This window comes from Oncorhynchus nerka, linkage group LG24, assembly GCF_034236695.1.
Source record: "Oncorhynchus nerka isolate Pitt River linkage group LG24, Oner_Uvic_2.0, whole genome shotgun sequence".
Taxonomy (NCBI): domain Eukaryota; kingdom Metazoa; phylum Chordata; class Actinopteri; order Salmoniformes; family Salmonidae; genus Oncorhynchus; species Oncorhynchus nerka.
The window spans coordinates 90,569,736-90,713,914 of record NC_088419.1 but is presented as its reverse complement, the minus strand read 5'-3'; the positions used below and the strand labels follow the sequence as shown (position 1 = coordinate 90,713,914).

At 45.5% G+C, this 144,179-nt stretch overlaps 3 protein-coding genes across 5 annotated transcripts; 2 read left to right on the top strand and 1 right to left on the bottom strand.

Moving 5' to 3' along the window:
- The first annotated feature begins 14,745 nt into the window (after window positions 1–14,745).
- On the top strand, window positions 14,746–23,009 carry commd2 (COMM domain containing 2). Of its 2 annotated transcripts, none has more exons than XM_029633304.2 (5): window positions 14,746–14,971; window positions 15,979–16,056; window positions 16,200–16,282; window positions 16,464–16,637; window positions 21,046–23,009. In XM_029633304.2, exons 1-5 carry the CDS (start codon window positions 14,905–14,907, stop codon window positions 21,244–21,246), a joined length of 603 nt encoding a protein of 200 aa, XP_029489164.1. In that variant the 5' UTR covers window positions 14,746–14,904; the 3' UTR covers window positions 21,247–23,009. The 2 variants fall into 2 exon arrangements, with proteins under 2 accessions (XP_029489164.1, XP_029489165.1); XM_029633305.2 differs by having other exon boundaries at window positions 14,750–14,850.
- A 6,596-nt stretch (window positions 23,010–29,605) lies between these two features.
- On the top strand, window positions 29,606–134,642 carry wwtr1 (WW domain containing transcription regulator 1). 2 transcript variants are annotated; one of them, XM_065009293.1, is made up of 6 exons: window positions 29,606–30,554; window positions 66,415–66,551; window positions 92,008–92,243; window positions 98,994–99,124; window positions 99,754–99,869; window positions 131,395–134,642. In XM_065009293.1, exons 1-6 carry the CDS (start codon window positions 30,151–30,153, stop codon window positions 131,577–131,579), a joined length of 1,209 nt encoding a protein of 402 aa, XP_064865365.1. In that variant the 5' UTR covers window positions 29,606–30,150; the 3' UTR covers window positions 131,580–134,642. The 2 variants fall into 2 exon arrangements, with proteins under 2 accessions (XP_064865365.1, XP_064865364.1); XM_065009292.1 differs by having other exon boundaries at window positions 29,609–30,554; window positions 98,991–99,124.
- Window positions 134,643–134,644: 2 nt separating this feature from the next.
- On the bottom strand, window positions 134,645–142,627 carry tm4sf4 (transmembrane 4 L six family member 4). Its single transcript, XM_029633299.2, has 5 exons — window positions 142,251–142,627; window positions 140,524–140,613; window positions 137,407–137,552; window positions 136,366–136,553; window positions 134,645–135,775 (listed from the first exon to the last, which is right to left on the bottom strand). The coding sequence occupies exons 1-5, from the start codon at window positions 142,422–142,424 to the stop codon at window positions 135,771–135,773; spliced, it is 603 nt and encodes a 200-aa protein (XP_029489159.1). The 5' UTR covers window positions 142,425–142,627; the 3' UTR covers window positions 134,645–135,770.
- Window positions 142,628–144,179: the final 1,552 nt, after the last annotated feature.

Genomic DNA, 144,179 nt, shown 5'->3' with positions numbered 1-144,179 from the left:
CATCTGATGCAGTACTCCATCACGCTCCTTGGTCAAATAGCTCTTATACAGCCTGGAGGTGTGTTGGGTCATTGTCCTGTTGAAAAACAAATGATAGTCCCACTAAGTGTAAACCAAATGGGATGGTGTATTGCTACAGGATGTTGTGGTAGCCATGCTGGTTAAGTATGCCTTGAATTCTAAATAAATCACTGACAGTGCCACCAGCAAAGCACCCCCACACAATCAGACCTCCATGCTTCACGGTCGGAACCACACATGCGGAGATCATCTGTTCACTTACTCTGCGTCTGACAAAGATACGACGATTGGAACCAAAAATCTACAATTTGGACTCATCAGACCAAAGGACAGATTTCCACCGGTCTAATGTCCATTGCTTGATTTTTTTTTTTTTGGCCCAACCAAGTCTCTTCTTAATGGTGTCCTTTAGTAATGGTTTCTTTGCAGCAATTTCACCATGAAGGCCTGATTCTCAGTCTTCTCTGAACAGTTGATGTGGAGATGTCTTACTTGAACTCTGAAGCATTTGAGCTGCAATTTCTGAGGCTGGTCACTAATGAACTTATCCTCTGCAGCAGAGGTAACTCTGGGTCTTCCTTTCCTGTGGCGGTCCTCATGAGAGCCAGTTTCTTCAACTGCAGTTGAAGAAACTTCCAAAGTTCTTAATTTTCCAGGTTGACTGACCTTCATGTCTTAAAGTAATGATGGACTGTTGTTTCTCTTTGTTTATTTGAGCTGTTCTTGCCATAATATGGACTTGGTATTTTACCATATAGGGCTATCTTCTGTATACCACCCCTACCATGTCACAACACAACTGAAGGAAAGAAATTCCACATGAACTTTTAATTGAAATGCATTCCAGGTGACTGCCTCAAAGTTGGTTGAGAGAATGCCAAGTGTGCAAAGCTGTCAAGGCAAAGGGTGGCTACTTTTAAGAATCTCATACACTGCTCAAAAAAATAAAGGGAACACTAAAATAACACATCCTAGATCTGAATGAATGAAATGTTCTTATTAAATACTTTTTACTTTACATAGTTGAATGTGCTGACAACAAAAATGATCAATGGAAATCAAATTTCTCAACCCATGGAGGTCTGGATTTGGAGTCACACTCAAAATTAAAAGTGGAAAACCACACTACAGGCTGATTCAACTTTGATGTAATGTCCTTAAAACAAGTCAAAATGAGGCTCAGTAGTGTCTGTGGCCTCCACGTGCCTGTATGACCTCCCTACAACGCCTGGGCATGTTCCTGATGAGGTGGCGGATTGTCTCCTGAGGGATCTCCTCCCAGACCTGGACTAAAGCATCCGCCACCTCCTGAACCGTCTGGTGCAACGTGGCGTTGGTGGATGGAGCGAGACATGATGTCCCAGATGTGCTCAATTGGATTCAGGTCTGGGGAACGGGCGGGCCAGTCCATAGCATCAATGCCTTCATCTTGCAGGAACTGCTGACACACTCCAGCCACATGAGGTCTAGCATTGTCTTGCATTAGGAGGAACCCAGGGCCAACCCCACCAGCATATGGTCTCACGAGGGGTCTGAGGATCTCATATTGGTACCTAATGGCAGTCAGGCTACCTCTAGCGAGCACATTGAGGGCTGTGCAGCCCCCCAAAGAAATGCCACCCCACACCATGACTGACCCACCTCCAAATCGGTCATGCTGGAGGATGTTGTGAACCTGCTCAGTGTGAACCTGCTTTCATCTGTGAAGAGCACAGGGCGCCAGTGGCGAATTTGTCAATCTTGGTGTTCTCTGGCAAATTCCAAACGTCCTGCATGGTGTTGGGCTGTAAGCACAACCCCCACCTGTGGACGTAGGGCCCTCATACCACCCTCATGGAGTCTGTTTCTGACCGTTTGAGCAGACACATGCACATTTGTAGCCTGCTGGAGGTCATTTTGCAGGGCTCTGGCAGTGCCCCTCCTTGCACAAAGGCAGAGGTAGCGGTCCTGCTGCTGGGTTGTTGCCCTCCTCCACGTCTCCTGATGTACTGGCCTGTCTCCTGGTAGCGCCTCCATGCTCTGGACACTATGCTGACAGACACAGCAAACCTTCTTCCACAGCTCGTATTGATGTTCCATCCTGGATGAGCTGCACTACCTGAGCCACTTGTGTGGGTTGTAGACTCCGTCTCATGCTACCACTAGAGTGAAAGCACCGCTAGCATTCAAAAGTGACCAAAACATCAGCCAGGAAGCATAGGAACTGAGAAGTGGTCTGTGGTCACCACCTGCAGAATCACTCCTTTATTGGGGGTGTCTTGCTAATTGCCTATAATTTCCACCTGTTGTCTATTCCATTTGCACAACAGCATGTGAAATGTATTGTCAATCTGTGTTGCTTCCTAAGTGGACAGTTTGATTTCACAGAAGTGTGATTGACTTGGAGTTATATTGTGTTGTTTAAGTGTTCCCTTTATTTTTTTGAGCAGTGTATAAAACACATTTTGATTTGTTTAACACTTTTGGTTACTACATGATTCCATGTGTTCCTTCATAATTTCAATGTCTTCACTATTATTCTACAATGTAGAAATAAAAACCCTTGAATGAGTAGGTGTCCAAACTTTTGAATGGTACTGTATACATCCTCAACGTGTAAAGTGTTGGTTATTTTATTTATTTAACCTTTTAACTAGGCAAGTCAGTTAAGAACAAATGATTATTTACAAGGACGGCCTACCGGGGAACTATGGGTTCATTGCCTTGTTCAGGGGCAGAACGACAGATCAGCTTGGGGATTCGATCCAGCAACTTTTCAGTTACTGGCCCAAAGCTCTAACCACTGGGCTACCTGCCGCCTCCAGTTTGATTAGCTGAAATGAAAAATCTCAGAAATTGTGTGCACAAATTACTTTACATCCCTGTTAATGAGCATTTATCCATTTCCAAGACAATCAATCCACCTGACAGGTGTGGCATACCAAGAAGCTGATTAAACAGCACGATCATTACAAAGGTTCACCTTGTGCTGGGGACAATAGAAGGCCACTCTAAAATATGCAGTTTTGTCACACAACACAGATGTCTCAAGTTTTGAGGGTGTGTGCAATTGGCATGCTGACTGCAGGAATGTCCAACAGAGCTGTTGCCAGAGAACTGAATGTGAATTTCTCTACCATAAGCTGCCTCAAGACGTTTTAGAGAATTTGACAGTACGCCCAGCCGGCCTCACAACCACAGACCACATGTAACCCTGCCAGCCCAGGATCTCCCCATCCAGCTTCTCCACCTTCGGGATCATCCGAGACCAGCCACCCGGACAGCTGATGAAACAGGAGTATTTATGTATGTACTAAAGTCCTTTTGTGGGGGAAAAACATATTAGCCATTCATTTATCCATAAATTAGAGCCTCATGAATTTATTTTAATTGACTGATTTCCATATATGAACTGTAACTACGTACAATTGTTGAAATTGTTGCATGTTGCATTTATATTTTTGTCTTTATGGAAGAGTGGCAAGAAGAAAGCCATTTCTTAAAGATATCCATAAAAAGTGTCGTTTAAAGTTTGCCACAAGCCACCTGGGAGACACACCAAACATGTGGAAGAAGGTGCTCTGGTCAGATGAAACCAAAATTGAACTTTTTGGCAACAATGCAAAACGTTATGTTTGGCGTAAAAGCAACACAGCTCATCACCCTGAACACACCATCTCCACTGTCAAACATGGTGGTGGCAGCATCATGGTTTGGGCCTGCTTTTCTTCAGCAGGGACAGGGAAGATGGTTAAAATTGATGGGAAGATGGATGGAGCCAAATACAGGACCATTCTGGAAGAAAACCTGATGGAGTCTGCAAAAGACCTGAGACTGGGACAGAGATTTGTCTTCCAACAAGACAATGATTCAAAACATAAAGCAAAATCTACAATGGAATGGTTAAAAAATAAACATATCCAGGTGTTAGAATGGCCAAGTCAAAGTCCAGACCTGAATCCAATCGAGAATCTGTGGAAAGAACTGAAAACTGCTGTTCACAAATGCTCTCCATCCAACCTCACTGAGCTCGAGCTGTTTTGCAAGGAGGAATGGGAAAAATTTCAGTCTCTCAATGTGCAAAACTGATAGAGACATACCCCAAGCGACTTACAGCTGTAATCGCAGCAAAAGGTGGCTCTACAAAGTATTAACTTAAGGGGGCTGAATAATTTTGCACGCCCAATTTTTCAGTTTTTGATTTGTTAAAAAAGTTTGAAATATCCAATAAATGTCGTTCCACTTCATGATTGTGTCCCACTTGTTGTTGATTCTCCACAAAAAAATACAGTAGTTTAATATCTTTATGTTTGAAGTCTGAAATGTGGCAAAAGGTCGCAAAGTTCAAGGGGGCCGAATACTTTCGCAAGGCACTGTATATACTAAACAAAAATATAAACACAACATGTAAAATGTTGGTCCCGTGTTTCATGAGCTGGAATAAAAGATCCCAGAAATGTTCCATACGGACAGAATTAATATTTCTCTCAAATTCTGTACACAAATTTGTTTACATCCCTGTTAGTGAACATTTCTCGTTTGCTAAGATAATCCATCCACCTGACAGGTGTGGCATATCAAGAAGCGGATTAAACAGCATGATCATTATACAGGTGCACCTTGTGCTGGGAACATTAAAAAGCCAGTAAAATGTGCAGTTTTGTCACACAACAATGCCACAGATCTCTCAAGTTTTAAGGGAGCGTGCAATTGGCATATTGACTGCAGGAATGTCCACCAGAGCTGTTGCCAGAGAATTTAATGTTAATTTCTCTACCATAAGCCACCTCCTATGTCATTTTTAGAAAATGTGGCAGTACGTCCAACCAGCTTCACAACTGCAGACCACGTCAAACTACGCCAGCCCAGGACCTCCACGGCTTCTTCACCTGACAGATCATCTGAGACCAGCCACCTGGACAGCTGATGAATCTGAGGGTTTGTACAACTAAATAATTTCTGCACCAACTGTCAGAAAGCGTCTCAGGGAAGCTCATCTGGGTGCTCCTCGTCCTCACCAGTGTCTTGACCTGACTGCAGTTCAGCATCGTAACTGACTTCAGTGGGCAAATGTTAACCTTGAATGGCAACTGGTACATTGGAGAAGTGTCCTCTTCATGGATGATTCCTGTTTTCAGCTGTACCGGGTAGATGGCAGACAGCGTGTATGGCGTCAAGTGGGCGAGCGGTTTGCTGATGTCAACGTTGTGAACAGAGTGCCCTATGGTGGGGTTATGGTATGGGCAGGCATAAGCTATGGACAATGAACACTATTTCATTTTATCAATGGCAATTTGAATGCAGAGAGATACCGTGACGAGATCCTGAGGCCCATTGTTGTGCCATTCATCCACCACCATCCCCTCATGTTTCAGCATGATAATGCACGACCCCATGTCACAAGGATCTGTACACAATTCCTGGAAGCTGAAAATGTCCCAGTTCTTCCATGGCCTGCATACTCACCAGACATGTCACCCGTTGAGCATGTTTGGGATGCTCTGGAGCGACGTATACAACAGCGTGTTCTAGTTCCTGCCAATATCCAGCAACTTCTCAAAGCCATTGAAGAGGAGTGGGACAACATTCCACAGGCCACAATCAACAGCCTGATCAACTCTATGGGAAGGAGATGTGTAGTGCTGCATGAGGCAAATGATGGTCACACTAGATCCTGACTGTTTTTCTGATCCATGCCCCATACTTTTTTTTAAGGTGACCAAAAGATGCATATCTGTATTCCCAGTCACGTGAAACCCTTAGATTCGGGCCTAATTTATTTCAATTGACTGACTTCCTTATATGAAATGTAACACAGTAACATCTTTGAAATTGGTGCATGTGCATTTATATTTTTGTTCAGTGTAGATATCATGTTTGTCCCTCTTGAGCCGCCGTAGCAACAACATAGCCAGTATACACTTCAAAATAGTCTTAATGAATCTAAGATAAATCAAGAAATCTGTAATTAATTTGGATGTTTTTGCAGAGGTCTTAGTCACGCAATTTTACATCGCGCCGAACTACGCATGCGCACGCGGTCAAATCAAAGGCACTCCGACGTAAAGTTGTTTTTGACAACAAAAAAATCAGCGTGTCAGTTTGTCACTTTCACGTGGTTGGAGTGATAACATGTTAAGCTACTTAAGACATTGGCTAGAAACTAGGGTGTGCCTTATAGGTAAACATATTTTTATATTTACTAAGAAATATATATTTTTTTACACTTCTCTCATTGCCTTCTCAAACCCCAGCCTGGTCTGCCAAGTCTGCTTCGCAAGCGTTCCCGGAAGTCTTGTGATGTTGCGCCTCTGGGTTTTACAGACTGTACTACTGCTGTTCCACAGCTGCATCCTGTGTGGAGTTGACTGTGACATCCGGGAGAAGAGCAGTGGAAGGAAAAGGGGATGAAGGGATTCCCATATCGATCAATGTGATACAATCCTTTTCCAAAGCGTCTGGTCTATATCTTAACATTAATAAGTGTGAACTCATAGCTGTCAAAGATTGTGTGACACCTTCATATTATGGTATTCCAGTAAAAGAAGAACTTCCATATTTAGGCATAACCATTACAAAGGATCAGAAGTCTAGAGGCTTACTCAATTTGAACCCTCTTATTTAAAAACCCCAGAAGAAGCTAAATCAATGGCTACAGAGGGACTTATCTTTAAAAGGTAGAGTCCTAATAACCAAGGCTGAAGGTATCTCTAGACTAACATACGGCCACTCTATCCTTATGGCTAAATCAATGACTACAGGTAGAGTCGTAATAACCAAGGCTGAAGGTATCTCTAGACTAACATACGGCCACTCTATCCTTATGGCTAAATCAATGACTACAGGTAGAGTCGTAATAACCAAGGCTGAAGGTATCTCTAGACTAACATACGGCCACTCTATCCTTATGGCTAAATCAATGACTACAGGTAGAGTCCTAATAACCAAGGCTGAAGGTATCTCTAGACTAACATACGGCCACTCTATCCTTATGGCTAAATCAATGACTACAGGTAGAGTCCTAATAACCAAGGCTGAAGGTATCTCTAGACTAACATATGGTGCTCTATCTTTATGGCTAAATCAATGACTACAGGTAGAGTCGTAATAACCAAGGCTGAAGGTATCTCTAGACTAACATACGGCCACTCTATCCTTATGGCTAAATCAATGACTACAGGTAGAGTCGTAATAACCAAGGCTGAAGGTATCTCTAGACTAACATACGGCCACTCTATCCTTATGGCTAAATCAATGACTACAGGTAGAGTCCTAATAACCAAGGCTGAAGGTATCTCTAGACTAACATACGGCCACTCTATCCTTATGGCTAAATCAATGACTACAGGTAGAGTCGTAATAACCAAGGCTGAAGGTATCTCTAGACTAACATACGGCCACTCTATCCTTATGGCTAAATCAATGACTACAGGTAGAGTCGTAATAACCAAGGCTGAAGGTATCTCTAGACTAACATACGGCCACTCTATCCTTATGGCTAAATCAATGACTACAGGTAGAGTCGTAATAACCAAGGCTGAAGGTATCTCTAGACTAACATACGGCCACTCTATCCTTATGGCTAAATCAATGACTACAGGTAGAGTCCTAATAACCAAGGCTGAAGGTATCTCTAGACTAACATACGGCCACTCTATCCTTATGGCTAAATCAATGACTACAGGTAGAGTCGTAATAACCAAGGCTGAAGGTATCTCTAGACTAACATACGGCCACTCTATCCTTATGGCTAAATCAATGACTACAGGTAGAGTCGTAATAACCAAGGCTGAAGGTATCTCTAGACTAACATACGCTGCTTTATCTTTATATCTTGACAGTAAAATAAGCAAGGAGATAGACCAGATGCTTTTCAACTTTCTGTGGAGAAATGGTACCCATTACATTAGGAAAAGTGTTGTGATGAACACTTCTGAGAATGGCGGACTGAATTTTATAGACCTTAATACCTTAAATAATACTTTTAAGATCAATTGGATAAAACAATTCCTAAGAAGACCCACTTCTATCTGGAATTTTATTCCTCATCATGTCTTCTCTACTTTTGGTGGCCTTTAACTTCATGTTGTTTTGCAATGATAATATTGACTAAGTTCCAGTGAAACTTTCTGCTTTTCATCGGCAGGTTTTCTTGTCATGGTCCTTAATTTATAAACACAATTTTTCTCCACACAGATATTATATATGGAATAATCGGGATATATTGTATAAAAATACCTTTCTGTTTTTAGAATATTGGTTCAGAAATAATATCCTATTGGTGAGCCAACTGGTAAATGCAGAGGGTCTTTTACTCAGTTATAAGGAATTCTTATCACTTTACAAGGTCCCTGTAACACCTAAAGATTTTGCAATTGTTTTAGATGCCATTCCCTCAGGTGTTGCTCTGTTATTCAGGAACGTGACAAGACCCTCAGAGCCTACCTTCTATTGACCCTGTTGACTCATCAGTAGGAAAGACCTGACCCTCAGAGCCTACCTTCTATTGACCCTGTTGACTCATCAGTAGGAAAGATTTGTTTCTCTTTTGGTCCATTCAACAACAGAGCGATACGATCCTTGTTTCTGCAGGATGTTGTACCTTATGTCATGCCTTATTGGAATGGATTTATTGATAATATCGGTTGGAAAAAAGTTTGGATGTTGCCACACACATACCTACTTGTTAACAAAATTAAGGAAGTTTTCTTTAAAATTATTCATAAAAATGATCCCGCCAACCACTATATGAAGAAGTTTAAGGAAAACATCAACTCAAATTGCTCCTTTTGTAACGACCACCCAGAAACAGTGTTGCATCTTTTTTGGCATTGTATTCATATAAGAAAACTGTGGCAAGACATCAGTAGATTTATAATTGAACACTTTTATGAAGGTCTTACACTATTGTGGAGAGATGAACTGCTTGGATTCATTACCTATGATAGGAATAAGCTGAAACATTTTTATGTAATTCATTTCATTATGCTTTTGGCAAAATGTCATATTCACAAATGTAAATTTACAAACAAAAAGAAAAAATGGAACTGTATTTTAAGACAATTAAATACTCTACTAACAAAAAAGCTGTTAGAATAATAAGTGTATGTATGTCCCTTAAGGTCTTTGTGTAATGTGATATTGTACCCCCTAGCCCCCCCTAGCCCGCCCCTAGCCCCGCCCCCTAGATCGATTGTCCATTGTATATAATCTGTTCCTCATGTACTCTCTGTATTGATATGTTCTTAATAAAATAAAATAAAAAAGGGGATGAGGGTGTGGAGGATATCCTCTGGGCTGACAAAATGGGCGTGGCAGATCTTACAACACCCGGATAAGTATTTTACAGTATCAATTTAACCACATATGTTATATCAGCCTGTCAATCGCTGACATAGCACAAAACCATTGGTTGACGCATGCTATGTCGCAACCTAGCATAGCATGAGTCAACCAATGGTTTTTGTGTTGTAAGATCTGCCACGCCCATTTTGTCAGCCCAGAGGATATCCTCCACCCCCTCATCCCCTTTTTTATTTTATTTTATTAAGAACATATCAATACAGAGAGTACATGAGGAACAGATTATATACAATGGAGATGATATACAATAGAGATTATAAACTGGGTGGTACAAACCCTGACTGCTGATTGTCTGACAGTCGTGGTATATCACACCGTATACCACAGGTATGACAAAACATTTATTTTTACTGCTCTAATTACGTTGGTAACCAGTTTTTAATAGCAATAAAGCACCTCTGGAGTTTGTAGTATGTGTCCAATATACCACAGCTAAAGGGCTGTATCCAGGCACACTGCGTTGCCTCGTGCCTACAAACAGCCCTGAGCCGTGGTATGTTGGCCATATTGGTGTCTACTTTGAAGAATCTCAAATATAAAATATTTTGATTTGTTTAACACGTTTTTTTGGTTACTTCCATATGTTTTATTTAATCGTTTTGATGTCCTCACTATTATTCTACAATGCTGTAAATAATAAAGAAAACCCCTTCAATGAGTAGGTGTGGTCAAACTTTTGACTGGTAATTTACTATACGAGTCGTTAGAAAATCCATACATAAATTGCTAGGATCGTAAGAAAAACCATGCGTGAAATATGAACGTAAACGTGAAATTTAATCTGTGAACATACAAACACCATGTTACGATTACGGTCTAAAATGTTAGCCTTGAACAAATCTTGTGTTGCAATTCTCACGTACAATAATAACTTTCCGAGTTTTGGCAGTATCATCTCACCTCACAAAATGTTTTATACCAAACGGCCTGTGAGGAGCGCTACCCGAACAAGTTTAACACAGTATAAAAAAGAAAAACGGAATTCGGGGAAACCGGAAAGAGACATCCTGCACGTTTTCAAGTTAAAAGTCTCCATTCTCTATGACTCAGTTTATTTTGCTTCACATTTAGGTAGCTAATGTAATGCATTTGTTTGCCAGCGCAAGTCCAGATAGCACTAGCTGTATTATGCCTACAACAGTGAAGTTTCAGTCTGCTAGGAATAAAATGACGGCCTACCAAAAGGTCTCCTGAGGGGGCTGGCATTAAAAATACACATCACAACAAGAGAGATAACACTACATAAAGAGAGACCTAAGACAACAACATAGCATGGCATCAACACATGACAACACAACATGGTAGCAGCACAGAGATGACCAGTTTACAGAGGAGTATAGAGTGCAGTGATGTGTCTTATAAGGAGCATTTGGTGGCTAATCTGATGGCCGAATGCTAAAGAACATCCCCACGCATGCACCAAAATATGACTAATTCAATATTGCACCATCCCATTTCTGGGCTCTGTCTGCAATCATAACCAGTAGTAGGGAGTCAGCTGTACAACTGAATCAGAGAGGGGCGGGGGGCTGCCATAATCAACATCCACGTGTTCGGCGCCCGGGGAACAGTAGGTTAACTGCCTTGCTCAGGAACAGAATGACAAATTGTTACCTTGTCACCTCTGGGATTTGATTCAGCAATTTTTCAGTTACTGGCCCAACGCGCTAATCACTAGGCTACCAGGAATAATGAAACATAGAATAATAATCCATGTTTGGTGAATCTATGAATTATGTATGACCACTGGAGTCTTGGCCACTTAAAATATATATTTTTTGGAATATTTTGATATTTATTTAATCACTCAAAGTCTTGCCAAATAATATTTTGTAGGAGGTGTTAATATGAATTTAAAATAATGTGACATGATTTATATGAATCGGCTCATGAACATACAGACTTTGAAATGAACAAGGGAGAGGTTAAACAGTCTGGCATAAGCTTTCCCCCAAACTTTACAATAACTATGTTGTTGTGGTCTTAGGTAGTCTCCCTATAGGCTATTCCCTCCATCGCGATACTGCTGCCCAGTTGAATCAAATCAAAATCAAATCAAATGTATTTATATAGCATTTCGTACATCAGCTGATATCTCAAAGTGCTGTACAGAAACCCAGCCTAAAACCCCAAACAGCAAGCAATGCAGGTGTAGAAGCACGAGAGCTTGTGATCTCCATGCAGCACCACAGCACCATGCGCCTTCGGTAAAACACCCCTCAGCCTCAGAAGATACCCTTCTGGAGTCACGCAGCCATAGTCATTATACCCTTAATGTAGGCCTCTTTGCCTAGTAGCCAAGTAAAGTGCAGAGCATGCGTGAACCTCGTCATTCCCACATTTCTGAACATCTAATTCATCCTTCGTTCAGTTCAGTTCAGTCACTTTGTCGTCCATTCAGTCTTTTGTCTTGAGTTGCAATAGGAACTAAATCAAAGAGAATTGAACAGTCTCATCCATACGTTTATTGAAATCCATGTGTGTATTCAAAATTATAGAAATTCTCCAAAGTTCTTTAGCCTATCACTTTAATAATTAAATGTTTAATTTAGGCCTATCCACATAAAAAAAATAGGCCTTCGACATAGGCATTGCAATTTAGGCTATAATTTTGGGTACCGGTGTCTTGTGGAATAATTGTGTAACTTTATTTGTGTTTTATAACTGTTTTTTATTAAGAAGCTCCCTTTAAAAAGAAACCCTAGCTCACAGGCCGCTAAATATATCAGAGAGAACAGTTTATGACTAGGGTGGCTGGAGTCTTTGACCATTTTTAGGGACTTCCTCTGACACTGCCTAGTAATAGAGGTACTGAGGATGGCAGGAAGCTTGGCCCCTCTGTAGTGCCTTGCGGTCGGAGGCCGAGCAGTTGCCATACCAGGCAGTGATGCAACCACTGAGGACCCATGCCAAAACTTTTCAGTCTTCTGATGGGGAATAGGTTTTGTCGTGCCCTCTTCACAACCGTCTTGGTGTGCTTGGACCATGTTAGTTTGTTGGTGATGTGGACACCAAGGAACTTGAAGCTCTCAACCTGCTCCACTACAGCCAGCGTCGATGAGATTATGGGGGTGTGCTCGGTCCTCCTTTTCCTGTAGTACACAATCATCTCCTTTGTCTTGATCACATTGAGGTAGAGGTTGTTGCCCTTGCACCACATAAGGCCTACAGTCTGTGCTCCCAAATACTGGAGAAAGTGTGATTCATTAGGTTACATGATCACCACAATAGCCCCATGTGACTGTAAAAACAAATTATGCAATTATATGGCTATTAAATAACACACAACAGAATGGCAGATTTAGCTGGCGAAATAGGCCTAGCCTAAACAATATTTAATTTCTATTTTGCAGCTCAGGCGGTTATTCTAGACAAGGCTCTTCTGTGTCTTTATCATTCTCACACAAGTCATTTGCTAAAGGCCCAAGCCTATACTACATAATCTACTGGTATAACATCATTATTGAATGCAGTTCTAAAACAAGCTCTAGACTTTTATTTTTTAAAATAAAACCGGAAGCTGCAAAGCAACTCTAAAGTCTGGGCTAGAGTTGCTAAATTGTCTAGCTACGTTCAGGTTCATGTCCTTTACTGATGACACATTACTGACAAAAGCTTGTACTCATAAAACAAATATTTAACCGAGTAAAGGGAGACAAAGTTTTTTTTTAAATAAGGGGAAATGTTCATTCATAGTCATTCACCCATCTGTTCAGAATTATGTTTATTACAGTTCCTCGGTGCTGTTGACTTCACAATGGAGGAATTGTTAATTCCAGTGATTCTTTATAAATATCTATAAATGCTATGCACTGCAAGAGTGTGGTACAGTACAACTAATAGAAAGTTATAGAAAAAACATGTAGAAGTGGAGTGTAGACATGTACGCAGTTGGTGTAAAGTACTTAAGTAAAAATACTTGAAAGTACTACTTAAGAAGTTTTTTTTTAGGTATCTGTACTTTACTTTATTTATATCTTTGACAACTTTTACTTCATTACATCCCTAAAGACAATAATGTACTTTTTACTCCATACATTATTCCTGAAACCCAAAAGTACTTGTTACATTTAGGGGTTAAAGGGGTGGGAAATTCCAATCCTCGAGGGCCTGATTGGTGTCACAGTTTTGACCCAGTCCCAGCTAACACACCTGACTCCAATAATCACCTAAACCTTCAGTTTAGAATGCAATTTGATTAACCCACTGTGTTTGCTAGTGTAACAGTATTATTTAGTCCGTCCCCTCGCCCCTACCTGGGCTCGAACCCCTCTGCACACATAGACAGCTGACACCCCGCGAAGCATCGTTATACCCATCGCTGCTCAAAAGCCGCGGCCCTTGCAGAGCAAGGGGAACCACTACTTCAAGGTCTCAGAGCGAGTGACGTCACCGATCGAAACGCTATTAGCGCTCACCACCGCTAACTGGCTAGCCATTTCACATCGGTTACACTAGGGATGGAAAAAAAGTGCGACACCAATCAGGCCCTTGAGGACTGGAGTTGCCCACCCTGTGTAATTCACACATTTATCAAGAGAACATCCCTGGTCATCCCTATTGCCTCTGATCTGGCAGATTCACTAAACAGAGAACATCCCTGGTCATCCCTACTGCCTCTGATCTGGCAGATTCACTAAACACAAATGCTTTGTTTGTAAATTATGTCTGAGTGTTGGAGTGTGCCCCTGGCTCCCCAAAAATAAAATAAAAACAATAAAATGATTGCTGTCTGGTTTACTTAATATAAGGAATTTGAAATGATTTATACTTTTACTTAAAATACTTAAGTATATTATAGCAATTACATTTACTTTTGATACTTAAGTATATTTAAAACCAAATACTTTTAGACTTTTACTCAAGTAGTATTTTACTGGGTGACTTTCACTTTTACTTGAGTGATTTTCTATGAAGGTATCTTTACTTTTACTCAAGTATGACAATTGGGTACTTTTTCCACCACTGCGTGCACGTAGCCTACTTGAAAGCGGTGTTTTCTTCAGCCTACAGACATCACAAGGTTGGAATGGCAAGGTTGTTATCACTGTTTAAAAACTCAAAAATGTGAAGCCCCTCAAGTGCCTGGTGATAGTGTGGCCTATTGTGATGAATACCAGACAGAATAGTGATCATTTCAACAACTTCATTTCAATACCCATGTCATTACAGTTTAAGAGGTGGAAAAAAATGTAAATCTGTTGCTGTGCCCTTGAGCAAGGCATTTAACGTGTCAATGGTGGCCCTGGCCGTGACACCCCTGTGGGTGTCTTAGGGGGAGTTGGGATATGCAAGAAATACATTTACATTAAACACTTGTAACAGGACAAATATAAGCAGGCCAGTGCGGCAGGAATCCGGAACCTTTTTTCTGCTGCAACTTTGTTTCTTTCGAATTGTATGGGCTGTAGAATTTTGATCCTGGTGGTCATGTGATTTTGATCAGCCTAGTTAGCTAACTGATAAAAGTCAACATTTCATTCTGTAGTAGGTACATTTTGTCGACTTTGCACAATAAGAGTTAGACTATAACTTATAATAATGCTGTTGGTGTTATCTGACGAACATAAGGAGCACCTGGGGTTTCTGCCAGAGGTGGACTCTGCGGGTAAATATGACTGTTAGCATGACAGCTAGCTAATGTTACCAGCTGTCATTAGACTAACTAAATCAACGCTAGATTCATTGTGTTTTAAAGTTATTAAACCAGCGAATACAGTGTAACATAGATTCATAGATTGTCCTGTCTGTTATCAAGATGTTATTCTAGCTAACGTTCGCTACTTCCGTCTGCCTATAATGTTACTGTGCCTGTCCAGAAACAACCTAGCTACCGATACCCCTTGAGTGGATCTGAAATGACTAATGGGTATAACAATCTGTCAAATGCCACTAGAATATCAGAGAGCAAGGGAGTGCTCATATATAACCCTAGATGGGATAGGTGCTATGTCCTTACATGTTCTGGTTTTAAAGGCGAATTGGCTGTGGCAGCCAAAATACTCAATCTAAACGTGAATCGATACTCAATTGCGGTACGGTTATAGAAACATAGTTCCCTTTACTTTCATATCACATTTTTTAAAAAGTTTGTGGCGTCCGTCTTACGTTTATACACGGACACCGGTGTTCGGAGACGCAGATTCGCACCGGTCGTCCACTCGGTCTGTAACATGGTAATATGTCCGTGTGGGAGCCCTAATCTTATAAAAGTTGTGTAGTAAATTTAACCTTTTCATTTTTGAAAATAATTTCTCGCTGATATGGAATATACGTTCCTTAGGTTTCAAAAAACGTACCACAAGCGATGCGTATTACTATTTAGAGCAAGCTGGTCCGAGAAGATACTTTAGTCAAGACGCTATCAATGGGCGCTAACATAATTAACGTCTATGAATAGGGTAACATAGTCCTTGGAAAATACTGAGTAACGTTAGGCTCCTTTAGTCCGTTATTGGGCTAGCCAGGGCAGCGGCCAGTGGGCTTTATGGCCCTACACTTTAACGCCCACAAGCTGCTGTCCAGCCTAGTGGTAGACTAATGGTTATCTGGACCGGAGTCACAGGATCATTGCCACAAGTTTGAGGGGTAATATATATATTTTTTCCTTATCAGTGGTTGGTGAATTTGGACGAATAGCGGTTGAGTTCCTGCGAAAGGGAACAAACCCTAAGATCTATGAGGGTGCTGCCAGTAAGTATCAGTTTCCAAGCTTGCATGATTCTTCCTACAAAACATTTTCTCTGTGTAAAGCTGTCATTCCATTTCTTTGTTCAACATGTTTTACATGGTAGACTTGTAGCTAACTAATTTCCCCTCCTCACTGTGTCCTTCAGGGAAGCTGAGTGTTGACGCAGAGACCGTACAGCATGGTGTGGAGGGACTCATGTACCTGCTCACCGAGAGCTCCAAACTCATGGTGAGTGGGTACCTAGAGCCTGCCCTATACCCTTCCTACACCTAACACACTGAGGGGTGAGAAGTTAGACAGAGGAGTGTGCTAGTCTCTAACTAGCACACTTACATTGAGGCAGCTCTCGGAAGAGTTCAGAATGAATTGCCATGTTAAGCCTGTTCTCTGCCTTGTGTATGTGTTGCAGATCTCTGAGGTGGACTTTCAGGACTCAGTGCTGGTGCTGGGCTTCACCGAGGAGCTGAACCACCTGCTGCAGCAGCTCTACCTGGAAAACAGGAAGGAGATCCGACACATCCTGGGTGAACTCACCCCCTCACTGCCACACTACCACAACCTGGAGTGGAGGCTGGACGTTCAGGTACTCTGTTGTCCGTTTGTTTTCTCTGTCTGCATGTCTCTCTGTTGGCCTGTCTGTGTGTCTGCTTTTTTGTGCGTGCAGGGTTGCTAAGTCTGTGGTTTCCCTGACAAATTGGGATACTTTGACAACGATGTCGCGGGTGAAAATGTATTGGTTGTGGGTTTTTGGCCTATTTCTAAGTTGTGCCGGTCAATCACAATTGCTGATCATTTGTTAAAATGCATTAGATTGACGGTAACAGTCAGTCAGATTAGGCTGCGGGGGGGGAAATACAATGTCTGTTGTTGACAAGCATATTCAGTTCATATCCATGTTATTAATATTTAATTCAGTGAGTATGACCCCCATCCTCAGCAGCCTATTTCAGCAGGCTATTGGGAAACACGTAACTCAAATTTCGCCTCTCCTATTCATGTTACGGGGAGCCTCTGAGAATAACATTGAGGCTTACACGGTGACGGAGTTCATCAGGAAGTGTGTAGGGGATTTTTTTATTTTTTTAAATTTTTATTTCACCTTTATTTAACCAGGTAGGCTAGTTGAGAACAAGTTCTCATTTGCAACTGCGACCTGGCCAAGATAAAGCATAGCAGTGTGAACAGACAACACAGAGTTACACATGGAGTAAACAATTAACAAGTCAATAACACAGTAGAAAAAAAGGGGAGTCTATATACATTGTGTGCAAAAGGCATGAGGAGGTAGGCGAATAATTACAATTTTGCAGATTAACACTGGAGTGATAAATAATCAGATGGTCATGTACAGGTAGAGATATTGGTGTGCAAAAGAGCAGAAAAGTAAATAAATAAAAACAGTATGGGGATGAGGTAGGTGAAAATGGGTGGCTATTAACCAATAGACTATGTACAGCTGCAGCGATCGGTTAGCTGCTCAGATAGCAGATGTTTGAAGTTGGTGAGGGAGATAAGTCTCCAACTTCAGCGATTTTTGCAATTCGTTCCAGTCCCAGGCAGCAGAGTATGTTGTTCCCACTGTGACTATTAAAACCTGCCCAAACCAGAAACCGTGGATAGATGGCAGCATTCACGCAAAACTGAAAACGTGAACCACCGCATTTAACCACGGCAAGGTGACTGGGAATATGGTGGAATACAAACAGTGTAGTCTTGAAGCAAGTGGGGACAGCATACTGGAATAGGGAGAGATTGAATATGTCCGTAAACATACCAGCCAGCTGGTCTGCACATGCTCTGAGGACGCGGCCGGGGATGCCGTCTGGGCTGGGACCTTGCGAGGGTTAACACGCTTAAATGTATATGGCAGGGTCTACAGACAATCACGGACTACAAAAGGAAAACCAGCCACATCGCGGACACCGACATCTTGCTTCCGGACAAGCTAAACACCTTCTTCGCCCGCTTCGAGGATAACACAGTGCCACCGACATGGCCCGCTAAGAACTGTGGGCTCCTTCTCTGTGGCCGACGTGAGTAAGACCGTTAAACGTGTTAAACCTCGCAAGGCTGCCGGCCCAGACGACATCCCTAGCCGCGTCCTCAGAGCATGCGCAGACCAGCTTGCTGGAGTGTTTACAGACATATTCAATCAACCCTTATCTTAGTCTGCTGAGCCTACATGCTTCAAGATGGCTACCATTGTTCCTGTACCCAAGAAACCAAAGGTAACTGAACTAAATGACTATCGCCCCGTAGCACTCACTTCTGTCATCATGAAGTGCTTTGAGACTAGTCGAGGATCATATCACCTCCACCTTACCTGACGCCCTAGACCCACTTCAATTTGCTTATCGCCCCAATAGGGTAATCGTCAGCACATTTCCCTGTCCCATCTGGACAAGAGGAATACCTATGTAAGAACGTTGTTCATTGACTATAGCTCCGCCTTCACCATATTAGCCTCCAAGCTCATCATTAAGCTTGAGGCCCTGGGTCTGAACCCCGCCCTGTGCAACTGGTCCTGGACTTCCTGACAACACCTCCACTTCGCTGATCCTCAACAATGGGGCCTCACAAGGATGTGTTCTCAGCCCCCTCCTGTACTCCCTGTTCACCCATGACTGCGTGGCCAGACACGCCTCCAACTCAATCATCTAGTTTGCAGACGACACAACAGTAGTAGGCTTGTTTACCAACAATGACGCGACCGCCTTCAGGGAGGAAGGGAAGGCTCTGGGAGTGTGGTGCCAGGAAAATAGCATCTCAATCAATGTCAACAAAACAAAGGAGATGATTGTGGACTTTAGGAAACAGCAGAGGAATCACCCCCCCCCCCCCCCCCTCATCCACATTGATGGGACTGCAGTAGAGAAGGTGGAAAGTTTTAAGTTCCTCGGCGTACACATCACTGACAATCTGAAATGGTCAATCCATACAGACAGTGTGGTGAAATTTGCCTTGGCCCCTCAAACTTTTATAGATGCACAATTGAGAGCATCCTGTCGGGCTGTATCACCACCTGGTACGGCAACTGCACCGCCCGCAACCGCAGGGCTCTCCAGAGGGTGGTATGGTCATCCCAACGCATCACCGGGGGCACACTACCGGCCCTCCTGGACACCTACAGCACCCGATGTCACAGGAAGGCCAAAAAGATCATCAAGGATCTCAACCCTTGAGCGGCCTGTTCACCCCGCTACCATCTAAAAGGTGAGGTCAGTACAGGTGCATCAAAGCTGGGACTGAGAGAATCTGTTTTTCAGTCTATCTCAAGGCCATCGGACTGTTAAATAGCCATCATTAACCGGCTACCACCCGGTTACTCAACCCTGCACCTTAGAGGCTGCTGCCCTATATATACATAGACATTTACAGTACCAGTCAAAAGTTTTGACACACCTACTCATTCAAGGGTTTTTCTTTATTTTTACTATTTTTCTACATTGTAGAATAATAGTAAAGACATCAAACTATGAAATAACACACATGGAATCATGTAGTAACCAGAAAAGTGTTAAACGAATCAAAATATATTTTAGATTCTTCAAAGTAGCCACCCTTTGCCTTGATGACAGCTTTGCACACTCTTTGCTCGTTCCTAATATTTACATTTCTTAATTCCATTCTTTTACTTTCAGATTTGTGTATATTGTTGTGAATGTTTAGATACTACTGCACTGTTGGAGCTAGAGAACACAAGCATTTCACTACACCCGCAATAACATCTGCTAAATATGTGTATGCAATCAAATTTTGATTTGATAAATGATTCTGTCATTTTGAACTAAGCAAGCTGCTAAATCGTTCAGCCTACGTCTTGCCTAGGCTACTGTAGGCGATCTGAAATTAGATGTAGTCCTATCAGGGGCTATAGTCAGCCTGCATCTCGTTTAGCAAAGGTGAATTACTATCATAAACCTAGATTTTAGTGTGTAGCCTATCCCTATTGAAACGACAAGTCATTCTCGTAGAAAGGCCATTTTATACATTTCTTTAATTAATTATATTTTTTGTCTTAATTAACATCCGGCACAATTGCCAGAAAATAGTTTTAACATTTGTTTTTTTTGGAAGTTCGTTCAAGTGTTTCTTGTGCAGAGGTTTCGAGGTTCCTCTGTCCAACTCCAATCTCCTGTTGGATTTATCTGTAGTTATGCACATGTGCAAAAGGGATTTATTTACAATTATAAACTGGGCTCGAGCCCGGAATGCTGATTGGCTGAAAGCTGTGTTCAATAAGACTATATACCATGTGTATGACATGGTGTTTTTTTTTTTTACTATTCTAATTACGTTGGTAACCAGTTTATAATCGCAATAAGGCACCTCTGGGGTTAGTGGTAAAAAACCTAGTCACCTAGTGGTATATGGCCAATATACCACAGCTAAGGGATGTATTCTTGTGACATATTCAAATTCCTTTATTAGGTCACCTAGTGGCATATGGCCAATATACCACGGCTAAGGGATGTAATCTTGTGACATATTCAAATTTCTTTTTTAGTTCACCTCCTAGTGGTATATGGCCAATATACCACAGCTAAGGGATGTATTCTTGTGACATATTCAAATTCCTTTATTAGGTCACCTAGTGGTATATGGCCAATATACCACAGCTAAGGGATGTATTCTTGTGACATATTCAAATTCCTTTATTAGGTCACCTAGTGGTATATGGCCAATATACCACGGCTAAGGGATGTAATCTTGTGACATATTCAAATTTCTTTATTAGGTCACCTCCTAGCTCGCAATACGTTTTTCATGAAAACCAAATGTTGCTTCTAACATCATTACAAGTTGCGTCGATATTCCTGCCTGATAACGTCATGGAAAAAGAGTTTATTGAATAAGTGCTGCAATTTTTTGGGGGGGAGAGGGGCTAGTTAGATCTGTGTGTGAGTGGAGTCTTTCTGTGTTTGTCTCTCTTTGATGGTACATCAATTCAGTTTGTAAAAAAAAGTCCCCCTCCCATCTCTCTCCTCTAGCTGGCTAGTCGTGCCCTCCGGCAGCAGATTAAGCCTACAGTGACTATGAAGCTGCACCTGGAGGAGAGTGGAGGTGATAAGAGCGCTAAGGTACTACAGACTGACCCTGCCACCCTGATGCACCTCATCCAGGAGCTGGAGAAAGCCCTAGCTGAGCTCAAGACCACACATTGCCGCAGGATCCTACGCAACATCAAATAGGGACCTCCGACTGACACAACTATTGTCCGTTATTGAACTGGGACATCACTGATCTGGACGCGTGCAACATCAAATCCTTTGGACACGGATTCCTGTGCAACATCAAACAGGGTTCTATTCCTTGACCCCGGAACCCTATGTAAGAGCAAATAGGGTCCCCCCTGACATGAAATTATTTCTCACTTTGAATTGAGCTCTGCCAGCAGAGGGCGCTACAGCTTACCCTGCATCAGGAATAGCAGGGATAGGAGATGGGCCACTATCACATAGGATAAAACTTTGTTGCCTGAAGTGCTTATGTCTCCTTGTCTCCTTTTTAACTTTCTGTTTGGATTAAGACCCGTAGCCACAGAGTGTCTTGGAGTAGGAGGGCTGATCTAGGATCAGTTTAGCCTTTTAGATCATAATGAATCAGATTTATATGGACAGATCCTAGATCAGCTCTCCTACTTTGAGACGCTTTGTGGACACAGGCCCTGGGAGAGCTGATCAGGAAAAGTGAAATAAAAATGGCAGAGGCCACCTGGGGTATGCTATCACCTGTGCAGTTTTATTCCGATCGGGGAGGGAGATGATAATGTTGAATGTTGAGGTTACTGATTGATATTTTCTAACCTTGTGGAAACACAGCACTTGGCAAAAGCCCTCAGTCGTTAATCATGCAGTGCTTTTGCATTCAATTTCTTTGATCATTGAATTTGTTCACCTTCACATGTAAAAGTGTTAATTGTATTTTATATCACGTTTTTTTGTGCTAACATTTTTTTTTGGGGGGGGTAGTCTTGATTCTTTTCACGGACCAATTGACCCTTTGCTAAGCCCTGCCCCAGAATGTTGGGCAACCAATCGCATCACTCAACTGGATAGCAACTGTCATCATGTCCGACTCGGACAAGCTCCGGTTTAAATCACATGAAATCCAGTGAGGACTATGGGAAAAAACAAACAGTTTTCTTTAAAAAACAACATTTTGCCAAAATGGCTAAATAACTGAACAGTGCAGCAGGAGTACTTGATACTGTGATTCCTGAAAGAGCCTGTTGATGGAGTGTTTTTCAAATCTGAAATTATACTAATACCATTGCTAGTTCAGCTGGGTAGCAAACTCTGTCTCATTGGTCACCAAAATGTAGCTGACGCTAGCTAGCCACTTAATATAACTTGTTTTCTCAATGTATGTTAGCTAGCCAAGTTAGCAATGTTATGAATACAACTCCTATCTGGTCTCGACATCAGGATATGATTTGAAAGCGCTAGTTGGCTCCAAAGGGGGTTATAGTTTTGACTGCATGTTGACAGTGAATTCAAAGCCTTTCAGTGGCTAGCTGCACCACTAGCATAATTTTATCAGGTTCTCAGGAAACAATTGTAATGACAGTCCCACTACAACATACCCAAGAGTTTCCTGATTAGCAAATGTTTATTTTCATTATGTATTAGAAAACACAGTTTGAGATCATTGTGAGGGGATGTCGTCAGTGGTTGAATGGGGAATTGGACGGCACTGGAAAATGTTTTCCGATGTTGCAACAGTAACCAAGGAGGGGGCGGGCATAGAGAAGGGTCAATTATGGAGGACGGTGAGAGAACACTGCACTGTATAATGTAGAGGATTCAGAATGTGTTCTTTCTGTTATACATCAAGTGTTAATTTTTTGTTTTACTTCTGCATGTCTGACTAATGTATTCTTCTAGGATTTCTGATGATTTTTGAGTGGCTGAATGTTACTTTGAATTTTATAAAGCAAAGAAGTTAAAAGGTTTACCTGCGACTGTTTCTTGAGCAACAGAGAACAGTATTTAGATATTTCCCTCTATTCATTTTTCAAAGACTGATGAAGTCAGGTTTTCGTGAGTTAATTTTTTGGCAATCATTTTTTGTGAACACATTCATTGGTTTATAATAGTATTACTTCTCAAATAGGGAATTATTACACATAAATACCTCCATCAGCAAACTACTAAACAAAACAGCTACTTAGGCCAATCAACTCAACTTTGCTTCTGTTTTTATTTTGATGTATGTTATTGGTAAACCACCACTATCAGCAAAACGAAAGCAGAGACTTGACTGAGACCTAATTCAACTCCTATGGCAGTCTTAAGACACAGTAGGCTGGAGAATCTAGTAGCTGGAAATGAACCTTTGAGCCCGGCCCTATTCCTAATTACAGTACCTATCCCTCCTATGAAGTTCATACTGAATAGAATTCTAGCTGGGGGAAGGAACTAGGGGAGAAATGGTACCGGGCCAATATGGTGGCTGGAAAGTTACTGTAACTGTCTTGGCTCCACACCATACCAGATAGAATTTGCCTCTAGGCACTGATCTCGGATCAGCTTACCCTCCCTTGCAATGTAGGGGAAAATTTGAATTTGGCCTATATTACTATAGCCCATAGAAATGCATCGAATAAGACATTCAGAAATGTGGAAAAAAAACTGTAAAAAAATAAGGAATAAAGGTTTTGAAGTGTCTGTCCTACATCCTAGGAGATATAAGAAAGCATTTCTATTTAACTAGAGAAGACCGTTAAGAACAAATTCTTATTTACAATGACGGCCTAAGAACAGTGGGTTTAACTACCTTGTTCAGGGGCAGAACGACAGTTTTTTACCTTGTCAGCTCTGGGATTCGATCTAGCAACCTTTTGGTTACTGCCCCAACACTCTAACCACTACAGACACCTGCCCTGAAATTATACAGTACCATTCAACAGTTTGGACACACCTACTCATTCAAGGGTTTTTCTTTATTTTGACTATTTTCTACATTGTAGAATAATAGGGAAGACAACAAAACTATGAAATAACACATATGGAATCATATAGTAACCAAAACAGTGTTAAACAAATCAAAATATTGTATTCCTCAAAGTATCCACCCTTTGCCTTGATGACAGCTTTGCACACTCTTGGCATTCTCTCAACCAGCTTCACCTGGAATGCTTTTCCAACCGTATTGAAGGAGTTCCCACATATGCTCTGCACTTGTCTGCTTTTCCTTCACACTGCAGTCCCAACTCATCCCGAACCATCTCAATTTGAGTTGAGGTTGGGTGATTGTGCAGGCCAGGTCATCTGATGCAGCACTCCACCTCCTCCTTGGTCAATTAGCCCTTGCACAGCCTGGAGGTGTTAGGGTTGTTGTCCTGTTGGAAGGTGAACATTCTCCCCAGTCTGAGGTCCTGAGCGCTCTGGAGTAGGTTTTCATCAAAGATCTCTCTGTACTTTGCTCTGTTCATCTTTCCCGACTGGTCTCCCAGTCCGTGCCACTGAAAAACATCCCCACAGCATGATGCAGCCACCACCACGCTTCGCCCTATGGATGGTATCATGTTTCCTCTAGACGTGACACTTGGCATTCAGGCTAAAAAATTTAATCTTGGTTTCATCAGACCAGAGAATCTTGTTGCTCCTGGTCTCAATTTTGTCAAACTCCATGATGGCTGTCATGTGTCTTTTACTAAGGAGTGACTTCCACCTGGCCACTACCATGAAGGCCATCGGGTCAGAGTGATCATTGGGTTCTTGGTCACCCCCCGTTTGCCCTGTTTGGCCCGAGCGGCCAGCCCTAGGAAGAGTCTTGGTGGTTCCAAACTTATTTAATTTAAGAATGATGGTGTTCTTGGGGACCTTCAAAGCTGCAGAAAAGTTTTGGTACCCTTCCCCCAGATCTGTGCCTTGACACAATTCTGTCTCGGAGCTCTATGGACAATTCCTTCGACCTCATAGCTTGGTTTTTGACATGCACTGTCAACTGTGGGACCTTATATAGACAGGTGTGTGCCTTTCCAAATCATGTCCTATGAATTTAATTTACGACAGGTGGACTCTAGTCAAGTTGTAGAAACATCAAGGATGATCAATGGAAACAGGATGCACCTGAGCTCAATTTCGACTCTCATAGCAAAGGGTCTGAATACTTACGCAAAAAAATGTATTTCTGTTTTTTTTGTTTTTTTTTTAAATAAATTTGATAACATTTAAAATAAATACTGTTTTCGCTTTGTCATTATGGGGTATTGTGTTTAGATTTAGGAAAACATTTATTTAATCCATTTTAGAATAAGGCTGAAACATAAAGATGTGGAAAAATTCCAAGGGGTCTGAATACTTTCTGAATGCCCTGCATGCCGTGTTCCAAACAACTGGGAAGAATATGAGGTCAAATCACGACGTCAGTGATCTTCAGGTCGGAAAGTCACAGCTCTAGAGAGAGGCTCTATTTCGGATGACTGTTCAAACCAATTTTGTTTTTCTCCCAGTCTGAGCGATTTTTTTTCTCCCGTGTTTCCAGTTGTTTTGAACGCTCGGAAGTCAGCGAGTTCCGAGCTCCCAGTTGTTCAATAACACAGGTGCTTCCTGCGTAATCACGGTAACTTACTGCACTTCCTGCGTAATCACGTCAACTTACTGCACTTCCTGGAACCATCTTCACAGTTCAGACCCTATTTGAGGCTGAATACTAAAATCGCGTTATTGTATCATTAAAAGACATCTGATGTGTATAAGAACATTTTTAGATCAGTTGAATGTAGTCATTCAGAAAGCCTTTACAAATAACATATTACATACCAGTACAATGTAACAATAATACAATGACATGCTTGTCATCAACTTATGATCATTATTAATCTAGAAGATGATGAAAGATCATAACATGTTGTGCAGGCATGTACAGACATAACACAAACAACTTAAACATACCAGCAAAGACTAAAATTTATATTGTCAAATATCCCCAAAAAATTTTTAACCTTTATTGAAGTAGGCAAGTCAGTTTATTTTTTTAAATTTAAAATTTTTAATTTCACCTTTATTTAACCAGGTAGGCTAGTTGAGAACAAGTTCTCATTTACAACTGCGACCTGGCCAAGATAAGGCATAGCAGTGTGAACAGACAACACAGAGTTACACATGAAGTAAACAATTAACAAGTCAATAACACAGTAGAAAAAAAAGAAAAAAAAATTCTTATTGACAATGACAGCCTACACCGGCCAAACCCGGACAACGCTGGGCCAATTGTGCGCTGCCCTATGGGACTCCCAATCATGGCCAGTTGTGATACAGCCTGGATTCAAACCAGGGTGTCTGTAGTGACACCTCTAGCACTGAGATGCAGTGCCTTAGACTGCTGCGCCACTCGGGAGCCCCCGAGTAAGTAAGCCCTGACTGTATCCTATAGATCTACCTCTTAACCCCCAGACTATTGAGGGGGCTGCTGTAGAGTTCAGGGGTCAGGATAGACCCAGTGACAGGTGTGTTTCTCAGGGTACGGGTTGGGTGGAGGTGTGTGTATGGAGGGTCAAGGGGTTCTGTGTCAGATATCTGCTGAACTTCTGGCAAAGTCAACTGTTCTCAGAGACAGATGCACATCGCCAGAGAGCTTACCTCAGAGACAGTCAGAGCTGTGTGTGTGTGTGAATCAGAATTGCAGGCACAGCTAAAAAAACGAGAATGAGTACTGTGGGAGTGAATTCATCCTAATCCTTTAAAGATACTGTCCAGTGTTTCCAGATTTTTTATAAAACATGACCTATAATAATGCTTGTAATTACTACTTTTTGGAAGGAACAGTATGTTACATACAAGCAGCTTTTCTGTTGCAATGGTGTGGGTGTATACCGGTCATAAAAACTATTCACATGAGTTGACCAGTGTTGATTGTTGTCCAGTTCAGTCAATGAGGCAGGATGAAAACAATCACACACATTTGTCTAAACTGTCTGAGATACAAGTTTGAGATGGGATTTTTTAAAGTTTATTTTTATTAAATTATTTATTTATGCTTTGGGAAACAAATACGAATATAAGACGAGTCAACAACATTATTTGGGTATGAGTTAACAGAATATGAACTTTAATGAGAGGCTGACTCTTACATAATAATTCTAATTCTTTATTTACCTTCAGTTCAAATGATGTCTCCACTATGGATGTAGTCGATGTGGTTGAATATGATCTCTGTTCACTGACTGCCCCGACATCTGATCGGGGCTTTTCCTGGCACTTTAACCAGCTTGGGGTTTGGGCTTTTCCTGGCACTTTAACCAGCTTGGGGTTTGGGCTTTTCCTGGCACGCCAGACAGCTTAGGGTTTGGGCTTTGGTTGGGCATGCAATGTTACATCAGGATGAATGGTGACTGGTGGCTTATGGCTGTATTATAATTTTTTTTATTTTACCTTTATTTAACTAGGCAAGTCAGTTAATAACACATTCTTATTTTCAATGATGGCCTAGGTACAGTGGGTTAACTGCCTTGTTCAGGGGCAGAACGACAGATATTTACCCTGTCAGCTTGGGGATTCAATCTTGCAACCTTTCAGTTACTAGTCCAATGCTCTAACCACTCGGCTACCTGCCGTCCTAAGTACAGTATCTGTGAGTGCTGTGGCTACAAAAAATATACATTTGATTTATTTTGTGGGACACATCAACATTCTGCACCCTATAGTCAACCATACATAGCCTACCTCTCGACCAAAAAGCTTCCAAACCAGAGAAAATCATTGACTTTTTGGTCTCAGAAGATTCTACTATACTCTTGAAGATTCTACTGTACTCTTGAAGATTCTACTGTACTCTTGAGAACATTTTACTGTACTATTGAGAAGATTCTATTATACTCTTGAAGATTCTACTATACTTTTGAGAAGATTCTACTGTACTGTTGAGGATTCTACTGTACTTTTGAGAAGATTCTACTGTACTGTTGAGGATTCTACTGTACTTTTGAGAAGATTCTACTGTACTGTTGAGGATTCTACTGTACTTTTGAGAAGATTCTACTGTACTGTTGAGGAGTCTACTGTACTTTTGAGAAGATTCTACTGTACTGTTGAGGATTCTACTATACTCTTGAGAACATTCTACTGTACTGTTGAGGAGTCTACTGTACTTTTGAGAAGATTCTACTGTACTGTTGAGGAGTCTACTGTACTTTTGAGAAGATTCTACTGTACTGTTGAGGATTCTACTGTACTTTTGAGAAGATTCTACTGTACTGTTGAGGATTCTACTGTACTTTTGAGAAGATTCTACTGTACTGTTGAAGATTCTACTCTACTGTTGAGGATTCTACTGTACTGTTGAGGATTCTACTGTACTGTTGAGGATTCTACTGTATTCTTGTAGGTGCACTACTTCTATGACATGATGGGGTTGGTGATCTGAGGCCGGAAACGGACCAGTGAACCCAGACCAGACCCCCCCCCCAGCCGGCCAAGGCCAGCCAGACTGAGGAGTCCATGGCTGCTTGGTAGGTACATTGTTGAGGACAGAGTAATTGTCCATCAAAGGGATTGGTTTACAGGGTGGCACACGCCATCTCTTAGCATTTGACATTACAAAGGACAGCTGCACCCTCTGTGGAGTACAAGGGCTTCTGGTTACTTTTATGGTGGCCCGTGTTACACTTTCACACAGTGGTTAAAAGCCCGAAGGGCCACCGACTGGGAAACATATAGGAATCTATTCTAAAAAGTAAACAAACAAAACTGTTATCAATTTATCATTGTTATGAACATGGAGCTTAATTTAGCCCACCAAACAGAGATTTAACCTGCTGCGTTCCAATACCCTAATGCTGAACTTTTTTTAATCAATTGAGCCAGAGGCATATTTGCCCTGTGTACCACATTAGTGGATATGTTTTATAAAAAAAAAAAACAAACACACATTTGATAAAATTCACCTAAAAAAAAAAAAAAAAAAAACATTGGCTTTATCCCCCTTTTAGGGGGATAAAAATTAACCTAAGATAAATAAAAAACGTGTTGATAAAATTCACCATGAGTGCAATGTGTTGACATTGTAATGAAACGACTGCAAGCACAATGTATTTGTCATTTGATCAAATACAGACCCCTATAGACTGGACCACTAAAGAATATGTGGGATTGAAAATTCCCAAAGAGAAAAAGTAGTGTATCTGACTGGCGTGGGAGGGTTTATCACTCATGCTACTATATATGGGCAAATTAACGAGAAACCTACTTCGAAGAGATCACTGCATAGTGTATGTATACTCGGGCAAAATCACAGAGAAACATTTATTTCAGTCAAAGTATCTAGGGCGGGGCACCAAGCGCTCAAATTTCCAATGGTTATCCAACAGATGGGTAGGCTAATGTTTTCACACCCACACTGGGGGTGTGTGACAATCCGTTAGGCTACATTCAAAACGATTTCACGGCTGTTCTTTTTCCACCAAAAAAGTCATTATCTTCTACAGAACATTCAAAACACAAACATCCAGTCGACATTTTTAGATTAACTTTACTTAAATTGTTATATTTCAGTAAATAACTAGTTTAGAGCAGAACACAGGGCCGTCTCCAAACGGAAAGAAGCAGCTGTGATTTATTACAAAAAAACATCTCGCAACAACTCTATTCCGCAACTTTGTGGCGTTGTGTTTGAACTATTTCAACATTTGCGTCATTGTTACACCCGCCATCAATAGTTTGTCAATTGAGATATATTTGTTTAGTAATCCTGAAACGGTGCAACCCCTCGAGCGCCGGAGGTCATGCATAATTCATGAGCGACTGCTGACACAGGCGTCGTAGAAAAGTTGAGTTTACAAACTTTGGGACAGGAGCAACAAGATCTACCGAACTGGCCGGAGCAAAGGGAAAGTAGCTACATTTAAAATTACTTTTCTCATGTGGGGACACATTTAGTTGTTCTCTATCTTACTCTAATAGCATAGTTTTATTGCGAGTTTGACGGCAGAAAGGTGAACTATTGTTGTCCACACAGAGGGTTTATAAAAGTTTGCCTGAGAGTAGCCTAGGCCTACTTCAGAAGGCTCAACGTTTGATATTTGTATAAAGCCTCAACTTTAAATCGTTTTTATATTTTCTTTATTGCTCTAACTTTTACACTAAGACAAAATGAGCAACCCACTTCAGCCAATGCCAGGACAACAAGTTATCCATGTCGCGCAGGACTCGGATACGGATCTCGAGGCGCTTTTTAATTCGGTTATGAACCCGAAACCCAGTTCATGGAGGAAAAAAATGTTACCCGACTCTTTTTTCAAGGAGCCAGATTCTGGATCTCACTCCCGACAGTCGAGCACTGATTCGGGCAGTCACCCGCCCAGGCTCACCGTACAACACGTACGGTCACATTCCTCGCCCGCAACTTTACAGATTGGATTGGGAGCCAACCCAACTCCAAGCCCGGTACATCACTCGCACATCCGCCACCAGTCTTTCGATGTTGCCGAAGAGTTGCCGCTGCCCCCTGGATGGGAGATGGCCTACACGTCCAACGGACAGAAGTACTTTCTCAAGTAAGTTTTGGTTGTTGTTGTTGTTGTTTATTCCACAGAAAACACACACGGTAAAGTCCCCAGTCCTTTCAATAAAACAATACTCCATAATCCTTAAAGCGCCACAGATCTGAAGTTCAGTCGGTGTAAAACTCACTTCAGATGACATTGGTTGATCTGAAGTGATAGACCTATAAAGTGGACTGTGAGAAATCAGTGTAACTCTGAGAGTAAAACCGCAAAAGCTTCAGATCACTGTGCTGAACGATTTGCCCCTTTGAACACCTATGTGGCAAATTTGACAGAATACACTATTTTTGTCTTTGTTTGGCTCTGTCAGCTTAAACCTTATAATGCCATCCCTTTATTCACACAGGCCTGTAGCTAGCATCAAGTCATTTATGTGACTCATACCTGTCTGTGCTTGCAGTAGCCCCCTAGTGCTCTGTGTCAAACTTTTCACGCAGGCCCCAATGCTTTTGTTTTAGATTCATCTTATTCCCAAAATTATTCAATGTTTTGTGCTAGGCCATATAATAACACGAAAACCTCTTAAAACACTCAATGGACAAGGTTAGCCATTTCAATAAGGGCAACGTGATAACAGACCACCTCTAGTCTAGTGTGTTTTGCAACAGCAGTGAAGTTGTTCATCGTATCTCCCGATCTCTCCTGATGGAGACACCCGTCAGTCTCAATGCTAATGAGTGTGTGACTGAAAATATCAGTGTTTAAATCACTCTGTGAAGAACTTGAGAAAGTGATGACAAACATCTCTCCTGGGAGACAGACTCAATGCATTGTTGCTCTTCCCTGGCCCAGGGGTCACCATGGCTACCTGACCCAAGGCAGAAGTGTGTGTGTGTGTGTGTGTGGTAGGGGTCACCATGGCTACCTGACCCAAGGCAGAAGTGTGTGTGTGTGTGGTAGGGGTCACCCTGGCTACCTGACCCAAGGCAGAAGTGTGTGTGTGTGTGTGTGGTAGGGGTTACCATGGCTACCTGACCCAAGGCAGAAGTGTGTGTGTGTGGTAGGGGTCACCATGGCTACCTGACCCAAGGCAGAAGTGTGTGTGTGTGTGGTAGGGGTCACCATGGCTACCTGACCCAAGGCAGAAGTGTGTGTGTGTGTGGTAGGGGTCACCATGGCTACCTGACCCAAGGCAGAAGTGTGTGTGGTAGGGGTCACCATGGCTACCTGACCCAAGGCAGAAGTGTGTGTGTGTGGTAGGGGTCACCATGGCTACCTGACCCAAGGCAGAAGTGTGTGTGTGTGGTAGGGGTCACCATGGCTACCTGACCCAAGGCAGAAGTGTGTGTGTGTGGTAGGGGTCACCATGGCTACCTGACCCAAGGCAGAAGTGTGTGTGTGTGTGGTAGGGGTCACCATGGCTACCTGACCCAAGGCAGAAGTGTGTGTGCGTGGTAGGGGTCACCATGGCTACCTGACCCAAGGCAGAAGTGTGTGTGTGTGGTAGGGGTCACCATGGCTACCTGACCCAAGGCAGAAGTGTGTGTGTGTGTGGTAGGGGTCAGCTCAGCAGGGTGTCCTCCAAAAGGATAGTTATTATAGAGGGTGTGAGAAAACACACCCTGGGTTTACTCTCCGTTCAGCCTCAGGGGTAGCAGAGGGGGCCCCTGTGCTAAAACATACACATTCACTTCACACACCCTTTTTCACACACTGAGCCTCTGTTCCCAGATTACTCAACTGTACAGTATCAACAGCCCGCAGCCCATTGTCTCCAAAAGGAATCGGTATCCGTTTAACATTAACTTAAAGGGATACTTGGGGATTTAGGCAGTGTCCCCTTTATCTACTTCACCACCAGAGTCAGATGAACTAGTACAAGGTAGGCAACCCTGGTCCTGGAGTGCCGCAGACAATCACTGAACTGAGGAATTATCTCAGTTGGTCAGGCATGGTGCCTAGTTGGAACAAAAGCTTGCAGTACATGGGACAGGGTTGCCTAACCCTGAACTAGTGGATACCATTTAGGTCTGTGTCCAATATGAAGGAAACTGGAGGTAGATTCGCAAAGCCAATGCTAAGTAGCTTTAGCATAATGACGAAGTCTATGGGTATCTACTAGCATGCTAAACACCAACTGACTAGGTAAAACTATGAATAACAATGCTGTCAGAGGGGGTGTTCCCCAGGAAACAGGCAGCCATTGGGCTGAAAGTAAAGCAAAGAGCTCGGGGCTCCTGAGTGGGCGCATCGTTCTAAGGCACTGTATCTCAGTGCTAGAGGCGTCACTACAGACCCTGGTTCGATTCCAAGCTGTATCACAACTGGTTGTGATTGGGAGTCCCATAGGGCGGCGCACAATTGGCCCAGCGTCGTTCGGGTTTGGCCTGGATAGGCCGTCATTGTAAATAGGATTTTGTTCTTAACTGACTTGCCTAGTTAAATTTAAAAAAAAAAGAGAGGTTTGGCCTGTTCTGGCTGGCTGGCTGCATCCTGACTGACCGTCAGGAGAACTACCACACAACAGAGGGAGCACTGATCAGGAGGTCTGGCTGTTCATTAGCTAGATAACTTCCCAGAGGAGAGATGGGTGGGGGAAAAACACAGCGAGGTGAGGGGGTTGGACAAGTGGGAGGAAGGAGGGTGAAAACAACAGGGAGAAAGAGAAGGGTGTGAAAAGGGAGGGGAGGAGGCAGGGAAAGGGAGGGGAGGAGGCAGGGAAAGAAGGAGCGGCTGAGGCTGTTTTTTGGCAGCTTTAGAGAAGGGGAGGAGCTGCGGAGAGGGGTAGGAGAGGGAGGGAATGCCTGCAGTCTAACCCCAGGCTCCAGGAGGTGTCTCCTCTCTCTCGGTCCCAACCGGGGGTGTGAACATGCCTGCTCCTGCAGAGGTTTTCACAGTTGGCTCTGTCACCAGCAACAAAGCTGGGAGCCCCAGCCCCACCGCACCCTGCAATTAACCAGGCAGGAAAACAAAGTCTGCCTGGCTGGCCCGGGGCTGCTGGATCTGCAAGTTTCACTCTGAGCTCTTTGTTAAGGAGGCCACTGCCTCTCCATCCTCTCTCCTGTCTGCCTTCTGAAGCTCTTTGAGGCATGAGTTTATTTATTTTTATTTTTTCAGTGTTCTATTCCAGGAATGTTACTTTACATTAGAATGCCCCCCCCCCCCCCCCCAAAAAAGGATGGGATACAATGTGTGTAAACGTCAAATGAATAGGACCTCAGGTTTTAGAATCCTGCCATTTGGCTCTGCAGGAAATCCTGCATGATGACAGTAGCCCCCGGTCGGTCATAGGTCACACATCCTTACTGTCTTGTGCTTCTCTCACATCCACCCAGTAGTGTGTGTTTCCACAAGTCAATTATGTAATCTATTATCCTCCCCCCATTCCCCACCCACCCGCACACTTGTGAAAACAATGCATGTCGCAACAGCTGACACAATTGAATTTAGTACCTAGTGCAATTGACAGTGAACAGAGCTAAATGAGCGACACGGTCCAGTTTAATCCAGTCAGGATGTGTTAACTGGTGGACACGGTCCAGTTTAATCCAGTCAGGATGTGTTAACTGGTGGACACGGTCCAGTTTAATCCAGTCAGGATGTGGTAACTGGTGGGCACGGTCCAGTTGAATCCAGTCAGGATGTGTTAACTGGTGGACACGGTCCAGTTTAATCCAGTCAGGATGTGGTAACTGGTGGGCACGGTCCAGTTGAATCCAGTCAGGATGTGGTACCTGGTGGGCACGGTCCAGTTGAATCCAGTCAGGATGTGGTAACTGGTGGACACGGTCCAGTTTAATCCAGTCAGGATGTGGTAACTGTAAAACTAACGCGTTGTGTCACCCGCTCAACCTCTCCCACTTTATCCATTTTCTCTGAATTGAAACGTGTCCAAACCCATCCCAACGCTCTCACCTTCACTGCCACTGCAACAGGAGCCCATTACCGTGGACTGAGACCCTTCATAGACATCCACTCTACACCCCAACCACAGTGTTCCAGTCCCTAACCGTGCGTTCCCAAGCTGGTCTGAGGAAGAGTTGCCTCGCTGGCTTGATATAGCGGTGCCTCGGGTGGGTTTACAGTAACTTACTGTAAAGTGACTGATTAACGGTCTGTGTGACAGAATGATCGTGCCAGCGATAGAAGAAGTGATAGTGTCAGTGATGGTGATAACAGAGAGCGGGAGATCAGCGTGGGTGGCTGTGTCCTCACTGGACTCTGGACTAGACGAGAGGTGATATTATTTACCTTTTATTTAACTAGGCAAGTCGGTTAAGAACAAATTCTTATTTTCAATGACGGCCTAGGAACCGTGGGTTATAACTGCCTTGTTCAGGGGCAGAACGACAGATTTGTACCTTGTCAGCACGGTTACTAGTCCAACGCTCTAACCACTAGGCTACACTGCCGCCCCCGATTGATGCTGAGAGACGAGCAGAAGTCATTCAGCTGAACCAGTCTTTCTCTCTGTTGGGTTGAGTTAGCACAGGGGTTGGGGTTGGGACTGAAGAGCAGAAGTCATTCAGCGTTTAGCTGAACCAATCTCTGCCCCTCTCTCTGTTGGGTTGAGTTAGCACAGGGGTTTGGGGGTGGGACTGAAGAGCAGAAGTCATTCAGCGTTTAGCTGAACCAGTCTCTCTCTCTGTTGGGTTGAGTTAGCACAGGGGTTTGGGGATGGGACTGAGATTTGAACAGTCTGTCCTGGTACATTGAGGCAGAGGTGAAAGTCAAGACGGGAGAGAATGAAGGTGAGTCTTCGGCCGGGGTTCAATCTGTTTGCCCCCTCTTCGGCTATGCACCGTGGTAAAGGCACTGGTACTACGCCAATCTGTTTGCCCCCTCTTCGGCTATGCACCGTGTTAAAGGCACTGGTACTACGCCAATCTGTTTGCCCCCTCTTCGGCTATGCACCGTGTTAAAGGCACTGGTACTACGCCAATGCTGCAGATGTCGGCTCAATCGGACATCCCACGGCCCGCATTGAATCCCGGCTTTTATCTTGAGTTCTACTGCTTGGAGCCCTTTATGTACAAACATGGACCCCATCATGGCTGCTGTCTAGTTTACGCCATGGCTCTGAGCATCTCTTAGGGCTTTCATCTGGTCTGCATACTCAAGGCTATGTGTGTGTGTCTGCCTCAATCACAAGGCTGTCTCACTGCATACCAGAGTGTCTGCTCTTACTAGGGAATTCCTCAATGTTTTGGATAGTGTTTTTTTGGTTTTGTTCTTCCAAAATAATTGGGAATAAGGGTAGTCTGTAATTAAGCCTGAGTTTGCCATTTAATGATGGGTGCAGTGTCTTCAAAGGGCTGCAAACAGAATGCAAATGGAATTCGGTGTAGCTGAAATTCATTGGTAGTGTTCCTATGTTAATGCATAGCTAATATCAGCCATGTTGTGATTGGTTTGACCAATCAGCAACGAGAGAGTATGTAGCCTGTAGTGTTCTGCCTTCTTAAAGGTGTGTTCTGCGATTTCCTGGTTGCCAAAATTCTAGTCGGTCGCCCAATTTCAGTTTGTGACAAAACAAGCAAGTGTATTGTAGGGAATATTTGCACCATCTTAACCGCTGTGGAATATATTTTCCATAACCCCCCCCAAAAAAATGGTTTGAAGCTGGTGTACAAAACCCAAAATAAAAAGATGTCAAAACGAAACATAATAACAGGAAGCATAGAAATAGCATCCGTAAGATATCTAGCGATTCTTAGACTTGCTTTCATATAAATGACAGATCTATAACTCATATTTCTATTTCTATTTTGGTCAGGTCTCCCAAGAAGTCTTATATATTGCAGTTTTTAGGTTCCGGCTGAGAAGTTGTTGCCGGAAGTGTGTTTTTATACACACTATCATGTATGGACGGACCCACAGGGACAGACTCCGAGCCACTGCTTGGAGTAGACCAACCAGCTCATTAAAAGTTCTACTTAACTGTCCAGCTACCTGGTGACGGTGCTGTGATTTGAAAGGTGTATTCAGTTCTTTTAATAGTTTACCATTAGTGGCTCAGTCTGAGAGAGCGAGACTGGGTGGGGTGTGTGTGGGGGGGCAATTGAAAATTGTAACTAAAGGCTGAACCTTGCCTGGGGGTGTAATGGTGGCTGGGTGGGGTTCTCCCAGGGCTGTCCTGGGAGGATGTTCAGGGAGGTCTACATGGGCAGGGTGAGGTCTGTTCTGCACCTGTAAGCTGGACTGACAGTTAAGCGGTAGGTGGATGGTGGTGGGGGTTCTACCAGGAAGGCAGGGTCGAGGAGTGGAAGTGGCTGTTGAGGTTAGAGGTCATCGGTATTGGTACTAGGTTGAAGATACCCAGGTTAGCACAATGTAATGATTCCATGTGGAAGCTTTAGAAAATAAACAGATTCATGGAACCAGTGCTGAGCAGCATCGCTGGTCCCTTAGTTTAGAGTTCCTCCTCATTTATGCAAACAACTCTGGGATATTAGAATCCTCTTGTCCTAAACGTTTATCTTCAACCTGGAATGGTATGAGTTTTTAGGGCCTGAAATTAGGACCAGACCAGCAGTCTGTTGGTAAGAAGGCTGGTTGGCTGGTGTCGATGTTGTTTTCACGAAGGGCACGGCTAGATCCTAAGAGCATGACCGAGTCGGAGCATATTCACAGATATTCTCCGAACACTGTCATTCATGTTGGCACAACATGTTCCATGACAATAACGTTCTAATTTGGATTCTTTGTTGTCATTGTTTTGGAATGTGTTGTTCTAGCCATTCTATGGCTTGGGACAGGGGCACTCCTTACCAATGGCAGAAGAGTGACGGATATTTTGGCAGTATTTGTCACTAACAGGACCCAAACTGAGGCAGCCAGGTAGAGTTCAGTTGATTGTTCTGTCTTTGGTTTCCTGCACCATCCCAGCCACCAGTGCCTTTTTGTTTGTCAGTAACCTTTAGTGTACTAACCTGGAGGTCAGTTTCACTGGGTCTCCATATGCTATGAGCCACCTAGCTGTGACATATTACATGTGCCAGGCACAGGCAGCCAATCGGCTGTCTCGTTGGTCACTGCTTGAACTGTTGTTTTAGAAAAATATAAGTCGCCCTCCTCCTCCCTCTTGCTCCTCCTCCCTTTTGCTCCCATAGACTCGGCTGGAGGTAGAGGCCCAAAGCCAGGGGCCATGAGGCTCTCTCTACCTCCCTCCCTCTTTCGCTCTCTGCTGCCTCAGTCTGTTCTAGGCAAAAGGGAGGAAGGGGGGGGGGGAGAGGGGGAATGGTTAGGGAGTCGTACACACGCAGAGTGAGGGAATAGACATTCCAAAACAATAGCCTGTACTGCTGCAAAGTAACAGGCATGTCGACGTCTGCAACACAGATAGATCTGAAGCGGCTGTGGAACAGCCAGAACAGATGTTGGTCAAGCCTGGTAGCCAAGCAGCCAGCCAGTTAGCCAATCAATCAGCCAGGCGGTTAGCAGATAGCCAATCAAACAGGCAGACATGCTGCTGGATCCCTCTGCCTCTTCTTTCTAATCTGGAGGCCAGCTCTGTATGTAGTCTGGAGGCCAGCTCTGTATGGCCCTGGCTGAGGCCAGCTCTGTATGGCCCTGGCTGAGGCCAGCTCTGTATGGCCCTGGCTGAGGCCAGCTCTGTATGGCCCTGGCTGAGGCCAGCTCTGTATGGCCCTGGCTGAGGCCAGCTCTGTATGGCCCTGGCTGAGGCCAGCTCTGTATGGCCCTGGCTGAGGCCAGCTCTGTATGGCCCTGGCTGAGGCCTGGGCTCTGCGGACACGCTCTATCCACTTCCTGTCCCAATATGTAAGTTGGACGAGCATGAAGACCTGCTTGTTTGGCCGGCCGGGCGTTTGGCCCGCTCTCCTCTCCTGCTGATGGGGGTTATTCTTGGACAAGAAGGGCTTTGTGGCTCCAGAGAGCTGCACAGCACTTTGGCCTTGCGTGACTTACAGATATACATTGTATTGAACGCAATTAAAGTTGAAGGAAATGTCACGTGGGCTGAATTTAAAACCAGCGGAGTTTGTGGCCCCGGTTTGTTTCTGTCTCTGGCCCTGAATCTGAGCAGAGGTTACTGAGCTGGAGCTCAGAGAAGAAACCGTCTCAGCTCAGGGATAGAGAGAAATCTTCCACAGGTCCAGGCCTCTTGGCCTTTAAAGGAACAGGAACGGCTTGGGTTTGCTTTGAGTCTACACAATCTAACGCATACGGAGCCGGCGGAGGTCAGTTTGTGTCACTCTCTTATGTACTACTATGTACATTTGTGCGGCAGACATTTTGGGAACGCGACGCGAACGGACCACCGTCAGCTCCGTTTTGCGCAGACCGCGTTGACGACAACAGGGCAACAAAATGGCCGCGTTGAACCCTTTTTATCAGGACAACAAAATGGCCGCTTTGCAACAGCCTAATAACGCGGAGGAGAAGGCTGTAGTTTAGTTAGTCCTTCATATTGAGTCCTAACACAAAGAGGACACACAGACCAAGTGAACATATGTTTCCTTACTGCAGTTTAACTGGAGGTTGGAAGTGTTATAGCCAGGGGCAAGGCGCTCAAGATGTTAGCTAAAAGTATTCATGAGAATATTGCTTGTTTTTGTCAACCGGTTGTGATACTTTATATTAGAATGTGTGAGAACTAGTGACAGTCGTTTGAGTGATTTAGTAAAGAAGTGAGACACAACAGAGAGGAAGAGTGAGACATTAGTCAGGAAGTGAGCCACAGCAGAGAGGGGAAGTGAGACATTAGTCAGGAAGTGAGCCACAACCGAGATGGAAAAAGAGTGAGACATTAGTAAGGAAGTGAGCCACAACAGAGAGGGGAAGAGTGAGACATTAGTAAAGGAAGTGAGCCACAACAGAGAGGGGAATAGAGTGAGACATTAGTAAGGAAGTGAGCCACAACAGAGATGGAAAAAGGGTGAGACATTAGTAAGGAAGTGAGCCACAACAGAGAGGGAAAAAGAGTGAGACATTAGTAAGGAAGTGAGCCACAGCAGAGAGGGGAAGAGTGAGACATTAGTCAGGAAGTGAGCCACAACGGAGATGGATAAAGAGTGAGACATTAGTAAGGAAGTGAGCCACAACAGAGAGGAAGAATGAGACATTAGTAAGGAAGTGAGCCACAACAGAGGGGAAGAGTGAGACATTAGTCAGGAAGTGAGCCACAGCAGAGAGGGGAAGAGTGAGACATTAGTAAGGAAGTGAGCCACAACAGAGATGGAAAAAGAGTGAGACATTAGTCAGGAAGTGAGCCACAACAGAGAGGGAAAAAGAGTGAGACATTAGTAAGGAAGTGAGCCACAACAGAGAGGGGAAGAGTGAGACATTAGTAAGGAAGTGAGCCACAACAGAGGGGAAGAGTGAGACATTAGTAAGGAAGTGAGCCACAACAGAGAGGGGAAGAGTGAGACATTAGTAAGGAAGTGAGCCACAACAGAGCGGGGAAGAGTGAGACATTAGTAAGAAAGTGAGCTACAACCGAGATGGAAAAAGAGTGAGACATTAGTAAAGGAAGTGAGCCACAACAGAGAGGGGAAGAGTGAGACATTAGTAAGGAAGTGAGCCACAGCAGAGAGGGGAAGAGTGAGACATTAGTAAGGAAGTGAGCCACAGCAGAGAGGGGAAGAGTGAGACATTAGTAAGGAAGTGAGCCACAGCAGAGAGGGGAAGAGTGAGACATTAGTAAAGGAAGTGAGCCACAACAGAGAGGGGAAGAGTGAGACATTAGTAAGGAAGTGAGCCACAACAGAGCGGGGAAGAGTGAGACATTAGTAAGGAAGTGAGCCACAGCAGAGAGGGAAAAAGAGTGAGACATTAGTAAGGAAGTGAGTGCATGAATTACAGAGAGGAATGTAGACTGCCAGCACAAAGCTGTGTGTGTGAATGTCGTATAATCTCACTGAGGTCGACAGACTTTTGTAGCTCCCTTCCTGTCTCCTCCACACAACAGCTGAGGACACAGCTCTCTCTCCTGTGCCCCCACCCGTCCCATCCAGCTCTCAGCCCCCCCCAATCCATAGAAACAGCCCTGTTATTTATGGGCCAAGGGCCAGACACAGAGCCTGCCGGAACCTGCGTGTGAGAATGAGGGGCATGCTCCCTCCCCAGCACTTGTTTCCCCATTCTTTACAGTCAGCCTGTCCTGCTAATTTCCCCTCTCGCTCTTCTCTCTCGCTCTTATCTCTCGCTCTTCTCTCTCGCTCTTCTCTCTCGCTCTCCTCTCTCGCTCTTCTCTCTCGCTCTTCTCTCTCGCTCTTCTCTCTCGCTCTTCTCTCTCGCTCTTCTCTCTCGCTCTTCTCTCTCGCTCTCCTCTCTCGCTCTCCTCTCTCGCTCGTCTCTCTCGCTCGTCTCTCTCGCTCTTCTCTCTCGCTCTTCTCTCTCGCTCTTCTCTCTCGCTCTTCTCTCTCGCTCTTCTCTCTCGCTCTTCTCTCTCGCTCGTCTCTCTTGCTCTTCTCTCTCGCTCTTCTCTCTCGCTCTCTTGAGTTGTGGAGTTGACTTGATCAGATCTATGTCACAGAATCTATGTATATGTACTGAGATTCAGCTGTGATTTAGATTACTGCACACTGAGAAATTAAAAACACATACTCCGATCTGAAATATATCATCTGATACTGAGAGAGTTGAGTTCTACGCAAGTGGTGTGACCTTAACCAGGACGCCTCTTAATGGAAGGCAGCTGCAACCCTTCATCAGAGATGTTCTGCTTCTTCTCCACACACCTCTCGCTTTCTCGCTTTCTCTCTCTCTCTCGCTTTCTCTCTTTCTCGCTCTCTCGCTTTCTCTCTTTCTCGCTCTCTCTCGCTTTCTTGCTCTCTCTCGCTTTTTCTCGCTCTCTCTTTCTCGCTCTCTCTTGCTTTCTCTTTCTCTCTTTCTCGCTCTCTCGCTCTTTCTTCTCTCGCTCTTTTCTCGCTCTTTCCTCTCTCGCTCTTTTCTCTCTCTCTCTCTCTCTCTCCCGCTCTCTCTCTCGCTCTATCCTCACTTGCTTTCTTTCCATCCCAACATGTACACTCTCGCCCCCCCAGTTCAATAAGCAGTTGAAAGAAATGGCGCGTCCACAGGATATGAAGATGGTCATTGTTTGGAGAGGGAGAGGGGGTGGGGGGTACTGCCTGTAGGGGACTCATAAGGCTCTCTGGGCTCTGACAAAGTCAAAACAATAAACATGACTCACTCACTTCAAAGGCGCACGCACAGCCGAGGAACAAACGGATTGCCTCCTTTCCACTTGACTTCCTGTCTGACTGGGCCATTGAGCCAGAATGGCAGCCGCAGTACCTTACAAAATAGACAACCATTTATCCCCAATACGATGACACCATTTTAGTTAAGATACATGGTGGGATGGTGTGAGATTTGATAACTTGTTTGGTCTGTTTATAACTTGTTATAAACTGTTTATAGTGAGCCAACGATTCACATTGTGCACTCTGCGCCTGTCTTGTGTTGCAAGCCAGAGAGAGGAAATAACTCCAGCGTGTGAGGAGCCATAGAAAAGCTAGTGGTTTTGATGGAGACTTGACAGCTCTGAGGTGATGACAGAGGGAATAGACTAAATCAGCCTAATTATCCACAAATGATCTGCATTCCTCAGGAGTTCAAAATGGCTGACTAGAACATTGACACTTATTACAACCTGATATAGCTCAGTGTTTGTTGTTAAAAAAATGTATATAATAAAAAAATGTCTACCTCTCGAGGCTTTTTTTAAGGATAGTGATGCATGGTCTCTCACTAAAGAAACACATGTTCTGTCACTGACTGCAGTCTGTCAGTGAGGGAGTGTCTGTATCTGGGTGGAGCCTGGACAAATAAATGGGCAAACGCACTCACTCACTCACTCACTCACTCACTCTAGTCTCCCAGGACCACCTCCTCCCCCCTCTCAAGCCTACCTCTCCTTTTCGTTCTCTCCCCCTGTCTCCCTACGCGCAGCCTATTCATGGCCCCAGGAATGTGAACAGTAGTTATGTGTGTGTATTGTTCCCCCAGGCTTTAGCAGCCCTCTGCACTGAGCCTCTATTCTATACCACTGCTATTCCATCCACCAGGCCCAGGCGACTACACTGCTATTGCTTGCCACAGCGTCGTGCTATGGGGTGTGCGGAGGGGATGGGGAGTTTGTATTGGCACGAGGGGGGTCACCCTAATTCACTGGGGTGTGATGCATTGCTCAATCATTGGTCCACTTGATGGGGGGGCCAAGCAAAGCATGAGCTTAATGCCTTTTGTCCCCCAGGAACGCCTTGATGGAATCGCGGAGACACAGCGGCTTCTGGAGAGGAATTTGCTCCGTGTCTGATCTCAAGTCAAGCAGAATGAATATCGCCACATTCCACTCTGTGACAGGTTGGAGTTGTGAATGGCGCTGGTCACTCACTCGGAGGGGGCGAGCGAGGGCCACCACCGCGTCCCCAGAGAGCGAGGGATAGAGAGGGCAGGCTAATGGAATCTCACCCACATCTCTCTTTACCCATCTGAAATGAGGCCAGCTGATGGCGACAGGGGGCCAGCTTTGGGGATTTTCACACCACATCATATTTCATATATCATATATCAGAACCAAGGCTGTCCACAAGGCTGTCTGATAAAACTGTCTAGCAGCATTGGTATGTTAGGCTATCCAGATGTTCCTACCGTCCTTCTCTCATTGGGGCGGCAGGTAGCCTAGTGGTTTGAGCATTGGACTAGTAACCGAAAGGTTGCAAGATCGAATCCCCGAGCTGACAAGGTACAAATCTGTCATTCTGCACCTGAACAAGGCAGTTAACCCACTGTTCCTAGGCCTTCATTGAAAATAAGAATATGTTCTCATCTGACTTACCTAGTTAAATAAACAAAACAAATCCTGGGATTTATGGTATTGCAAGGATGCAAGGATAAGTCCATTGTGACTATTACCAGAATGCTAACAAAATGAGCACAAGCAATAGTGAATTTCCACGGAGGCTGCTAGCTACATATGCTAACGAGCACAAAGGAATTGCAAAGACAGTTAGGTAGGAGCTACCGACTGTCATGTCATTTTTGGTGAGTTTGGACATTTTTAAAAGCGAATGTGAACGATAGACATTTATGCAAATGAACAAAGTTTTGACGCACGCTTGTCTGAAGGAAGAACAGTAGTGGGTCTGGAGCAGCATGTATACACGCTGTGTCTGTGTGGAGTCTGGAGTCGCTAGGGCAACGGGCCTGCTCTGCTCGGAGAAGAGGGGGGAGGAGCAGTGTTCTGCCTTTTTTCCTGCATGAAATAAATATAAAACGTATAAGAAATCTCTTGCTGTGTTTTGTAAACTCAGATCTAAAATGCTTCTTATTGTAATTTCTGCTCGGTATCCCGACGCAAGACACACTTGTTGATGCTGATTTATAAAACCCTCTTAGGCCTCACTCCCCCTATCTGAGATACCTACTGCAGCCCCCATCTTCCACATACAGCACCCGTTCGGACAGTCGCATTCTGTTAAAGGTCCCCAAAGAACACACATCCCTGGGTCACTCGTCTTTTCAGTTTGCTGCAGTTAGCGACTGGAACGAGCTGCAACAAACAGTCAAACCGAACAGTTTTATCTCAATCTCTTAATTCAAATACTCAATCAATCTTACTGACAGTTGTGGTTGCTTTGTGTGCTGTATTGTTATACATATATTTTTTAAAGATCCCAGCCCCCGTCTCCGCAGGAGGCTTTATGCCTTTTGGTAGGCCGTCATGGTAAATAAGTATTTGTTCTTAACTGACTTGTCTAGTTAAATAAAGGTATAAAAAAAATCGGACAAATTTCAGTTGCTCTGCTGTCGGTGTCCTTCACCCATAATGACAGAGTGATGCGTACCTACATTACCGGCCTTGGCTGCTACCTGCCTGGGTGTGAAGTAAGAACGGCTATGTCTACATAGCAGCCAGCCTGCAGGTTAGGCCCTACTTCCTTCCTACCACACTGATCATATACCCTGATTACACCCAGACCCTTACAATAACCACGCCACTCTTCTTACCTCGGTTCTTTCCTCCTCACCTTCTTACAACCACTACTTCTGCTTTTACAACTTATCCTCTCCTGTCTGTCCCTTTTGTTTTCCTGTCTGTCCCTTTTGTTTTCCTGTCTGTCCCTTTTGTTTTCCTGTCTGTCCCTTTTGTTTTCCTGTCTGTCCCTTTTGTTTTCCTGTCTGTCCCTTTTGTTTTCCTGTCTGTCCCTTTTGTTTTCCTGTCTGTCCCTTTTGTTTTCCTGTCTGTCCCTTTTGTTTTCCTGTCTGTCCCTTTTGTTTTCCTGTCTGTCCCTTTTGTTTTCCTGTCTGTCCCTTTTGTTTTCCTGTCTGTCCCTTTTGTTTTCCTGTCTGTCCCTTTTGTTTTCCTGTCTGTCCCTCGGGTTCTTCTCTCTCCTCAAGGCCAGGGGGGTTTGGGAAATGGCAACAATGGCTTTCTCTCTCGATCACCAGCCCGAGGCATTAAATATTCTTAAAATGTCCTTGCATTACTTCTCCTGCCAACACAACCTTCTACCCATCATCCACCTCTGTTATTCTCCAGCTGGTTCTTCCCGTGGTGCAGTTAGCCCGCTCACAGTCGCATGATCGCGGTGGCTCAGTGCAGCAGGAGAGGGAGAGGTTTGACAGCGACCGTTCCTAATTCTTTACTGATATTATAATTCGTTCCATAAACGGCTGAAAGCAGGCTGTTGTGGGGAGAGAGAGAGGGACAAGGGGAGAGAACAGATTTGTTTTTCATTCTTTTTGCGGAAGTCAAAGATGGGCCATGCACAGGACACTCTGTTCCGCAAGATAAACATAATTTGAAAAGGGATGAAAGAGTTGGGTGAAACTCTATAGACCCCCCCCTACACACACACACACACTGACATACTCCCCTCCTTCTGCATGCCAAATATTCCTCCTGAAAGTGCCTGTAGAGGGAGATGGATAGACAGACTAGTATGGTGGAGCCATAGTTCATTCTCATGTCTGCTGTAGGATTAATAACAATGTCTGCTTTGTTCAGGAGGGCATTAGACTTATCTGTCCACTGATTTGATTTGGCCAGTCAATGGACAGACAGGCAGTGTGAGGGGTGCTACTGCCAGTCAATGGACAGACAGGCAGTGTGAGGGGTGCTACTGCCAGTCACTGGACAGACAGGCAGTGTGAGGGGTGCTACTGCCAGTCACTGGACAGACAGGCAGTGTGAGGGGTGCTACTGCCAGTCACTGGACAGACAGGCAGTGTGAGGGGTGCTACTGCCTGTCACTGGACAGGCAGACAGGCAGTGTGAGGGGTGCTACTGCCTGTCACTGGACAGGCAGACAGGCAGTGTGAGGGATGCTACTGCCAGTCACTGGACAGACAGGCAGTGTGAGGGGTGCTACTGCCTGTCACTGGACAGACATGCAGTGTGAGGGATGCTACTGCCTGTCACTGAACAGACAGGCAGTGTGAGGGTGCTACTGCCAGTCTGTTGTAGGGGCAGTGTGAGGGGTGCTACTGCCAGTCTGTTGTCGGGGCAGTGTGAGGGGTGCTACTGCCAGTCTGTTGTCGGGTCAGTGTGAGTGGTGCTACTGCCAGTCTGTTGTCGGGGCAGTGTGTTGTAGGGGCAGTGTGAGGGGTGCTACTGCCAGTCTGTTGTCGGGGCAGTGTGAGGAGTGCTACTGCCAGTCTGTTGTCGGGGCAGTGTTTAAAAAAAAATGGTACCTTTATTTTACTAGGCAAGTCCGTTAAGAATAAATTCTTATTTTCAATGACGGCCTAGGAACAGTGGGTTAACTGCCTATTCAGGGGCAGAACGACAGATTTGTACCTTTTCAGCTCGGGGATTTGAACTTGCAACCTTTCAGTTACTAGTCCAACGCTCTAACCACTAGGCTACCCTGCCAGTCTGTTGTCGGGGCAGTGTGAGGGGTGCTACTGCCAGTCTGTTGTCGGGGCAGTGTGCGGGGTGCTACTGCCAGTCTGTTTCCCTGCCAGCCGTTTCCCTGCCTGCCACCGAGCCAGCCGTTTCCCTGCCTGCCATCATTTATCTCCATCTACAGCCTCTTTTCAGTCATTCTCTCCCACTCAAGCCCCCCCTCTAGCCCCCTCTCTCACTTTCTGAGTTTTTTTCATGCGAGTGCTTTTCCAGACTGTCCTGTCTGTCTGGGTCTCTCACCATCTCTGTCTTTCGTTCACCCCCAGCCCTCCAGACCTGGAATTGCACCTAGCTGCCAGGGAAACTTCAATCACTGATGTCACTGGGCTGCCACGTCCATTAGAAGTGTGCCACACATACTTCAGTTAAGTCAGTGTAATACTTTTAACAGAAGTTACCCGAACAGTTTGAGACTGTTTGAGACCTCTCTCTCTCTCTCTCTCACACCAGTTAACCAGAGGACTATGTTTTATGTTCATGTTGGAGTGTTAATGCTACGTTGTCACAGTAACGTGGAAAATGTGGAGCTGCCTCCTTTCTTTCTCAGTGGGGGGTATGCCCCCGGTTATTTATTTTTAACGACTGTGAGAAGATCACTTCTGGTGACTTAAAAATAATAATAATAATTTAAAGGACATTCTACTCCAAAAAGCATTCAAATGAAATTATGTTCTGTTTTAAACTCATCGGACAGTTAAAAAAAAGAATTGATCTCAATGACCACACCAGCCAATTCTACATTAACCACCCTAGAAATTATGATAGCGTAACGTTGCTGTGTTTTTAGCTTGCAATTATTACAACTATCAATAGGGTCAGGTGATATTACCATAGTGTCATCTATATAGGATGATTGACAGCCATCGTCAATAGTGACGGCCATCGTCAATAGTGACGACCATCGTTTGATGTGACAGATGATACCTATTTCAACTTGACTGGCCTCGTGCAGTTCTGAGTCGGGCAGTCCACAGCAGGGTATTGCATAGGTGACATTCCTAGTAAATTGCCTATATTCCTATTTTGCTATAGCTTATTTCAATAAATATGTTTATATTTACAGAATGTAAGAGAACAATATAGACATGGCCAAGTTTCACCTTTAAAAAAAAAAGAAGTTTTTCTAGTTTTTCTCTCTAATAGCGGATGATTTCTTCCAGTCAATGAAGCCTAGAACTCTGTTAGATATGTTAGATTTTCTCAGAAAGTTGTTGTTTTTGAAGAACCTACAAATACGGTAGGCCTAAGGTAACAATGAGAGAGTTGGAATAAACAGCCCATCGCAAGATAGACATATCAAATGAGAAATTTGAAGAAACCTTACAGTTGAGCAAAGCATTATATGACAGTAATTATGCATTCGTGCTGCTAGGCTGGTAAACGACAACAACAATCTCTCCTTGCTAAATGCTTAATCCTACTAATTGAAATATCATAAAAGCATTAAGACAAAGTAAAGTTATGAAAATAAAGTGTTTAATTGCTGGTTTTAAATGGGAACCATTATGTAAATCAGGAGTTTTTGCTATTCTCCATCACAACTTTTATTTTGAATTACGAATTATATTTCAGGCCACAAGCAGTAAAATTGAGAAAACAATCCCAAGATGAAAAAAATGTAATGAGAAGTCTAAAGAGAACTGGCTACGTAGCCTAGCGGTTAGAGCAGGTAGCCTAGCGGTTAGAGCAGGTAGCCTAGCGGTTAGAGCAGGTAGCCTAGCGGTTAGAGCAGGTAGCCTAGCGGTTAGAGCAGGTAGCCTAGCGGTTAGAGCAGGTAGCCTAGCGGTTAGAGCAGGTAGCCTAGCGGTTAGAGCAGGTAGCCTAGCGGTTAGAGCAGGTAGCCTTGCGGTTAGAGCAGGTAGCCTAGCGGTTAGAGCAGGTAGCCTAGCGGTTAGAGCAGGTAGCCTAGCGGTTAGAGCAGGTAGCCTAGCGGTTAGAGCAGGTAGCCTAGCGGTTAGAGCAGTTAGCCTAGCGGTTAGAGCAGGTAGCCTAGCGGTTAGAGCAGGTAGCCTTGCGGTTAGAGCAGGTAGCCTTGCGGTTAGAGCAGGTAGCCTAGCGGTTAGAGCAGGTAGCCTAGCGGTTAGAGCAGGTAGCCTTGCGGTTAGCAGGTAGCCTAGCTTAGAGCAGGTAGCCTTGCGGTTAGAGCAGGTAGTTAGAGCAGGTAGCCTAGCGGTTAGAGCAGGTAGCCTTGCGGTTAGAGCAGGTAGCCTATTTAGAGCAGGTAGCCTATTAGAGCAGGTAGCCTTGCGGTTAGAGCAGGTAGCCTTGCGGTTAGAGCAGGTAGCCTAGCGGTTAGAGCAGGTAGCCTAGCGGTTAGAGCAGGTAGCCTAGCGGTTAGAGCAGGTAGGGAGCGGTTAGAGCAGGTAGCCTAGCGGTTAGAGCAGGTAGCCTAGCGGTTAGAGCAGGTAGCCTAGCGGTTAGAGCAGGTAGCCTATAGCTATTAGAGCAGGTAGCCTGCGGTTAGAGCAGGTAGCCTAGCGGTTAGAGCAGGTAGCCTAGCGGTTAGAGCAGGTAGCCTAGCGGTTAGAGCAGGTAGCCTAGCGGTTAGAGCAGGTAGCCTAGCGGTTAGAGCAGGTAGCCTAGCGGTAAGAGCAGGTAGCCTAGCGGTAAGAGCAGGTAGCCTAGCGGTAAGAGCAGGTAGCCTAGCGGTAAGAGCACTGACTGACTTGTCTAGTTAAATAAAGTTACAAAAAAAATTGTAAGGCCTATTTCTATATAATTCAAGCGTTGTGCAACCTACCTTCTACACATGGTCGCCTAGGCCTAATAAGAGAGGAGGATGAGGCAAAAATACTCATTTTAGTTTATAGCTATCCAGTTCTGAGGACAGCAGAGTTGCTCTCTGCAGCTCATGATGATTTTACAACCCCCATCACAAGACAGTCAGTGAGGCTTGTTGACTGTGTCACTCGCTCCATTTGCGCATTCCGGGCACCATAGACATGCCCACACAGGTCTTCAGCACACACAGACAGACATGCCCACACAGACAGACATGCCCACACAGGTCTTCAGCACACACAGACAGACATGCCCACACAGGTCTTCAGCACACACAGACAGACATGCCCACACAGGTCTTCAGCACACACAGACAGACATGCCCACACAGGTCTTCAGCACACACAGACAGACATGCCCACACAGACAGACATGCCCACACAGGTCTTCAGCACACACAGACATGCCCACACAGGTCTTCAGCACACACAGACAGACATGCCCACACAGGTCTTCAGCACACACAGACAGACATGCCCACACAGACAGACATGCCCACACAGGTCTTCAGCACACACAGACATGCCCACACAGGTCTTCAGCACACACAGACAGACATGCCCACACAGGTCTTCAGCACACACAGACAGACATGCCCACACAGACAGACATGCCCACACAGGTCTTCAGCACACACAGACATGCCCACACAGGTCTTCAGCACACACAGACAGACATGCCCACACAGGTCTTCAGCACACACAGACAGACATGCCCACACAGGTCTTCCTTTCCACAGAGTGGAATAGGCTACTAGAAAACATTTGGCTCCACTAAATATATTTTGTAAATCTCGTGATTTATCTCGTTCCTCCCGTTGCATGCATGTGTCATTTTCAACTTTTTATTTTTGTTTGGGGGGGGGTGTACCATTTTGTATATCACAATGTTTTAAGAGTACATAATCACGATGGGAAAGGTTGACGTCACGCTACACTTCCAGGATTACTTTGGCTGAGAAATCACAAAAGCTAACTAGCAATCTGAGGAAGGTACAGAACTTGTCACTCGGATCTTTAAAGTGCGTCTCGGCAGAAACGCAACATTAGTTTTTGCAGTGACGGGTATATCACAATGTTTTAAGAGTACATAATCACGATGGGAAAGGTTGACGTCACGCTACACTTCCAGGATTACTTTGGCTGAGAAATCACAAAAGCTAACTAGCAATCTGAGGAAGGTACAGAACTTGTCACTCGGATCTTTAAAGTGCGTCTCGGCAGAAACGCAACATTAGTTTTTGCAGTGACGGTGCGCCACTACTAACTGAGTATAGAAGAAAGACTGACTGCTCTCTCTCTCTCTAAAATCAACCACTCACAGCCCTCTGTAGTACTCCTTTAGCCAAACAACACCTGCTTAGTTCATTGATGTAGAAACAAAAACTCACAACCTAAAATAGTCCGTGTCAATATTCCATTGGTAAGTAAAACTACTATCTGTTCTCCTACGCCTGAATCACACACACACACACACACACACACACACACACACACACACACACACATAGAGAGGTCATTGTACAGCCCAGGGCTACTTCTGAGTGTGGTAATCTTGATATTCATGAGTTCTCTCCTCCAATGAAGTGGTTCCTTGAGGGAGTGTGTGCGTGCTACAGGCGTAAGGAAAAAGCGAGAGAGAGACTCTCTTAACATCCAGTATCTGTCTTCCATTACAGTCGGTCTGTTGTTGGACTCCAGAGTGGGTTCTGGGGTGGGCCAGTCTTACTGGTTTATCATACTGGGCTGGGCGCCAGGCCTGGCACATTAAGGACTAGTGAAGAAGAACGGCCTGAATGATGTTTCTCTTACTGCTCGTACAGGACGTCTCGTGATCACATCAACCACAGCCAGGGAACTTTTTGTTGTGATTAGTTAAGGAGGGAGAGAGGAGAGGGAGGGAGAGCGAGTGAGCAGAAGGGTTGATGTGGCGGTTTTGGGATGTGGCGGTTTTGGGATGTGGCGGTTTGGGGATGTGGCGGTTTTGGGATGTGGCGGTTTTGGATGTGGCGGTTTTGGGATGTGGCGGTTTGGGGATGTGGCGGTTTGGGGATGTGGCGGTTTGGGGATGTGGCGGTTTGGGGATGTGGCGGTTTGGGGATGTCGTGACTTCCTACTACTTATGTATTATATATTTTTTGAGGATTTTTATTTTTATTTCAGCAAATTTTTACCAAGACGACATTTGATTTGATTTTATTATTGATGCTTTTATAGATGATGAGCATGTATGACATATTGGAGCTGTGGAGAAAGTCCCTGAATCAGGAGAGGTCTTGACAATTGCCCTTCTGAAGGCCTCTCTATCATCATGTCCAAGGTGGTGATGGCACCAGAAGAACTAACCATGTCTAGATGTCTCCTGCCCTAGTGGGAAAACAAACCACTGTAATTCATATCATCAGGTTTCAAAGACATTTTGCCTTCTCTGAGGACAATGGATGCATCTGATTTGTCATCCAGCGAAGTCTCTCCTCTCTCTGTCTCTGTGTGTATCTCTCTCTCTCTGTCTCTGTGTGTCTCTCTCTCTCTCTGTCTCTCTCTCTCTGTCTCCGTGTGTCTCTCTCTGTGTCTGTCTCTGTGTTAGAGCCCTGATTTTCTCTAGTAAAGTTAGGAGGCCCTAAAGGCACCTGAGTGACTTCTCCCCCTAAATGGGAGTGTGTGTTGTGCCCATGCACCCCCAAACCTAGCCAATCAGCTACAGGTCTATAGTTAGACAGCCTATTAACAGCTGCCCCCTCTCTCCTCTCCCAAACCACCAGTTGTCCCCTCTAGTAGCAAGAGGAGTCAACCATAGTGCTTTGCAACAGCTGAGGGGGAGCTAGATCAACTTTCCACTCGACCAATGATATTTATGGATCTCATTCCTAATATCACCACAATATTGACCTTGACACACAAACAACTCTTGATGCCCAACAAAATGCTTTTCCTCCCAGTGATTTGTTGTTTCAAACTTGGTTTGCGATGTAGAATTCTAACGGGCGCCATGTTTTCGCCAAAGCACCTCCAAGAAGACAAAAAAAAACAAACAACCATTATTTCATTATGGAAGGTTTGATGCTAACATGGAGGATTTAGTGTTAACCTTCTGTGACTGGTCGGTCGGTGCTCGTCCCTGCTAGCGCTAACATGAACTATGGCAGTCCAGTCTCTTCCTGTGCCAAGTCCGTTAGCTATATACTCTCCTGCTGGCAGAGCTGCTGTGGCAGGCAGGCCTTACGAATGGGAAGGCCTGTTATTAGCAAGTCACATTCCACTTCCTCCCTCCCTCTCCTAGCCCCTCCCCACCTGTGTTCTAATTGAATTGAATTGAATAGTTCTGAATCTAATTGAATTGAATAGTTCTGATTCCAACGTTTTCCAGCTGCTGCCCAGTGCAACGTCCCACAACAAACCCAGAGAACTCTGAATCAGAGCCCTATTGACATTTGTCATGTTTGAGCTCGTTGGGATTCAAGAAACCCTCCAACTGATGGAAGGTTATCCATCAAAGGAAGGGAATTCTAGGATTTCCTATTTAGTTAGTCTGTCTTAAAGACCATGTTTAGCAGTAGACTGAGACCGAGAGAATACTAGATCTGCTCCCACAGAGGCCTATTCCCCTACAGTCAGTGTGGCGGTTTCCATTGTGTGCATGGAGGGGGCATTCCCCTTGTAACCAGAGCTCTGGAGCCTGGCCTGAATGGGGAAACTCGATCTGCTCCTTCATGCCGGCCTCTCATTTAAGATTACTGGGAGGGACCCGCGATGGAATTGGGAATGCTGCTCATTCCAACGCAGCCCTGTCACTCTCTGGTGTGGTCAGTGGGCAGAGAAGGTTAGTCCTGATTCAGACCACCTGTAATTACGTAGAGGAAATGCTGTTTAACCATAATATGTGTGTGTGTGTTTCCAACCATTCGCCTTCCTAAACTCTCCTCCAGTATAGTCTCTACGGCAGGGCAGTTCTTCCTAAACTCTCCTCCAGTATAGTCTCTACGGCAGGGCAGTTCCTCCTAAACTCTCCTCCAGTATAGTCTCTACGGCAGGGCAGTTCTTCCTAACTCTCCTCCAGTATAGTCTCTACGGCAGGGCAGTTCCTCCTAAACTCTCCTCCAGTATAGTCTCTACGGCAGGGCAGTTCCTCCTAAACTCTCCTCCAGTATAGTCTCTACGGCAGGGCAGTTCCTCCTAAACTCTCCTCCAGTATAGTCTCTACGGCAGGGCAGTTCCTCCTAAACTCTCCTCCAGTATAGTCTCTACGGCAGGGCAGTTCCTCCTAAACTCTCCTCCAGTATAGTCTCTACGGCAGGGCAGTTCCTCCTAAACTCTCCTCCAGTATAGTCTCTACGGCAGGGCAGTTCTTCCTAAACTCTCCTCCAGTATAGTCTCTACGGCAGGGCAGTTCTTCCTAAACTCTCCTCCAGTATAGTCTCTACGGCAGGGCAGTTCTTCCTAAACTCTCCTCCAGTATAGTCTCTACGGCAGGGCAGTTCTTCCTAAACTCTCCTCCAGTATAGTCTCTACGGCAGGGCAGTTCTTCCTAAACTCTCCTCCAGTATAGTCTCTACGGCAGGGCAGTTCCTCATAAACTCTCCTCCAGTATAGTCTCTACGGCAGGGCAGTTCCTCCTAAACTCTCCTCCAGTATGGTCTCTACGGCAGGGCAGTTCCTCCTAAACTCTCCTCCAGTATAGTCTCTACGGCAGGGCAGTTCTTCCTAAACTCTCCTCCAGTATAGTCTCTACGGCAGGGCAGTTCTTCCTAAACTCTCCTCCAGTATAGTCTCTACGGCAGGGCAGTTCCTCCTAAACTCTCCTCCAGTATGGTCTCTACGGCAGGGCAGTTCCTCCTAAACTCTCCTCCAGTATAGTCTCTACGGCAGTGCAGTTCTTCCTAAACTCTCCTCCAGTATAGTCTCTACGGCAGGGCAGTTCCTCCTAAACTCTCCTCCAGTATAGTCTCTACGGCAGGGCAGTTCTTCCTAAACTCTCCTCCAGTATAGTCTCTACGGCAGGGCAGATCCTCCTAAACTCTCCTCCAGTATAGTCTCTACGGCAGGGCAGTTCTTCCTAAACTCTCCTCCAGTATAGTCTCTACGGCAGGGCAGTTCTTCCTAAACTCTCCTCCAGTATAGTCTCTACGGCAGGGCAGTTCCTCCTAAACTCTCCTCCAGTATAGTCTCTACGGCAGGGCAGTTCTTGCACCATTTTGTATGTTTATCCCTGTTCTTCTCTGGCGTTGGATCTCAGAAAGCAGCAGAACGCCTCTGGGTTTATCAGCGTATAACATCAAAATACTGACCAAACCCCCGTGGGGTACCACACCAAACCCCCGTGGGGTACCACACCAAACAATCCTCAGCATTCAGCTATAGGCCTATCATGTAGACTGCTACCCTACCTCTATATTTTACTTTAACTATTTTCCCCAGACAAAATGTCAAATCAAATGAAATGTTATTGGTCACATACACGTGTTTAGCAGATGTTATTGCGTGTGTAACGAAATGCTTGTGCTTCTAGTTCCGACAGTGCAGCAATATCTTAACAATTTCACAACAAATACCAAATAGGCATAAATCTAAGTAAAGGAATGGAATTAAGAATATATAAATATATGAGATGAGTAATGTCAGAGCGGCATAGACTAAGATACAGTAGGTAGTGTAGAATACAGTATGTACATATGAGATGAGTAATGTCAGAGCGGCATAGACTAAGATACAGTAGGTAGTGTAGAATACAGTATGTACATATGAGATGAGTAATGTCAGAGAGGCATAGACTAAGATACAGTAGGTAGTGTAGAATACAGTATGTACATATGAGATGAGTAATGTCAGAGAGGCATACACAAAGATACAGTAGGTAGTGTAGAATACAGTATAGACATATGAGATGAGTAATGTCAGAGAGGCATAGACTAAGATACAGTAGGTAGTGTAGAATACAGTATAGACATATGAGATGAGTAATGTCAGAGCGGCATAGACTAAGATACAGTAGGTAGTGTAGAATACAGTATGTACATATGAGATGAGTAATGTCAGAGCGGCATACACAAAGATACAGTAGGTAGTGTAGAATACAGTATAGACATATGAGATGAGTAATGTCAGAGCGGCATAGACTAAGATACAGTAGGTAGTGTAGAATACAGTATAGACATATGAGATGAGTAATGTCAGAGCGGCATAGACTAAGATACAGTAGGTAGTGTAGAATACAGTATGTAGATATGAGATGAGTAATGTCAGAGCGGCATAGACTAAGATACAGTAGGTAGTGTAGAATACAGTATGTACATATGAGATGAGTAATGTCAGAGCGGCATAGACTAAGATACAGTAGGTAGTGTAGAATACAGTATGTACATATGAGATGAGTAATGTCAGAGCGGCATAGACTAAGATACAGTAGGTAGTGTAGAATACAGTATGTACATATGAGATGAGTAATGTCAGAGCGGCATAGACTAAGATACAGTAGGTAGTGTAGAATACAGTATGTACATATGAGATGAGTAATGTAAGATATGTAAACATTATTAAAGTGGCCAATGATTTCAAGTCATTATCACTAACCATGTTTCCATCCAACACTTTTTATGCAAGTGAAGTCATACCCGTATTTAAAATAGATATATTAATGATAATAATAATAATAATATTAATATATTAATAATAATAATAATAATAATAATATATTAATAATGATAATGATAATAATAATAATAATAATATATTAATAATGATAATAATAATAATAATATTAATAATGATAATAATAATAATAATAATATATTAATAATGATAATGATAATAATAATAATAATAATATATTAATAATGATAATAATAATAATAATAATAATATTAATATATTAATAATGATAATAATAATAATAATAATAATATATTAATAATGATAATGATAATAATAATAATAATAATATATTAATAATGATAATAATAATAATAATAATATATTAATAATGATAATAATAATAATAATAATATTAATATATTAATAATGATAATAATAATAATAATATTAATATATTAATAATGATAATGATAATAACAATAATAATAATAATATTAATATTAATATATTAATAATGATAATAATATTAATAATACTATTATTATTAATAATAATAATAATAATCATCACGACAGCTGTGATGGAAACGGGACGTTTCGTTACAATTATATAAAATGCGAACAAATAATTAGTTTGTTCGATATGGTGGGATCTTGAAATGGCGGTGGAAACTCTATTATACACACCCATATTGATATAATAACCATCCTATTGAAGTAGACTTGGAGTCACATGACGACATGGTGTGTGTGTGGTCCTACCACTGCGACTCGGGGGAAACCATGCCGTTTAAATGAGTCTACGGATGAAATAAGTTCTGAACTTCACAGGGTGGGTGAAAGTGCCCGGATGAGCTTGATGCTCCTTTACAATAGATATCCAGGGACGTATTCTGGTGACATGATGATCGATGCTTGATTTGCCCGTTTTTGACAAACATTCTCGCTCTTAACCATTTAATAATCTCATCGTGTAGCCTAGCCTATCCACACTGTATCTGCGAGCTCATATGTAAATATGCCAACGCACCAGGATCAGACTAGTCACGTTTTGCTATTTAACCCAACAGTTTTTTGTGACAACTACTATCGGTAGAGCTGAAAATGTGATGGGAAACATGTTGAACATTCACATTTTCATGTCCAGAATAAAAGATAAGTGGTGTGTGTGTGTGTGTGTGTGTGTGTGCACTACGTCAACTAGTGATTCTGTGTCTGCAACAAGTCTGTTTGGTGGAAACACCACGGGTGAGAAAATGTAAAAATGTTTTCTTCATGCTGATTTTTCAGAATATTTACATGAAAATCTGTTGCCAGTTGGATGGAAACCAAGCTATTGTCTTCAACAAGACACCATAGTGGTCTCTTATCAGAACCCCTGGTTACATCTGAAGCTATTGTCTTCAACAAGACACCATAGTGGTCTCTTATCAGAACCCCTGGTTACATCTGAAGCTATTGTCTTCAACAAGACTCCACAGTGGTCTCTTATCAGAACCCCTGGTTACATCTGAAGCTATTGTCTTCAACAAGACTCCACAGTGGTCTCTTATCAGAACCCCTGGTTACATCTGAAGCTATTGACTTCATGACTGTACACGTGAAGCTATTGACTTCATGAATGTGTACATCTGAAGCTATTGTCTTCAACAAGACACCATGGTGGTCTCTTATCAGAACCCCTGGTTACATCTGAAGCTATTGTCTTCAACAAGACACCACAGTGGTCTCTTATCAGAACCCCTGGTTACATCTGAAGCTATTGACTTCATGACTGTGTACATGTGAAGTGTCCGGTTGGCGTGGATGCAATCTGTCGACTGGAAGCCTGTGGAGTGTCCGGTTGGCGTGGATGCAATCTGTCGACTGGAAGCCTGTGGAGTGTCCGGTTGGCGTGGATGCAATCTGTCGACTGGAAGCCTGTGGAGTGTCCGGTTGGCGTGGATGCAATCTGTCGACTGGAAGCCTGTGGAGTGTGCGGTTGGCGTGGATGCAATCTGTCGACTGGAAGCCTGTGGAGTGTCCGGTTGGCGTGGATGCAATCTGTCGACTGGAAGCCTGTGGAGTGTCCGGTTGGCGTGGATGCAATCTGTCGACTGGAAGCCTGTGGAGTGTCCGGTTGGCGTGGATGCAATCTGTCGACTGGAAGCCTGTGGAGTGTCCGGTTGGCGTGGATGCAATCTGTCGACTGGAAGCCTGTGGAGTGTGCGGAGGAACGGGGTGACGTGGGAGAACTTAGGGAGGTTGAACACCAGGCGGTCTGTTCACAAAACAATGTCCATACAGGCTACAACACTTTTACAATGGGTCAAGCTTTTGTAGGCCAACGTTCCTTGCTAGCTTAAAGCTGAAGCCAACAGCAACTCACTACCCTTAGTACTTTGTCTGTGATATAGGTAATGAAAAATATGATAATATCAAAGCTGATAGCGACCAAAACTTTGTCGGTCTTTCTCTGATGTCTCTCCCAAAGATGCCTTATTTATTGACCTTTATTTAACTAGGCAAGTCAGTTAAGAACAAATTCTTATTTTCTATGACGTGCCTTGTTCATGGGCAGAACACCTTGTCAGCTTAGGGATTCGAACTTGCAACCTATCGGTTACTAGTCCAACGCTCTAACCACTAGGCTACGCTGCCGCCTTAGCAAACTGACTCTCTGCGAATAGGGTTCCGATTAAAACTAAGCCCAGAAACTCAATGCATGCACACACTCCTATTGGATATGCTTTCACCTGCATTGTGAATAAGCCTCGGCTACATCTTGAGATACCCAGTTTATCAACAGACTACAGATTTACTATTCAAGCAAATTATTTCTATTATGTGGTAAAAACTAAGTCAAATTTGATTGTATAATTGATTCATTCGTGAGTACATGGCGGTCTCTGAAAAATGTTGCCATAGAACAATTAAAATGTAATGATATTGAACTCAAAAGATGCCTAATGAATGAACAGAACAGTAGCTAAGTGTGTCTGGATCAAGGACCTCTCTGTGACTTCGGCTAAATATGCCTTCTGTTTTGTCGTGGTATTGTTTTGCTATCTAGTATCATGATGGTATCGAGTATTGTGATACTAAACCTTGTATCGGTATTGTCAAAATGATGTTACCCTAGATGGGATGGAGCGGCCGGACATCATTAGTCACACGAGACAGAGGGGAGAAAGAGATCAAGGCGTAGGGTAGTTCTGGGTGATTGGGACCAGTGGACTCAATAGGCTGAGTGAATAAGGAGAGGATGTTGTCTTTTCAAAGTGGTTGACAAAGTCGTCCGTGGAGAGGGAGGGGGGGAGGAAGTGAAGGAATAAAGGAGGGAGGAGGCGGCGGCAAAGAGTGATTTAGAAATGGGATTTAGCAGCGGATACAGAGGAAATGAATGGGAAGGATAGTCACCATCTTAGTAGTGTGTTGTAATGTGCCTCTGTAGATCAGACCGTCAGTGGACTGTGTACACACAAGGTTCTGAACGTCTGGGGAGCGCTGGTGTAAACATGTAGAGGAGAGAGGGGGGAGTGGGGGTGGGGTGGGTAGTAGCGAGAGCGGGGGGTAGAGAGAGGGGGGTAGATAGAGAGGGAGAGATAAAGCAGCTTATCCAAGAGACTGTTTATGCTGAAGTCCTGTGACATTTATGAGTTGTGATGGAGACTGTGTGTCAGGGTTTCCGTAGGGGAAAATGTGATGCTGGACATTTTTGACCGGCAGGGTATTAATTTACAGGACATTTTAAGGAAAGTGCCGGATCCATATGCCATGGGTGTGAGACCTGATTAGGGCGTCCACCCACGGTTTCTCACAATGACAGAAATCACATTTTAGATTATGGTAATTCATCTTAACAGAACATACAACGAGCGTGGTGTTCTTAGAAGAATCTGACGCGCATGGGCCTCCCGGGTGGCGCAGTGGTTAAGGGCGTTGTACTGCAGCGCCAGCTGTGCCACCAGAGACTCTGGGTTCGCGCCCAGGCTCTGTCGCAGCAGGTCGTGACCGGGAGGTCCGTGGGGCGATGCACAATTGGTCTAGCGTCGTCCGGGTTAGGGGGGGTTTGGCCGGTAGGGATATCCTTGTCTCATCGCGCACCAGCGACTCCTGTGGTGGGCCGGGCTCAGTGCACGCTAACCAAGGTTGCCAGGTGCACGGTGTTTCCTCTGACACATTGGTGCGGCTGGCTTCCGGGTTGGATGCACGCTGTGTTAAGAAGCAGTGCGGCTTGGTTGGGTTGTGTATTGGAGGACTTCCAACCTTCCAACCTTCGTCTCTCCCGAGCCCGTACGGGAGTCATAGCGATGAGACAAGATAGTAGCTACTAAACAATTGGATACCACGAAATTGGGGAGAAAAAGGGGGTAAAATTAAAAATAAATAAATAAAATAATATAAAATCTGACGCACACTTTATGAAGATGTTAGAAAAGCCGCATATTTTCTTCCAGACAACGAGACGTGTAACGAACATCACGAGCTGGTCAACGCATTAGAACGTTCAAGATGTCGTTCCCATAGCAACGATTAAAACATTCCCAAACCAGAAACCATGGATTGATGGCAGCATTTGCGTGAAACTGAAAGCGCGAACCACTGCTTGTGTCAGTCTACTATACCCCGGTGTAGAAAAGCTCAGCCTTTTCCAAACAGGCTCTGGGACAGTTTTGGGATGGTACATCCTCAAATTCATACAACTGGTAGGCCTAGGCTACATAAAACATGTAAAAGTCCAAACAGGCTCTGGGACAGTTTTGGGATGGTACATCCTCAAATTCATACAACTGGTAGGCCTAGGCTACATAAAACATGTAAAAGTCCAAACAGGCTCTGGGACAGTTTTGGGATGGTACATCCTGAAATTCATACAACTGGTAGGCCTAGGCTACATAAAACATGTAAAAGTCCAAACAGGCTCTGGGACAGTTTTGGGATGGTACATCCTGAAATTCATACAACTGGTAGGCCTAGGCTACATAAAACATGTAAAAGTCCAAACAGGCTCTGGGACAGTTTTGGGATGGTACATCCTCAAATTCATACAACTGGTAGGCCTAGGCTACATAAAACATTTAAAAGTCAATGAGTCTGATGCAACGAATCAGAACATTTAGCTTAAAATGTTGATAAATGACTTATTTTCTCCACAGAAGCACAGCAATGTGCACAAGGCGGTAGGCTACATGCGACTGCTTAGACTGCAATTAGAGGGAAAACATTTCAAAAGTGCATCGTTCATGTGAACGTTTTCTTGTCTGTTTAGAAAAAGAGGAGATTCAAAGATGCAACAACTAGGATGGGTTGCAAATACGACTAGGATTGTGCCTTTGACTACTGGACAACGGAGGAGAAAAAAAAGGTGATTTTGAAAACCAATAGAATACGAGAGAAATAGACTACTGGTTTCAATGGAGAGACGGCACATGTCTAAATGATCGCCTCCATGGATATGGTGTGATGTTGCCTAGGCTACTTTGAAGCAAGGTAAGACATGCTTCATATGTAGTAAAATGTTCAGGTTTCAAACCATTTAAATATATATATATATATATATATATATATATATATATATATACGTTTACATGCACACTAATAATTCAATATTAAAACTGATTATGGCAGAAGGCAGAGTATGGCATGAGTCATGTAAAACACTCTGCTCATCTTATAAATCGTCATAAAGGTCATAATCGAACGCCAATTAAAAACAACTGGTTTTCTGAGAAACTATTCGAATTATTAGGACATGTAAACTGCTTTCAAAATGTAAAAACTAAATAATATAAAATACATTTAAAAATAAAATATATATATTTTTTAAATAATTTAGTTAATTTAGTTGAGTGGCTCACTCAGCACACAGACCAGGGTTTCCGTTAGCAGGAAATAGCTTAATTAAAAAGCTTAATTATCCCAGACGATTGGCCGGTGGACAATTTTATTTATCGGCTTTTCTAAAAAATAAAAACATTGGCCCAAAAAATTGCTATTACCTGCTAACGGAAACCCTGGTCTGTGTGCTGAGTGAGCCACTGAGGGGGACCGTTGTTTCAGCCTGCAGGCCGCCCTGTTCCATTGCTTCAGCCATTGTTCCCGTTTCCTCTAAACAATGTGCTGCTCTTTCCAAAACACCACCACGTGAAGCCCCTCAGACCCACCCAGAACCTCAGGCCTTCAGGCCCCTGCTCATGTGTTTTCCACAGTCCATGGAAACACACCGTCTGATTCTGACACTGTGCCATCCTGGTCATGGCCGTAACCCAGGGTCTTCAGTTTCAACTTGGCACGAGGACAGGATCAGCTGCTTTCTCGCTTTGAAAGGAAAAGAGAGCTGATCCACTGCCGTTTTAGAGGTGAGGAGATATTCCCACTGAGGGCCTGAGGACAGTCATCCCCTCCCCACAGCTGCAGGACAGCTGCCCCACCAACAGCCCGAGGCCCTGTTGTGCTCTGACGTCCACAGGCAACTCCCACCCCAGGCACAGTTCTAGGATCTGCTTACCCTCTCCAAATTATTAAAGGAAAACACAAAATGACCTGCGGTCAGTGTCTATGTGCGACTTCATCCAACTCTCCCACAGGCCTTTCGTACGTCTGAGGAGCGACACTCTGCCGCCTTGCGTCTTAACAACATCAATTAGCCTTTCCTCTGTAGTCTCACGCACATGGACTCTCTCTCTCACTCACTCACTCACTCACTCACTCACTCACTCACTCACTCACTCACTCACTCACTCACTCACTCACTCACTCACTCACTCACTCACTCACTCACTCACTCACGGTTTCTTGGAGCTGCAGGCCACAACAATCATTTCAAGCCTTCCTTTCAGATGTCCCAGATTAGGGCATGGTACTACTACCATGTTCAGTGTTTAGCCTCTGTCTCGTCTGTATTCAGCTGGAGTGGCTGAGGTTTATTATTCACTTTTGGGGAGTATAAGTCTGTGGGTGTTTCCTTCATTAGCTTTTGACCACTGTTTTGTTGATGAGTAACCACAGTCGTACTGACTCAACAGTTTATCTCCAGTCTGTCCTGGAATCTACATCTCAGCTCTGTTTTTTTCTTTTTTTTGAGCCCTGTGGTGTCCGATGACTAACCCCCACAGTGGAGTCTTCCTGCCTGGGTTACAGCACAGAGTAACAGGACATGGGGTTTTACCTTCCCAGAGTGCATCTGTGAGTCACAACATGGTTTGGGAAAGAAGCCCTTTGTGCCCTCACACCCTGACTCAATCTGGAGGCGCGTGCCCCGCGCTGTGCCACTCACTGACTATCTAGTGCCCATTGTAAACAACATTTAAAAAAATATATATATATTCTCTTGATTGTATCTAAGTACACTGCAATTCGGTTTCACAGGTAAAATGCCAATGTTTATTTTTTGGGGGCATGTATGGCTGTATATGTAAGGGATAATCAACAAGAGGGTATGGAAAATAATGAAAACAACTTTCCTCAGAGTTGCGTAGCGCCACAAGTTATTATCATTTAACATCTACTGAAGTAGCTAGCCAGATTACCAAATATGTTTATAACTAAACCAAGATAGACCACAGCTTGTCATTTCCAATGGGGAAAAAAATTGTCCTAGTGGGCAGAACAAGCAAGGAGGTGGGCAGAGCCAAGCACGCGCTAGCGAGATCCTATTGGCAGGTTGTAGTACACATCTGCATATTTCCGTTAGGGAACGCCTACTCTGTGAAGTGCGCGTGAGCAATAGCTCAATTCACCTTTGCACTCCATCTAAAAAACATGATTTTTGAAAAACTTAAAGGGTGAAGTATACAAAACGTAAGTCCTCTCTGTTCTTAACAAATTCTAGTTTTGGGAACAGAACTGTATTGAGATCCAAATGTTTTAATCGATGAGAGCATTTGCAGAATGTCGGCCAAAATCCATCTCGTTCCATCTTCTCCTATTGCCTGCCAGTGGGCTTCCTCTCGCTACCATATTTGGTAGTGAGAGGAAGCGCCAACCGGATGCTTCACATCTACACATCCAGTGAAATATCCGTCTCATTGTTCTGTGAGTTTTCTTCATAGCGACAGTAGTTGCTTTGGTAACCAAACAGACTTGCAAGTTTTAGCTAACCAAACCATCAGTCCTAGCTTGCTATTATGAAAACTGAATTCAACACAATGCCAATAATGTTTTCAATTCCACTTGGGCTTTCAAAAGCAGCTCCGACGTCGAACAATGTAAGAATGAACCATAGCCGTTGGATTCTACCGCGCAAATATACCGCGCGTTATTAGGAAATGATGGGCGCCCTTCAAGCCAATCAGAAACAATTATTTCAACAATGCCATGGTATATAACTGTGTAATGAACAATACTATGAAGGAGGTATCAGGGCAGTATCCCTGCTGTGGGATAGGAGTTGTGCCCCCCCCACCCCCCCCAGTGAGTCACAGCATGCATAGTGTGGGAATCCCTTTGTGTGTGTTAGAGGGAAAGAAAGAGAATCCCTTTGTGTGTGTTAGAGGGAGAGAATGAGAATCCCTTTGTGCCCTACCCTCAACCCTCTGACTCACTGTAGGCAGTGTTCTCCGGGTCCCTTCCACACTGTCAAGACTCCTTCCTGGACTTTGTATTGTAAACAAACTAGTTTCCCATCCCACGCACTGAGCTGGTAGCAGCCTCGATGGATACGTAGATATAACTGTTTAAGGGAACTGGTTGGTCTTGAACATTGAGCACGATTACAAGGCACACAGTAATGAGATTTACTGTGGATTGTCAGGTCACACACATATACATAGTTTGTTTTAAAACGTTGACATGCTTTTCGAGAAGAATGATTTCCCTAATAATCCCGGTTTACATGGGACACATCTGCAATCAGGCTACTGGTGGGACTTTTGATAAACGCAGAAAATCGCCAATCAAAATCAGACTTCAGATGTGCATATAGTTTATAAAAACTATCAGATGTGTACTTTCAGTTATTTATTTATTTTTCTCCATCTCACTTCACTCGTGCATTATAGAGGGACGCTTTACTAACCTGCGCTGTCACATGTACAAGTGTAAATACACAATAGGAATGGCGATTTTCTTTTTAAAAATTATTTAAAAAATATATATATATATTTTTAAATGTATTTTGTTTTTAAATTTTGAAAGCAGTTTACATGTCCTAATAATTCGAAAGGTTTCTCAGAAAACCAGTTTTGAATTGGCCTTCGATTATGACGATTATTAAGATGAGCAGTGTTTTACATGACTCATGCCATACTCGGCCTTCTGCCATAATCAGTTTAATATTGAATGATTAGTGTGCATGTAAACGTACTCATTAAGATAAAAGCCTAGCTATGATACAACAACACACAATTACACCAGAAACATGTTGCCAACCTTCTAGAGCTGTTTGAGGGGGGGCAAGTCTTTAACTGATTTACAAGGCTCTAGTTGTACCCTTTTTTAAATAAGGCTCTAGTTGTACCCTTTTTTAAATAAGGCTCTAGTTGTACCCTTTTTTAAATAAGGCTCAGGTTGTAGCCTTTTTTTAAAGGCTCTAGTTGTACCCTTTTTTTAAAGGCTCTAGTTGTACCCCTTTTTTAAAGGCTCTAGTTGTACCCCTTTTTTAAAGGCTCTAGTTGTACCCCTTTTTTAAAGGCTCTAGTTGTACCCCTTTTTTAAAGGCTCTAGTTGTACCCCTTTTTTAAAGGCTCTAGTTGTACCCCTTTTTAAAGGCTCTAGTTGTACCCCTTTTTTAAAGGCTCTAGTTGTACCCCTTTTTTAAAGGCTCTAGTTGTACCCTTTTTTTAAAGGCTCTAGTTGTACCCCTTTTTTAAAGGTTCTAGTTGTACCCCTTTTTTAAAGGTTCTAGTTGTACCCTTTTTTAAAGGCTCTAGTTGTACCCTTTTTTAAAGGCTCTAGTTGTACCCTTTTTTAAAGGCTCTAGTTGTACCCTTTTTTTAAAGGCTCTAGTTGTACCCCTTTTTTAAAGGCTCTAGTTGTACCCCTTTTTTAAAGGCTCTAGTTGTACCCTCTAGTTGTACCCCTTTAAAGGCTCTAGTTGTACCCCTTTTTTAAAGGCTCTAGTTGTACCCCTTTTTTAAAGGCTCTAGTTGTACCCCTTTTTTAAAGGCTCTAGTTGTACCCCTTTTTTAAAGGCTCTAGTTGTACCCCATTTTTAAAGGCTCTAGTTGTACCCCTTTTTTAAAGGCTCTAGTTGTACTCTCTTAGCATGGCATTCCAACTGAAACTTCTCAAGTTACTTATTTCCTGTTACTTTAGCTGATGAGATATTGCACAAAAGCATCATTCATATGAACCTGCTGCAGCCTCTCCTTAGTCTAATATTATAATCCGAGTGATGGTAGTAACTAGGGCCGGGGATTGCCAAGGGACCTCACCATACGATGTTATCATGATGCTTAGGCGCCGATGTGCTATGTATTTGTGATTCTCAGGATTTTCTATATGTATTTGTGATTCAACACTTCTATTTTATTGCCATTTTGATGTTCCAAACCTATTGAGACGAGAGCAATGAGAAAATGAGTTTTGATCCGTCATGGAAATAAGTGCTGATAGCCTGAGCTAGAGCTATCTAGAAAAATCAATACTGGAGTTAAAATATCAATGGGAAAGAGGGAGAGAAAGCTCTCTGATCTGTAGTAACTTGGTTTTGTTTTCCCCCTGATGTTCTCTTTCTCTCTCCATAGTCACGTGGAGAAGATCACCACTTGGCACGACCCTCGGAAGACCATGACGACAGCCATGAACCAGATGAGTCTCCACGCCCCCCCACCCTCTGCCAGCCCACAGCAACGCAACATGGCCCTGTCCCAGCCCAACCTTGGTGAGTCACACAAGCTCTCTGTGTGTCTCTTTCTGTGTCTCTCTCTCTCTCTCTGTGTGTCTCTCTGTCTCACTCACTCACTCGTGTGTGTGTGTGTGTGTGTGGGGGGGGGGTGTACGCCGACCTACCCAACCACTCCTGACACGTCAGTGTTAACACATCGCCACAGTCCTTGACTATTATCACTCACACCAATGATATCTTTCACCCTGGGGACTACCACAATAACACACAGTCCTTACCAGCTACCATGATAACGTCAAAGCCTGGTTGAGTGTGTGTGAACCAACAACCAGAAGCCTGTTGCCAGAGAGATGCATGTTGTTGTGTTGAAGGTGGAGAGATAAGGAAGCTCTCCTCACCCCTTTATGCTCCACTTAGTCTGACAGAGCCTGACTGCTCCTTCATAACACAGATTCACATTGACAGGTTAATCTAATTCACATTAGCGATAGCGTAGCATTGACTGGGTATTCTCATCCGCGTTAGCCTAGCCAACACCTATAATAGACCCAGCTAAGCAATCTGACAGCCACCTTGACTCAGCCTGCAGAACATCAACCCCTCTGCCACTCCACTGTTGGAGACAGGCCAATGGGCACCGCTCTCTAAAGGGTCAGGCCAATGGGCACCGCTCTCTAAAGGGTCAGGCCAATGGGCACCGCTCTCTAAAGGGTCAGGCCAATGGGCACCGCTCTCTAAAGGGTCAGGCCAATGGGCACCGCTCTCTAAAGGGTCAGGCCAATGGGCACCGCTCTCTAAAGGGTCAGGCCAATGGGCACCGCTCTCTAAAGGGTCAGGCCAATGGGCACCGCTCTCTAAAGGGTCAGGCCAATGGGCACCGCTCTCTAAAGGGTCAGGCCAATGGGCACCGCTCTCTAAAGGGTCAGGCCAATGGGCACCGCTCTCTAAAGGGTCAGGCCAATGGGCACCGCTCTCTAAAGGGTCAGGCCAATGGGCACCGCTCTCTAAAGCAGGGGTGTCAAACACAACTCCAGGAAGGCCTCGTGCTTTGTTATTTGTTCTACAGACAACATGCCATCAACTCTTTGTTGATATTGTGTTGAAAGGTTTGACTGTGTCTCTGTCTGTTGTAAAACTGAATGCAGTGGGTTAACTGCCTTACTCAGGGGCAGAATGACAGATTTTGACCTTGTCAGCTCAGGGATTTGATCCAGCAAACCTCCCGGTTACTCGCCCAATGCTCCTTCTTGCCGCCCCACTACTGTGTGTGTGTGCCTTTGGCCATTTTAGGTGTGTTTACAGCTGGAGAGTGATGGGTGGAGGGGTAAACAAAGCGAGAGGAGGGGGAGAACATAAAGAGAGACAAACAAGTGAAAGACTTAGGGGGGCTGGGACAGAGGGGGAGGGGCTGGGACTGTGGGGTGGCTGACTGGGACAGAGGGGGCTGGCTGGGACAGAGGGGGAGGGGGGGGCTGGGAAAGGGGTGGCTGACTGGGACAGAGGGGGAGGGGGCTGGCTGGGACAGAGAGGGGAGGGGTGGCTGGCTGGCTAGGACAGAGGGGGCTGGCTAGGACATAGAGGGGGTTGGCTGGCTGGGACCAGGAAGGGAGGGTGGCTGGGGAGGGGGAGGGAGGCTGGCTGGGACAGAGGAGGGACAGGGGGGAGGGAGGCTGGCTGGGACAGAGGGGGAGGGGTGGCTGGGACAGAGGGGAGGCTGGCTGGGACAGAGGGGGAGGGGTGGCTGGGACAGAGAGTGGAGGGGAGGCTGGCTGGGACAGAGGGGGAGGGGTGGCTGGGACAGAGAGGGAGGGGAGGCTGGCTGGGACAGGGGGGGGGGTGGCTGGGAAGAGAGGGGGGAGGGGTGGCTGTTGTGGGGGTGGCACAGACGGGGGTGGCTGGGACAGAGAGGTGTGTGGCTGGGTGTATGTGTATGAATAGAGTCTCTCATCCTGAATAATTGTCTGTACACCGCCCCACTCTACTTGTTCAAACGCCACTGGGATGTTTTTCTCCTGTCTACTCCGTGGCCTTGTGGTTAGTGTCTGCCCCAAGATTAGAAAGTTAGAAGTTTGATCCCCGGCTGAGTCGTACTAAAGACTGTGAAAATGGGACCTGATGCATCTCTGCATTAACGAGAGAGATTGAGGGGGTAAGACCCTACGATAGACGTCCTGTCCAGGGAGTGTACTGGTACATCAAGGTCCCTCACTTCAGAAACAGGAGATCTGCACACACACACACACACACACACGTTTCTGTCAATCTTCCATGGAAAGTTTTCACATCAAATCAAATGTATTTATATAGCCGTACATCAGCTGATATCTCAAAGTGCTGTACAGAAACCCAGCCTAAAACCTCAAACAGCAAGCAATGCAGGTGTAGAAGCATGGTGACTAGGAAAAACTCCCTAGAAAGGCCAAAACCTAGGAAGAAACCTAGAGAGGAACCAGGCTATGTGGGGTGGCCAGTCCTCTTCTGGCTGTGCCGGGTGGAGATTATAACAGAACATGGCCAAGATGTTCAAATGTTCATAAATGACCAGCATGGTCGAATAATAGTAAGGCAGAACAGTTGAAACTGGAGCAGCAGCATGGCCAGGTGGACTGGGGACAGCAAGGAGTCATCATGTCAGGTAGTCCTGGGGCATGGTCCTAGTGCTCAGGTCCTCCGAGAGAGAGAAAGAAAGAGATAAGGAGAGAATTAGAGAACGCACACTTAGATTCACACAGGACACCGAATAGGACAGGAGAAGTACTCCAGATATAACAAACTGACCCTAGCCCCCCGACACATAAACTACTGCAGCATAAATACTGGAGGCTGAGACGGGAGGGGTCAGGAGACACTGTGGCCCCATCCGAGGACACCCCCGGACAGGGCCAAACAGGAAGGATATAACCCCACCCACTTTGCCAAAGCACAGCCCCCACACCACTAGAGGGATATCTTCAACCACCAACTTACCATCCTGAGACAAGGCTGAGTATAGCCCACAAAGATCTCCGCCACGGCACAACCCAATGATAAAATCTGTATTTGATATGAATGTTGGTGACTGATTCACAGGTGCCAGTGCTGTTCTTTCAATGTCCAACTCAAATGTTCATTCTATCGCTCGCTCTCTCCCTCTCTCCACCTAACAACAAATGTTGATTCTATCGCTCGCTCTCTCCCCCTCCCCACCTAACAACAAATGTTAATTCTATCGCTCGCTCTCTCCCCCTCCCCACCTAACAACAAATGTTAATTCTATCGCTCGCTCTCTCCCTCTCCCCACCTAACAACAAATGTTAATTCTATCGCTCGCTCTCTCCCTCTCCCCACCTAACAACAAATGTTCATTCTATCGCTCGCTCTCTCCCTCTCCCCACCTAACAACAAATGTTAATTCTATCGCTCGCTCTCTCCCTCTCCCCACCTAACAACAAATGTTGATTCTATCGCTCGCTCTCTCCCTCTCCCCACCTAACAACAAATGTTGATTCTATCGCTCGCTCTCTCCCTCTCCCCACCTAACAATTGTTGTAGCTGTTCCTGTAGGCTTCCAGTCAATGCTAGTTAGCATTGGCTTGCCAAACTACCCCGTTCCTAGGTTTAGGCCTTTCTAGGGAGTTTTTCCTAGCCACCGTGCTTCTACACCTGCATTGCTTGCTGTTTGGGATTTTAGGCTGGGTTTCTGTACAGCACTTTGAGACATCAGATGATGTACGAAGGGCTATATAAATAAAATTTCATTTGATTTGCAAAATTGTAATTATTTCGCCACTATGGTCTATTTATTGCCTTACCTCCCTTATCCTCATTTCCACACACTGTGTGATTATATATATATCTATTGTATTATTGACTGTATGTTTGTTTATCCCATGTGTAACTCTGTGTTGTTTGTGTCGCACTGCTTTGCTTTATCTTGGCCAGGTCGCAGTTGTAAATGAGAACTTGTTCTCAACTACCCTACCTGGTTAAATTAAAAAAATATTCCATCACAGCACACTAATCTTACATAGAAACTTTAAACTTCTTGCAACTTTCCCATGAAACGTGTCTCGAACATTAATATTTTATACTCTGAGAACATGGGATTTGTAAACATTTTATCTAACCTTTATTTAACAAGGTCCATATGTTTGGTGTGTCGTTGATGGAATATTGCCCTAAACTTCAGAAAACTGGACACATGAATGTTCTTGCAACGTCCCATGAAACTAGAACCCGACCAATATGGGCCTTTTGGGTCCATTACCGGATCCAATTTTTTAAAATATATATCTGCAAGATATGTACTGTTTTACAGCGGGGGAATTCGTGTCACTTTTTTCTACACTCATAAGTGTTCTCATAAATTGTCATCCCAGAGTAATTGTCCAAGAAATATGGTTCAGATGTTTCCTTTATTGTCACAATATAAGAAATCAACATCATTATAATGACCCCAAATGTTCTGACGAGCCTCAGATTCTCTTCCTTCCTAACTATTGAATATTGGTTATCGGTGGAGTTATCGTCCCATACCAATATAACGGCAAAAAGGCCAATATATAATCTAGAACATTTAATACTGGATATTCTGAGAACATTTTAACCACGTTCTTGGTCAATTCTGTTTGACATTAAGGGTATGTTCTCTTAACTCAAACCCCAAAACATGCTAAATAGGTTCTCCGGAGGTTTTTGCTAACATATATAGAAGGTTCCCATAACTAACGGAAAACTGGACACAAACACCAGAGAAACATTACGGGTACCATTACAAAACTGTTTACTCTCTCCACGGTTTTCCTCTCTCCCCCTCTCTGTACAGTTCTCTGTGTGTTGTACACCCCTCTCCCTCCCCCTCTCTGTACAGTTCTCTGTGTGTTGTACACCCCTTTCCCCTCCTCTCTCTCTGTACAGTTCTCTTTGTTGAAGACCCCTCTCTCTGTCTGTCTTGTCTGTACAGTTCTCTGTTTGTTCACCTCCTTCCCTCCCCTCTCTCCCCCTCCCGTGACAATGCTGGCAAATGCCCCAGTCTTTGTTGAAGAGGAATTCTCTCTGTCTGTCTTGTCCTGATGGCTATTTTCCACTGCTTTGTTCTCCTCCCCTCTCCCCTCCCCTTCTCCCTCTCCCCTCCCCCTCCCCTTCTCCTCTCCCCTCTCCTCTCTTCCTCCTCTCTCCTCTCCCTTCTCCTCTCTCCCCCTCCCCTCTCCTCTCCCCTCCCCCTCCTCCCCTCTCCTCTCCCCTTCTCCCTCTCTCCTCTCCCCTCTCCCCTCCCCTTCTCCCCTTCTCCTCTCCCTCCCCTTCTCCTCCCATCTCCCCCTGTTTTTTTGGTTAGTGTGCCACCAACTCCCCTGACTCCCCTTCCTCCCCCATTAGTTCTCCTCTCCCCTTCTCTCCTCCTCCCCTCCCTATTCTCCCCTCCCTCTTCTTCTCTTCCTGGGTTTATTATGGGTCTCCCCTTCTCCCCTCTCCCCTTCTTCCTCTCCAGCTTCTTCCTCTCCCCCCCCTTCCTCCAAGGCAGCCTACTCTCCTGGGGTTTATTATGGGTCCCCATTCTCCTGACAAGGCAGCAGCTACTCTTCCTCTCCTCTCCAAGGCAGCAGCTCTCTTCCTGTGGTTTATTATGGATCCCCATTAGTTCCTGCCAAGGCAGCAGCTACTCCCTGGGGTTTATTATGGGTCCCCATCCTGACAAGGCAGCAGCTACTCTTCCTGGGGTTTATTATGGGTCCCCATTAGTTCTGCCAAGGCAGCAGCTACCTTCCTGGGTTTATTATGTCCCCATTATCTGCTCCCTCAGATGGACATGTTAGCTCTGCTCTGCTGTAGGGTTTGAACAGACAGGTCTATGCTTTCCAGTTAAAGGTCTTGATCCCATACTGTAGATCACTGTTTTTTTGGTTAGTGTGCCACCAACTGAATTTGTATTTATTATAGATCCCCATTAGTTCCTGACAAGGCAGCAGCTACTCTTCCTGGGGTTTATTATGGGTCCCCATTAGTTCCTTACAAGGCAGCAGCTACTCTTCCTGGGGTTTATTATGGATCCCCATTAGTTCCTGACAAGGCAGCAGCTACGCTTCCTGTGGTTTATTATGGATCCCTATTAGTTCCTGCCAAGGCAGCAGCTACTCTTCCTGGGGTTTATTATGGGTCCCCATTAGTTCCTGACAAGGCAGCAGCTACTCTTCCTGGGGTTTATTATGGGTCCCCATTAGTTCCTGCCAAGGCAGCAGCTACTCTTCCTGGGGTTTATTATGGGTCCCCATTTAGTTCCTGCCAAGGCAGCAGCTACTCTTCCTGGGGTTTATTATGGATCCCCATTTAGTTCCTGATAAGGCAGCAGCTACTCTTCCTGGGGTTTATTATGGATCCCCATTAGTTCCTGCCAAGGCAGCAGCTACTCTTCCTGGGGTTTATTATGGATCCCCATTAGTTCCTGCCAAGGCAGCAGCTACTCTTCCTGGGGTTTATTATGGATCCCCATTTAGTTCCTAACAAGGCAGCAGCTACTCTTCCTGGGGTTTATTATGAATCCCCATTAGTTCCTGCCAAGGCAGCAGCTACTCTTCCTGGGGTTTATTATGGAGCCCCATTAGTTCCTGCCAAGGCAGCAGCTACTCTTCCTGGGGTCCAGCTAAATTAAGGTTATACATTTAAAAAACCTTTACAATACATTCATTACAGATTTCACAAAATATTAAATGAGTGCCTTCAGGCTCGTACTCTACAACCACATATCTAGTGTGGGTGTAGTGCATATGTTGTCATGTGTTTGTATGCATGTACCTATGTTTGTGTTGCTTCACAGTCCCCTCTGTTCTATAAGGTTTATTTATTTATTTTTTAAAAATCTAATTTTACTGCTGGCATGAGTTACTTTATGTGGAATATGTATAGTATGTAGTACTGTGCACCTCCCCATTGTCTGTTCTGGACTTGGGGACTGTGAAGGAACCTCCTGTGGCATGTCTTGTGGGGTTTGCATGGGTGCATTCAACATGTCAATACGTCTCACAAATACAAGTAGTGATGAAGTCAATCTCTCCTCCACTTTGAGCCAGGAGAGATTGACATGCATATTATCAAATCAAATCAAATTTATTTATATAGCCCTTCGTACATCAGCTGATATCTCAAAGTGCTGTACAGAAACCCAGCCTAAAACCCCAAACAGCAAGCAATGCAGGTGTAGAAGCACGGTGGCTAGGAAAAACTCCCTAGAAAGGCCAAAACCTAGGAAGAAACCTAGAGAGGAACCAGGCTATGTGGGGTGGCCAGTCCTCTTCTGGCTGTGCCGGGTGGAGATTATAACAGAACATGGCCAAGATGTTCAAATGTTCATAAATGACCAGCATGGTCGTATAATAATAAGGCAGAACAGTTGAAACTGGAGCAGCAGCACGGTCAGGTGGACTGGGGACAGCAAGGAGTCATCATGTCAGGTAGTCCTGGGGCATGGTCCTAGGGCTCTGGTCCTCCGAGAGAGAGAAAGAAAGAGAGAATTAGAGAGAGCATATGTGGGGTGGCCAGTCCTCTTCTGGCTGTGCTGGGTGGAGATTATAACAGAACATGGCCAAGATGTTAAAATGTTCATAAATGACCAGCATGGTCAAATAATAATAAGGCAGAACAGTTGAAACTGGAGCAGCAGCATGGCCAGGTGGACTGGGGACAGCAAGGAGTCATCATGTCAGGTAGTCCTGGGGCATGGTCCTAGGGCTCAGGTCAGTTGAAACTGGAGCAGCAGCATGGCCAGGTGGACTGGGGACAGCAAGGAGTCATCATGTCAGGTAGTCCTGGGGCATGGTCCTAGTGCTCAGGTCCTCCGAGAGAGAGAAAGAAAGAGATAAGGAGAGAATTAGAGAACGCACACTTAGATTCACACAGGACACCGAATAGGACAGGAGAAGTACTCCAGATATAACAAACTGACCCTAGCCCCCCGACACATAAACTACTGCAGCATAAATACTGGAGGCTGAGACAGGAGGGGTCAGGAGACACTGTGGCCCCATCCGAGGACACCCCCGGACAGGGCCAAACAGGAAGGATATTATTATTGGCCGTCTGTGTACATCCAAGGGCCAGCCGGACAGCCCTGTTCTGAGCCAATTGCAATTTTCCTAAGTCCTTTTTTTGTGGCACCTGACCACACGACTGAACAGTAGTCCAGGTGCGACAAAACCAGGGCCTGTAGGACCTGCCTTGTTGATAGTGCTGTTAAGAAGGTAGAAACTAGGGCCTGTAGGACCTGCCTTGTTCATAGTGTTGTTAAGAAGGTAGAAACTAGGGCCTGTAGGACCTGCCTTGTTTATAGTGCTGTTAAGACGTATCAATATGTTTTGACCATGACAGTTTAGTCTCCCGAACTTGCTCAATTTCCACATTATTCATTACATGATTTAGTTGAGGTTTAGGTTTTAGTGAACAATTTATCCCAATTACAAAACGTATTCCTTGCCACCCATTCTGAAACTAACTACAGCTCTAAGTGTTGCTATCATTTCAGTCGCTGTAGTAACTGACGTGTATAGTGTTAAGTCATCCGCATACATAGACACACTGCCTTTACTCAAAGCCAGTGGCATGTTGTTGGTAAAGATTGAAAAAAGTAAGGGGCCTAGACAGCTGCCTTGTGGAATTCCTGATTCTACCTGGATTTTGTTGGAGAGGCTTCCATTAAAAAACACCCATCTGTGTTCTGTTAGACAGGTAACTCTTTATCCACATTATACCAGGGGATGTAAAGCCATAACAGAAGTTATTCCAGCAGCAGACTATGATCGACAATGTCAAAATCCGCACTGAAGTCTAACAAAACAGCCCCCACAATCTTTTTATCATACATTTCTCTCAGCCAATCAGTCATTTTTGTGATTGTTGACTATCCTATAAGTGTGGTGAAAGTCTATCAATTTGTTTACTGTAAAATAGCATTGTATCTTGTCGGCTATTTGAGCCAGTAAAGGGGGGCGTTTACTTTTCTCAGGTAGGGGAACAACTGTTGCTTCACTCCAGGCCTGATGGCGCACACTTTCTAGAAGGCTCAAATCGAAAATGTGGCAATATTGTCCGCTATTATCCTTCGTAATTTTCCATCCGCAATAATTTTTTTCCCACCTCTTCCACACTTACTTTATGAAAAAAAAAAGTTTTAATGCTTGTTTTTCATAATTTGGTCAGATATACTTGGATGTGTAGTGTCTACATTTGTTGCTGGCATGTCATGCCTAAGTTCGAAAGTCTTGCCAATGAAAACATTATTCAAGTAATTGGCAGTATCAGTGGGCTTTTTGATGCCATCTGATTCACGGAATGGTGGAGCGGAGTTATCTATGTAAATGTTGTCTTTGTTTCATAGTTTCTTCTTCTTTTTATTCAGTTTAGTCACATGATTTCTCAATGTGGAAATACGTTTGCCAATCGGTTGTACAGCCAGACCTATTTGCGTTATTACACATCACGGACCAACAAATATTCTTTACATCAACAACATAAGGGCTTTAAGGGCTCCCGATTTGGCTCGTTCCTGATTCGTTCCCATGCTGTGTCAAAACCGGCCGTGATCGGGAGTTCCATAGGGTGGCGCACAATTGGCCCAGCGTCGTCTGGGTTAGGGGAGGGTTTGGCCGTCATCATAAAATAAGAATTTGTTCTAAACTGACTTGCCTAGTTAAATAAATACGAATCACTACAAAACATGGGTATTATCTAAGTGAGTTTCAGAGATTGTCAGAATGTGAATGTCAATCTGTTACTAGCAAATTATTGATTTCATGAATCTTGTTTCTTAAGCTACATATGTTAACGTCTGCTATTTTTAACACTTTTATGGGATGCTTGAATGTTTTTCTTGCTTTTCTGGGAATTTTAGCAGAGGTAGACATGCTCTGGTTATTTTTATTAGTGCTTGGTGAGCTGCACACAGTGGACTTCCTGCTAGGGCACACCACCTCGATGCTAACAGTATAATTCTGGTTCATAGGCATATGATTACTGATTAGATCATGCTGTCTACTCCTTGAGCAGTGTTGTGATTCTTGTTTCTAGAGTTATCATCATCAATCCTGGCCCTAGAGAGGTGATGGTGTGCAAGGTTTTGTTTCAGACCTGCACTAAAACACCTGATTTAAAAAAAAAAAGATATGTACTTCATTGTCCATTAACTTACAGAGAACGGAAAAGTGTCTGTTCACAACCCAACTCCCAAGACACACTCGTAATCAAAACAGTAGGAACCTGTATCTCTCCATTACCAAGGCTGACAATGACCACTGTCCCCGTAATTCTACAATAGATTCAGTGGAATTTCCCGTCCTTTTGCCCTGTGTTCTATCTCCCATGGCAACCCAGTGAGTGACCCCTGATCCCACTCAGCGGTTGACTCAGCAGTTCTCAGATTTAGCTCTAGTCACGATTCCTGCTTATCTCCACTGTTACTCATGCTGACTCATCAAGACGGGTCAGTCGATAAGCTCTCTACTCCACTTCAACTCTTTCATTTTGTATTCTTGATCCAGTCACCCGATGGAACAAAAAGGTAAATAAACAGGTCAGTAACTGAGGAACAACTGTTGAAGGTTAGTCAGACCTGCTTCTGTTGTAAAATTCCAAAGATTTTAAACAACCAAAAAACTTGTCCATTCAAATGTACATTACTGTGAAATGTGGTCCCTGGGAACTGCATCAGTCAGCTACGGTAAAGGTTACAGCCATAGAATTAGGAATGACAATACTAGTCATTTTAATCTGATTTCAACGGGCATGGTAAAGGTGAAGTACTCTGGCTGACGAGGTGCTGCTGCTGCTGCTTGTGAACAGGGGAGCTGCCTGATGGCTGGGAGCAGGCTGAAAATCCTCAGGGAGAGATCTACTTCATTGACCACAAAACACAACGAATGTCCTGTCTCAGTAAGTAACGTTTGCCTCAGTAAGTAACCTCTGGGCCGTAACCCCCCCCCCGTCCCACCTTCTAAATCACTACCTGATCGACCCTCCAACCCAACCAACCGATCAACCCCATTCACCCTTAAAGTCCCCTGATCACACACGAGCACCGAACTAATCAAACTGTGCACCTTGATCCATCATACCTGACCCTTGACCCCTTAACTCTGTGCCCCCCTGAGGGGCGGAGCTTTGCCTGTGAGAAGCTGCAGTACCTCTGAAAAGTATTCATACCCATTGACTCGCGAGCCAGGAGGGGGACTATGAACTCTGACCAGTCTCTGCAGCATCAACAGTTGGACTACTAACGGGGTCTCCCAGGACTGATGACAGGGGTCTGATAACAGGGGTCTGATAACAGCCAGGCCAGGGGTCTGATGACTGGGGCCAGAATGATATGATATAGGGAAGTGTCCAGGGAGCCTCTCTTCTCAGCGCGTTCCTCACCCAGATACTGGGTTATCTGTGGAGATCCAACTCGCCACAAAACCCTGTTAGGTCCCTAGAGAGTTGTGGCAAGAGACCGACCCAGGCCTGTTAGGTCCCTAGAGAGATGTGGCAAGGACCGACCCAGGCCTGTTAGGTCCCTAGAGAGATGTGGCAAGGTCCGACCCAGGCAGATGCCTGTTAGGTCCCTAGAGAGATGTGGCAAGAGACCGACCCAGGCCTGTTAGGTCCCTAGAGAGATGTGGCAAGAGACCGACCCAGGCAGGTGCCTGTTAGGTCCCTAGAGAGATGTGGCAAGAGACCGACCCAGGCAGATGCCTGTTAGGTCCCTAGAGAGTTGTGGCAAGAGACCGACCCAGGCCTGTTAGGTCCCTAGAGAGATGTGGCAAGGTCCGACCCAGGCAGATGCCTGTTAGGTCCCTAGAGAGATGTGGCAAGAGACCGACCCAGGCCTGTGGTCCCTAAGAGACCGACCCAGGCCTGTTAGGTCCCTAGAGAGATGTGGCAAGAGACCGACCCAGGCCTGTTAGGTCCCTAGAGAGATGTGGCAAGAGACCGACCCAGGCCTGTTAGGTCCCTAGAGAGAAGAGACCGACCCAGGCCTGTTAGGTCCCTAGAGAGATGTGGCAAGAGACCTGACCCAGGCCTGTTAGGTCCCTAGAGAGATGTGGCAAGAGACTGACCCCAGGCAAAACTGCAAAGGAGAATTTAAGTGGTGTTTCTCTGGTATCAGATTAAAACGTGTTCATTGTTTTCTACCTGGAGACTGATTTAAACCACTAGGTAGGGGCCCTATAAAACGCCTAAATTTCGTTCAGTTTTCCTACGTTGCCTCATCAGACAGATGAAGTAAAACACGAACACTGATGCATTAGGTCTTATCTTATTCTTAATTCATATTAATACATTTTTCCTAATACGTTTCAATACGTTTTTTGTGTATATTGTTTGATTCTGTGATTCCGCCCGCGTTCTCCACATCACAGATTTTATAGGGTCGTTATCTCAACACCACATTACTGTTAACCTTGACAAAAAAACATAATTTTGATTAATATTGAAAACATTAACTATAAGTTGTGTGTTGGGGAGCTCTGTGTGTTGGGGAGCTCTGTGTGTTGGGGAGCTCTGTGTGTTGGGGAGCTCTGTGTTGTTGGGGAGCTCTGTGTTGTTGGGGAGCTCTGTGTTGTTGGGAGAGCTCTGTGTGTTGGGAGAGCTCTGTGTGTTGGGAGAGCTCTGTGTGTTGGGAGAGCTCTGTGTGTTGGGAGAGCTCTGTGTGTTGGGGAGCTCTGTGTGTTGGGGAGCTCTGTGTGTTGGGGAGCTCTGTATGTTGGGGAGCTCTGTGTGTGTGTGTGTGTGTGTGTGTGTTGGGGCGCTCCGTGTGTGTGTGTTGGGGCGCTCCCTGTGTGTGTGTTGGGGCGCTCCCTGTGTGTGTGTTGGGGCGCTCCCTGTGTGTGTGTTGGGGCGCTCCCTGTGTGTGTGTGTTGGGGAGCTCCCTGTGTGTGTTGGGGAGCTCTGTGTGTGTTGGGGAGCTCTGTGTGTTGGGGAGCTCTGTGTGTTGGGGAGCTCTGTGTGTTGGGGAGCTCTGTGTGTGTGTGTGTGTGTTGGGGCGCTCCCTGTGTGTGTGTTGGGGCGCTCCCTGTGTGTGTGTGTTGGGGAGCTCCCTGTGTGTGTTGGGGAGCTCCCTGTGTGTGTTGGGGAGCTCCCTGTGTGTGTTGGGGAGCTCCCTGTGTGTGTGTGTGTGGGGGGAGCTCCCTGTGTGTGTGTTGGGGAGCTCCCTGTGTGTGTGTTGGGGAGCTCCCTGTGTGTGTGTTGGGGAGCTCCCTGTGTGTGTGTTGGGGAGCTCCCTGTGTGTGTGTTTGGGAGCTCTTGTTTGGAGCAGGGGATGGTGGAGGTTTTAGTGCAGATTTTCGAGACTGGAAGTGTTTCAGTTTTTCCAGTTTTTTTCCCTCTGACCCTGTTGGACAGCTGTTTCTAGGAAGTAAACTAAACAAGAAGGTCTTTGTTGGCAGAGCATCCCCACTAAGACTTAGTACTTACTGTCTCCCCCTTCTCTCTCTCTCTACTTCTCTCTCTCGCTCTCTCCCCTTTTCTCTACCTCTCTCTCGCTCTCTCCCCTTTACCTCTCTCTCTCTACTTCTCTCTCTCGCTCTCTCCCCTTTTCTCTACCTCTCTCTCTCTCTCCCTTTACCTCTCTCTCAACTCTCCCCTTTTCTCTACCTCTCTCTCAACTCTCCCCTTTTCTCTACCTCTCTCTCAACTCTACCCTTTTCTCTACCTCTCTCTCGCTCTCTCCCCTTTTCTCTACCTCTCTCTCAACTCTACCCTTTTCTCTACCTCTCTCTCAACTCTACCCTTTTCTCTACCTCTCTCTCAACTCTCCCCTTTTCTCTACCTCTCTCTCAACTCTACCCTTTTCTCTACCTCTCTCTCAACTCTACCCTTTTCTCTACCTCTCTCTCGCTTTCTCCCCTTTTCTCTACCTCTCTCTCAACTCTCCCAATTTCTCTACCTCTCTCTCGCTCTCTCCCCTTTTCTCTATCTCTCAACTCTCCCTTACCACCTCTATTTTACTGCTGCTCTTTCCGTTACCCCAACTTTTCTCTCTCTGCTGATATCGTGACTGGGAGCTGTGAGGGGTTGCTGGCTCGTCGTTTTGCTGAACTCATCTATCTGATCATGTGTTTTCCATCATTGTAGCCGGGTCGGTGTGACACCCAGTGCTAGCCTTGAAGAGGAGGGTGGGGAGAGTAAGTCGAGGAGAGTTTGGAGAGGGAGTGGAAGAGAGGGTGAGGTGGAGGATAAGAGTGTGGGAGGGAGGGCAGAAGAGAAGAGGGTGGGGAGAGTAAGTCGAGGAGAGTTTGGAGAGGGAGTGGAAGAGAGGGTGAGGTGGAGGATACGAGTGTGGGAGGGAGAGCAGAAGAGAAGAGGGTGGGGGAACAGGAGGTTGTTTGGGAGTGTTATTTTACTTGTGGCTGAGGTCGTGTGGAGCTCTGCACATCTGGCCAGACTGCAGTCTGTTTTCTGCCTCTCCAATCTGCGCTCTCTGATAGGGTGTGTCCTGCCATGTCCCAGACCCAACCCTAAAGATGCTGCTCTGTGTATTTCTGTGTGCAGTTGCATGCATATCATCTGTCTGTTTGGCCCCTATCCAAACCTAATGCATCTACTCTGGCTATTTGGTTTTATAAAAACAAGGAATAATTCCATAATCTATTGGATGTGTTTGAATATATGCTCTAACCACTAGGCTACCTGCCGCCTTTCCTGTACAGGTTGACGTTTATTGGGATGAGTCTTGTCCTACAGGGAGAACCGATCGATTTGCACTAGATGGGCCAGCTGTAAAGTCAAAATTGGCTCTTTTGTCAAAATGAATGAAAACAAACATTTGCACTTTGGTCTTCATTTAAGGTTAAGGTTAGGCATTATGGTTAGCAGTGTGGTTAAAGTTAGGCTTAAAATCAGATTTAGTTTTTACTTTGTGTCTGTGCCAGCTAGTTACAACTCTGCGGAGTTTCCTCCAGAATAACCTGCGTTTCCTGTCTGCTCCCGTCACCAAACATGGGGACTGTTGCAACTAACAGCTTTGTATCCAAAATGGCCGTGCATTGAGCCTCTGGGAATTACATCATTGAGTTTAATAGGAAGATCACGGATGGGTATTTTCCCCAATTGTGAAGTACGTGATGTAACAATAAGGGTCTCTGAGGAAAACCTTGTGGTCCATAAATGTCATGCTTTATAGAAAAGGTGAAATCATAAATTCAGTCCCTCCCCCACACACACACACACACGTTGAGTCTGTGTTGAGGGTAGGTAAACTATGTAGGTTCCTTTGCTCTTCATCCAGACTTCAAGTCCAGCTAACAGATGGGGAGAGAGACACACTGAACTGTCAAGGAAAGAGGGGAAGGGCGAAGAGAGGAGGGAAAGGGAGAGGGCGAAGAGAGGAGGGAAAGGGAAAGGGAGAGGGCGAAGAGAGGAGGGAAAGGGAAAGGGAGAGGGCGAAGAGAGGAGGGAAAGGGAGAGGGCGAAGAGAGGAGGGAAAGGGAGAGGGCGAAGAGAGGGGCGAGGGAAAGGGAGAGGGAAAGGGAGAGAGAGGAGGGGGAAAGGGAGAGAGGAGGGAAGGGAGAGAGGAGGGAAAGGGAGAGGGGCGAAGGAGGGAGAGGAGAGGAGGAAAGGGAGAGGGCGAAGAGAGGAGGGAAAGGGAGGGAGAGGCGAAGAGAGGAGGGAAAGGGAGAGGGCGAAGAGAGGAGGAGGGAAAGGGAGAGGGCGAAGAGAGGAGGGAAAGGGAGAGGGGCGAAGGGAGGAGAGAGGAGGGAGAGGGGAGAGGGAGAGAAGAAGAGAGGAGGGAAAGGGAGGGAAAGGGAGAGGGGCGAAGAGAGGAGGGAAAGGAGAGGGAGGAGAGGAGGGAGAGGAGAGGAGGAGAGGCCTGTGAGATGAGGGAGGGAAAGGGAGAGGGAGGAAGAGAGGGAAAGGGAGAGGCCTGAGAGGAGGAAAGGGAGATGGAGAGAGAGGGAGAGGGGAAGAGAGGAGGCCTGTGAGATGGAGGAGAGGAAAGGAGGGGCGAGGGAGGGAAAGGGAGAGGGCGAAGAGAGGAGGGAAGGGGAGAGGGCGAGAGAGGAGGGAAAGGGAGAGGGCGAAGAGAGGGGGAGAGAAGAGGAGGGAAAGGGAGAGAAGAGGAGGGAAAGGGAGAGGGTGAAGAGAGGAGGGAGAGGGTGAAGAGAGGAGGGAAAGGGAGAGGGCGAAGAGAGGAGGGAGAGGGCGAAGAGAGGAGGCAGAGGCCTGTGAGATGGAGGGAAAGGGAGAGGGCGAAGAGAGGAGGGAAAGGGAGAGGGCGAAGAGAGGAGGGAGAGGGGCGAGGAGAGAGAGGGAGGGGTGAGGGAGAGGCCTGTGAGATGGAGGGAGAGGCCTGTGAGATGGAGGGAGAGGGAGAGGAGAGGAGGGAAAGGGAGAGGGCGAGAGAGAGGGAGAGGGAAAGGGAGAGGGAGAGAAGAGGAGGGAAAGGGAGAGAAGAGGAGGGTGAAGAGAGGAGGGAGGGAGAGGGAAGAAGAGAGGAGGGAGAGGGAGGCCTGAAGAGAGGAGGGAAAGGGAGAAAGGTGAAGAGAGGAGGAGGGAAAGGGAGAGGGTGAAGAGAGGAGGGAGAGGGTGAAGAGAGGAGGCAGAGGCCTGTGAGATGGAGGGAAAGGGAGAGGGCGAAGAGAGGAGGGAAAGGGAGAGGGCGAAGAGAGGAGGGAAAGGGAGAGGGAGGAGGGAAAGGGAGAGGGCGAAGAGAGGAGGGAAAGGGAGAGGGCGAAGAGAGGAGGGAAAGGGAGAGGGCGAAGAGAGGAGGGAAAGGGAGAGGGCGAAGAGAGGAGGGAAAGGGAGAGGGGGAAAGGGAGAGGGCGAAGAGGAGGGAAAGGAGAGGGCGAGAGAGGAGGGAAAGGGAGAAGAGAGGAGGGAGAGGATGGGAGAGGGCGAAGAGAGGAGAGGGCGAAGAGGAGGGAGAAGAGAGGAGGGAAAGGGAGAGGGGAGAGAGGGCGAAGAGAGGAGGAGAGAGGGAGAGAGAGAGGAAAGGCCTGAGAGAGGAGGGAGGGAGAGGGTGAAGAGAGGAGGGAAAGGGAGAGGGTGAAGAGAGGAGGGAAGGGTGAAGAGAGGGGAGAGGAGGGAAAGGGAGAGGGAGAGGGCGAAGAGAGGAGGGAAAGGGAGAGGGCGAAGAGAGGAGGGAAAGGGAGGGGGAGGGGGAAAGGGAGAGGGCGAAGAGAGGAGGGAAAGGGAGGGGAAGAGAGGAGTGAAAGGGAGAGGGCGAAGAGAGGAGGGAAAGGGAGGGGCGAAGAGAGGAGGGAAAGGAGAGAGGCCTGTGAGAGGAGGGAAAGGGAGGAGGGAAGGAGGAGAGGGAAAGGGAGAGAGGAAGAGGAGAGGGAAAGGGAGAGGGAAGAGGAGAGGGAAAGGGAGAGGGAAGAGAGGAGGGAAAGGGAGAGGGCGAAGAGAGGAGGCAGAGGACTGTGAGATAAAGGGAGAGGGAAGAAGAGAGGAGGCAGAGGACTGTGAGATGGAGGGCGAAGAGAGGAGGCAGAGGACTGTGAGATGGAGGGAAAGGGAGAGGGCGAAGAGAGGAGGCAGAGGACTGTGAGATGGAGGGAAAGGGAGAGGGTGAAGAGGTCCTGAGAGGGGGAAAGTGTCTCCACAGTGAAATCACCAGACTGTCTGCTCCATGTGCCTTTTTTAGCTCCACATTTAGTTATTTATGCAATTTTAGTTGTTCTACAAGTGTTGGGCTGTGTGTTTAGATTTTGTATTACAATTGTAAGACTGCATGATGGGACTCTAATGATGATTTGAAAAAAGTCACATGAAAGGTATGCGCTCTGCTCATGTTTCTTACAACAGCTGTACACACTTCATCAGTCTGTCATTCACAATTTAACAAGCACTTGATAATAATCTCACCCGTCAGACTATTCTCAATTGAATCTGGTCTTTATTTAGCCTACTAATATGTGTGGAGTCATTTATTATTTATTATCATCTATTTATTTTGTTTAAATTATTTTACCCCTTTTTCGTTGCTATGGGAACGACATCTTGAACGTTCTAATGCGTTGACCAGCTCGTGATGTTCGTTACATGTCTCGTTGTCTGGAAGAAAATATGCGGCTTTTCTAACATCTTCATAAAGTGTGCGTCAGATTTTATATTATTTTATTTATTTATTTTTAATTTTACCCCCTTTTTCTCCCCAATTTCGTGGTATCCAATTGTTAGTAGTTACTTTCTTGTCTCATCGCTACAACTCCCGTACGGGCTCGGGAGAGACGAAGGTTGAGAGTCACGCGTCCTCAGAAACACTACCCAACCAAGCCGCACTGCTTCTTAACACAGCGCGCATCCAACCCGGAAGCCAGCCGCACCAATGTGTCGGAGGAAACACCGTGCACCTAGCGACCGGGTCAGCGTGCACTGCGCCTGGCCCGCCACAGGAGTCACTAGTGCGCGATGAGACAAGGATATCCCTACCGGCCAAACCCTCCCTAACCCGGACGACGCTAGGCCAATTGTGCGTCGCCCCATGGACCTCCCGGTCGCGGCCGGCTGCGACAGTGGAATCATTTTTTTATTCAGAATGGCCCACAAAAGCAACACCCAAAGCCTCTAATTATAAATGGAGGAAGCGCAGCCTGCGCTTACATTTATTTAATATGCTATTTATGTGGTCACTTGTGATGAATTGTAAAAGCTTGAGGTTCCCACTGGAAACCATGCTGTTAATCATATTCTAAAGGCAACGAAACAATGGCTTGTGATTGGGCGCAAGTCAGCCTATCAGATGCCTTTTCCTTACTGACAGTTCAAGTTTAGATGATTTTGGAAAGTTTACAAGGTGAACTCGTCCCCCCCCAAATAAATATATTCTGTCTTGCAGGGACTTTTTGTCTGTGCTGCTTCAAATGAGTTTGTTTACACTGGAGTTTGTTTCAATAAAAGGACTTTAATTCAAAACAGCAAATGTCTTATGAAATCATGCACTCATTGGATGTTGGCAACAAAAAAAACCCTGCCGGCGCCGTCAGTAATCTTGCGGGAGCAGGCGGGCAATGTACCAAAACATGGGTCCCGTGCAGACCTCTCGTCTAAGGCTTATAGGCTAGGGGGTTAGAGTTATTTGGCTACTTCAGTTGTGATGTGAACGTTATCAAAACATATAGTCTCTAATCTGACCATCTGCTTTGGGGCGGCAGGGTAGCCTAGTGGTTAGAGAGTTGGACTAGTAACCAAAAGGTTGCAAGTTCAAATCCCCGAGCTGACGTGTCGTTCTGCCCCTGGGCAGGGCATTTGTCCGCCATTGAAAATAAGAATTTGTTCTTAACTGACTTGCCTAGTTAAATAAAGGTAAAATAATAAATAAATAAAATAGGCCTATAGGTTAGGCTAAATGTTGCATGATTTGATTTGAAAAAGTTGCACACAAAAAAAGCATGTGCTGTTTCTTGCCTTAGACTGCACGTCGGCCATGAGTCACAAGTGTATTCTGCACGTCGGCCATGAGTCACAAGTGTATTCTGCACGTCGGCCATGAGTCACAAGTGTATTCTGCACGTCAGCCATGAGTCACAAGTGTATTCTGCACGTCTGCCATGAGTCACAAGTGTTTTCTGCACGTCGGCCATGAGACACGGGCATGAGTCCATGAGACACGGGCATGAGTCACAAGTGTTTTCTGCACGTCGGCCATGAGTCACATGTGTTTTCTGCACGTGTTTTCGGCCATGTTTTCTGAGTCACAAGTGTTTTCTGCACGTCGGCCATGAGACACGGGCATGAGTCACAAGTGTTTTCTGCACGTCGGCCATGAGTCACAAGTGTTTTCTGCACGTCGGCCATGAGTCACAAGTGTTTTCTGCACGTCGGCCATGAGACACGGCCATGAGTCACAAGTGTTTTCTGCCATGAGACACGGGCATGAGTCACAAGTGTTTTCTGCACGTCGGCCATGAGACACAAGTGTTTTCTGCACGTCGGCCATGAGACACGGCCATGAGTCACAAGTGTTTTCTGCACGTCGGCCATGAGTCACAAGTGTTTTCTGCACGTCGGCCATGAGACACGGCCATGAGTCACAAGTGTTTTCTGCACGTCGGCCATGAGACACGGGCATGAGTCACAAGTGTTTTCTGCACGTCGGCCATGAGACACGGGCATGAGTCACAAGTGTTTTCTGCACGTCGGCCATGAGACACGGGCATGAGTCACAAGTGTTTTCTGCACGTCGGCCTATGAGTCACAAGTGTTTTCTGCACGTCGGCCATGAGTCGAGATGAGTCACGGTTTTCTGCATGAGTCACAAGTGTTTTCTGCATGAGTCACAAGTGTTTTCTGCGTCGGGCATGAGTCACAAGTGTTTTCTGCACGTGAGTCACATGAGTTACAGTCAGTGTTTTCTGCACGTCGGCCATGAGTCACAAGTGTATTCTGCACGTCGGCCATGAGTCACAAGTGTTTTCTGCACGTCGGCCATGAGTCACAAGTGTTTTCTGCACGTCGGCCATGAGTCACAAGTGTTTTCTGCACGTCGGCCATGAGTCACAAGTGTTTTCTGCACGTCGGCCATGAGTCACAAGTGTTTTCTGCACGTCACAAGTGTTTTCTGCATGAGTCACAAGTGTTTTCTGCACGTCGGCCATGAGTCACGGGCATGAGTCACAAGTGTTTTCTGCACGTCGGCCATGAGTCACAAGTGTTTTCTGCACGTCGGCCATGAGTCACGGGCATGAGTCACAAGTGTTTTCTGCACGTCGGCCATGAGTCACGGCCATGAGTCACAAGTGTATTCTGCACGTCGGCCATGAGTCACAAGTGTTTTCTGCACGTCGGCCATGAGACACGGCCATGAGTCACAAGTGTTTTCTGCACGTCGGCCATGAGACACGGCCATGAGTCACAAGTGTATTCTGCACGTCGGCCATGAGTCACAAGTGTTTTCTGCACGTCGGCCATGAGTCACAAGTGTTTTCTGCACGTCGGCCATGAGTCACAAGTGTTTTCTGCACGTCGGCCATGAGTCACAAGTGTTTTCTGCACGTCGGCCATGAGTCACAAGTGTTTTCTGCACGTCGGCCATGAGACACGGGCATGAGTCACAAGTGTTTTCTCACCCATCAGATTATTCTCAATTCAATCTTGTCTTTTACATACTGTGTCTTCAGAAAGTATTCACAACCCTTGACCTTTTACACATTTTGTTACAGCCTGAATTTAACATTAATTACATTGAGATTTTGTCACTGTACACACAATACCCCATAACCCTTTGTTATGTCAAGCCTCAATAAGTTCAGGAGTAAAAATGTGCATCACAAGTTGCGATGGACTCATCATTCTGTGTGCAATAATAGTGCTTAAATGATATTTGAATCACTACCCAATCTCTGTACTCTACACATTCAATTATCTGTAAGGTCCCTCAGTCGAGTAGTGAATTTCACAGATTCAACTACGAAGACCTGGGAGGATTTCCAGTGGTTTGCAAAGGGCACCTATTGGTAGATACTCCAAAAGATACAGGAACCCTTCCAAAATCAGTTGCCGGAGAGGAAAGAAACCTCTAAGGGATTTCACCATGAGGCCAAACAGTTAGAGTTGAATGGCTGTGATAGGAGATAACTGAGGATGGATCAACAACATTTTAGTTACTCCACAATACTAACCTAAATGACAGAAGGAAACCTGTACAGAATTTAAATATTCCAGAACATGCAGCCTGTTTGCAAATAAACTATTTTGTCCTGAATAAAATGTGTTGTGTTTGGGGCAAATCCATGTCGGAGGTATGTATGTTCCAGGGCCTAGGTATGTTCCAGGGCCTAGGTATGTTCCAGGGCCTAGGTATGTTCCAGGGCCTAGGTATGTCGCAGGGCCTAGGTATGTCCAGGGCCTAGGTATGTCGCAGGGCCTAGGTATGTCGCAGGGCCTAGGTATAGAGTAGCCAACAGGCGAAGGGACTGCCTAGTAAAAACTACCTGTTGGGGCAGGCAGAAATGTCAGAGTGGAAGACCAGGAAATATGAGATGCAGGGGGGTGGGGTGTACAGACCCCAGAGCTGTGGGGTTGGTGTGGGCTCGGCTCACACTGGAGCATGTAATGGGGTGGGGGGGGGGGGGGGGGGGGTGAACCGTCTGGGCGACTTTGTAGAGTGGTGTGGCTGCAAATTCACACTGAATTTGAGTCGGTCATGAGGGGCTAGCTTTTAGCTAATTATTAACGACCGCTGGTAACAAAGACAACCCATTACTGCTTGATAATGATTTAGTAGTCTTCAGTAGAAGGATCTGATGATTACCTGGCTGAAGACTGTAGTCATGTCCCCAAATCAATGCTCTCTGATTTTGTTTAGTTTTTCTAAATATAACTGTAATGGCCCCCTTTTGATTTTTTTTTTTTAGCTGTTGTCTGGAATAACAAAGTCTATATGTTATTGCTGGGGGTTAGTCTCTAATCTGACCATCTGCTTTCTCTTAAGCACAGCTGCAGTAGTCTATCCATATTGCTGGTGTGCTTTTAGAGTACGTGGCTGAGGCTCTGTTTACAGTGAGAGCTTGGTCAGGTTATTTCAGTGTTTTGGCAGACTGCGTAATCTCTGTTCACTGTTTACATCTGAAGTAGCATTGGTGTGTGTGTGAACACATACACTGTGTGTGTTTGTAAGGTCATGCAATTTTGGATGTCAGTTAAGCTTCCCAGTTGAAAGAGTTTGAGTTTACCCATAAATTGACACGTTTTTTTGATGCTTTTGTTTGTCTTGGTTTCTTCGGCTGGTATTTTTTCCGGTTGTTTCGTGCGCACTTTTTTTTCAGGGGTAGCTGAAGTTCGGTATCCGAAGTCCACGACCCCTTCGTCATTTTGTGCATATTTTTTTTCACTAGAGAAATACTGCACCAAACATCTTAGTTTGGTGTAAAATTACTTGACTAAAACGTCAAAAATGAATGAAAGATTTCTTGATTTATCTTGGAATAATTCAGACAATTTTGAAGAATGGTTTTCTGGCTATGTTGCTACGGTGGCTCAAGAGGGGGAAAAATGACAGTAATGTTGGCGAAGGTCTTTAGGGAGTATGCGAGCACAGACCTTGGCTTTTCGTATTCTGCTACGGTCACCATAACCGTTCGAAAATTACACATTATATTTTATTTTAAACTGCACATTTTCTCCTCACCATTCATGATTTGAAATGCAATCAAGCATTTTAGTTGTAAAATAATAAAGCAACTCTTTTAATAATTAGCGATAAAACAATACATTTCTCATTCCATGTGGGGTAATTAAATTTACAACTGACTGTTTTTAGTCTTTGCTGTAATATTGTCTTTTAAATTATCATCATTATTTTTTAAACTTACAAGACATTTATTTAGTCTTTTTACGTTGTTCCAAACAGTTAGAAAAATAAATATTGTAATCTAACAGCAGCTGTTATACATAATATGCACTTTTTGTTGATCTCCAGTATTTTCCACAACTAGTCAAATTTATTCCATATATCTGACTTCCCCCTTTTGTCACGTCCTCTGCAGCCATTTTGCCGTCATGTTATGGTGTTGGGAGTTTGTTATAACCCATTCATTGATGTGATTATGCTATAGGTCAGGCCCTATTGGTTGCGTGCATGCGATGCTTACACGTGTCCATGTAACGAGAGCAAGGGTTGAGGGAATAGGGAAGGTTTTGCCTCAACAAATGCGAGATTTCAGTAACAGAACTTTTTCGGTCAGAAATGGCTGTCTGTTATGTGGCAGCTTCAGAAACACGGACAGCACCATAAACACTGTTGATGTTATGAGGTGGTCGCTGCAGCAGGAGGAGAGAGGGACAACACTATAAACACTGTTGATGTTCTGTGGTGGTCACTGCAGCAGGGAGGAGAGAAAGACAACACTATAAACACTGTTGATGTTATGAGGTGGTCACTGCAGCAGGAAGGAGAGAGAGAACACTATAAACACTGTTGATGTTCTGTGGTGGTCACTGCAACAGGGAGGAGAGAGAGACAACACTATAAACACTGTTGATGTTCTGTGGTGGTCGCTGCAGCAGGGAGGAGAGAGAGACAACACTATAAACACTGTTGATGTTCTGTGGTGGTCACTGCAGCAGGAGGAGAGAGAGACAACACTATAAACACTGTTGATGTTCTGTGGTGGTCACTGCAGTAGGGAGGAGAGAGACAACACTATAAACACTGTTGATGTTCTGTGGTGGTCACTGCAGCAGGAGGAGAGAGAGACAACACTATAAACACTGTTGATGTTCTGTGGTGGTCACTGCAGCAGGAGGAGAGAGAGACAACACTATAAACACTGTTGATGTTCTGTGGTGGTCACTGCAGCAGGAGGAGAGAGAGACAACACTATAAACACTGTTGATGTTCTGTGGTGGTCACTGCAGTAGGGAGGAGAGAGAGAACACTATAAACACTGTTGATGTTCTGTGGTGGTCACTGCAGCAGGGAGGAGAGAGACAACACTATAAACACTGTTGATGTTCTGTGGTGGTCACTGCAGCAGGAGGAGAGAGGGACAACACTATAAACACTGTTGATGTTCTGTGGTGGTCACTGCAGCAGGGAGGAGAGAGGGACAACACTATAAACACTGTTGATGTTCTGTGGTGGTCACTGCAGCAGGGAGGAGAGAGAGACACCACTATAAACACTGTTGATGTTCTGTGGTGGTCGCTGCAGCAGGGAGGAGAGAGATACAACACTATAAACACTGTTGATGTTCTGTGGTGGTCACTGCAGCAGGAGGAGAGAGAGACAACACTATAAACACTGTTGATGTTCTGTGGTGGTCACTGCAGCAGGGAGGAGAGAGAGACAACACTATAAACACTGTTGATGTTCTGTGGTGGTCGCTGCAGCAGGGAGGAGAGAGATACAACACTATAAACACTGTTGATGTTCTGTGGTGGTCACTGCAGCAGGAAGGAGAGAGAGACAACAGGTCACTCGCTGTCTTTTTTTGTTTTGTTTAACACAGTGCATTCTGAGTCTGGCTCGGCACATTCAAATCAATTGCTGTCGGACTCCCTCTAGTCATTTGTGTGTCCTTAATTATTTCATCAAACACTGCGCTTAAAGCATCAGACAAGCTCAGTGCATATAGTTGATTTGATTAAAACACATAGGATGTGTCTATATGGAAAAATACAGGTTTTTACAATTTTCTACCAATCTATTGGTTGAAAGAACAAACAACTCGATCGACCAAAGATTTATTTTAGCCAGTCAGACCGTCCTACATAATACAACACCTTGTTTCAGCAAGGAGCTACAAAGTTTATCACGTTGTTAAGAGTCCATGTTACCACGGAAACATAAATCAACCTTCTGTCAGCTGGGTGATCCATCTCGACACTGACTCACTATCTGGACTCTGGCTCTTTCCCAGAGAAGTTCACCTGATTGACTAGACCTGTAGTTAGTACTGTGTTCATATCAGCACAGTCAGACTATCGCATTACTATCAGCGTTTAAAAAAAGCCTCTTAAAGCCTCTCACCTTCTTTGTCTTTGTTCTCCACTGGAATTGTTTTCTGGATAACAACCCCCTCCCTTCTCTCTGTCTCTCCTTCCATAGTGATGTCCCAACACCACCACCAGCAGCACCTGCAACACACCCAGCAGCAGCCCCAACAGGCCCAGGCCTTGGGTTCACCTGGCTCCCTCCCCCAGCAGCAGAGCTCCCAGGCTGGGATGATGAGTCTGTCCAGTCCCCTGGGCGTGGTTGTCAGTACCCAGCAGAAGATGAGGCTGCAGCGCATCCAGCTGGAGAGAGAGAGGATCCAGAGACGCCAGGAGGAGCTCATGAGACAGGTGAGGCAGTCTAGGCCTTCATCGCTAGGCCTTCATCGCTAGGCCTTCATCGCTAGGCCTCCAACGCTAGGCCTCCAACGCTAGCCACACACACACACACACACGTTTTGTTCTATCCTCGTGGGGACCTAAAATGAATTTCCATTCAAAATCTTATTTTCTTTACCCTTAGCCTAAACTTAACCCCTAACCCTATCCCCTGAGCTTAAAATCTCCTTTGTCCCAACAAGGAACATTTTGTCTTGTTTTTGGGGGCTTTTGGGTATTTTAGGTCCCCACAAGGATAGAAGAACCAGCACACACACAGGCCACACGCCATCATATCACGTGCCTCCTCAATGAGAAAAAGGTTACCCAGAAGAATCTCAAAGGCAGAAAATGGAGCTCTTAGTTGGACAGTAGATTGTTTTTTTAGCGCAGGCTTTGGGCCTTTCTATGGCGCTGTGGGGTAAATATTAGCGCCCACTAGTGGCCGAACGGGGTAGCTACCAGCTACTCTATTCTAGACCACCTAATCATCTACTTACAGGAAGGCAGGCTCACATAGAGAGAGAGATATACACCCGTTTGTTAATCGCCTTTATTGTCCTTAGCCAGTGACCTCAACCAGGAAATGTTTATCTCACCCAGAACGCTGTGACTCTGTCGGCCCATCCTGAGCACATATCAGCACTGGCTGGGGTCTGTGGGGTTACTGGCTGGGGTCTGTGGGGTTGGGAAGGGAGAGCAGAGTCTTACATTGGCTATGGCCTGTAGTTGGCCAGCGGGGAATACTTGGTCTGAGAGGATGAAGGACAGGAGTGTTATAGGGGGTGTTATAGGGGGTGTTATAGGGAGGTTATAGGGGTGTTATAGGGGGTGTTATAGGGAGTGTTATAGGGAGTGTTATAGGGGTTATAGGGGTGTTATAGGGAGTTATAGGGGGTTATAGGGGTGTTATAGGGGGTGTTATAGGGGTGTTATAGGGGTGTTATAGGGGTGTTATAGGGGTGTTATAGGGAGTGTTATAGGGGGTTATAGGGGTATAGGGAGTGTTATAGGGAGTGTTATAGGGAGTGTTATAGGGAGTGTTATAGGGAGTGTTATAGGGAGTGTTATAGGGAGTGTTATAGGGGGTGTTATAGGGAGTGTTATAGGGAGTGTTATAGGGGTGTTATAGGGGTGTTATAGGGGGTGTTATAGGGGTGTTATAGGGAGTGTTATAGGGAGTTATAGGGGTGTTATAGGGGTGTTATAGGGAGTGTTATAGGGAGTGTTATAGGGAGTGTTATAGGGGGTGTTATAGGGGTGTTATAGGGGTGTAATAGGGAGTGTTATAGGGGGTGTACACACATTCTGACAGTAGCTTCTCTATTTTCCACTGTACTCCCCTACACGATCTCACTGTTTTGGTTTGTCTGACAGTCTGGAGAGAGATCTATTTAGGGAAAGGGGGATACATAGTCAGTTGTCCAACTGAATTTATGCAGTTGAAATGTGTCTTCCGCATTCAACCCAACCCCTCTGAATCAGAGAGGTGCGTGGGGCTGCCTTTAATTAACATCCACGTCTTCGGCATAGAGTTGAGTCATCCGCATACATAGAAACTCTGGCCTGGGGAATTCCTGATTCTACCTGGATTATGTTGTAGAGGCTTCCATTAAAGAACACCCACGTCTTCAGCGCCCGGGGGAACAGTGTGGAGGGGCCCTTGGATGAGTTGGTGTGTCTGAGCCTTTGACTTAGTTCTGTATATTGCTCAGGGGAAGATTTTAACCTTGTCAGCTTGGGGATTTGATCCAGCAACCTTACGATTACTGGCCCAACGCTCTAACCACTAGGCTACCTGCCCAACGCTCTAACCACTAGGCTACCTGCCCAATGCTCTAACCACTAGGCTACCTGCCCAACGCTCTAACCACTAGGCTACATGCCCAACGCTCTAACCACTAGGCTACCTGCCCAACGCTCTAACCACTAGGCTACCTGCCCAACGCTCTAACCACTAGGCTACCTGCCCAACGCTCTAACCACTAGGCTACCTGCCCAACGCTCTAACCACTAGGCTACCTGCCCAACGCTCTAACCACTAGGATACCTGCCCAACGCTCTAACCACTAGGATACCTGCTCTAACCACTAGGCTACCTGCTCTAACCACTAGGCTACCTGCCCAACGCTCTAACCACTAGCCTACCTGCCCAACGCTCTAACCACTAGGCTACCTGCCTTTTAACCTTTAACCTTTTTAGTGTCTGTTCACTACCATATATGTGTTGTGTTCAGTCCATACAGCTCCAATGTCAAACACATCGACATTGTTATAAAGCCTCTATTGCGTGGAAAGCCCCTTCCCTTTACAGATACGTTGTTATAAAGCCCCTTCCCTTTACAGATACGTTGTTATAAAGCCCCTTCCCTTTACAGATACGTTGTTATAAAGCCCCTTCCCTTTACAGATACGTTGTTATAAAGCCCCTTCCCTTTACAGATACGTTGTTATAAAGCCCCTTCCCTTTACAGATACGTTGTTATAAAGCCCCTTCCCTTTACAGATACGTTGTTATAAAGCCCCTTCCCTTTACAGATACGTTGTTATAAAGCCCCTTCCCTTTACAGATACGTTGTTATAAAGCCCCTTCCCTTTACAGATACGTTGTTATAAAGCCCCTTCCCTTTACAGATACGTGGTTATAAAGCCCCTTCCCTTTACAGATACATTGTTATAAAGCCCCTTCCCTTTAGAGATACATTGTTATAAAGCCCCTTCCCTTTACACATACGTTGTTATAAAGCCCCTTCCCTTTACAGATGCATTGTTATAAAGCCCCTTCCCTTTACACATACGTTGTTATAAAGCCCCTTCCCTTTACAGATACGTTGTTATAAAGCCCCTTCCCTTTAGAGATACGTTGTTATAAAGCCCCTTCCCTTTACAGATGCATTGTTATAAAGCCCCTTCCCTTTTACACATACGTTGTTATAAAGCCCCTTCCCTTTACAGATACATTGTTATAAAGCCCCTTCCCTTTACAGATACATTGTTATAAAGCCCCTTCCCTTTAGAGATACGTTGTTATAAAGCCCCTTCCCTTTAGAGATACGTTGTTATAAAGCCCCTTCCCTTTACAGATGCATTGTTATAAAGCCCCTTCCCTTTAGAGATACGTTGTTATAAAGCCCCTTCCCTTTAGAGATACGTTGTTATAAAGCCCCTTCCCTTTAGAGATACGTTGTTATAAAGCCCCTTCCCTTTAGAGATACGTTGTTATAAAGCCCCTTCCCTTTACAGATACGTTGTTATAAAGCCCCTTCCCTTTACAGATACGTTGTTATAAAGCCCCTTCCCTTTACAGATACGTTGTTATAAAGCCCCTTCCCTTTACAGATACGTTGTTATAAAGCCCCTTCCCTTTACAGATACGTTGTTATAAAGCCCCTTCCCTTTACAGATACGTTGTTATAAAGCCCCTTCCCTTTACAGATACGTTGTTATAAAGCCCCTTCCCTTTACAGATACGTTGTTATAAAGCCCCTTCCCTTTACAGATACGTTGTTATAAAGCCCTTCCCTTTACAGATACGTTGTTATAAAGCCCCTTCCCTTTACAGATACGTTGTTATAAAGCCCCTTCCCTTTACAGATACGTTGTTATAAAGCCCCTTCCCTTTACAGATACGTTGTTATAAAGCCCCTTCCCTTTACAGATACGTTGTTATAAAGCCCCTTCCCTTTACAGATGCGTTGTTATAAAGCCCCTTCCCTTTTACACATACGTTGTTATAAAGCCCCTTCCCTTTACAGATGCATTGTTATAAAGCCCCTTCCCTTTACACATACGTTGTTATAAAGCCCCTTCCCTTTACACATACGTTGTTATAAAGCCCCTTCCCTTTAGAGATACGTTGTTATAAAGCCCCTTCCCTTTAGAGATGCGTTGTTATAAAGCCCCTTCCCTTTACAGATGCATTGTTATAAAGCCCCTTCCCTTTAGAGATACGTTGTTATAATGCCCCTTCCCTTTAGAGATACGTTGTTATAAAGCCCCTTCCCTTTAGAGATACGTTGTTATAAAGCCCCTTCCCTTTACAGATGCATTGTTATAAAGCCCCTTCCCTTTAGAGATACGTTGTTATAAAGCCCCTTCCCTTTACAGATACGTTGTTATAAAGCCCCTTCCCTTTACAGATACGTTGTTATAAAGCCCCTTCCCTTTTACACATACGTTGTTATAAAGCCCCTTCCCTTTACAGATACATTGTTATAAAGCCCCTTCCCTTTAGAGATACGTTGTTATAAAGCCCCTTCCCTTTACACATACGTTGTTATAAAGCCCCTTCCCTTTACAGATACGTTGTTATAAAGCCCCTTCCCTTTTACACATCGACATTGTTATAAAGCCCCTTCCCTTTAGAGATACGTTGTTATAAAGCCCCTTCCCTTTACACATACGTTGTTATAAAGCCCCTTCCCTTTACAGATACGTTGTTATAAAGCCCCTTCCCTTTTACACATCGACATTGTTATAAAGCCCCTTCCCTTTACAGATACATTGTTATAAAGCCCCTTCCCTTTTACACATACATTGTTATAAAGCCCCTTCCCTTTACAGATACATTGTTATAAAGCCCCTTCCCTTTACAGATACATTGTTATAAAGCCCCTTCCCTTTTACACATCGACATTGTTATAAAGCCCCTTCCCTTTACAGATACATTGTTATAAAGCCCCTTCCCTTTTACACATCGACATTGTTATAAAGCCCCTTCCCTTTTACACATCGACATTGTTATAAAGCCCCTTCCCTTTACACATCGACATTGTTATAAAGCCCCTTCCCTTTTACACATCGACATTGTTATAAAGCCCCTTCCCTTTACAGATACATTGTTATAAAGCCCCTTCCCTTTTACACATCGACATTGTTATAAAGCCCCTTCCCTTTTACACATCGACATTGTTATAAAGCCCCTTCCCTTTTACACATCGACATTGTTATAAAGCCCCTTCCCTTTTACACATCGACATTGTTATAAAGCCCCTTCCCTTTACAGATACATTGTTATAAAGCCCCTTCCCTTTACACATACATTGTTATAAAGCCCCTTCCCTTTTACACATACATTGTTATAAAGCCCCTTCCCTTTTACACATACATTGTTATAAAGCCCCTTCCCTTTTACACATACATTGTTATAAAGCCCCTTCCCTTTACAGATACATTGTTATAAACCCCCTTCCCTTTTACACATACATTGTTATAAAGCCCCTTCCCTTTTACACATACATTGTTATAAAGCCCCTTCCCTTTTACACATACATTGTTATAAAGCCCCTTCCCTTTACAGATACATTGTTATAAAGCCCCTTTACAGATACATTGTTATAAAGCCCCTTTACAGATACATTGTCATAAAGCCCCTTTACAGATACATTGTCATAAAGCCCCTTTACAGATACATTGTTATAAAGCCCCTTTACAGATACATTGTTATAAAGCCCCTTCCTTTTACAGATACATTGTTATAAAGCCCCTTCCCTTTACAGATACATTGTTATAAAGCCCCTTCCCTTTACAGATACATTGTTATAAAGCCCCTTCCCTTTACAGATACATTGTTATAAAGCCCCTTTACAGATACATTGTTATAAAGCCCCTTTACAGATACATTGTTATAAAGCCCCTTTACAGATACATTGTTATAAAGCCCCTTTACAGATACATTGTTATAAAGCCCCTTTACAGATACATTGTTATAAAGCCCCTTTACAGATACATTGTTATAAAGCCCCTTCCCTTTACAGATACATTGTTATAAAGCCCCTTTACAGATACATTGTTATAAAGCCCCTTTACAGATACATTGTTATAAAGCCCCTTCCCTTTACAGATACTTCCAGCCATTTGTTACACTCACAGCCCATCAGATGAATGTGAATCTGTTTTTTCTAAGGTGACTGTGCACTGGTCTGGTAGTTAGTTGTGCCCCAGACAGGGAGACTGACACGATCCAACCCTAGATACCATGTCAGGGCAGTGGGAGTTAGTTGTGCCTCAGACAGGGAGACTGACACGATCCAACCCTAGATACCATGTCAGGGCAGTGGGAGTTAGTTGTGCCTCAGACAGGGAGACTGACACGATCCAACCCTAGATACCATGTCAGGGCAGTGGGAGTTAGTTGTGCCCCAGACCGGGAGACCGACACGATCCGACCCTAGTTACCATGTCAGGGCAGTGGCACAGGTGAAGGGTAGCATTGACCCCCCCCCCCCTCCTAGTTTCACCAGTGTAGACCTGTCTTTGTGTGTTTGGGTACGGTTATCTTACGGCAGCAACCACAAACCTCTAACTTATCCCATAGCCCACTTCCTTTAAGACTATTAGCCAATCCCGTCCTGAGGTGTGTGTGTGTGTGTGTGTGTGTGTGTGTCTTCACATCATATAATTTCTGTGTAGTTCACACACTCACTACGATGGGGCTGTAAAAACACTGCTTTGTTCAGAAGCAGATTCTGTTATGGACTCAGCAAATGTTTCTCAAGTGGTGTAGTACACAATGTGTTCCTGGACAATAATGAACATAGTTTCAGTAATCTTGAATCTCTCCTCTCACCCCTCTTCTCTTCTCTCCTCTCCTCTTCTCTCTGCCACTCTCCTCTTCTCTCCCTCCTCTCCTCCCCTCTCCCTCCTCTCCTCCCCTCTTCTCTCTCCTCTCCCTCCTCTCCCCCCTTCTCCCTCCCCCTGCTGCCTATTGCTTCCCCCTAGGAGGTGGCACTGTGTAGACAGCTCCCCGTGGACTCTGAGAGCATGGTACCAGCGCTCACCCCTGGTGGCAACCCTGCCCAGCCCATGACCCAGGGCAACATGCCCACCAATGGATCTGACCCCTTCCTCAACAGGCAAGTGCACTCCTGACTCAATTCAAATCAAAGGGCCTTATTGGCATGGGAAACGTATGTTAACCACTCCAAAGCAAGTTAAATAGATAATTAACAAAGGTGAAATAAACAATAAAAAATGTACAGTAAACATTACACTCACAGAATTTCCAAAATAATAAAGTTATGTCAGATGTCATATTATGACTATATGTAGCAGTATACTTCCGTCCCCTCGCCCGACCCGGGCTCGAACCAGGGACCCTCTGCACACATCAACAACAGTCACCAACGAAGCATCGTTACCCATCGCGCCACAAAAGCCACGGCCCTTGCAGAGCAAGTGGAAACAACTACTTCAAGGTCTCAGAGCGAGTGACGTCATCGATTGAAACGCTATTAGCGTGCACCACCGCTAACTAGCTAGCCATTTCCCATCGGTTACACATGTACTGTGTTGTAATGATGTGCTTCTGTTTCTTCTCATCTGTCTCCCTCTCTCCCTCTCTCTCTTTTATTCCCCTCATTCTCCCTTCTTTCTCAACACCCCCTCTCCCCTCTGCCTCTCTCCCTTTTCTCCTTCTTCTCTCTCTTATTAGACGGGATCAGTTGATGAATATGTTTTTTTTCCCTTCCTCTGTGATCCACAGTGGTCACTTCCAGCACTCCCGGGAGCAGAGCACAGACAGTGGCCTGGGGCTGGGCTGTTACAGCATCCCCACCACCCCAGAGGACTTCCTGAATAACATGGAGGAGATGGACACAGGTAGTCCACGTTCTCCCGCCGTCTCTCTCTCACCTTCTCGCTCTCAAATTCAAGCTGCTTTATTGGCATGAAAAACATTGTGTCAATTTTGCCAAAACAACAATGTGTTTAATAAACATTGTAATAGAAATAATGACCAATAATACCACAAAAAAAACAACAAAATGGTAAGTCAATAGTAGAAACAAATAATAGTGACGATAAAAGGCTAAACATGGAAAATGGCACTGTCATCGTCATCATTACATCACTACTATTACCATTACTCTACCACTACCATTACTACTACCACCACCACTATCATTACTACTACCACTACCATTACTACTACCACTACCATTACTATTACCACCACCACTACCATTACTACTACCACTACTACTACCACCACCACTACCATTACTACTACCACTACTACTACCACCACCACTACTACTACCACCTACTACCACTACCATTACTACTACCACTACCATTACTACTACCACCACCACTACCATTACTACTACCACCACCACTACCATTACTACTACCACCACCACTACCATTACTACTACCACCACCACTACCATTACTACTATCACTACCACTACCATTACTACTACCACCACCACTACCATTACTACTACCACCACCACTACCATTACTGCTACCACTACCACTACTACTACCGCTACCACTACCATTACTACTACCGCCACCACTACCATTACTACTACCGCCACCACTACCATTACACCTACCACCACCACTACCATTACTACTACCACCACCACTACCATTACTACTACCACTACCATTACTACTACCACTATCATTACTACTACCATTACTACTACCACTATCATTACTACTACCATTACTACTACCACCACCACCATTACTACTACCACCATTACTACTACCACCACTACCATCACTATTACTACTACCACCACTACCATCACTATTACTACTACCACCACTACCATCACTATTACTACTACCACCACTACCGTCACTATTACTACTACCACTACCGCTACCATTACCATTGCTACTACTACTACCACCACTACCATCACTATTACTACCACCATTACCACTACCATCACTATTACTACTACCACTACTACCATCACCATTACTACCACCTCTACCATTACTACCACCTCTACCATGGTTGTAGTAATGGTGATGGAAGTGGTAGTAATGGTGATGGTAGTGGTGATGGCAGTGGTAGTAATGGTGATGGTAGTAATGGTGATGGCAGTGGTGGTAATGGTGGCAGTAGTAATGGTAGTAGTAGTAATGGTAGTGGTGGTAGTAATGGTAGTAATGTTAGTGGTAGTGATGGTAGAGGTAGTAGTAATGGTAGAGGTGGTAGTAATGGTGATGGTAGTGGTGGTAGTAGTGGTGGTGGTGATGGTAGTGGTAATGGTGGTAGTAATAGTGATGGTAATGGTGGTGGTGGTAGTAATGGTGATGGTAGTAGTAATGGTAGTGGTGGTAGTAGTAATGGTGATGATGGTAGAGGTTACCATCATCACCATTACTACTACCACCACTACCATTACTACTACCATCACCATTACTACTACTACCGCTACCATTACCATTACTACCATCACCATTACTACCACCACCACTACCATTGCTACTACCACCGCTACCATCACCATTACTACTACTACTACCACCACAACGTCACCATTACTACTACTACCACCACCACGTCACCATTACTACTACTACTACCACCACCACGTCACCATTACTACTACTACCACCACCACATCACCATTACTACTACTACTACCACCACGTCACCATTACTACTACTACTACCACCACAGCACCATTACTACTACTACCACCACCACATCACCATTACTACTACTACTACCACCACCACGTCACCATTACTACTACTACTACCACCACCACCACGTCACCATTACTACTACTACTACTACCACCACCACGTCACCATTACTACTACTACCACGTCACCATTACTACTACTACCACCACCACGTCACCATTACTACTACTACCACCACCACGTCACCACTACTACTACCACCACCACGTCACCATTACTACTACCACCACCACGTCACCATTACTACTACTACTACCACCACCACGTCACCATTACTACTACCACCACCACCACGTCACCATTACTACTACCACCACCACCACGTCACCATTACTACTACTACTACTACCACCACGTCACCATTACTACTACTACTACCACCACCACGTCACCATTACTACTACTACTACTACCACCACCACGTCACCATTACTACTACTACTACCACCACCACCACGTCACCATTACTACTACTACTACTACCACCACGTCACCATTACTACTACTACCACCACCACGTCACCATTACTACTACTACCACCACCACGTCACCATTACTACTACTACCACCACCACGTCACCATTACTACTACTACCACCACCACGTCACCATTACTACTACTACCACCACCACCAGTCACCATTACTACTACTACCACCACCACGTCACCATTACTACTACTACTACCACCACCACGTCACCATTACTACTACTACCACCACCACCACGTCACCATTACTACTACTACCACCACCACCACGTCACCATTACTACTACTACTACCACCACCACCACGTCACCATTACTACTACTACTACCACCACCACCACGTCACCATTACTACTACTACTACCACCACCACCACGTCACCATTACTACTACCACCGCCACCACGTCACCATTACTACTACCACCACCACCACCACGTCACCATTACTACTACCACCACCACCACCACCACGTCACCATTACTACTACCACCACCACCACCACCACGTCACCATTACTACTACCACCACCGTCACCATTACTACTACCACCACCACGTCACCATTACTACTACCACCACCACCACGTCACCATTACTACTACCACCACCACCACCGTCACCATTACTACTACCACCACCGTCACCATTACTACTACTACCACCACCACGTCACCATTACTACTACTACCACCACCACCACGTCACCATTACTACTACTACTACCACCACCACCACGTCACCATTACTACTACCACCGCCACCACGTCACCATTACTACTACCACCACCACCACCACGTCACCATTACTACTACCACCACCACCACGTCACCATTACTACTACCACCACCACCACGTCACCATTACTACTACTACTACCGTCACCATTACTACTACCACCACGTCACCATTACTACTACCACCACCACCACCACGTCACCATTACTACTACCACCACCACCACGTCACCATTACTACTACCACCACCACCACCACCACGTCACCATTACTACTACCACCACCACCACGTCACCATTACTACTACCACCACCACCACGTCACCATTACTACTACCACCACCACCACGTCACCATTACTACTACCACCACCACCACGTCACCATTACTACTACCACCACCACCACCACGTCACCATTACTACTACCACCACCACGTCACCATTACTACTACCACCACCACGTCACCATTACTACTACCACCACCACGTCACCATTACTACTACCACCACCACGTCACCATTACTACTACCACCACCACGTCACCATTACCACCACCACCACCACGTCACCATTCCTACTACCACCACCACCACGTCACCATTACTACTACCACCACCACCACCACGTCACCATTACTACCACCACCACCACCACCACGTCACCATTACTACCACCACCACCACCACCACGTCACCATTACTACTACCACCACCACGTCACCATTACTACTACCACCACCACGTCACCATTACTACTACCACCACCACGTCACCATTACTACTACCACCACCACGTCACCATTACTACTACCACCACCACGTCACCATTACTACTACCACCACCACGTCACCATTACTACTACCACCACCACGTCACCATTACTACTACCACCACCACGTCACCATTACTACTACCACCACCACGTCACCATTACTACTACCACCACCACGTCACCATTACTACTACCACCACCACGTCACCATTACTACTACCACCACCACGTCACCATTACTACTACCACCACCACGCCACCATTACTACCACCACCACCACGTCACCATTACCACCACCACCACCACGTCACCATTCCTACTACCACCACCACCACGTCACCATTACTACTACCACCACCACCACCACGTCACCATTACTACCACCACCACCACCACCACGTCACCATTACTACCACCACCACCACCACGTCACCATTACTACCACCACCACCACGTCACCATTACTACTACCACCACCACGTCACCATTACTACTACCACCACCACGTCACCATTACTACTACCACCACCACGTCACCATTACTACTACCACCACCACGTCACCATTACTACTACCACCACCACGTCACCATTACTACTACCACCACCACGTCACCATTACTACTACCACCACCACGTCACCATTACTACTACCACCACCACGTCACCATTACTACTACCACCACCACGTCACCATTACTACTACCACCACCACGTCACCATTACTACTACCACCACCACGTCACCATTACTACTACCACCACCACGTCACCATTACTACTACCACCACCACGTCACCATTACTACTACCACCACCACGTCACCATTACTACCACCACCACCACGTCACCATTACTACTACCACCACCACCACGTCACCATTACTACCACCACCCACCACCATTACTACCACCACTACCACGCCACCATTACTACTACTACTACCACCGCCACCACGTCACCATTACTACTACCACCGCCACCACGTCACCATTACTACTACTACCACCACTACCACGTCACCATTACTACTACTACCACCACCACGTCACCATTACTACTACTACCACCACCACCACTACCATTACCACTACCACCACCACTACCATTACCGCTACCACTACCACTACTACTACCGCCACCACTACCATTACTACTACCGCCACCACTACCATTACTACTACCGCCACCACTACCATTACACCTACCACCACCACTACCATTACTACTACCACCACCACTACCATTACTACTACCACTACCATTACTACTACCACTATCATTACTACTACCATTACTACTACCACTATCATTACTACTACCATTACTACTACCACCACCACCATTACTACTACCACCATTACTACTACCACCACTACCATCACTATTACTACTACCACCACTACCATCACTATTACTACTACCACCACTACCATCACTATTACTACTACCACCACTACCGTCACTATTACTACTACCACTACCGCTACCATTACCATTACTACCATCACCATTACTACTACCCCCACTACCATTGCTACTACTACTCCACCACTACCATCACTATTACTACCACCATTACCACTACCATCACTCACTACTACCACTACTACCATCACCATTACTACCAACTACACCATTACTACCACCTCTACCATGGTTGTAGTAATGGTGATGGAAGTGGTAGTACTGACTACCACCATGGTACCATGGCAGTGGTGGTAATGGTGGCAGTTACTAGTACCACCACCATGGTAGTAATGTTAGTGGTAGTCACCAGGTAGTAGTAATGGTACTACTACCACCACTACCATTACCATTACTGACCACCAGTCACGTGACTGGTGGCTACCATCATCACATTACTACTACCACCACTACCATTACTACTACATCACCATTACTACTACTACCACCATTACCATTACTACCATCACCATTACTACCACCACCACTACCATTGCTACTACCACCGCTACCATCACCATTACTACTACTACTACCACCACAACGTCACCATTACTACTACTACCACCACCACGTCCACCATTACTACTACTACTACCACCACCACGTCACCATTACTACTACTACCACCACCACATCACCATTACTACTACTACTACCACCACGTCACCATTACTACTACTACTACCACCACAGCACCATTACTACTACTACCACCACCACATCACCATTACTACTACTACTACCACCACCACGTCACCATTACTACTACTACTACCACCACCACCACGCACCATTACTACTACTACTACTACCACCACCACGTCACCATTACTACTACCCACGCACCATTACTACTACTACCACCACCACGTCACCATTACTACTACTACCACCACCACGTCACCACTACTACTACCACCACCACGTCACCATTACTACTACCACCACCACCACGTCACCATTACTACTACTACTACCACCACCACGTCACCATTACTACTACCACCACCACCACGTCACCATTACTACTACCACCACCACCACGTCACCATTACTACTACTACTACTACCACCACGTCACCATTACTACTACTACTACCACCACCACGTCACCATTACTACTACTACTACTACCACCACCACGTCACCATTACTACTACTACTACCACCACCACCACGTCACCATTACTACTACTACTACCACCACCACCACGTCACCATTACTACTACTACCACCACGTCACCATTACTACTACTACCACCACCACGTCACCATTACTACTACTACCACCACCACGTCACCATTACTACTACTACCACCACCACGTCACCATTACTACTACTACTACCACCACCACGTCACCATTACTACTACTACCACCACCACGTCACCATTACTACTACTACCACCACCACGTCACCATTACTACTACTACCACCACCACCACGTCACCATTACTACTACTACTACCACCACCACCACGTCACCATTACTACTACTACCACCACCACCACGTCACCATTACTACTACTACCACCACCACCACGTCACCATTACTACTACTACTACCACCACCACCACGTCACCATTACTACTACTACTACCACCACCACCACGTCACCATTACTACTACCACCGCCACCACGTCACCATTACTACTACCACCACCACCACCACGTCACCATTACTACTACCACCACCACCACCACCACGTCACCATTACTACCACCACCACCACCACCACGTCACCATTACTACTACCACCACCACGTCACCATTACTACTACCACCACCACGTCACCATTACTACACGTCACCATTACTACTACCACCACCACCACGTCACCATTACTACTACCACCACCACCGTCACCATTACTACTACTACCACCACCACGTCACCATTACTACTACTACCACCACCACGTCACCATTACTACTACTACCACCACCACCACGTCACCATTACTACTACCACCACCACCACGTCACCATTACTACTACCACCACCACCACCACGTCACCATTACTACTACCACCACCACCACCACGTCACCATTACTACTACCACCACCACCACGTCACCATTACTACTACCACCACCACCACGTCACCATTACTACTACTACCACCGTCCATTACCTACCACCACGTCACCATTACTACTACCACCACCACCACCACGTCACCATTACTACTACCACCACCACCACCACCACGTCACCATTACTACTACCACCACCACCACCACGCCACCATTACTACTACCACCACCACCATTACTACTACCACCACGTCACCATTACTACTACCACCACCACCACCACGTCACCATTACTACTACCACCACCACCACGTCACCATTACTACTACCACCACCACCACGTCACCATTACTACTACCACCACCACCACGTCACCATTACTACTACCACCACCACGTCACCATTACTACTACCACCACCACCACGTCACCATTACTACTACCACCACCACGTCACCATTACTACTACCACCACCACGTCACCATTACTACCACCACCACCACCACGCCACCATTCCTACTACCACCACCACCACGTCACCATTACTACTACCACCACCACCACCACCACCATTACTACCACCACCACCACCACCACGTCACCATTACTACCACCACCACCACCACCACGTCACCATTACTACTACCACCACGTCACCATTACTACTACCACCACCACGTCACCATTACTACTACCACCACCACGTCACCACCCACCACCACGTCACCATTACTACTACCACCACCACGTCACCATTACTACTACCACCACCACGTCACCATTACTACTACCACCACCACGTCACCATTACTACTACCACCACCACGTCACCATTACTACTACCACCACCACGCCACCATTACTACTACCACCACCACGTCACCATTACTACTACCACCACCACGTCACCATTACTACTACCACCACCACGTCACCATTACTACTACCACCACCACGTCACCATTACTACTACCACCACCACGTCACCATTACTACTACCACCACCACGTCACCATTACTACTACCACCACCACGTCACCATTACTACTACTACAACTACCACCACGTCACCATTACTACTACTACAACTACCACCACGTCACCATTACTACTACTACTACTACCACCACGTCACCATTACTACTACTACCACCACTACCACGTCACCATTACTACTACTACTACCACCACCACCACGTCACCATTACTACTACCACCGCCACCACGTCACCATTACTACTACTACCACCACTACCACGTCACCATTACTACTACCACCACCACCACGTCACCATTACTACTACTACCACCACCACCACTACCATTACCACTACCACCACCACCATTACCACTACACTACCACTACTACTACCACTACCACTACCACTACTACTACCGCCACCACTACCATTACTACTACCACCACCACTACCATTACACCTACCACCACCACTACCATTACTACTACCACCACCACTACCATTACTACTACCACTACCATTACTACTACCACTATCATTACTACTACCATTACTACTACCACTATCATTACTACTACCATTACTACTACCACCACCACCATTACTACTACCACCATTACTACTACCACCACTACCATCACATTACTACTACCACCACTACCATCACTATTACTACTACCACCACTACCATCACTATTACTACTACCACCACTACCGTCACTATTACTACTACCACTACCGCTTACCATTACCATTACTACCATCACCATTACTACTACTACCACTACCATTGCTACTACCACCACCACTCCATCACATTACTTACCACTACCATCACTACTACTACCACTACTACCATCACCATTACTACCACCTCACCATTACTACCACCTCTACCATGGTTGTAGCAATGGTGATGGAAGCGGCATGGTATGACGTGGTGATAACACGCCACCATTACTATGTAGTAATGGTGACAGTGGTGGTAATGGTGGCAGTAGTAACCAGTTACTGGTAGTGGTGGTATAACGGTAGTAATGTTACCTGGTAGTGATGCAATAGGTACCATTGGCGGATATAGTGGTGGTACTGGCAGTAGACGGTAGTAGCCACCGGCAGCAATAGTGATGGTACTGGTGGTGGTGGTGGCTGGTGATGGCACCACCAGAGGTTACCATCATCACCATTACTACTACCACCACTACCATTACTACTACCATCACCATTACTACTACTACCACTACCATTACCATTACTACCATCACCATTACTACCACCACCACTACCATTGCTACTACCACCGCTTCACCATTACTACTACTACTACCACCACAACGTCACCATTACTACTACTACCACCACCACGTCACCATTACTACTACTACTACCACCACCACGTCACCATTACTACTACCACCACCACATCACCATTACTACTACTACTACCACCACGTCACCATTACTACTACTACTACCACCACAGCACCATTACTACTACTACCACCACCACATCACCACTACTACTACTACCACCACCACGTCACCATTACTACTACTACTACCACCACCACCACGTCACCATTACTACTACTACTACTACACCACCACGTCACCATTACTACTACTACCACCATTATTACTACTACCACCACCACGTCACCATTACTACTACTACCACCACCACGTCACCACTACTACTACCACCACCACCATCACCATTACTACTACCACCACCACGTCACCATTACTACTACTACTACCACCACCACGTCACCATTACTACTACCACCACCACCACGTCACCATTACTACTACCACCACCACCACGTCACCATTACTACTACTACTACCACCACGTCACCATTACTACTACTACTACCACCACCATCGTCACCATTACTACTACTACTACTACCACCACCACGTCACCATTACTACTACTACTACCACCACCACCACGTCACCATTACTACTACTACCTACCACCACGTCACCATTACTACTACTACCACCACCACGTCACCATTACTACTACTACCACCACCACGTCACCATTACTACTACTACCACCACCACGTCACCATTACTACTACTACCACCACCACCCATTACTACTACTACCACCACCACGTCACCATTACTACTACTACCACCACCACGTCACCATTACTACTACTACTACCACCACCACCACGTCACCATTACTACTACTACTACCACCACCACGTCACCATTACTACTACTACTACTACCACCACCACGTCACCATTACTACTACTACCACCACCACCACGTACCATTACCACCCACCACCACCACGTCACCATTACTACTACTACTACCACCACCACCACGTCACCATTACTACTACTACTACCACCACCACCACGTCACCATTACTACTACTACTACTACCACCACCACGTCACCATTACTACTACCACCACCACCACGTCACCATTACTACTACCACCACCACCACCACGTCACCATTACTACTACCACCACCACCACCACCACGTCACCATTACTACTACCACCACCACCACCACGTCACCATTACTACTACCACCGTCACCATTACTACTACCACCACGTCACCATTACTACCACCACCACCATCGTCACCATTACTACTACCACCACCACCACCGTCACCATTACTACTACCACCACCGTCACCATTACTACTACTACCACCACCACCACGTCACCATTACTACTACTACTACCACCACCACGTCACCATTACTACTACTACTACCACCACCACCACGTCACCATTACTACTACCACCACCACCACGTCACCATTACTACTACTACCGCCACCACCACGTCACCATTACTACTACTACCACCACCACGTCACCATTACTACTACCACCACCACCACGTCACCATTACTACTACTACTACCGCACCACTACACCACCACGTCACCATTACTACTACCACCACCACCACCACGTCACCATTACTACTACCACCACCACCACCACGTCACCATTACTACTACCACCACCACCACCACCACGTCACCATTACTACTACTACCACCACCACGTCACCATTACTACTACCACCACCACCACGTCACCATTACTACTACCACCACCACCACGTCACCATTACTACTACCACCACCACCACGTCACCATTACTACTACCACCACCACCACACGTCACCATTACTACTACCACCACCACGTCACCATTACCACCACCACCACGTCACCATTACTACTACCACCACCGCTCCACCATTACTACTACCACCACCACCATTACTACACCATTACTACTACCACCACCACCACCACCACGCCACCATTACTACTACCACCACCACCACGTCACCATTACTACTACCACCACCACCACACGTCACCACCATTACTACTACCACCACCACCACCACGTCACCATTACTACTACCACCACCACCACCACCATTACTACCACCACCACCACGTACCATTACTACTACCACCACCACGTCACCATTACTACTACCACCACCATTACTACTACTACCATTACCACCACCACCACGTCACCATTACTACTACCACCCATTACCACCACCACCACCATTACTACTACCACCACCACGTCACCATTACTACTACCACCACCACGTCACCATTACTACTACCACCACCACGCCACCATTACTACTACCACCACCACGTCACCATTACTACTACCACCACCACGTCACCATACTACACCACCACCACGTCACCATTACTACTACCACCACCACCACCATTACTACTACTACAACTACCACCACGTCACCATTACTACTACTACCACTACCACCACGTCACCATTACTACTACTACACCACCACCACGTCACCATTACTACTACTACTACCACCACCACCACCATTACTACTACTACCACCACTACCACGTCACCATTACTACTACTACTACCACCACCACGTCACCATTACTACTACCACCACCACGTCACCATTACTACTACTACCACCACTACCACGTCACCATTACTACTACTACCACCACGTCACCATTACTACTACTACCACCACCACCACGTCACCATTACTACTACTACCACCACCACCACCACGTCACCATTACTACTACTACTACCACCACCACCACGCCACCATTACTACTACCACCACCACCACGTCACCATTACTACCCACCACCACCACGTCACCACGCCACCACGTTACTACCACCACCACGTCACCATTACTACTACTACTACCACCACCACCACCATTACTACTACCACCACGTCACCATTACTACTACCACCACCACCACCACCACGTCACCATTACTACTACCACCACGTCACCATTACTACTACCACCACCACCACCACGTCACCATTACTACCACCACCACGTCACCATTACTACCACCACCACCACGCCACCATTACTACTACTACACCACCACCACCACGTCACCATTACTACTACCACCACCACCACGTCACCATTACTACTACCACCACCACCACGCCACCATTACTACTACTACTACCACGTCACCACTACCACGCCACCACGTTACCATTACTACTACTACCACCACCACCACGTCACCATTACTACTACTACCACCACCACCACGCCACCATTACTACTACCACCACCACCACGCCACCATTACTACTACCACCACCACCACCACGTCACCATTACTACTACCACCACCACCACGTCACCATTACTACTACCACCACCACCACGTCACCATTACTACTACTACACCACCACCACGTCACCATTACTACTACCACCACCACCATTACTACTACCACCACCACCACCACGTCACCATTACTACTACCACCACCACCACGCCACCATTACTACTACCACCACCACCACCACCACGTCACCATTACTACTACCACCACCACGTCACCATTACTACCACCACCACCACGCCACCATTACTACCACCACCACCACGTCACCATTACTACCACCACCACCACACCATTACTACTACCACCACCACCACGTCACCATTACTACTACCACCACCACCACGTCACCATTACTACTACCACCACCACGTCACCACCACCACCACCATTACCATACTACCACCACCACGTCACCATTACTACTACCACCACCACGTCACCATTACTACTACCACCACCACGTACCATTACTACTACCACCACCACGTCACCATTACTACTACCACCACCACGCCACCATTACTACTACCACCACCACGTCACCATTACTACTACCACCACCACGTCACCATTACTACTACCACCACCACGTCCCATTACTACTACCACCACCACGCCACCATTACTACTACCACCACCACGTCACCATTACTACTACTACCACCACCACGTCACCATTACTACTACTACCACCACCACCATTACTACTACTACCACCACCACGTCACCATTACTACTACTACTACCACCACCACGTCACCACCACTACCACCATTACATTACTACTACCACCACCACGTCACCATTACTACTACCACCACCACGTCACCATTACTACTACCACCACCACCACCACGTCACCATTACTACTACCACTACCACCACCACCACCATTACTACCACCACCACGTCACCATTACTACTACTACCACCACCACGTCACCATTACTACTACCACCACCACGTCACCATTACTACTACTACTACCACCACCACGCCACCATTACTACTACTACCACCACCACCACGTCACCATTACTACTACCACCACCACCACGTACCACACTACTACCACCACCACCACGTCACCATTACTACCACCACTACTACCACGTCACCATTACTACTACCACCACCACCACGCCACCATTACTACTACTACTACCACCACCACGTCACCATTACTACTACTACTACCACCACCACGTCACCATTACTACTACTACCACCACCACCACGTCACCATTACTACTACTACTACCACCACCACGTCACCATTACTACTACTACTACCACCACCACGTCACCATTACTACTACTACTACTACCACCACACCATTACTACTACTACCACCACCACGTCACCATTACTACTACTACCACCACCACGTCACCATTACTACTACTACCACCACCACGTCACCATTACTACTACTACCACCACCACGTCACCATTACTACTACTACTACCACCACCACGTCACCATTACTACTACTACTACCACCACCACGTCACCATTACTACTACTACTACTACTACCACCACCACGTCACCATTACTACTACTACTACTACTACCACCACCACGTCACCATTACTACTACCACCACCACGTCACCATTACTACTACCACCACCACGTCACCATTACTACTACCACCACCACGTCACCATTACTACTACCACCACCACGTCACCATTACTACTACTACAACTACCACCACGTCACCATTACTACTACTACTACTACCACCACGCCACCATTACTACTACTACAACCACCACGCACCATTACTACTACTACTACTACCACCACGTCACCATTACTACTACTACCACCACTACCACGTCACCATTACTACTACTACTACCACCGCCACCACGTCACCATTACTACTACCACCGCCACCACGTCACCATTACTACTACTACCACCACTACCACGTCACCATTACTACTACTACCACCACCACGTCACCATTACTACTACTACCACCACCACCACTACCATTACTACTACCACCACCACTACCATTACCGCTACCACTACCACTACTACTACCGCTACCACTACCATTACTACTACCGCCACCACTACCATTACTACTACGCCACCACTACCATTACACCTACCACCACCACTACCATTACTACTACCACCACCACTACCATTACTACTACCACTACCATTACTACTACCACTATCATTACTACTACCATTACTACTACCACTATCATTACTACTACCATTACTACTACCACCACCACCATTACTACTACCACCATTACTACTACCACCACTACCATCACTATTACTACTACCACCACTACCATCACTATTACTACTACCACCACTACCATCACTATTACTACCACCACTACCGTCACTATTACTACTACCACTACCACCATTACCATTGCTACTACTACTACCACCACTACCATCACTATTACTACCACCATTACCACTACCATCAACTATTACTACTACCACTACTACCATCACCATTACTACCACCTCTACCATTACTACCACCTCTACCATGGTTGTAGTAATGGTGATGGAAATGTGTGGCCATGGTGATGGTAGTGTGTGGCGATGGTAGTAATGGTGATGTGTAGTAATGTGGCTGGCAGTGGTGGTAATGGTAGTAGTAGTAATGTGTAGTAGTGGTAATGGTAGTGGTTGGTGGTAATGTGAGCGTGGTAGTGATGGTACCACTAGTAGTAGTGGTGAGTAGTGATAGTAGTGTGTGGTGGTAGTAAATGGTGGTGGTGGTACCACCATGATATTGGGGTTACCATCGTCACCATTACTACTACCACCACTACCATTGCTACTACCATCACCATTACTACTACTACCGCTACCATTACCATTACTACCATCACCATTACTACCACCACCACTACCATTGCTACACCACGCCATCACCATTACTACTACTACTACCACCACAACGTCACCATTACTACTACTACCACCACCACGTCACCATTACTACTACTACTACCACCACCACGTCACCATTACTACTACTACCACCACCACATCACCATTACTACTACTACTACCACCACGTCACCATTACTACTACTACTACCACCACAGCACCATTACTACTACTACCACCACCACATCACCATTACTACTACTACTACCACCACCACGCTACCATTACTACTACTACTACCACCACCACCACGTCCACCATTACTACTACTACTACTACCACCACCACGTCACCATTACTACTACTACATCACCATTACTACTACTACCACCACCACGTCACCATTACTACTACTACCACCACCACGTCACCACTACTACTACCACCACCACGTCACCATTACTACTACCACCACCACGTCACCATTACTACTACTACTACCACCACCACGTCACCATTACTACTACCACCACCACCACGTCACCATTACTACTACCACCACCACGTCCACCATTACTACTACTACTACTACCACCACGTCACCATTACTACTACTACTACCACCACCACGCCACCATTACTACTACTACTACTACCACCACCACGTCACCATTACTACTACTACTACCACCACCACCACGTCACCATTACTACTACTACTACCACCACCACCACGTCACCATTACTACTACTACCACCACCACGTCACCATTACTACTACTACCACCACCACCACGTCACCATTACTACTACTACCACCACCACGTCACCATTACTACTACTACCACCACCACGTCACCATTACTACTACTACTACCACCACCACGTCACCATTACTACTACTACCACCACCACGTCACCATTACTACTACTACTACCACCACCACGTCACCATTACTACTACTACTACCACCACCACCACGCCACCATTACTACTACTACCACCACCACCACGTCACCATTACTACTACCCACCACCACCACGTCACCATTACTACTACTACCCACCACCACCACGTCACCATTACTACTACTACTACCACCACCACCACGTCACCATTACTACTACCACCGCCACCACGCCACCATTACTACCCACCACCACCACCATTCACCATTACTACTACCACCACCACCACCACCACGTCACCATTACTACTACCACCACCACCACCACCACGTCACCATTACTACTACCACCACCGTCACCATTACTACTACCACCACCACCACGTCACCATTACTACTACCACCACCACCACCGTCACCACTACTACCACCACCGTCACATTACTACTACTACCACCACCACGCGTCACCATTACTACTACTTTACCACCACCACCACGTCACCATTACTACTACTACTACCACCACCACCACGTCACCATTACTACTACCACCGCCACCACGTCACCATTACTACTACTACCACCGCCACCACGTCACCATTACTACTACCACCACCACCACCACGTCACCATTACTACTACCACCACCACCACGTCACCATTACTACTACCACCACCACCACGTCACCATTACTACTACTACTACTCACCATTACTACTACCACCACGTCACCATTACTACTACCACCACCACCACCACGCCACCATTACTACTACCACCACCACCACCACCACGCCACCATTACTACTACCACCACCACCATTACTACTACCACCACGCCACCATTACTACTACCACCACCACCACGTCACCATTACTACTACCACCACCACCACGCCACCATTACTACTACCACCACCACCACGTCACCATTACTACTACCACCACCACCACGTCACCATTACTACTACCACCACCACGTCACCATTACTACTACCACCACCACGTCACCATTACTACTACCACCACCACGTCACCATTACTACTACCACCACCACGTCACCATTACACCACCACCACCACGTCACCATTCCTACTACCACCACCACCACGTCACCATTACTACTACCACCACCACCACCACGTCACCATTACTACCACCACCACCACCACCACGTCACCATTACTACCACCACCACCACCACCACGTCACCATTACTACCACCACCACCACGTCACCATTACTACTACCACCACCACGTCACCATTACTACTACCACCACCACGTCACCATTACTACTACCACCACCACGTCACCATTACTACTACCACCACCACGTCACCATTACTACTACCACCACCACGTCACCATTACTACTACCACCACCACGCCACCATTACTACTACCACCACCACGTCACCATTACTACTACCACCACCACGTCACCATTACTACTACCACCACCACGTCACCATTACTACTACCACCACCACACCACCATTACTACTACCACCACCACGTCACCATTACTACTACCACCACCACGTCACCATTACTACTACCACCACCACGTCACCATTACTACTACCACCACCACGTCACCATTACTACTACAACTACCACCACGTCACCATTACTACTACTACTACTACCACCACGTCACCATTACTACTACTACAACTACCACCACGTCACCATTACTACTACTACTACTACCACCACGTCACCATTACTACTACTACCACCACTACCACGTCACCATTACTACTACTACTACCACCGCCACCACGTCACCATTACTACTACCACCGCCACCACGTCACCATTACTACTACTACCACCACTACCACGTCACCATTACTACTACTACCACCACCACGTCACCATTACTACTACTACCACCACCACCACTACCATTACTACTACCACCACCACTACCATTACCGCTACCACTACCACTACTACTACCGCTACCACTACCATTACTACTACCGCCACCACTACCATTACTACTACCGCCACCACTACCATTACACCTACCACCACCACTACCATTACTACTACCACCACCACTACCATTACTACTACCACTACCATTACTACTACCACTATCATTACTACTACCATTACTACTACCACTATCATTACTACTACCATTACTACTACCACCACCACCATTACTACTACCACCATTACTACTACCACCACTACCATCACTATTACTACTACCACCACTACCATCACTATTACTACTACCACCACTACCATCACTATTACTACTACCACCACTACCGTCACTATTACTACTACCACTACCGCTACCATTACCATTACTACCATCACCATTACTACTACCCCCACTACCATTGCTACTACTACTACCACCACTACCATCACTATTACTACCACCATTACCACTACCATCACTATTACTACTACCACTACTACCATCACCATTACTACCACCTCTACCATTACTACCACCTCTACCATGGTTGTAGTAATGGTGATGGAAGTGGTAGTAATGGTGATGGTAGTGGTGATGGCAGTGGTAGTAATGGTGATGGTAGTAATGGTGATGGCAGTGGTGGTAATGGTGGCAGTAGTAATGGCAGCAGCAACGGCAGCGGGTGTAGCAATGGCAGCAATGTTAGTGGTGGTAGTGATGGTAGAGGCAGCAATAATGGTAAGGTAGTGGTGGTAGTGGTAGTAGTGGTGGTGATGGCATTGACAATGGTAATGGCAGCAACCATGGTGATGGTGGTGGTGGTAGGTAATCATGATGGCAGTAATGGTAGTGGTGGCAGTAATGGTGATGATGGCAGAGGTTACCATCATCACCATTACTACTACCACCACTACCATTACTACTACCATCACCATTACTACTACTACCGCTACCATTACCATTACTACCATCACCATTACTACCACCACCACTACCATTGCTACTACCACCGCTACCATCACCATTACTACTACTACTACCACCACAACGTCACCATTACTACTACTACCACCACCACGTCACCATTACTACTACTACTACCACCACCACGTCACCATTACTACTACTACCACCACCACATCACCATTACTACTACTACTACCACCACGTCACCATTACTACTACTACTACCACCACAGCACCATTACTACTACTACCACCACCACATCACCACTACTACTACTACCACCACCACGTCACCATTACTACTACTACTACCACCACCACCACGTCACCATTACTACTACTACTACTACCACCACCACGTCACCATTACTACTACTACCACGTCACCATTACTACTACTACCACCACCACGTCACCATTACTACTACTACCACCACCACGTCACCACTACTACTACCACCACCACGTCACCATTACTACTACCACCACCACGTCACCATTACTACTACTACTACCACCACCACGTCACCATTACTACTACCACCACCACCACGTCACCATTACTACTACCACCACCACCACGTCACCATTACTACTACTACTACTACCACCACGTCACCATTACTACTACTACTACCACCACCACGTCACCATTACTACTACTACTACTACCACCACCACGTCACCATTACTACTACTACTACCACCACCACCACGTCACCATTACTACTACTACTACCACCACGTCACCATTACTACTACTACCACCACCACGCACCATTACTACTACTACCACCACCACGTCACCATTACTACTACTACCACCACCACGTCACCATTACTACTACTACCACCACCACGTCACCATTACTACTACTACCACCACCACGTCACCATTACTACTACTACCACCACCACGTCACCATTACTACTACTACTACCACCACCACCACCACGTCACCATTACTACTACTACCACCACCACCACGTCACCATTACTACTACTACCACCACCACCACGTCACCATTACTACTACTACTACCACCACCACCACGTCACCATTACTACTACTACTACCACCACCACCACGTCACCATTACTACTACTACTACTACCACCGCCACCACGTCACCATTACTACTACCACCGCCACCACGCCACCATTACTACTACCACCACCACCACCACGCCACCATTACTACTACCACCACCACCACCACCACGTCACCATTACTACTACCACCACCACCACCACCACGTCACCATTACTACTACCACCACCGTCACCATTACTACTACCACCACCACGTCACCATTACTACTACCACCACCACCACGTCACCATTACTACTACCACCACCACCACCGTCACCATTACTACTACCACCACCGTCACCATTACTACTACTACCACCACCACGTCACCATTACTACTACTACCACCACCACCACGTCACCATTACTACTACTACTACCACCACCACCACGTCACCATTACTACTACCACCGCCACCACGTCACCATTACTACTACCACCACCACCACCACGTCACCATTACTACTACCACCACCACCACGTCACCATTACTACTACTACTACCGTCACCATTACTACTACTACCGTCACCATTACTACTACCACCACGTCACCATTACTACTACCACCACCACCACCACGTCACCATTACTACTACCACCACCACCACCACCACGTCACCATTACTACTACCACCACCACCACCACCACGTCACCATTACTACTACCACCACCACCACGTCACCATTACCACCACCACCACCACGTCACCATTCCTACTACCACCACCACCACGTCACCATTACTACTACCACCACCACCACCACGTCACCATTACTACCACCACCACCACCACCACGTCACCATTACTACCACCACCACCACCACCACGTCACCATTACTACCACCACCACCACGTCACCATTACTACTACCACCACCACGTCACCATTACTACTACCACCACCACGTCACCATTACTACTACCACCACCACGTCACCATTACTACTACCACCACCACGTCACCATTACTACTACCACCACCACGTCACCATTACTACTACCACCACCACGTCACCATTACTACTACCACCACCACGTCACCATTACTACTACCACCACCACGTCACCATTACTACTACCACCACCACGTCACCATTACTACTACCACCACCACGCCACCATTACTACTACCACCACCACGCCACCATTACTACTACAACAACCACCACCGTCACCATTACTACTACTACTACTACCACCACGTCACCATTACTACTACTACAACTACCACCACGTCACCATTACTACTACTACTACTACCACCACGTCACCATTACTACTACTACCACCACTACCACGTCACCATTACTACTACTACTACCACCGCCACCACGCCACCATTACTACTACCACCGCCACCACGCCACCATTACTACTACTACCACCACTACCACGCCACCATTACTACTACTACCACCACCACGCCACCATTACTACTACTACCACCACCACCACGTCACCATTACTACTACTACTACCACCACCACCACGTCACCATTACTACTACTACTACCACCGCCACCACGTCACCATTACTACTACCACCGCCACCACGCACCATTACTACTACCACCGCCACCACGTCACCATTACTACTACCACCACCACCACGTCACCATTACTACTACTACTACCACCACCACGTCACCATTACTACTACCACCACGTCACCATTACTACTACCACCACCACCACCACCACGCTACCATTACTACTACCACCACGTCACCATTACTACTACCACCACCACCACCACGCCACCATTACTACCACCACCACCACGCCACCATTACTACCACCACCACCACGTCACCATTACTACTACTACTACCACCACCACCACGTCCACCATTACTACTACCACCGCCACCACGCCACCATTACTACTACCACCACCACCACGTCACCATTACTACTACTACCACCACTACCACGTCACCACTACTACTACCACCACCACGTCACCATTACTACTACTACCACCACCACCACGTCACCATTACTACTACTACTACCACCACCACCACGTCACCATTACTACTACCACCGCCACCACGTCACCATTACTACTACCACCACCACCACCACGTCACCATTACTACTACCACCACCACCACCACTCACCATTACTACTACCACCACCACCACGCACCATTACTACTACTACTACCACCACCACGTCACCATTACTACTACCACCACGTCACCATTACTACTACCACCACCACCACCACCACGTCACCATTACTACTACCACCACCACCACGTCACCATTACTACTACCACCACCACCACCACCACGTCACCATTACTACCACCACCACCACCACCACCACGTCACCATTACTACCACCACCACCACGTCACCATTACTACCACCACCACCACGTCACCATTACTACTACCACCACCACGTCACCATTACTACTACTACCACCACCACGTCACCATTACTACTACTACTACCACCACCACCACCACGTCACCATTACTACTACTACCACCACCACCACGTCACCATTACTACTACTACCACCACCACCACGTCACCATTACTACTACTACTACCACCACCACCACGTCACCATTACTACTACTACTACCACCACCACCACGTCACCATTACTACTACTACTACTACCACCGCCACCACGTCACCATTACTACTACCACCGCCACCACGTCACCATTACTACTACCACCACCACCACCACGTCACCATTACTACTACCACCACCACCACCACCACGTCACCATTACTACTACCACCACCACCACCACCACGTCACCATTACTACTACCACCACCACCATTACTACTACCACCACCACGTCACCATTACTACTACCACCACCACCACGTCACCATTACTACTACCACCACCACCACCGTCACCATTACTACTACCACCACCGTCACCATTACTACTACTACCACCACCACGTCACCATTACTACTACTACCACCACCACCACGTCACCATTACTACTACTACTACCACCACCACCATCGTCACCATTACTACTACCACCGCCACCACGTCACCATTACTACTACCACCGCCACCACGTCACCATTACTACTACCACCGCCACCACCACGTCACCATTACTACTACCACCACCACCACGTCACCATTACTACTACTACTACCACACCATTACTACTACTAATACCATCACCATTACTACTACCACCACGTCACCATTACTACTACCACCACCACCACCACGTCACCATTACTACTACCACCACCACCACCACCACGTCACCATTACTACTACCACCACCACCACCACCACGTCACCATTACTACTACCACCACCACCACGTCACCATTACTACTACCACCACCACCACGTCACCATTACTACTACCACCACCACCACCACGTCACCATTACTACTACCACCACCACGTCACCATTACTACTACCACCACCACCACGTCACCATTACTACCACCACCACCACCACCACGTCACCATTACTACTACCACCACCACCACCACCACGTCACCATTACTACTACCACCACCACCACGTCACCATTACTACTACCACCACCACCACGTCACCATTACTACTACCACCACCACCACGTCACCATTACTACTACCACCACCACCACCACGTCACCATTACTACTACCACCACCACGTCACCATTACTACTACCACCACCACGTCACCATTACTACTACCACCACCACGTCACCATTACTACTACCACCACCACGTCACCATTACTACTACCACCACCACGTCACCATTACCACCACCACCACCACGTCACCATTCCTACTACCACCACCACCACGTCACCATTACTACTACCACCACCACCACCACGTCACCATTACTACCACCACCACCACCACCACGTCACCATTACTACCACCACCACCACCACCACGTCACCATTACTACCACCACCACCACGTCACCATTACTACTACCACCACCACGTCACCATTACTACTACCACCACCACGTCACCATTACTACTACCACCACCACGTCACCATTACTACTACCACCACCACGCACCATTACTACCACCACCACGCCACCATTACTACTACCACCACCACGCCACCATTACTACTACCACCACCACGTCACCATTACTACTACCACCACCACGCCAATACTACTACCACCACCACGCACCATTACTACTACCACCACCACGTCACCATTACTACTACCACCACCACGTCACCATTACTACTACCACCACCATTCACCATTACTACTACTACAACTACCACCACGTCACCATTACTACTACTACTACTACCACCACGTCACCATTACTACTACTACAACTACCACCACGTCACCATTACTACTACTACTACTACCACCACGTCACCATTACTACTACTACCACCACTACCACGCACCATTACTACTACTACCCACCGCCACCACGCCACCATTACTACTACCACCGCCACCACGTCACCATTACTACTACTACCACCACTACCACGTCACCATTACTACTACTACCACCACCACGTCACCATTACTACTACTACCACCACCACCACGTCACCATTACTACTACTACTACCACCACCACCACGTCACCATTACTACTACTACTACCACCACCACCACGTCACCATTACTACTACCACCGCCACCACGTCACCATTACTACTACCACCGCCACCACGTCACCATTACTACTACCACCACCACCACGTCACCATTACTACTACTACTACCACCACCACGTCACCATTACTACTACCACCACGTCACCATTACTACTACCACCACCACCACCACCACGTCACCATTACTACTACCACCACGTCACCATTACTACTACCACCACCACCACCACGTCACCATTACTACCACCACCACCACGTCACCATTACTACCACCACCACCACGTCACCATTACTACTACTACTACCACCACCACCACGTCACCATTACTACTACCACCGCCACCACGTCACCATTACTACTACCACCACCACCACGTCACCATTACTACTACTACCACCACTACCACGTCACCACTACTACTACCACCACCACGTCACCATTACTACTACTACCACCACCACCACGTCACCATTACTACTACTACTACCACCACCACCACGTCACCATTACTACTACCACCGCCACCACGTCACCATTACTACTACCACCACCACCACCACGTCACCATTACTACTACCACCACCACCACGTCACCATTACTACTACCACCACCACCACGTCACCATTACTACTACTACTACCACCACCACGTCACCATTACTACTACCACCACGTCACCATTACTACTACCACCACCACCACCACCACGTCACCATTACTACTACCACCACCACCACGTCACCATTACTACTACCACCACCACCACGTCACCATTACTACCACCACCACCACGTCACCATTACTACCACCACCACCACGTCACCATTACTACCACCACCACCACGTCACCATTACTACCACCACCACCACGTCACCATTACTACTACCACCACCACGTCACCATTACTACTACCACCACCACGTCACCATTACTACCACCACCACCACGTCACCATTACTACCACCACCACCACGTCACCATTACTACCACCACCACCACGTCACCATTACTACTACCACCACCACGTCACCATTACTACCACCACCACCACGTCACCATTACTACTACCACCACCACGTCACCATTACTACTACCACCACCACGTCACCATTACTACTACCACCACCACGTCACCATTACTACTACCACCACCACGTCACCATTACTACTACCACCACCACGTCACCATTACTACTACCACCACCACGTCACCATTACTACTACCACCACCACGTCACCATTACTACTACTACCACCACCACGTCACCATTACTACTACTACCACCACCACGTCACCATTACTACTACTACTACCACCACCACGTCACCATTACTACTACCACCACCACGTCACCATTACTACTACCACCACCACGTCACCATTACTACTACCACCACCACCACCACGTCACCATTACTACTACCACCACCACCACCACGTCACCATTACTACTACCACTACTACCACCACGTCACCATTACTACTACTACCACCACGTCACCATTACTACTACTACCACCACCACGTCACCATTACTACTACCACCACCACCACGTCACCATTACTACTACCACCACCACGTCACCATTACTACTACTACTACCACCACCACGTCACCATTACTACTACTACCACCACCACCACGTCACCATTACTACTACTACCACCACCACCACGTCACTACTACTACCACCACCACCACGTCACCATTACTACCACCACTACTACCACGTCACCATTACTACTACCACCACCACCACGTCACCATTACTACTACTACCACCACCACCACGTCACCATTACTACTACTACTACCACCACCACCACGTCACCATTACTACTACTACTACCACCACCACCACGTCACCATTACTACTACTACTACTACCACCGCCACCACGTCACCATTACTACTACCACCGCCACCACGTCACCATTACTACCACCACCACCACCACCACGTCACCATTACTACCACCACCACCACCACCACGTCACCATTACTACCACCACCACCACGTCACCATTACTACCACCACCACCACGTCACCATTACTACTACCACCACCACGTCACCATTACTACTACCACCACCACGTCACCATTACTACTACCACCACCACGTCACCATTACTACTACCACCACCACGTCACCATTACTACTACCACCACCACGTCACCATTACTACTACCACCACCACGTCACCATTACTACTACCACCACCACGTCACCATTACTACTACCACCACCACGTCACCATTACTACTACCACCACCACGTCACCATTACTACTACCACCACCACGTCACCATTACTACTACCACCACCACGTCACCATTACTACTACCACCACCACGTCACCATTACTACTACCACCACCACGTCACCATTACTACTACCACCACCACGTCACCATTACTACTACTACTACCACCACCACGTCACCATTACTACTACTAAAACTACCACCACGTCACCATTACTACTACTACTACTACCACCACGTCACCATTACTACTACTACCACCACTACCACGTCACCATTACTACTACTACTACCACCGCCACCACGTCACCATTACTACTACCACCGCCACCACGTCACCATTACTACTACTACCACCACTACCACGTCACCATTACTACTACTACCACCACCACGTCACCATTACTACTACTACCACCACCACCACGTCACCATTACTACTACTACTACCACCACCACCACGTCACCATTACTACTACTACCACCACCACCACACCATTACTACTACCACCGCCACCACGTCACCATTACTACTACCACCGCCACCACGTCACCATTACTACTACCACCACCACCACGTCACCATTACTACTACTACTACCACCACCACGTCACCATTACTACTACCACCACGTCACCATTACTACTACCACCACCACCACCACCACGTCACCATTACTACTACCACCACGTCACCATTACTACTACCACCACCACCACCACGTCACCATTACTACCACCACCACCACGTCACCATTACTACCACCACCACCACGTCACCATTACTACTACTACTACCACCACCACCACGTCACCATTACTACTACCACCGCCACCACGTCACCATTACTACTACCACCACCACCACGTCACCATTACTACTACTCCACCACTACCACTACTACTACTACTACCACCACCACGTCACCATTACTACTACTACCACCACCACCACGTCACCATTACTACTACTACTACCACCACCACCACGTCACCATTACTACTACCACCACCACCACGTCACCATTACTACTACCACCACCACCACCACGTCACCATTACTACTACCACCACCACCACGTCACCATTACTACTACCACCACCACCACACCATTACTACTACTACCACCACCACGTCACCATTACTACTACCACCACGTCACCATTACTACTACCACCACCACCACCACCACGTCACCATTACTACTACCACCACCACCACGTCACCATTACTACTACCACCACCACCACCACCACGTCACCATTACACCACCACCACCACCACCATTACTACTACCACCACCACCACCATTACTACCACCACCACCACGTCACCATTACTACCACCACCACCACGTCACCATTACTACTACCACCACCACCACGTCACCATTACTACCACCACCACCACGTCACCATTACTACCACCACCACCACGTCACCATTACTACTACGTCACCACCACCACCACGTCACCATTACTACCACCACCACCACGCCACCATTACTACTACCACCACCACGTCACCATTACTACTACCACCACCACGTCACCATTACTACTACCACCACCACACCACCATTACTACTACCACCACCACGTCACCATTACTACTACCACCACCACGTCACCATTACTACTACCACCACCACGTCACCATTACTACTACCACCACCACGTCACCATTACTACTACTACCACCACCACCATTACTACTACTACCACCACCACGTCACCATTACTACTACACCACCACCACGTCACCATTACTACTACCACCACCACGTCACCATTACTACTACCACCACCACGTCACCATTACTACTACCACCACCACCACCACGTCACCATTACTACTACCACCACCACCACCACGTCACCATTACTACTACCACTACTACCACCACGTCACCATTACTACTACTACCACCACGTCACCATTACTACTACTACCACCACCACGTCACCATTACTACTACCACCACCACCACCACGTCACCATTACTACTACCACCACCACCACCACCATTACTACTACTACTACCACCACCACGTCACCATTACTACTACTACCACCACCACCACGTCACCATTACTACTACTACCACCACCACCACGTCACCACTACTACCACCACCACCACGTCACCATTACTACCACCACTACTACCACGTCACCATTACTACACCACCACCACGTCACCATTACTACTACTACTACCACCACCACGTCACCATTACTACTACTACTACCACCACCACGTCACCATTACTACTACTACTACCACCACCACGTCACCATTACTACTACTACTACTACCACCACCACGTCACCATTACTACTACTACTACTACCACCACCACGTCACCATTACTACTACTACTACTACCACCACGTCACCATTACTACTACTACCACCACCACGTCACCATTACTACTACTACCACCACCACGTCACCATTACTACTACTACCACCACCACGTCACCATTACTACTACTACCACCACCACGTCACCATTACTACTACTACTACCACCACCACGTCACCATTACTACTACTACTACCACCACCACGTCACCATTACTACTACTACTACTACCACCACCACGTCACCATTACTACTACCACCACCACCACGTCACCATTACTACTACCACCACCACCACGTCACCATTACTACTACCACCACCACCACGTCACCATTACTACTACCACCACCACCACGTCACCATTACTACTACTACTACTACCACCACCACGTCACCATTACTACTACTACCACCACCACCACGTCACCATTACTACTACTACCACCACCACCACGTCACCATTACTACTACTACTACTACTACCACCACCACGTCACCATTACTACTACTACTACCACCACCACGTCACCATTACTACTACTACTACCACCACCACGTCACCATTACTACTACTACCACCACCACGTCACCATTACTACTACTACTACTACCACCACCACGTCACCATTACTACTACTACTACTACCACCACCACGTCACCATTACTACTACTACTACCACCACCACGTCACCATTACTACTACTACCACCACCACGTCACTACTACTACTACCACCACCACCACGTCACCATTACTACTACCACCACCACGTCACCATTACTACTACCACCACCACGTCACCATTACTACTACTACCACCACCACGTCACCATTACTACTACCACCACCACCACGCCACCATTACTACTACTACCACCACCACCACGTCACTACTACTACCACCACCACCACGTCACCATTACTACCACCACCACTACCACGTCACCATTACTACTACCACCACCACCACGTCACCATTACTACTACTACTACCACCACCACGTCACCATTACTACTACTACCACCACCACGTCACCATTACTACTACTACCACCACCACGTCACCATTACTACTACTACTACTACCACCACCACCACGTCACCATTACTACTACTACTACTACCACCACCACCACGTCACCATTACTACTACTACCACCACCACGTCACCATTACTACTACTACCACCACCACGTCACTACTACTACCACCACCACGTCACCATTACTACTACTACTACTACCACGTCACCATTACTACTACTACTACCACCACCACGTCACCATTAAACTGCTATCATTACTCTCTCGAGCCCTCTCTCTCTCACTGACTCTGACTCTCCCTTCTCTCCCCCCTTCCCTCCAGGTGAGAGCATGGCCCAGGCGGGCAGTATGAACGTGTCTCAGCACAGCAGCTTCCCAGACTTCCTGGACTCCCTGCCAGGAACCAACGTGGACCTGGGAACCCTGGAGGGAGCGGACCTCATCCCCATTCTCAACGATGTGGAGTCAGTCCTCAACAAGAGCGAGCCCTTCCTCACCTGGCTGTAAACACACACACGTACACACACACACGTACACACACACACACCTTCTACACACACACACACACCTTCTACACACACACACACACACACACGTACACACACACGTACACACACACACACCTTCTACACACACACACACACACACACCTTCTACACATACACACACACCACACACGTACACACACACATCTTCTACAAACACACACACACATACACACACACACACCCAACAGGACAAAAGACTCCATGTATCTAAAGACTCTGTCTGTGCTGCCTTTGGTGACCTATTCAAATCAGCTTGATTGATTTTTTTTCACGTGTCCAGTAATAATACCCCCTCTGTCTGCCCGACCACCTATCAATCTGAGTTCAGTTCAGGTTAAAGATATCTAAAGAGTATTAACCAAAGCCTTGAGAGAACAAAAATCAAATCAAATCAGGACACGTGTTAAAGTGAATACTGTAATGTAACAAAAGTGAGTAGTTTTGTATGTTCTGTTAGACTCTCCCCACCCTGGTTTTTGAATCGCAATAGATGTTATTTTTTACAGCTTTCCTGTCTCTCTTGGGGTGACACTCTATGTGGAACAAGTACTTGGTGAAAAAAAATGCATTGGCGTCCAATGGTATTGCTTTGTCATGACTAAATGTATGCAGGGAGGCTTTTTTACCAATAGGTGGCGCTATTGCTTAAGCTACTGTAGTTATGAAATGGCTCTTTACTGACAACAAGGCTGTCCTATCTGTAGGTTCTTAGTAGTGCACGTCTGTCGGCTACAGCACTGTAAACCTTCTTCTCTAACAAATGATCAATCACCAACAGTATTTTAACTGTCAGTTTGGGTTTGAATTAGAAATCCACACTGTTACTGTTGTTTCTGTTCATAATTATTTTTTATTTTTTTAACTACAGATTCACTTCTACATCAGCATTAGTAGCCATGGGAACAAAGTGTGTTGTATACCAAATAATGTTTCCTATTGTTCGCTACAATGTCACTACAAAAGCTTTAAAACTTTAAAATTGTACTTAGTTTGATTTTTAAACAGAACTGTTTTTAGTTTTTTTTTGTCATTTTAATAATTGTACTCCAATGTAGCTTATTGAACACTAAAATATCATGCCTCAGTTATGAAACAATGTCAAATTCTGTATTCTAATAAGTACACTTTATAAATCATACTATACTATTTGTTTTTTTCTGATCTGTAAAATAGCCTACATGGGTTCTTTGCATCTGGTGCCATTTGTAGGACTTATAATATAGTTAGCATTTTTTGTATTTATCAAGAGCTATGATTCTATTTCTTCTGTTCAATTTTTTTAAATGTTTATTTTTTATTTTTTATGAAATTGAGATTTCAAAGCACTACAAATCAGCAAAATGATTGAAATATATCTGATCATGAAGTGAATGTTGAAGTTAGATGATCACCAGACGTTTTTGTTTCAATATGCGTTGACGCTTGATAATCCTTCATACGCAAACTCTCCTTGGTCTTCGGTCTGTTTTTTTGGGGGGGGGGGGGTTTGCAAAAAGGACACTTTTTTTTCCTTCTGTTCTACGGGGAATTATGCAACAATAGTCTTTTCATAGGGTCAGAGGTTATTGTGCCTATACGTTTTTTAGAGGATTTCTAGTGAATTGTCAGATTGGATTGGCATGGGGTTGGCATTCGGATCTTGTTTTTAACATGCCAACCCCACAACACAATCTGCTCTGATCTTTTTTTTTCATTCTACATTTGTCTCAGTTTTTGTATTTGCATGTTGTTTGACATATTTGCTATTCCTAGCGATAGGTGGTCTATAGCCCGACCTTATATTGTGACTATACTGAGTCTGGTTACTATGTAGAACGTTAGAACTAAGAAGGTGAGGAAGTGATGGAACCTTGGTAGGGGCAGGTGAATTAGGGGGGGGGGGGTGTTCAATGCACGCCAAAACACACTGGGGGTGTGAGAAGGGACAAGGTGAAGAGGGGCGTGAGAGGTATCGAGCTGAAGTGGGGGCACACAGTTATCACATCACTACCACCTGTGTCCTTAGAGTGGTGTGGATTGGGGGAAAGGGTGTGACGATGTGGTGTGATTTCAGAGATTGGAGGCCTCTTACCCAGGCATGGCCAAAGAAGGCTAGCTCTGACAGGGCTAGCAACATGCTAACTCGTGCCCATGCCCAGCTGACAGGGCTAGCAACATGCTAACTCGTGCCCATGCCCAGCTGACAGCGCTAGCAACATGCTAACTCATGCCCATTTCCAGCTGACAGGGCTAGCAGCATGCTAACTCATGCCCAGGTCCAGCTGACAGGGCTAGCAATATGCTAACTCATGCACAGCTGATGAAAAGGGCTCCAGTGAGAGGTGATGAGGTCTTTTTTAGAATCAAACAAGGTTATTAATCCAATCACACAGCTGCCTCTCTTGGTGTCTCTGTGTCAGGGAGGTTCCCTGTTTTGTGTTTTCGTTTGAATAATGTGCTGTTCCAGGCTCTAGGGGGGGAAACTTGGCAGGGCTGTCGGTGCACCATTACTGTGGACACAATTCAAGGTTGCACCAGTATGAAGGACACAAGTTAAATGGATGATAGCATTTGTATCAGATTGTCTTTTTGTAAATCTATACTTTGGGGGATATTAAGACCAGATGAAAGAGAGAGATTCTACGAGAACATAGAACACAGAGGTGGTGTTATACCGTTAAGGGTTTGAGGAAATGGTTTGGTGTGGAGCACATATTTTGACTAAAGGTGCATAGAGTGGCATGACATGGAATGGAATAGACAGGATGTAGCAATATATAGCGCAGTATAGCGCAGTGGCTAGGCTACAGCTGCATGGTAGGATGGGGACGGGGGTGTGTTGTCAGTAGTTACAGGGTTCTTGGAATGTTGAAGGCATGCTCATTGGTGGTGAAAATCAGACTAACAAAATGGCCGCCTACTGTATCCTATCCCGGCAGTGTGGACTTCATTTATACATGATGTAACCTCGGCAAGGAGTCTGAAAATTACAGTAACATGTTTTTAAAAAATAAATAAAGAATAAAATGGCGTCAGAACCGTGGATCTTTGTGTTGTTTTTTTATTGATGCCATTTATTACAGAAGATCACCCTTGATCACTATCACAACAAGCTACAGATCACACACAACCGTATACGGAACCAAAAATGACCTACGAACATTACTCTCTAGGTAAAATAAGCTAGTATACAAAACAACATACCCCCCCCCCCCCCCTTCATGATTCCACTCCATACATTAGGGAGCCGTCCAATTACCTCCCACCAAGACCAACTTTGTCTACCCAGAGAAATGTATATAAAGTAAAAGTTTAATTCCATTTGTATTTATTTAGCTAGGATAATCCACTCAGTAACAATTGCCTCTGTTTTCCAGAGAGACCTGGGTGAATGTTCTAACGAGAATGTAAATGTTCAGGTTCTACCATCGATATATGTAAATAGGGTTGGAGAAAGCTACATTGCAGTGTGTTTTGTATAATATAGCGGAACCCACCATAAAGTCGCTGAAAACCCGACACGACAGACTCCTTAGTAACCCTGTGGCGTTACAGTAAACATGGACACAGAGGAGGGAATCTCGTCATGTCCCTCCATTAAACAGGAAAGAGAAGAATAAAGTTATAAAATGACACCCACAAGCCTTCTCCGATAAGACTCACACAGGTGTGGCCCACAGTGTACACACACTGTCATAAACCTCTATGAGGGGGGTTTTCATGTGTTTTTGAATATTGAAAATAATTTGCAATTGAAATAAGCCCAGAGACTAATATTTAATAGATGCCAAGTGTTCTGTCTTTTTAAGGTACAAACTAATATGGAATTATATTATGAAATGTTGAAAGTGCTTTCATGTTTATAACGTATTGAATAAGAAGTTTGATTTAATTACATTTAAAAAAATTAAATATAGAAATACTTAATGTGGCTCTTAAATGTCCTCTGCTGTCATAAGACCGACCACCCAAGCAAAAGGCCATCAAGCTAGGTAGGTTTGGAAATGGTCGATTTTAAAAATAAATTGTTATTATTATTATTATTATTTTTTTTTTTTACAAATATTTAACAAAATCATATGGACCTCATAGAAAGCCAGTCAGTGTCGTTGATATAAGAAGTCTTCGGTCTTCTTCTGAGGGGCTCACGGATCCTCAGACGGCATCATCGCTACTCTGAAAAACAAACACAGGACAATAACTTTCCAAAAAGATTCAAATCAAGTCAAATCAAGAAACCCCACCTCTTTAAGGAATACCTAGGATAGGATAAAGTAATCCTTCTCACCCCCCCCTTAAAAGACCTAGATGCACTATTGTAAAGTGGCTGTTCCACTGGATGTCATAAGGTGAAAGCACCAATTTGTAAGTCGCTCTGGATAAGAGCGTCTGCTAAATGACTTAAATGTAAATGTACTCAAACACAAACATATTTATACAGTGTATTGGTGTGTCAATCATGGATGAGCTAATTGTTGCTTAGTTTACTGAAGTTCATGGAGTTCATGGTCAGATAACACATGGCTGAGAGGTCAGTGACACAGGTGGAAGAATAGGGTCCCTTATTGGAGGGATGGGACTGGGGGTGGGGCTAGGGGTGGAGCTAGGTCTGGGACTGGGGGTGGAGCTAGGTCTGGGGCTGAGCAGCTCTGAGTCTCATATTTAAATACATTTAATTTAGGTGTGGTCAACTGGAAAAAAAATGTGTACTAATTGGGTTTATGGGCTAGACTAGAGGTTGTTTCAATACAACAGGGTCCTCTTACCCCCACCACAGCAGCCGCAGCAGTCTCCACAGATGGCCCCGATGAGACCGTTGATGACCTGGATGGCACAGAGCACAACCTGCAGCAGACCCATGACCAGCAGCATGGAGAACAGAGTCAGGTGCCAGGTCACGATGCCTTCAGGCTTTCTACAGCCCTCCCACAGGGTGTGGTTATTCAGGTAGTCACTGGTGGACAACAGAGAGTTCAGAAAAAGTTGAATAAGACGCAGCACACTGCACATAAATTGTCTCATGTGTAATTCATGATGAATGCGGGTGAATGAGTGATTTACATAAATTGTGTCATGTGTAATTCATGATGAATGCGGGTGAATGGGCGAGTGAGTTGAGTGATTTACATAAATTGTGTCATGTGTAATTCATGATGAATGCGGGTGAATGAGTGATTTACATACATTGTGTCATGTGTAATTTATGATGAGTTGAGTGATTTACATAAATTGTGTCATGTGTAATTCATGATGAATGCGGGTGAATGAGTGATTTACATACATTGTGTCATGTGTAATTTATGATGAATGCGGGTGAATGAGTGATTTACATAAATTGTCTCATGTGTAATTCATGATGAATGCGGGTGAATGAGTGATTTACATACATTGTGTCATGTGTAATTCATGATGAATGCGGGTGAATGAGTGATTTACATAAATTGTGTCATGTGTAATTCATGATGAATGCGGGTGAATGAGTGATTTACATACATTGTGTCATGTGTAATTCATGATGAATGCGGGTGAATGGGCGAGTGAGTTGAGTGATTTACATAAATTGTGTCATGTGTAATTCATGATGAATGCGGGTGAATGAGTGATTTACATAAATTGTGTCATGTGTAATTCATGATGAATGCGGGTGAATGGGCGAGTGAGTGAGTGATTTACATACATTGTGTCATGTGTAATTCATGATGAATGCGGGTGAATGGGCGAGTGAGTGAGTGATTTACATACATTGTGTCACAACATGAACAATGTATTACCAACAATGTGTTTGAGCTGGTAAAACGGGTTCTTACCCGTTGACAAACGGATTGGTCCACAACTCTGTTGTGCCATTCGTAAAGAGACATTTGGGTCCGTTGTGAATGGCAACAGCAGACACAATGAAGGAGTAGCCGGCCCCCAGAACCCCCACCCCAGCAAAGATGATAGAGGTGAACATCTGAGGAGAAGAAACTGATCATAGTTACAGAGGTCCAATTTAATCAATCAATCAATCAATCTGGGTATTGAAACCAGTCTATCCAAGAAAAGTGACTTAAGAAGACCATGTTAGTCCACTGAGCTAAAACCTGTGGTAGGAAGAACTAACACTAGTCTTCAGGGTTTATACTGATGGTGGGATGGACTTTAAAGCGTCTCAGAGTAGGTGAGTACTGATCCTAGGATCTGCCCATATAAATCTGATTCATTGTGATCTAAAAAGCAAAACTGATCTAGGATCTGCCCATATAAATCTGATTCATTGTGATCTAAAAAGCAAAACTGATCGTAGATCAGCCCTCCTACTCTGAGATGCTTTGTGGATACGGGCCCAGGTCTCATACCGGGATCAGTTTGAATTTTAGCAAGAGTTATTTCCTTGAACTAACCAATGCAACATTGGGCAAACAATCAATTGATCCTTTTGCCCAAAATCATTTGAAAGCAACAGCACCCTCCTACGATGCAGTATGGTACCAGTGTGAGATGGAATGATACTATTGATCAGGTGGTAAGAGCTCTTTGTTTCTCCTATCTGCTGGCCACCAATATAATGGAGGCTCTGTCCCTAGGAGGCATGGGAAATGTCAGTTGAACTCCCTGCTTTGGGGCGATCAAAATCTAGGTGTTATATCTACTGTGTGTGTGTGAGGCTGGTTAGGTCTACAAGTGTGGCGCACTGCTTTGGATGCCCTGTGCTTTAAGGGTAAATTCCCAGACCTGAGTTCAGCGTGCGTAAATGAAACATAATTCCCTTTCTATGCTCTTTTCTCTCTACATTTTGACCTTTGAACTGAACCATTTAGAATAGCATTCTAAATGGTGGAGATCAATGAGATCTCCACCTTGAAGATGAAGGTGTGGTGGAGCTGTGCCTCCACCATATTCTGACCGTGACATCATTCCCTCATAATTCCACCACCTTTTATTCACTATGAAACAATGAATAAGGTTCCAAATGGAACAACATCTATCTACTTTCTTTACCTTTATTTATCTAGGCAAGTCGGTTAAGAACAGATTCTTATTTACAATGACAGGCCTAGGAACAGTGGGTTAACTGCCTTGTTCAGGGGCAGAACAACAGATTTTTTTACCTTGTCAGTTTGGGGATTCGATCTTGCAAACCTTTACGGTTACTCGTCCAGCGCTCTAACTACCACCTGCCGCCCCAACAATGAAGGTGTGGCAGAGCTGTGTCCACACCGTATTCTGACCGTGACATCATTCCCTCATAATGAAACTATGAATAAGGTTCCGAGTGGAACAACATCTACTTTCTTTTTCCTGATAAGACATAACACCAAATACACTGTCATTTACAACTTGATAAGAGCTATTGATAAGAGCTATTGATAAGAGCTGGGTAAATGAGTAAACCGATTTGATAAAGGGATTGTAAATATAAATGACAATTGTTTTAGATCTATTTTACCTTATAATTGATGGAGACAAATGTGAAACCAGTCATATGGCAGCAAAGCGAAACATATCAACATAGCACCTTTTCCACAGTAAGTTTATGAAATGCTGGCCTTGTAACGTGGGATGAAATGTGGAGACCCAAGCTATACGCTTCTGTAGCCTTTGCGCAAATTACAGTGTAGCGTCAAACCTACCGAGTTGATTTATGATTTCTACAACGTTTTAATTATAGGCCCGGATCTTTCACTGTATATTTTACAATGTGTATCCTGTTAAATATTAGCCACTATCGATAGCCACCGTCATTTATACCCACATGCATTTATAAATGTCTCTTTTAGTGTTAGTTTCCTTACATTTAGCATCGTTCCTTTGAATGGTTAGTTTCCCTTTCTTTCCTCTGTCACGTTAGTGTGGTTGTTCCTGAGGATCTCTAGCGTTAGTGGATCATATTTGGCTAACGTATTACAAGCAGTGCAATAATGTGGGACATGTAACCTATTTGGATCATTATGGAACACAGACCATACTGTAGCAGTTTATACCTGGCGCACGGTTCACGACGACGGGACCGTTGTCATCACAGTTCCATGACTAGTGAGGATTATTAGGGTAGATTTATAAAACTACTGCCCAATCCCTATTGTACACTTTTCTCAACATCCAATATTTTTTGGGATTAAACATGATTAGTCAAAGCACTGTATTTTTTGATTCACCAATATAATGAGGCGCTCCAAACCTGTTGTTTTTATTGATGCTTTTCTAACCCTAAATAATATTCAAGATCAGAGTATTTTTTTAAATCTACCAATTGGTGCTGAACAGGAGATGATATGCACGTATTTAGATAGCATTTTGTCATTCATCCCTAATATTCTGAACCGTTCTCGCCATGTATTCTAGTGAATCTGTCGTTCAAGGTAAACCACATTTCAAGAGATGGCTTTAGATAAATGTACTATTGTATGAAAAATCCCACGAGAAGATCTGTTGGCCAACAAGTGGGAGGGTTTTCAGCGGTTGAATAAAATGTATTCCGTGCACAGGGGAACCACGCCTGCAAAGCATTATGGTCCTGCATAAGATAAGTCTGAGTACCATCTACTGAGAAGTGCGTAGAAAAGGCCTGTAGGACAGGCGTCTGAATCAGGCCCTTAACATTTCCTAGTCTGAATCAGGCCCTTAACATTTCCTAGTCTGAATCAGGCCCTTAACATTTCCTAGTCTGAATCAGGCCCTTAACATTTCCTAGTCTGAATCAGGCCCTTAACATTTCCTAGTCTGAATCAGGCCCTTAACATTTCCTAGTCTGAATCAGGCCCTTAACATTTCCTAGTCTGAATCAGGCCCTTAACAGTTCCTAGTCTGAATCAGGCCCTTAACAGTTCCTAGTCTGAATCAGGCCCTTAACATGTCCTAGTCTGAATCAGGCCCTTAACTGAATAGAACACCTACAGTATATAGGAAAGTTACTATGGATATGTTTGTTCCCATGTACTCACTGCAAATCTCTTTCCACAACTCTCATTGCCACAGCAACCGCAGCAGTCATTGTTTTTAAGGCCCAGGAAGACCAGCGCTGGGAAGATCATCTGCTCAGAAAGAGATACACAGCCATTAGGTTACACAGCTATTGAACAGAAAGACATCATACTACCCACAGCCATTAGGATACACAGCCATTAGGATACACAGCCATTAGGATACACAGCCATTAGGATACACAGCCATTAGGATACACAACCATTAGGATCACAGCCATTAGGATACACAACCATTAGGATACACAACTATTAGGATACACAACTATTAGGATACACAACTATTAGGATACACAACCATTAGGATACACAACTATTAGGATACACAACTATTAGGATACACAGCCATTAGGATACACAACCATTAGGATACACAACCATTAGGATACACAATCATTAGGATACACAACTATTAGGATACACAACCATTAGGATACACAACTATTAGGATACACAACCATTAGGATACACAACTATTGGACAGAAAGACATCATACTACCCACAACCATTAGGATACACAACCATTAGGATACACAACCATTAGGATACACAACCATTAGGATACACAACCATTAGGATACACAGCCATTAGGATACACAACCATTAGGATACACAACCATTAGGATACACAACCATTAGGATACACAACCATTAGGATACACAACCATTAGGATACACAACCATTAGGATACACAACCATTAGGATACACAACTATTAGGATACACAACTATTAGGATAATACCAGGAAAACAGTTCTAAATACTCCCTATAGCCAGACAATCCTATTGGCTGGAATCAGATTAGTACGGAGTGTTTCTGTCATCAGGGACATGAAGGACAACAGCTTTAGAAGCAGAAACAAACTGGCAACATTGAACACTGTGATCATTTCCTAAACTTTTCCTAAAATTCTAACAGTGATGTAATCACACAAGCATAATGGACAAGACCCCCCCCCCCCCCCCCACACAAAGGCTTTCATTTTGATCATTTCAATTGCACCTCATATAAAGATTCTACATCAAACAATACACTAACTGGTACAAAATCTTGTCCTCAATATTATCACTTAAGTTAAAGGAAAACACTTGTCGTTCTCATACATTTGGTTTCTGATTCATACAGGGGACTTGTAGTGAAGACGTGAATGCAATATACAATATGCATGGACACAGAGCATAATAGATTACACATGATTTCCACTAATCCCACTCCTGACCTCTCAATGAATATCCTGACCTCTCAATGAATATCCTGACCTCTCAATGAATATCCTGACCTCTCAGTCAATATCCTGATCTCTCAATGAATATCCTGACCTCTCAGTCAATATCCTGACCTCTCAATGAATATCCTGACCTCTCAATGAATATCCTGAGCCTAGATTGTGTAGAAGGAAACAAAGCGTTTTAAAAGGGCCATCCATCTCACTAAAGCCCCCCTGTCATGTAGACAGAACCTCCAGGCCAGTAACTACAGCTGTATCTCTACCTAACTGTTTTCTGATAGACTCAATCAAATATTTATAACGTTCTATGTTTCACCACATGTTGAATAGAGACATTCAAATACAACCGTTGAAATGAGACATTTTGACATGAAAGAGTTACAGTATTAGAAGTTATTTAAAAGCCCCATTCCTAAAGCCCTGGCATTTTCCACTCCCCCGGTAACAGTTGACTTACCATAACACCAGATCCCATGATACCCCCAAAGTAAAACACCTCATTGGTGATGTGGTTATTGTCTTCTGCGACCAGCCCCCCAGGGAAGAAGAGCAGGATGTTGCAGAGAACACACAGGATGGCCAGGGGGATCAGGGTGATACCCAGACACTTGGCAAAACTACCCGAACACATGGTCGGTCGATGGTTCACAATCACTTCAGCTGCTAAAACAGTCACACAGCACAGGGTCAAGAGGGATTCTCTAAAAGTCCAAAGGGCTCCCACACAAACTCGTACACACCTAAACTGTACTGTACTGTAGGTTCCTATCTAGGACTATAGCCTATCTGTCCAGAACCAGCAAACGGTCTCAAGTCCTTCAGATTGGGGAGGGGTGTATATATATATGTATACACACACACACCACTGGCTGGATGATGATGTCATGATGGCACTGCAGTTGTGCCATGGCAACCATCTGGTCTGGTTAATATTCTACTACAGGATTTGTCTGCCTGGCCCTCAGCCCTGACAGAGTTATTGAACACAATGGTGACCTATTGGAGTCGTCATCTAACCACCAAGAAGTTCATCTATGTGTGTTGTATCAATTGACTCTATGTATTTATGTGGAAGCAACACTCTCTACTTTCCCCTCGGGGACAATAGATTCAATCCTATCATATCACACTGGGTTATCAACAGGAGTACGTTTGGGATAATACTAGCTTTTACCTGCTACTTTACAGTAGTCTGGGGGTGGCAGCGTAGCGTAGTGGTTACAGCGTTGGACTAGTCACCAAAATGTTTGCAAGATCAAATCCCCGAGCTGACAAGGTACAAATCTGTCATTCTGCCCCTTAACAAGGCAGTTAACCCACTGTTCCTAGGCCTGTCATTGTAAATACGAATTTGTTCCTAACTGACTTGCCTAGTTAAATAAAGGCTTAAAAAAGGATCTCTATTTGACTCAGTGAAACACCTGCGAAGCTTCTCATGATAACTTCTCATAAGGTATCATACACAGTAAAAACCATTCCCAATACATGAAAAATAACTTCTTCCTTTACAGTTTTATTCATATTTAGGCTTATATTAGGTCCACAATATTTATACAGTCTGAAAACAACATTGCAAGCAGTATTTTGCGCACTATTAGATTGATCATGTCTAGGCTACAGGGTAAATGTATGTTTAGCCAATAGAGAATTTGATAACATCACTAGACAATCGGTATAGAGACAACCCTTTTAGCCTTGTGCCAGGTCATATCTGTTGGTAAGTAGACATTCACTTTGGTCTTCTTCGTTCTGCCGTTAAACTGCTATGTAGGCCTACCACATACGGCCACTTGACATGATCGTCACACAATGAAAATAAAACCGTACAGTTGAATGCAATGCACTATTCACGGGTGTGATCTGTAATCCATCTACTATTCCCGGATCAATCGAGCACGTATTAATCAATCAGGAAGCAGTCACACAAACGTAGCAAAATATCGTGAAAGAATATCGGATTATTCATATGATGTCTAGATGATTAAATAATAATGGAAGGTGACAGTACGACACAGGGAAACATACTGTAGGCCTGATTGAGCATGCTCCCAACACATGTGACTGAACTTTACACAATGCGTTTGCATGAGGAAGCATTGTAGCACTTTTTCACGAGGAAACATTTTAGGGATATTTTCACGAGGAAACATTTGAGCGAATTTTTCACAAGGAAACATTTTAGCGAATTTTCACATGAGGAAAAATGTTAACAAAATTTCACATGAGGAAACATAGCAAATTGTATTTTGTGTGATAAAGGAGTAGTACGCTATGCAACAATCACCTCTCAATGGTCACCTGTTGTTTGTTTACATGGCTGTGTGGTTTCAAGACAACCAGGGCCGGTCCCAGGGATAAGTGACATAAGCGGTTGCTTAGGGCCTCC

What these genes read in the sequence shown, in the direction of transcription:
- commd2 (XM_029633304.2), top strand. Translation starts at nt 14,905, where the DNA reads ATGCTGTTGGTGTTATCTGACGAACATAAGGAGCACCTGGGGTTTCTG. An exon ending in CCGAGAGCTCCAAACTCATG is followed by an intron (nt 16,283 to 16,463) that starts GTGAGTGGGTAC and finishes TATGTGTTGCAG; the next exon opens with ATCTCTGAGGTGGACTTTCA. An exon ending in AGTGGAGGCTGGACGTTCAG is followed by an intron (nt 16,638 to 21,045) that starts GTACTCTGTTGT and finishes TCTCTCCTCTAG; the next exon opens with CTGGCTAGTCGTGCCCTCCG.
- wwtr1 (XM_065009292.1), top strand. Translation starts at nt 30,151, where the DNA reads ATGAGCAACCCACTTCAGCCAATGCCAGGACAACAAGTTATCCATGTC. An exon ending in GGACAGAAGTACTTTCTCAA is followed by an intron (nt 30,555 to 66,414) that starts GTAAGTTTTGGT and finishes CTCTCTCCATAG; the next exon opens with TCACGTGGAGAAGATCACCA. An exon ending in TCTGACCCCTTCCTCAACAG is followed by an intron (nt 99,125 to 99,753) that starts GCAAGTGCACTC and finishes TGTGATCCACAG; the next exon opens with TGGTCACTTCCAGCACTCCC.
- tm4sf4 (XM_029633299.2), bottom strand. Translation starts at nt 142,424, where the DNA reads ATGTGTTCGGGTAGTTTTGCCAAGTGTCTGGGTATCACCCTGATCCCC. An exon ending in TCATGGGATCTGGTGTTATG is followed by an intron (nt 140,614 to 142,250) that starts GTAAGTCAACTG and finishes CTTTCTGAGCAG; the next exon opens with ATGATCTTCCCAGCGCTGGT. An exon ending in ACCAATCCGTTTGTCAACGG is followed by an intron (nt 136,554 to 137,406) that starts GTAAGAACCCGT and finishes GTTGTCCACCAG; the next exon opens with TGACTACCTGAATAACCACA.